General features: G+C 47.5%; 1 protein-coding gene and 1 long non-coding RNA gene across 3 annotated transcripts; one reads left to right on the forward strand and one right to left on the reverse strand.

Annotated features, from left to right (window-relative positions):
- Positions 1–17,775: 17,775 nt before the first annotated feature.
- Positions 17,776–29,098, reverse strand: SPRY4 (sprouty RTK signaling antagonist 4; the record flags this gene model as incomplete). Of its 2 annotated transcripts, none has more annotated exons than XM_081091765.1 (2): positions 29,089–29,098; positions 17,776–18,722 (listed from the first exon to the last, which is right to left on the reverse strand). In XM_081091765.1, the coding sequence occupies exon 2, from the start codon at positions 18,673–18,675 to the stop codon at positions 17,776–17,778; it is 900 nt and encodes a 299-aa protein (XP_080947891.1). In that variant the 5' UTR covers positions 18,676–18,722; positions 29,089–29,098. The 2 variants fall into 2 exon arrangements, with proteins under 2 accessions (XP_080947891.1, XP_080947892.1); XM_081091766.1 differs by lacking the exon at positions 29,089–29,098 and adding an exon at positions 24,103–24,156.
- A 1,487-nt stretch (positions 29,099–30,585) lies between these two features.
- Positions 30,586–116,903, forward strand: LOC308519656. The gene is made up of 3 exons (XR_013996012.1): positions 30,586–30,677; positions 80,514–80,616; positions 116,863–116,903. It is a non-coding gene; the product is annotated as an uncharacterized lncRNA (long non-coding RNA).
- Positions 116,904–143,827: the final 26,924 nt, after the last annotated feature.

Consider the following 143,827-nt stretch of genomic DNA (forward strand, 5'->3'; position numbering starts at 1 on the left):
GGGTAAATTAAATATTTACTGAAATGGGGAAAGCCGCAGGAAGAGCAGGTTGGGAGAGAACGCTGAGCCTTCGGCTTGTTTAAAACATGTAAAAATACACGTTTACTGGATGGAGGAAACTGACTGCTGGTGCTGCATGTCCGTCCTTCCCACGCTCTGAAGTTGAGGGGCGTCTATCGGTTAAATGGTTGAAAAGTGCTTTTTAGTCAAGTCCCTTTCTCACCTGCCCCACCCCAGGGTTCCAGAGAGAGAGGCCCATTCCTGTGTCAAAGTGACCTTCTCACTTTGTTTTTACACCTTTCACTTTGTTTTGGCAGCTTTGACCCGAACAGAGCAGTTTCAACTCAACTTGTACTGGGGTCAAGGGGAGGCATGCTGCCTTGAACCCTTCCCCTGGCTCCCCCAGCCCCAAGCCCCTAAGCATGTTTGTATGTAGGTTATGGTCCTGGTGGCCCTGGGGGAGGAGGTGGGTTGGGGGCCGTGGGTGGGGCTGGGAAGTGTGAAGTCCGGCCATTACCTTGCTGTCAAAGAAGCCCAGTGATTCAGTGGGCCGAGGTGCCATCGCTGTCGTTAGGGAGGAAGAGAGCGCGCAGTGGGGAGATCTGTGTGGGCCATTTGTCGGCTGCCCCCTTCCCACTGGGCCTCCCCGGGGGCTGGCTGTCTCTTCCAGCTTTTGCCATGTGAGGTGGGAGGACCAACTTCTGAAAAACTGACGATCCCATTCATCTCCGTCATATTTTATTTTGGCAGTTCCTGCAGATTTTTCTTTGATTTCTTTTTGCGTGTGTGTGTGTGTGTGTGTGTGTGCGCGCGCGCGCGTGCCCCAGGTCCTAGGAGGGCCTGCAGGGAAGACTATTTCTTTATCTGAGGCTCAGACCTCCAATTTCTCCCTAGGTTTCAGCTCACACATCACTTCCTCAGAGAGGCTTCCCTGACCTCTGTCTGCTTCATTCTCCACCAGGTCACCGATCACCTGATTTCTTTTCCCTCTCGCCCTTTCACCGTCTAAAACTATCCTGAACATCCGTTTCTTATGTAGCCCTTGTCTGTTTCCCTCACTCTGGAAGGTCAGTACCCGGGGCCCAGGCCTGTGCCTGGTACACGTGAGGCCCTTGGTCAAGGTTGGTGAGCAGCAGAGACCTGGCAGAAGGCTCCACCTGCTCCTTTTTGAGCTTTCTGCTTTCAGGGAGAGGACCCCAGGCTATAATTTTTCCTTTTTGGATGGTGGAACCTGTTATCCTTACCAGGCGATGGGGGCTCTGAGATGAACATTCTGCTCAACTGCCAACAGTACCTCGCCGCACCCCCCCCCCCCCACCACCACCACCAGAGAGGAAGTCATTCTGTCCCCCAGGGCTTTCCAAACCACCCCAGAGCCCGCCGCCTGTGTTTCTCTGGCTCTGGGCTCTGTCTGTCCCTCGCCCCACCCCCATGTCTCTGTGATTCTCTCCCATCCATTCCTCTTCCTCCGTTTCCATCTCCCTCTCTGTCTCTCTTCTTCCCTCTTTTGTTTTTTTTAAACTTTATCTTTATTGTTGAAAGTATTGCAGATGTCCCCTTTGTGTGTTTATTTCCCCATGGGCCCCCCTCCATCTTCTTCCTTCTTGCTCTCCCTCTCCCTCGTTCTGTCTTCTTTCACTCACATGCATAGGCTCTCACGGACCCCTGACAGGAGCCGCATGAGATGGGTCATTATTATTCCCCTTTTCAGATGGGGAAATGGAGGCTTAGGGAGACTTTGCGACTTGTCTGTTCTCACAGCCAACGCATGGTTTAGTCGGGATTTGAATTGAGGTCCTCTGGTGCCTTCGCTCTATGCGAGGCCATGGTTCTGACAGAAAACAAACGCTATCAGGGAGGACATGGTGATGTCAGGTCTATTACTCCAAAGGTGTCTCAGCAACATGACAGGAGTGAGGTGGAGATGAGGCTGGACGGGCTTATGCGGTCACACTCTGCAGTCCCCCTCCACACACTCTGCCTCGTTGAATCCACCTGCTAAGTGGGGAGCCCCTTTGGTCTCAATCCAGGTGCTGCCTGCTGGCCTGTTTGGTTTATTTGTAACCCCACGGCCAAGGAAATTTGGGGGAGTTGGAGCTGGAAGGAAAGAGGCAACTACAGATTGTCCCCACCAGTTCTTCTGTGACAGATGCAAGTGCAAGGCTAACTCCAGCAGATCCTTCCTTGGAAAGAAATGGTGAGAAGAACAGGAATAAAATTTCCTTCTTTTTGTTTTCAATATGTTTTTATTGATTTGAGAGAGAGAGAGAGCGTGAAAGGGAGGGAGAGAGAGAAACATCAATGAGAGAGAAACGTTGATTGGCTGCCTCCTGCACGCCCCCTACTGGGGATCAAGCCTGCGATACATGTGCCCGGACTGGGAATCGATCCTGGGACTTCTTGATTTATGTGTTGACCCTTAACCACTAAGCCACACCAGCCAGGCTAAAACGCTCTTCTTATTCAGCCTAACAGAAATAGCGCTCTTCAAACTTCAACCTGAGGTGTGGAAAGGCTTGGATGGGTCAACCCCAACCATGATCTCCCAGATTGCACTGTCAAGAGGAGTCTGGGGCAGTCTTGGAAATAGCTTCTCTCCAGCTCGCCTGGCATGGAGAAATTATTGTTAGCGTGTGTGTGGTGTGTGTGTGTGTGTGTGGAGGGGGGCGTATGCTATGCACCTAATACATTATGCTACTGGCCTCACCCCTTGAGTGGACTGGTCACCATTATTAACAAGGCTGGCTTATTCGTGGCCACTGAAGCTAGCAGAGGCAGGATGGAGACAGCATCTAACAAACGAGTTATTTATATCCACATCCAGACCCCAGGAGGAACATTCCCATACTTAGACATTCCTAGATGGCCTGCAACACAGGATATTTAAAGTAACAATGGGCCAAATTCTTGCTCACATTTTTGGCAGGGCTCCAGCCTGAAAGTCAAGAGTGACTTGTCCGGCTGTGTCGCTGTCGCTGGGTGGGTGGGGGAGACTGTTCTAATTCGGGACTTATTGAAGATCTGACTTCCCCCCTCCTTCCTGGAATTACAAGAAAAACATGAATTTGATTTTAGAGACAACCTTCCATGTGAGTTGTAGCTCTGTGGGTACACCCACCTTGAAGAAAAGAGAGGGGGGATGTGAAATACACTCATAGAATACACTTCAAAAAAAAACCTACAACTCCTCCTACATTTCTTTACCTGGGGGTGGAAATAGCCACTACCCACGGGCGTGTCTAGTAGCCAAACTCTTGGAATGTACAGAGTAGGACATGGCCCTTTACAGAATAGTCCCTGGCCCATCTAAGACATGAGTTTGTGGCATTAGCTCCAAGGAAAATCTCAGAAAGGTGAAAATGGTGACTTGTGCGTATGCAGTGGAGGGTAGAGTGGAGATGACTTCTTAGGGCCCCTCCCAAGCCTATGATATCTCTAAGCATCCGCCTTGTAGAAAGGTGGAAACTGTACCAGCTCTACCAGCAAGGATGCCTTTGACTGCAAGTCACAAAAATTACCCAGTCAAACTGGCTTACATGTTAAGATTTATTCACTTAAATAAAAGAAGTCTCCAGGTACAATGACTTCGGGATTGACTGATGAGGCAGTGCGACAATGTCAGAAGGGCCCATTTTCTTCCCCCTTTTTCTCTTTGCCATCCAGCTTCTGGCCTTCATCCTCAGACCAGCTCCCTCATGGTACCAAGGCTGCAGTCCCAGTGTCACAAGACACTACATGTATTCCTTTCTTCCCTGTTTCTCATTTTAAGAATGAAGAGACTTTCCCAAAAGCCCCCATCAGATTTCCCTTCACATTTCATTGGTCATCCCTGTATCTCACGGCCATGCTTGAACCAATCACCAGCAAGGGGCCAACATGATTGATTACTCTCCTCAGTGCTTATCCTTGGAACTGTGAGCAGAGTTACTTTTCCCTGAATCGCATGGCAAAGCGGGAAACTCTGGAAGAAACATGGGGCAGCAACTAAAAATGGAATGGGTATGAACTAAGATGCCTGCCACACTACCTATGAGAGCAAAACTTTGGAAGCAAGTTAAATGTCCATCCATAGGAGATGGGTTCACTTATTGAAAAAAGAAAAATTATTGATAACCAATATGTCAGGCACTATCTAGACCAGCGGTTCTCAACCTGTGGGTCGCGACCCCTTTGGTGGTCGAATGACCCTTTCACAGGGGTCGCCTAAGACCATCGTGCATATCAGATATTTACATGACGATTCATAACAGTAGCAACATTACAGTCATGAAGTAGCAACGAAAATAATTTTATGGTTGGGTCAAAACAAGAGGAACTGTATTTAAAGGGCCAGAAGGTTGAGAACCACTGGTCTAGACCCTGCACAGAAAGCAGTGAATAAATCTTCCCTTGACGGAGAAAGACAGATAGCAAATAAGTCAATAAACACATGTGTACATCACTGCAAATTAAAATCTGTGCAGTGAAGGAAAAGACCCAGATGACAACAGAGATAGCCCGTGAAGGCCTCTCTAAGGGGGGACAGTTCACCTGAGAGCTGAGAGGAGAGAGCCTAGCTTAAGGGGTGGAAGAGGGTCTCAGCAGGAGCAAGAGGCTCTGCAGGGCTCAGAGAAGCAGGAGGGGCTTTTTAGCTGACATGAGGGCTGGAGGCGGGGCAACAAGATGACGGTGGGAGGGGTGGGCAGGGTCTTCTGGACTTTGGTAAGGAGTTTGACTTTCAATCTAAGTCCAAGGAAAAGAAACTGGAGATTCTTACAAATTTACTCTAAGAAACTTTTTATTTTGAAATCATTTTAGGTTTACATTAAAGTGTTGCAAAGATAGTACAGAGATTCCATATATGTTTCACCCACTCTCCCTAATGTTAACATCTTACATAACCGCAGCACATTTATCAAGGCTAGAACATTAGCATTGGTACAATACTGCACAGACTTTATCCAGATTTCACCAGTTTTCCACCACATTGCCTTTGGTCTCCTCAGTCTTTCCTCGTGTGTGACAGTTCCTCAGTCTTGACTCATTTTTCAGGCCTTGACGTTTTTGAAGATACTGGTTGGGTATTTGGTCAACTGTCCCTCAATTTGGCATTATCTGCTGTTTTCTCATCATTTGATTAAGGCTATGAATTTGGGGGAGGAATAGGAGAGGTGATATGACCTTCTCATTGCAGGATTTCAGGGAGTATATGATATCAGTGTGACCTATACAGGTGATGTTTAACCTTGATTATTTGGTCACCGAGGAGTCTGCCAGATTTCTCCACTATAAAATTTCTATTTTCCCCTCTTCCATACTCTATTCTTTGGAAGTCTCTAACTTCAGTCTACACTTAAGGGGAGGGAGGAGATGGAGGGTTTTAAAAGGGCAGTGGTAAGACGGGGCTGGATAGATACATGGTGGTCACGATAGAATATACTTCTCTCAGCAGTGCAGACTTGCAGCTAATGGCCAGGGAGAGCTGTGTATCTTAAAGACATGACAGTCTTTCCTGTTCCCTCCTGTTTATTTTTGCGATCATCTTTGAGGTGAATGCCACACATCAAGGATTTTGCTCTAATTCAGAGATGTGCCACCTGGCAGGTCTTCTGGGGAAAGAGAGGAATTTCCTGTGCCCCCCAGTAATGGCCCCATCAGGCTGCCCTGGTGCAGCCTTACCTTGGCCCCGCCTTTCTTTGGCCCCATCACACACACACACACACACACACACACACACACACACACACACACTCCTGTGTTTGACCTCTAGCCTCCATAGGCACAGCAAACAGAGGTGTATGTTGAGTGTGGTCCAGGTGAGGTCTGTGGCTGGATTTGGAGAACAAAGCATATCACAAGGGGAGGTGATAAGGCCATAAAATGCAATGCCACTCAACACGAGCAATTAAAAAGAGAAAGTGTGCCGAGACCAGTTTGGCTCAGTGGATAGAGCGTCGGCCTGCGGACTGAGGGGTCCCGGGTTCGGTTCTGGTCGGGGGCGTGTGCCTGGGTTGCGGGCATATCCCCAGTGGGGGATGTGCGGGGGGCGGCTGGTCGATGTTTCTCTCTCGTCGATGTTTCTGACTCTCTATCTCTCTCCCTTCCTCTCTGTAAAAAATCAATAAAATATATTTTAAAAAAATAATAATAAAAAAAATAAATAAATAAAAAGAGAAAGTGGAGCTATAGAGATGGAAGAAAGTCCGTGTACATTGTTGAGTGAAAATACTTTCTGCAGAACAGCTTTGGGCAGGTTGATCCCATGTATTCCATAGTGACCATCATTTATTTATCCAGTCTCTGGCACATAATAGATGCTCACTATGTGTTAACTGAATGAATGGTATAAACCCAAATGTGAAACTGAAGCTGGGAGTATGGTGGGGAGTTTACTTTTTTTCTTCTGTTTTCCTTTTTGCAACAGTCATGTTATTTTCTAAAAAGATAATTCAACTTTTGAAAATATTTTTTAAGCACTGCCTGGGTAGCTCAGCTGGTTAGAAAGCATCTTCCTGATATACCAAGGTTGTGAGTTTGATCCCTGTTCAGGGCACATACAAGAAGCAACCAATGAATCCATGAATAAGTAGAAATAACAAGTTGATGTTTCTCTCTTCCTCTCTCTCAAATCAATATTTTTTAAAGGTTAAAAAAAATAGAAAATATATTTTTAAAAAATTTAGTACTGCCTTGATTCTTTTTCCTAAAGCTGATCAATAATAATTCTTATGCTGGCCTACCCTAAGTGGTGAATGTTCAATACTGACAATAAATGTCTCTGGTAACCATACATGTTCCGGAGGGGCCAGCAGAGACAAATGGCATAAATTCCTAAAACTACCTTCCTTTTTTCTCCTTGGGGGTGTTCTGTCACAGGCAAGTGGAAAAGGGAGCTGAGGACTAGGAATTTGCTAGATTCAGTTTTGCAAACTACTGTCCCGAAGACCTGCACAGTCCATGAGCGATGATACTACAGGGATGCAGCCAGGGCTTCCAGCTCAGGCCTCCCCACACATGCCAACCATGCCCTCAATTGGCTGGCCACGCCTCTTTCCAGTGACTGTGGGTGGATGCATGGGTCAGGAAAAAAGGGATTTTGAAGTCAGGCCTGCCCAACCTTGGGCATATGACTTTACATTCTAGAGCCTTAGTTTCTTCATCTGTAAAATGGAGGCAATGAAAGTACTGACAGAGTGAGGTCTGAAGGAACTAGTGGGTAAAACGCACTTGGTTGGCATTATGCCTGGCATGTGATACTCTGTGTCAGTCATACAAGATAGAGACTGGTCCTATTATTCATACCACTAGAGGCCTGGTGCATGAAAATTCATGCACTGGAGGCGGGGGGTCCCTCAGCCTGGCCTGCTCCCTCTCACAGTCCTGGAGGTCTCAGGGGCGGGAGGCAACTGGCGAACAGGGGAAGGCGACACCCCATCACACCTCTGCTGCTGCCACTGCTGGCAGCGCAAGCCTCAGGAGGCCCTGGTTACCTGAGCCTTGGCGGCCCTGGGCGGCTGGGCAGCCGCCATCAGAGGCTTGCCTGCTCCTCGGGCCAGCCCTGGGCTGCTGGGGGGCTATGGGGACTGGGGGACTCTTTGAGATTGTGGCAGTCAATTAGCATATTCCCTCTTTATTGGCTGTGGGTGCTGCCATCTCTGTGACGACATGAGGGTCAATTGGCATATTCCCTCTTTATTAGCTAGGATTATGATTATGTAGTGAAAATACTACATCCCCTCAATGGCTAGCTTTGAGACAGAAATAAAGTCTGAGGCCACTTATCCATTCCTCTTTGACTCTCCTCTCAGTGTATCATTAATTCATTAATACATTTAACAAATATTTATTGACTGCCATGTATATGCCAGGTGCTGTGCTGAAGCTTCCCAGCAGGTGTGGAGTTATCAAAATACTCATCCCCGGATGCTCAGGGCAGTGGGTGTGGCATGGGGAGGGAGTGCCCAGTGACCTTGCTGGTTTACCCCACTGGACAGTGTCTAAGTGCTTTGTGATGAAAGCCAGGCAGCACTGAAGTCATGAACAAGAGGTCGGCTCTGTGCCCTCATAGAGCTCATTCTCTAGTGGGGGACAGGCTGTGAGCAAGTAAACGGGTCACCAAATCCCTGCCTATTGCAGGAATATAAGGAAGGAACCAAGATGAGATTGAGTGGGGGGGTTACTGGTAGCATCATTGATGTCACTTTTGGGGAATTTTTTTTTTTGTAGGAAACACTATAGATTGGCTCATACATGCTTGAAAACTATAGTTTCCCAGAGAGACACAAAGCCTGGCTCCTATTTTTGGCTTTGCAGCTAACCTGTTGTGATCGCAGACAATTCACCATTCTCAGGGTCTCACATCCATATAATGAGGGTGGATGGATTGGACCAGTGGTTCTTAAAATTTTGGGAGAGTCACATACCCCTCTGAGAATCTGGACAGTGTCTCTCAGACATAAACACAGAAATTTATCTATTATGCCAAACGGCTCCCTTTAAATCCCTGCAAATCCTAGGTGAAGGAACTGTAGGCTTCCATGACCTCAGGTGTCCTTCCTGGGATTATGATTGAGTGACAGGCTTGCAGGGTGGGCATAGTTAGGAAGTCTAGATGGGGGTTGTGGCATCATGTTTTGGGTTAAACTGCTCAAGGCCAATCAGCCTTGGTCAGTGTGGCTCTGTTGGTTGAGTGTCGTCCTGTGTACCAAAAGGTCACTGGTTCAATTCCCAGTCAGGGTCGCAACCGATTGATCTCTCTCTCTCTCTCTCTCTCTCTCTCTCTCTTTCGCTCTCTCTCAAAATCATTAAAAACCTATTGTTTTAAAAAAAGAAGGTCAATAAGATTTGATACAAGTCAATATCAGCAGTAGAGAGCCAGGCAGGTTATATATATGTATTTAAAGGGACATTGCCCAGCCAGATTGACTCAGTTGGTTGTCATTCTGTGCACGGAAAAGTTGCCAATTTAATCCCCAGGTGGGGAGTGTACAGAAGGCAATGAATTGGTCTCTCTCTCTCTCTCTCTCTCTCTCTCTCTCTCTCTCTCTCTCCATCTCCATCTCTCCCTCTCTCCCTCCCTCCCGTCTTCTAAGTATATCCTTGGATGAGGGTTGAAAAATAAATTAAATTTTAAAAAGAGACATCAATTGCAAACATAGTGATTAATGTCAGCTAGCACTCAGGGGAAGAGGAGGGGATGCTGTGAGAATTGAGGGGACCTTGCCCAGTGTGAAAAGGGCAGCTGCCAGTCAGCTCTAGCTATTGGCTGCCATGGAGAAGGGGGGCCCAGGAGGGCAAGTCTATTTTTCAGGAGAAGTTTCAGATCTGGGTTTGGAAACCTCTTTTCAAATGAGGACAACCAATAGTTTTTGAAAATGCTGTGGGCCAACAGTTTGACTTGCCTACATGGTCCAGCCTTCGGGGCTGCAGAAGACTGGATAGCATCATTGAGGCGGAGAGGAGAGGAGACCCGAGTTCTAATCTCTGCTCTTCCGTAGGAGCCAGGTTTTCATCTCTAAGATATGAGCAACATTTATCATTGCTGTGCACAGCACTATCTAATCCTCCGACTGTTGGAGGGGCGGTGACTCTCCCAGGGTCACACTAGTGGAGGAAGCAGAGCAGGACCTGAGCAGTGGGACTGTAAGGCTCAGTGCTCCCCACCACATTGCCCTAAGAGGAGTGTGGAAGTGGCAGTCACTGCTCAGAGAGCCCCAAGGCTCTAGGAACTGGCCCCACCTGGGTGGACACTAGTTCTCTAAGCCAGTTAGATCCTGGCATCTCAGAGCTTTAGAGATCCCAGGCTGGATGGAGGATTGCCTGGAAACTGTTCAAGCAATAGCCTGGGGGGGTTGGAAGAAGCACGGCTTGGTGGTCTCAGCCCCAACCCCCGCCGCCTTCCATTTCCACTCTGGATGCTTTGGTCCATGCCCATCCACCTAACCTAAAGATGAACGTGTCTTTGCCCTGGAAACCTTCGACCTTCACCCTTCACTTGTAACTCTCCCCACCTACCCATGGAGACCACCTTTACATTACCTGGGGCCACTTCCAGCCCCCTCTTCCCTGTAAGATTCTTGGCCCTGACCACCACAGCCTATAAATTCCATAGATCTGGGGAAGAAATCTTGATTGTGAAGGAAATCAGGCAGGCTGGTCAAGAGCAGTGTTGTGTGGTAATGGAAGACCCTTCCTTCTTGAGATCAGCTTGAGAATGGGGCCTCAATATTTTATTTTATACAGGGTGCTGTGGTGTGGTGGTTAGACCCGGATTCAAGTTTTATCTCGATTAGTCTCTGTAATCTTGGTTAAAGATCATCTATTCTACTGACTTCTATAGAATCACAGGTGGCAAGAAACCTCTTCCTGGGGGCACAGGAAAGCATCCCAGGGGAAGAGATATCTGAATGGGGTCTGAAAGTTAGACTAGGCCCTTAGCATGTAGTGCAAGCTTTATGTGGGCCTCCCAGTCTACCACTCATCAGCTGTTGGCCTTAGGCAAGTGACTTAACCTCTCTGAGTCTGCTTCCTCATCTGTAAAATGAGATTGATTATATCAACCTACTTTGATGGTTTTCAAGATTGTAAATGATAATGCAGAGTCTTTACTTACAAGCCACAGCTTTGGTAATGATTTCATAAAGCCACTTGACCTGTTACCCCGGGAAGGCTTCCATGAAGACGGCAGGTATTCCAACGATTGATTTCAATTAGAGCATCGTTTGGAACTTCATCTATTCTCTAGCTTTATGGATGATGGATTTTTTTTTGTTCAGGGTCTGAAGCCACTCCCTCTCCCTCACTGTGCCCAATGGGAAGGCAGCCAGTCATTTATGGGAGTCTCTTCAGGTTCAGGAAAGAAAGAGGCCAGACCTAAGGGAGAAGGGAACAGGGAGGGTTCCAAACCTTGCATCAGTTAAATGTTAATATAGGTGTCGGCATAGGAAGTGTCTTCTAATGACAGAAGGAAGCGAGGGAGTTTTTCAATCATCTCCTGCTTAACAGATACAGATGTATTCATAATTATCCCTTGCCTCGGGCCTCGAGGCCCAGGTGGGCTCCAGAAGGCCTGTGTTCCTGCCAGACAAGAGTCCTTAAAGAACATCATGTAGACAATTGGAATGCCATTTATCGTGCAAAACACAATAAAACCCTGAGCTCTCTTCCTGTCTCAGAGACCCATAAATTATGAAAATTATACCTGCCCTAGGCCATGGACATATTGTTTTATTAAAGTTCCGATGAATAAACTTACGGCTCTTAAAAATGTCCTCTCGGCTTTCATCTGGCACACACCTCCAGCACGGAGCTGTCTGCCGGGGTTCATTTGATTAGTTCACAAATGTTCCTTGGAAAGTTGAGCTCATTTCAAATTGTAGGTTCAGCAGGCTGGAGGGGCCGGCTGGGGAGCTGCAGGAGTGCTTGGGGCCTCCTGGCTAGATGACAGAGTTGCAAGGGGGTTCTAGTTGTTTGCCATTAAACTGGGACCCCCCTCCCATCCTTTCTTTGTGGGATGAGCGCCAGGCTTGTGGTGCCCTTACAGTATAGGGGAGTGGGGTTGTGGATGTGGAGAGCTTTGAGTTGCACTTCCCCCTTATTTTAAATTCAATCACCGGGGAGTCATTTTAGTCCATCCCATGCTTCTTCCCCAAATTGCAAAGCTAAAACCTTCAGCTCCGTTCTTCCTGCCTAGCCCTCAACCATGTATTAGGCATGTTATTTCTCTGAGCCTGTTTCTGCACCTCTAAGAGGGCACAATGGTATCTGACGTGTGTGTTTGGTACCTGGCAAAAGGAAGCTGTTCCTCAAAGGCTAACCACTCTCATCACCCAAAAGCCATTTCGTAACTGGGAGCTGAGAGGACCGGGCCGGTCCAGGAGCGACAGGAAGGCAGTATGTGCGATGTTCTCTAGACACTGCTTTTTCCTATAAACAAGCACACATTCATTCAGCTCCCCTTTCCCCAGAGCGTTTGGATGGGTGAGACTCTGAGCACCCAACTTTCTGTATAGGTTTCTGTTATTTTTCATCTCCAAACACCAGAAACAAAGTAAAACCAGAGGCACCTATTCATCAGGACACCAAAGACTGAATGAAAGCCTGGTATTCAGTGGTTTCCCACGCTATCCTAGTGTAGGAATCCCTTCATTGGCCAAAATGGCGTTAAGAGATGAAGCAATTACCATTAATTTTTTAAAAATATATTTTTATTGATTCCAGAGAGGAAGAGGGAGAGATAGATAGAAACATCCATGATAAGAGAGAATCATGGATCGGCTGCCTCCTGCACGCTCCGCACTGGGGGGACTGAGCCCACAACCCGGGCATGTGCCCTTGACCGGAATCGAACCTGGGACCTTTCAGTTCGCAGGCTGACGCTCTATCCACTGAGCCAAACCGGCTAGGGCTATATAGAAAAAGTTTTGAGCATTCTCAGCCCCCAAATATAACCTACCAAATCATGCGAAATATACTTACTCATGTCCCGTTTTACACCAAGTGCAACACTCTTAGGCGCTCTCTGAGACTTCTCTGATACCCTGGGACACATCTTACGAATGATGCACAAAACAAATCAAGGTGAAGTACAGATGCTCAACGCTATGGCAGTTTGCCCTGGCCGGTCTGTCTGGTGGTTAGAGTGGTGGCCGTCGGACCAAAGGGTCGCAGTTTGATTCCCAGTCAAGGGCAGGCATCTCAGTTGCAGGCTTGCTCCCGGATCCTGTCCGGACTGTGTAAGAAGTAACCAATAGATGTTTCTCTCTCCCTCCCCGTCCCCTACCACTCTCTAAGAAAACCAATGGAAAAAATAGCCTCATTCCTTTTCTCTGGATGCTGGCTTAGGTGAGGACTTTTTTAAAAGCTAAGGTAACTTAATGCTGAGATGCTGACTGCAGTTCCTGGGGGAGCTTGGTGGCCACTCTCACCGCTCCATACTTCCCCCGCTGCTCAGGGACAGGCCGCCTCTATCAGCTCACTCACTGCAAAACAAACGCTGAACACTATTCTATTCACTTTTTGCCTTTCTTTCATAAAAACAAAAAATCCTCTTCTGATTTCTTTCGGTTAGCCGAAACAGGTATTGTTTACAGAGTGCAAAAAGGGTTACCTGTAACTGGAGCTGAGCCAATGAAACAGGAAAGCATCTTTAGGTGCCAGTTACTTACCTGGTCAGCAAAGCGAGGTATCAGCGCCCTCACTGATTGCCCTGCATCCGTCCTGAGAGAATGGGACAAGCCACATGGTCCGGCCCAGAGGGAGGCCGGCCCCCAATCTTTATTCAAAGACCACGTTAAGAGCATCCTGTGTGTTTTCTTGGGCAGCGGCCAGGGGATCCTTGGAAATGGGCTCGGATGTCTCGCAGAGGAACCCAAGGCTTTCACAGAGAATTGGAAGACACTGTAACTGGTGGCCTCAGAGAAACAAAGAACTGGACCTGGGGCTCCTGACCTCCTCTCCCCATTGTTAATTATCTGACCCCACTTATTGGTAAAAAAAAAAAAAGAAAAAAAAAGTCTTTACGGCTCAGTTCCTTTTCATTCAGAAAACAAGAGGCGTGTGTTCACATGTTCAAAATAAAAGCCCAACTTTCATCGTGATTGGCATATGAATTAAAAGTAATGAAAAAAGTTCTCCCAGCCACATAACCTCAGAAGGGGCGGGGCCTCTACCAAGTTTGAGTATATCTGGGGGTGGAGGTGCATCAGGAGGCAACATATTCAGCGGATGGAGTTAGAGGTCAAAGTGACTTGTTTTGTACAATATCAAGAAAACCACCACGGGCTTTTCTGTTTGTCTCCTTAAAGCATGTGTGTGCATGAAAACCTATTAGGGGGGCACCAGGACATTCAAGCCGAAGGATTTTTGTGAACTGGGCAGGGCAGGCCATCCTTCCCCACCTCCACCTCTTCCTACTTTGAATTTCGCTGTCCATCTGTTACCAATACTCGCCCATGGGGGGAAGGCTCCCCAGAGGAGGAATTAGCAGCACCTGGCAGGGTTCAGCTTCCTCGGCAAGAGAAGCTTCCTCCAGGGGTGCGAGGGACCGCCCCAGCCAGGACCCCTTTGTGTCCCTTTGTTCTGCCAGAGCGTGGGGACACAGTCCCATCTGGTCAGTGTTCTTTGACAAACACGGGGCCTTGCTGGGCGAGATGCAGGGGCACGGCCATACACACACGAGAAACGACAGTCCGGTGTATATTTAACAATATATATTTATATATATTTTCTAAATCAGTACATTCAGTTTTAACTTGTTTTTTTTCTTCACAAACAGAAGAACTCTTACAATAGTAGACTTTCTAAAATAAATACTATTAAAATAGAGCTTCAAAATAAATATTCTATACAAAGGGGACCTTCTGTGGTAACTTTGTTGTGGGGTGAGAAGGGTCTACAGTGAGGGGGGGAGTAAGTCAGAGGTGCGGTGGGATGGGAACCTCGGACAGCTTTCCCGTTTGTAACAGGAAACCACACTGCGGCAGTGAGAAGCGAAAGCGAGATCAGACACCACACGGAGTCACCCACAGCAAGAATGGCAGCGCAGGAATTGTCATCAACCGTCACAGTAAGCAGGGCATGGAAATGCTTACCGAGGGCAGGAGCCGGAAGGCCGGGGGCGCGGGCGGGACGCCCTAGGGAACGGAATTGTACAGTGTGGAGGGGTGCTGCCCGCACCCCACTGGGTGCTCCCGGGGCAGCATGGGAGAACATGGAGCTTCAAGGTGACATGCTTCCGGGTGCTGGTCCCAACCAACACTTCCCGTGTTGTGCCACCTCGGACAAGTCATTGTCTGTCTAGGTCTCCCCCTAGACGCACAGCGGGGACCCACGCAGACTTCAGGATGCTGAGAGGACCAGGCGAGCCACGTGGCCATCTGTCAGGAGGAACTGGTCTCCGCCTCCTTCCAGCTGTAGAAGCCTTGGCTGTGCAGTCATGGACCTGAGAGGGCTTTGCTGTCCTAGACGTTTCCCAGGGCGCTTGCTGGAGCGCTGGGCTTCCACAAACCGCCCTTGGGGTGGGGGGAGCACCAAGGCCCGCTAGGACGAGTGTTCTGGACCCAGGCTTGTGCCCCCACCTCCAGGCAGAACCACCACCCACTCCAGGTTGAAGAGACGTGGAAACCAGCTGGCATTTCTCAAAAAAGATCAAGACGAGGACTAATTCAGCCAAGCAAGCCATGGGTGACAGGAAACACTCTCAGCCGGAGCGGCCCCAGGAATGTGTCCTTTTACTGAGAGCTGGGTCCCTTGGTGGCTCCTGACTGGTCCACAGCAAGCCAGTTTTCTTGTGTTTGTTTTTCCAAGAAGCCGAGAAAAAACATGCTGAGGGACTGCAATGCAACAGAGCTGGGCGAGGGACCAGGCTGTCCGCTCCTTCCCGCCCCCCCCCCTCCCCCCGGAGCACACAGGACACCGAGAGCTCTGCAGACATCCACCTAGCAGGTTAAATGCAAACTAAAGAGTAAGCCAAAACAGGGGAGAAAAAAGGAAAAAGAAAACCAAAATCCAGAAAAATCTGTTTACAACTATGTACACAAAAAGTCAGGGTTCAGGAGGCTGTTTGCCAGAAACAGGGTCTATGTAGAGAGAGGGTGGGTGGGTAGGTATGTGTGTATACACAGCTTATATAAATCAATTCTCCACAGAACGGGTGTGCAGAACACCATCACCAAAGTGCAACTTGCCACCGGGTCAAGTTTCCCATGGAGACATCTGAGGGAGGGGCTCTGGGAACGTCCCGAGGCCTCCCCAAGAGCGGAGGTGTGCCCTCTCGTTTTACGGGTAACCTATTCTGAGGAAAACACCTCCAGTCTTCAGTACACGTCTGATACATTCAATTAGCGTAAGTGGTTGGCTGAATGTGTTTTTTCCCTACCATCCCCTCCATTTGTGCAAGAACATCCATACATCCATCCCGACTGTGGCACGGGTAGCTACGTGAATCAGCCATAGAAAACGCAGATGCAGTATTTCCTATTTGCCTTTTACAAGCTAGCAAATGTTATATAAATAAAGCCTTTTAAAAATAATAAGACCCTCCCCTCCTCTCCGCCCATCAATAAATACCTATGGTTACAATTAACTTATTCTAAAATCATAAGATGTTACTACTAGTCTTCAAGGGGGAGGGGAAGTTTCTCAAGAAGCGCTGGGTGCACCCAATCACAGCTACGTGCCTCCTCGCATCCTTCCTGGAGGCCGTTTGTGTTCCTCCAGGACAAACTGGCAATGCGACAAGCGCTCTACACCTATTGCACTTCCAGTTTCCCCTGGGGTGGCTTTTCTGACCCAGGCCACTTCCTCTTGTGGGGGAGGCTAAAGGGGGACACAAAATACCACATGAAGCAAGAACCCCGCACAACACTAGGGAGAAGGACCAGACACCACAGCGTCTGCATGCAACAAGTACCTACCCACCGGACGTGCTGCACTTTCCAAGTTCTTTAGCACCTTGAGAGAAAGAGTTGCTACGTCTTGGGGGGCTGTCGGGAGGGGGTGGCGTGGCCATGCACAGAAGCAGGGCTCAACCCCAAGAAGCCCCTGGAGAATCTTCCCCCCACCCGCATTCTTCTGACTCCCCCACCAGGGCTTCCTAACACTAAAATAGACTCTTCTTTTCCATCCTCTGTCTATTTACATTAAAGGTACAGACACATCACTGTACATCAAAGGCCATGACAGCAAGCAGCAGAATCAGAAGAGAAGAAACCGGCACCCCTCTCGGCTCCACTGTCCCTCTGCCAACACGAGGTGCTGTCTCTCTTCTTTGCTGTTAAAATCCTCTTCTTGGTGGGGAGGGGGGTTGTGTGCCTTAAGGTTGCTCGCCCCCCCAGATTTTGAAATCAGCCCTTCCTGGGGGTGGCCCAAAAGGAAGCAAGTGTTTGATTATTATTTTCTAAAACACCGTTAGCATCTGGTTTCACGACTCTATAAAAACACAATGACCGGGTCCAGAGACCACAGCCTCAGACTCATTGGCAAAATGGTATTTGGTCTTGCATTTGCCGCCCTGGGCTTCTCGACCCATCAAGTTTCTGGGAAGGATCTGGGTGGAGAGAACTCAGGACAAGAAGCAGGCAGGCGAGTCTGCGACTCAGTGAGAGCCGCAGGACGGTGTTAAGAGCGCAACAACCCCGCGAGGGATGGAGCTGGAAGGGAGAGGTGCTCTGTGTAGTGGCTCCTGAATCCATCCGAGGCTCGGAGACAGAGAGCGGGAGCGAGGCCTGGACTCGCTGGCCGACCTCTCTTCTCAAGGGCTCCCAAGTGTATACAACAGGGACTGCCAGCCAGGGTCCACACCTTCCCCAGGAGGTCAGGCAAGCCGCGGGGAGGAGAAAAGATACAGCCATCAAGACTGCACGGTTGTCTTCAAAGGTCCCTTGGCCACTCTGTTACGGGTTCCTCCCAGGCAGCTAAAAAGAATGGGAAAGGGGGGAGGCAGGGAGGGAGGAGGGAGAGCTGGGAAGGCAGTCAAGCAGCTGCAACTTCCGGCTATGTGGCCACATCTGTCTTCTGGAAAAGGAGACTCTTCCCCCCACCCCCCCGAAGCACACCATGCCCCTGCCGCTGTCTGTTTCACGCCAAGTTCCAGGACCCGCAGAAACCCAGTGCTGCCGCTTCCTCTTGGGGAAGACAGTGGGGGGTCGGGGGGGGGGGGTGTCTGTTTCTTCCGAAGCTGGGGTGGCAGCCTGGCGAGGTCACCTGATGCCAGAACCTCTGGCCTCGCTGCAGTCTTCTCAGGTGTCAGGAGGGAACCCAGTTCCCAGGGGAGCGCCGGGGGCTTCGACCCAAATGTCAGAAAGGCTTGTCGGGTCTGCTGGCCTGGGCGTCGCCGGCGGCCGCCTTGCAGATGACGCTGTTCGTGTGCTTGCAGCGGCAGCCGGGGCGGCGCCAGCGGTCGTAGCCGCGCTGGGCCAGCTTCACGCAGCCGGTGGCGGGCAGGTAGCAGAGCAGGCAGGGCAGCACCAGGGAGAGGGCGCCCATGAAGGACCAGCGGGCGCAGCAGTTGGAGCGGGAGCAGGAGCAGGGGTGGTCGGCGCAGGAGCCCTCATCGTCCTCGTTGGTGCAGTGGTAGAAGACGCCTTGCACCAGGCACATGCAGGTGCCGTAGTTGACCAGGGTCTGGGCGGAGCACAGGCACTCCTGGTTGCAGACCCAGCACGAGGGCAACGTCCGGGGCGCCGCGCACTCCTTGCACTTGCACTTCCCGCAGGCCTCGCACAGCAGGAAGTGCTTGTCCAGCTCGGGCGGCGCCGCGGGCCCCTTGAGGTCCAGCGGCTTGCAGTGGATGGCCTTGGGCTGGATGCGCACAGCCCTCGGGGAGGCCTGGTCAGCCACGGGGGGCGGCGCCATGTGGTCTAGGAGCCGCTGGTCGGAGGACGTGCTGCTGCTGCTGCTCACGGAGCTGGGGCGGCCGCTGAAGGCGATCCAGTGGTGGGTGACGTCCTGGTCACAGCGGGCGGGCGTGGAGGCCGGCTCCGGGGCCCCGCCGCGGGTCCGCTTGGGGCCGGCGGGGGGCGCCAGGCCAGGGTTGTCGATGTAGTCGTTCTCCACGTGGCTGGTCTTCATCTGGTCGATGGGGAGGATGGTGAGTGGGTGCTGGAGCCGGCTGTGGGGCACGCGGCTGTCGAGAAGGGGCTGGACCATGACTGAGCTGGGAGTCAAGGGGGCGGTCTGTGGGATCGGGGGCTCCATGGGGCTGGAGGTCCTGGACAGCACTGAGAAACAGGCTTCTAGGGGCCCTGGGGGTGGGGGGAGGAAGAGAGAATGGATTCCAGGCGTCAGTGTTTGGCCTGTTAATACCCCCGTCCCCATCAGGTGTTGGGAGCCCAAATGAAATGGGAACTGGTTTCCTTTGGTGGAATCTCCAGAATTAAGGCTTAGATGATTAATAATGACAACAACAGTAATGGTAAGTGGTAGGAATTACACTTATTTAGCTCTTTACAAGTACCATGACTATCAAGTCACTGACTCTTTACAATAACCTTGAAACATTCCTACTATTATTATCCCTGTTCTAGTCACAGGAACCTAATGTTCAAAGTAATTGGCCCATAATGGCACAAAATGATCAGGAGCAGAACCAGGACTCAAACCTGAGTTCATTCTTGTAGTCCCTGCGAACCATGCTCCTCATTTAAGACAGATCGCTTGATGGTGATAAACACAGGCTCTGGAATCAGATCCCAGTTCGAATCCTCCCTCCTGTGCCTAACAGTGTTGCCACGAATGAGGTTCTTTAACCTCTATGCCTTAGTTTTGCCAACTATAAAATGGGTTCCCGTGAGGATTACATGGGAAAATGGACATCCAGTCCCTAACATCTTGCCTGGCACACAGCAAGCACTCCGTAATTTATCACCCTCCCAGAGCGCAACAGTGTGGGTTTCCTGAACACTGTTCAGCACAACGAGCCAAGCATTGTGCTGAGGATGTGGTGACCACGAGAGAGACAGCCCCTGTGCGCTCCCGTCAGGTTTATCAGCTGGATAAACACAAGCCTTTATTTCAGTCACAAGAGAAGGAAGGGCCGTATCTGATGCCTGCACGTCCAGGATATTAACTTATTACCAGCACTTCTAAGAGCAGCAACCTCCAGCGGCTAATAACCCAGGGGTAGGTGAGCTTCTGACAACTTGGATGGGAAATCCTCTCCAGGGGCACTCACATCGCCCATTTCCAAGTGCTGAGCTGAACATTCAGCCTAAATGCTATTTACTAGAATAGCTAAGCCAACCCTGGATCAGTTTCTAATTTCACTGAGAGAGTGCAATTTTAAGTTGGAATCCTGCCAGAGATTCAACTGCAGGGCCTGACACGGAACCCCAGGAAGTCACTTAAATCAAAGAGCGGAAACGGCTTGGTTCAAATTTAGAAAGTGCACATTGTTTTCTATTAGAAGTGCCATTTCCTCGCCTGCTGACCTTTACATTCGGAATTCGGCTGGAGATCAATTTAAAGAAATAGCAGCAGAAGGCCAAGACCTCTGCCCAAGGGGACATGATTTGGAATCCAAGAGAAAGATTAGACTCTGGGAAGATTCCACTGGGGGTGGGGGGTGGAGACAAAACAGGGTGTGCAGATAGAAGGGAGATATAATCATCTTTTAGAAAAGGGGGCGGGGTGGGCCACTGGAGTGATGTGTTATGGGTGGGATTTCGGGAAATGCTTTTTCAAGATGCTAATGATGTTCTAATTAGGAGAGCAGATCCTGCGCCTCAGGCTGTTAGGTTCATCTTCTCTCAAAGGTGATGCCTAAGAGGGGATGTGGATGGATAGGTTTCCACTTCCCCATACGGCTCCAGGCTTGGGACACAGTCGGTCCATCGCAATATTCCAATTACAGGAGAATGACACCTTGCCCGGATGACTCATCCATACTTCTCAATGTCTATAGTAAGGAATGAAGAGGAGATAAGAAAGGCATTCAGGGCCACTCAGCATTGTAGTTCCCCTTCTTGGAAACAGCGGTTTGATCAGCAATGGTACAGAGGTTGGGGAAGGGCTTCCTTAGATGCTTCCCAGCCCGTCTGAAGTAAAGAGCTAGCTCTAGATGCAAAGTTCACGAAGGGGATGGGATGAAAGGGAGCTTACCCACAGGCTTCTCATCTGTGCATCATCTATACTGCCAAATGCAAGGGGGAAAAAAAGAAAGCCTTTTCTACAAGGTTCAGTGCTCAGTCAACTGATCTTTCCCGTTCGCATAGGGCATGAACTGTTGGCTTAGCTCCCACCATCTGCCTGCGTAAAAGATGCTGGTATTTCTGTGCATGGTTTCTCCCATCTTGGAAAGTCTGCCTCCTGCCTCCACGTTTTCTCCCGATGAAAGGAGAGCATCATCTTCAAACGGGAGACTTCGTCATGGCAGTTAGCCCTAAGTGCCTGGCAGGTCTGCCAACCAAGTAGTCATTTGCCAAGGCGGCCTCCTGTGGTCAGGGCTGGATGGGGGGATGGCAAATAAGCATCTATGGAGAGTTTTCCAAGGATCAGGTTGGCCATGGGGGAGGAACTTCAGGGATTGCTACCTCAGCCCACTTACCCTTGCAGGGGTTCCAAAGGCTTGCCTCTAGAACAGTGATGGCGAACCTTTTGAGCTCGGCGTGTCAGCATTTTGAAAAACCCTAACTTAACTCTGGTGCCGTGTCACATATAGAAATTTTTTGATCTTTGCAACCATAGTAAAGCAAAGATTTATATTTTTGATATTTATTTTATATATTTAAATGCCATTTAACAAAGAAAAATCAACCAGAAAAGTGAGTTCGCGTGTCATAGGCTCGCCATCACTGCTCTAGAGTAAATGGGTTTGGGATCAACAGAAGAGGGTTAGGAGCCCCACGTCCTTTGCTTGGAGGAAAAGGTGATGAGGTGTAAGAATGGAAAATGCTGACAGGGGCCCAGGATGAGACTTCTGGAGCCAGCCAAGAGGTGCCTCAGCTAGAACCCCCACCCCAGACAAAGACAACTTGATTCCCTTATTCCAGAAGCTCAGATCACGAATACTCAGGGTCCTGCCAACAAAATGTCAGTGGTGGCTTGAAGGCTGTATTGCCCCATGTCATTGGGCTTGGGTCTCTTAGGACCAGGATTGGGACTTGCCATGCTGTGGGAAGAAGGAGGGGTACCATACGCCCTCACCTAAGCAGATGATCCACTCTCCTTTCCCCAGTTCTAGTCTGAGGTTCTTTAAAAACAGCCTAGCTGGTTTGGCTCAGTGGATAGAGCATTGGCCTGCAGACTGAGGGTCCTGGGTTCAATTTCAGTCGAGGGCACATGCCGAGGTTGCAGGCTCGATCCCGTGCAGGAGGCAGCCAATCAATGATTCTCTCATCGTTGATGTTTTTCTCTATCTCTCTCCCTTCCTCTCTGAAATCAATAAAAATATATTTAAAAAACACACAAAGAAAACAACCATTTTCTGTGGATGAAGCAAAAGGCACGAGCAATGCTCAGAGATTTTAACAGGCTCTGTCTGTAATCAGAAGACAGATTCACTGAAAAAGTCCCATGGAAAAGTCCCACAAGGAAGCCAGGATGGGAGCAGGGCCTGCAGGGAATGGGGATATTGGCATTTAGAAGGCTCCCATCACCTTCCAAAGGCAGCTGTCAACATCTGGGCCTGCATTTAGGGCCAGACATGGGGGTGGAGCTTGGTCCACAATGACTCAGCTCTCTTGGGACAGGCTGCATGCAAGATGGCTCCAGCAGGCATATTCTAAAATGCATCTTCCCTGAAATCCAAAACACTAGTTCAAAAAGACATATGCACCCCATAGTCATTGTAGCATTATTTACAATAGCCAAGCTATGGAAGCAACCTCAGTGTTAACTGACAGACAAATGGGTAAAGATACGGTACATGTGTACAGTGGAATATCACTCAGCCATAAAAAAGAATGAAATCTTACATTTGTGACAACATGGATGGACCTAGAAGGTATAAGTAAAATAAGTCAGACGAAAACAGGTACCATATTTCATTTATATGTGGAATCTAAAAAAACAAAATAAATGAAGAAACAAAACAAACTCATATTCAAAGAACAAATTGACAGTTGCCAGATGGGGGGGGGGGGGGTTTGTCTGAAAAAAGCGGAAGAGATTTAAAATATAAATTGTCAGTTATAAAACCAGTCACAGGAATGTGAAGTACGGCAGAGGGAATATAGTCAATAATATTGTAATGACTATATAAGGTGTCAGATGGTACCAGCCTTACCAGGGTGATCACTTTGTAAGGTACACAAATGTTTAATCACTATGTTGTGCACCTGAAACTAACTGTAATTGAAAAAGAAAACAAAATTTGTAAAAACAAAATATTTTTTTCTAATTAAAAAAATAAAACACAAATTTCCTATCATAACCCAGATACAGGATTCCTTCTGGCCTCTAGCTAGCTCAGCAAAAACTACCTGCTGGCTAAGAAGCTGCAGGGCTCACACCTTCTCAGGCCTCATGGCCTCCCCTCCCCATTAGCAGGGACCCTCCACAGGAGGGCTGAATTCATTTGGCTGACAAAGAAAAACAACTTCCGGAACTGCCAGTTAGATAAACCCCTCAGCACAGCTAAATGAAGTCTCAAAAAAACCCAATCCTCAATTGGTTTAGAAGATCAATCTCTACTCCCAGGACACACCCACCCTCCAGAGTCTAAGCAAGGCTGAGGCTGATGAACTTTAAGTGCAGTTTAATATGTACTCTGCTTCCCCTGCAAGGAAGGAAGGATTTATAATATAAATAGGAGGAGGCTTTGCCTCGTTTAGGCTGTTTGGAAGACTGATGGCCAATTTGAAAGACTATGGACAGAGAAACAAAGCCAGCACTCCACTTAGACAGAGAAGCATCTCTACTGAGTTTTAGGTGGTGGGCCTATGGATTAGCACGAGGAAAGAAAACTTTCACTCCACTCCAACCTTCTAATAATAATAATTATTATTATGGAAGCAGCTAATATTTATGAAACATTTCTTGGTGTTAGGCTCTGTGATAAGCCCGCGATGATTTTCCCACTTAATCCTCACCAGCACCTTGGAGGATCACTCCCATTTTGCTGAGGAAGAAAGTGGAAGAAAAAAGGGCCATAGAGCTGGCAAGGGATCAGGGAAGGGCTCAACCCCAGAGAGCAGAAGCTCCAGACATTGCAACGTCAGCCCTGACTTACAGTAGTAACTTCTGGTTATTCATGGAAAAGCATGAAAGCGCCAATCATTTTCACAGCCATGAACTCGACCAGTCTCCCCAGGCGGCCACCAGCCCTTGGGGAATGACATCAGGCCATCAGCGGGCTTTTAACCAAACCAGCAGGGAAATGAAGCCAATGCAGGCTGACATGAGCCTGGCCCCCAGGTAGGGGGAAATTTTCAGTGTGGCAAGTGGAGGCTGGGGGGTTTGAAATCTGCCATGAAACGAAGGCTCAGAGCTCAATTATTACCTTCACTTCCAATTCTGTTTTCTTTGCTATCCCTTCTGTCACCTCACTGCCTCTCCCCCAGTTTACTAAGAGTTTTTATTTTTATTTTTCTTAAAAAGTTGAATGGTCTCACTTGTAGGACCCTCAACAAACAAGGAGTCCCTAAGAGGAAACCCAGGAATGGGCGGGAATCCCCTCTCCTCCACCTGTAAAGCTGAACTTAAGGGTCCCTAGGGCTGTTCGTGGAGAGTGCATCCTGGCCCAGGGCTGTGGAGAGGGAAAGAGCAGCCAAGGTTGGAGGAAGCCAGAAAAACAGAGTCCTAGCAGACTGAACCGGCAGGAGATTGGAAAGCCCAGACCACATAGCCCTATACGTGCAGCTTGGCCGTCTGTGAGCCTGACACTGCTTTAGTACCTGTGGGGAGGGGCTGAGCCTCAGGCCCCCAGGAACCGGCAGAGCATGTTAAATGTCATCCTGGCACCACCCACCCACCCCTTCCCCTTGACTTATCCTGGGGAGGGGAGTTGGGAAATACTAGGAAAAGGCTGAAAACCACAGGTCAGTCAGAGACAAACTGGAAGAGGCTCTGAATGAATGGGCAGTTTCTGCACTGCCCATTCAGTCTCAGCAGGTTCTTTCAGGGAAGGTTGTTTAACCCTTTCACAGCTCAGAAAAAAAGGTCTCTAGTCTGCCAGAGAGCCCGCCCACCACTGTCCACCACTATTGCTTGGTTCTTTGTGACAACATCCCAGTTTAGTTAATTAAGTTCCAACCAAATAATGACTTATTGCTTCAAAAAGACTTTAAAGAGGAGGGGGAGGAAACCCAGGGACTTGGCTGCCCTACGCCCTACTGAGGAAGACAATCTCTGCAGCTTTGCCGAGAATGGCCTGGTTGAGAGAGGAAAGCATTTAGGCAGCTGGATCTGTCTGAGAGTCCTTGCTCTCCGCCCTACCTCCCACTCCAGTGCCGGCACTAGGGAGCTCACCTCTGGCCACAGTCTGTTCGATATCACAAAAGAAAACAGCTGCTTTTCATCACTTGGTCCCATCACCGGCTATCAGCTCCCAACCCTCTTCTCTTCCTCTTCCACAACCAATCAGCTGAGCTGCAAAGGCCCTGCGCCAGGAGGAGTGAGAGAGAGAGGTCTTGTACTTTGGCTCTGGGCTATTCTAATTGGCTTCAAATTTCAGCTTCAATCTATTACCCCCATAATTGTTGTCTGCTCAGATCCCCTTAAAGAGGGATTAGAAGTCAAGAGTCAGAGAAGAATGGGGCTAGAAGAAGTCTGTTAACACTGGAACAATTGGCCCACATCAAAGTGTGTGTGTGGGGGGGGGGGAGGTGCAGAAACCTAGACCCCCCAGGGCTCCCTCTTACTGAGGCCCGAGATCATTTTATCTTACCACCTCCAGGAACAGATGAACTTACCATAATTGATTTTTAGCTTACTCCTGGGATGGGGCAGGAAGTGACCCAGCCAGAAAAAGACTACCTGACAAGGGAAACCACTCTTCTGCAAATGGCCACCTGCCTCTGAAGGGCCTCTTCCCTCCTCCACCAGATCCAGCACATCTGTGCTCCCTCCCCAGTGCCCTTGCTTCCTCCACAACCGTCCTTGGAAAGAACAATCGTGATCACAGCTGAACGGTGGAGCTTCTTAAGCCCAGCCACATGTCCCGGATACAACCACAGCCTTGTCAGCTGTCCGGATCTGCAGGGTGGCCCCAGACCAGAGAGCCAAGAATATGCCGCCTCTTACATCACGCAACACCCCACACCTCCTGTGTAGGAAGGGGGCCCCTTCCACTCGGGGCCCAGTAGTAACGAATAGCACAGTCCCAGCCCTGCACACTTGCTGGCTGCTCTGCTGACCCTGGCCCCGTGGGAGGAGTGCTTCCTCCCCATTCTGCAGATGGGAGACTAAGGCGCGAGCTAAGCAGGTTTCCTGGCCACCATCTGCTCTGACCCAGCCCCCAGCTTGATCTGGAAGGAGTGAAACAGTTTTCAGTATGTTGCTCTATCACCTTCTTTCTCTGGCTCTTTGGAAAAAGCAAAAATCTGTCCCAATGACTCATTGTTTTCCCTTCTGTCAAGGAGATCCAGGTTGGCCAAGGGATGGAACCTTCTCCAGTCCTGCCATTCTCCTTCCTTATCTATATCCCAGATCCACATTTTCAACCAGATCCAGGTTTGTGCAAGAATCCTTCCCCCAAGTTTTCCTCACAAGGGAACTTCTACATCAGAAGGGACTCATGGCAGGCACTGTGGGTTCAGAACCAACTGAGTGCCGTGGATGCCATCACTGTCTGAGAACATGGAGTTTCTTCTCTGAAGAGAAGGAGGGGGCTCCTTGCTAAGCCTCCTTGGTACCAATACCCAGGACCTACACAAATGGATGGTTTGGGGGGGCCCGGAACTGGGGGCTGGAAGATATCACACCAAAGGGCTTTCAGCGGCAGGAACTGGAAGAGAAATCCCCATATAAGATGCCAAAGTATTAAGCCTTAGAGTAGCACCCCTCAAGGGCCACTTTCGGTGTGTGTGTGTGGCGAGTGCTAATGGGTTTTTTCTGCCCTTAATTTTTAAGTCACTGACTACCAAATTTTGCACTGAAAGGCTGCCTTTATTTGTTATTCAAATCAGTGAAAAACTCTGCACTGTGGGGTTTACCAGAATGGGGTGTGTGTGTGTGTGTGTGTGTGTGTGTGTGTGTGTGTGTTGCTGCTGCTGGTGGTGAGTAAAGAGTATGACCTGGACAGAGGGTGCAATTCCAAAGAGCCTCATCTGTGCACCCATTCTGGAAGGATGAAAAAAATGATATGAGGGCTCCAAATGGTCACCATCCCCACGCTCTGCCCTGCTTTAGCCAGGAATCATGTTATTCTGTGTCCTGCCTCCTCCCACCAAGCCCAACCAAAGCTTCGAGACCTGACCGTTCCACAAGCTCATCTGGAAAAGGTGGTGGGAATGAGAGCATTTACACTCCACAAAAAGGGGATGACTCCTGAGCTCAGAATCTCAAAAGGAAGATAACCAAGAGGTATCTTGAAAGTGTTCCTCTCTCTAGCTGACCAACATGTGTCCATCACGATTTCAGAAATCCGCCTCCAAAAAGCCCCCTACCCAGTACTGGCCATGCAGCTCAGTGGGTCAGTGTGTGCACGGCTCACATTAGGATTCGCCTGGAGCCTGCCGGGAAGTGAGGACCCTCCCAAGGGCTGGGAAAGAGGAAATTCAATTTCACACAGGACATGTCTACAACTTCTTTTCCCACCATTCTGGAGAGAGAGAGAGAGAGAGAGAGAGAGAGAGAGAGAGAGAGAGAGAGAGAGAGAAGAGAGGAGAGAGGAGAGAGAGATGGGTGGATGCAGAGGCCACCAACTACAGACCTCCCCTTCCTAGTCTGCCCCACACCCACACAAGAAAGGGGAAAAAAGCTGAAAATTTCAGATGTTTATGCTCCATTCCTGTGAAGATCCAGAGAACTCTAAACATTGTGAAATCACCAGTGCAATATTGGGTAGGGCCTCAGGCCAGACCGAGCTCATTAAGAGATTGATAAACCCGGACTTCCTAGAGGCTCTGGGCCTCCAGCTTACAACCTTGTATTTCCAAGAGGCTCATCAGAAAGACTGGAGATGGAGAGCCTTGGTCAGCTAACCAGACAGACATGTACTTGCTCCCGCCCCTCCCCGAACGGGAGAGAATCAACGCCACAGATTTGGAAGCAGGAAAGAGGGGCTTCTCTACTGAGTCTGGCCACTCCACTGAACCCCACGCCTTTCCTTTCAGCACTAACCATGCTGGAGTGGGAGTGGAAGGGGGCTCCCACTGCCTCCATAGGCCATAAGGCTGCCTCCTGCCCTCACCCAGGCCTGGCAATATGGATGCCCATCCAGCAGCTCTCAGCTCTCCCCTGTCCCCACCATCCAGCCCCTCCAGCCCAGTACCTTCTCCCATTGGTTGCAACCATTGCTTCCAAGCCATGCAACTATTTTCTGCCTCTCTTGCCTCCTCTACCCACAACCCCCAGCCCCCAATCAAAGAGAATTGAGAAACCGTCTTCTTGCACAAGAACAGCTACTGTCTAACTGCTTTTTGATCGTCTGCATAGAGGGGGAACTGGGCACAGCCCTGGCCCCAGTGATGGAGCTAAGCTCCAGCTGCCCTGGCTGGCCAAACCCGCCCTCGCCCCCCTTCACTGACCCGTGGCCTTGGCGGCTCAGGTTTTTTCAGAACGTACCGTCTCTATCCTCTCTTCTCAGTGATGTCAAGCTGGTACCACCAAGAAGGAAGGGGCAAAGCGGGAGCCTTATCTCTCCTACGCACGCAACCTCTTCCTCCAGCTCCCACACGCCCGGCGTTATGTAAACGCACCTACAGCCCCAGAGCGGCCTGGAGGCCTCGGGGCCTGGCACAGTTCGGTGCCCGGGGATAGGGAGGCACGAGGAGGCCGAGGAGCCTCAGGCCCTGCAGAGACCGGGAAAAGGACAGGCAACAAACTGCAAGGCAGTTAGTTGCACAGCATAAAATGCGGCAGCAGAGCAAAGGTCAGACGGCGAGGCACCGCCTCGCCAAAGAGAGGGAGCAGAAATGCCCAGTCCCGGGCCAGCCCGGCGCTGACCATCGAGGGGAGAGGCAGAAGGGGAGAAAAGCCAGTCCGTCATGACTCCGAAGGGGAAAGAAAAACCTACGTCGAGCATAGGCCGCTGCGGCGGGCTCTGGAGATCTACGGCAGAGCTGGCACCATGGGCACCGAGCCCGGGGTGGGCCAGCCGCCCAGGGCGAGGGCGCCCGCCGGACTCAAAAGGTGGCTCCTTACGTAGCCTATAGTCTCCCGATCCAGCGCCCGAGGCGGGTGGTGGCAGGAGGAAAGAGGCCAGGCCAGAGGCAAACTCCCGGGGCACGCACGGGGCTTCTCGAGTCAGAGTAGGGGGAAGCCGGGCTTGGTAATGTCCTGGGTTGGAAACGCCGGTGCCAGGCGGTGAATACCCTCCGCGCCGTGCCGGCCCAGCCCAGGGCGTCCGGGAGCTGCGGAGCACCGCAGCGACTCAAGGAGGCGCAGGGAGAGGGAAGGAACGCTGAGGCGCGCCTAGAAATAGCGCACCATTTGCCCCAGCCCAAAGGGGAGTCGCGTCGCGGCTCAGAGTGGGTCAGTTTCGGATTCCGAAACCGGCCAGGGACTTACTTTGAGGAGCCGCAGAATCACAAGCATTGCTTCACGTCTGTGCAAATCCCCTAACCCGAGCGGGTCAGAAGCCACTGTCCTCGCAGACGCCGGCTGAAGGAACCGGCACGGCTTCCTGCGCTCCGCAGCGCCAGCTCCGCGCTGTCAGCTTCTCTCGCAGCCTCCGCGGCGATGTTGCAACCACTGCCTGGGAAAATGGCTTTTTTATGAATGGGAGGGAAGGGAGCTCCAGTGCGCACGCGCGTCGTTCGCGATTCTATGAATGGGTGGGCACAAGAGACCCCCGCGCGCGCATGCGCCGAGCTCCTTTTTTTTTCTTTTCTTTTTTTTTTATGAATGGGGGGCCGGAAAAGAACTTAACCCGTGATTGTTGGGGCTGGCTCTCGCTCCTCCAGGGGCCGTCGTTCTTTTACAAAGACGGGTAGAGGTTGTTGTTGCCCCCCGCCTTTTTTTTTTTTTTTTAAATGAATGGAGGGCGGCGGTGACTGCTGCAGCTGGCTCAGCTGCGCGGGCTGTGCCCCCTCCCAGCCTGCAAGAGGAGGTAAAGGCCACCTTCAAGCCAATGCGGGCCTGGGCTGGAACCGTCAGTTTCGCTGGCGGGGGTGGGGGGTTGGAGGGGAGGGCGGGGGCGGCCTCTGGATCCTAGGCGGAGAGCTGGGCGGGGGAGGACACACCTAAATTTAGGGATCTCTACCCGCCCCAGGCAGTCGTGGGGGTGGGGAAAGGGAAGACCCCTGCTGGGGACCCTTCTCTGTCCCTAGACCAGCGGCGTCGGAGGAGGGGTCTTGAAGCTGCTTTTACCAATAATTAAGAAAACGTCAAACGTCCATATCAAAGAGGGGTGGAGTGGCGGTTAATGAATGAATCTCGTTCCTTTCCTGAGGCTGAGTCTCCCTTGAGTGAGTGCAGACCACCCCTCCCCCATTTCTTGGGTGTGGACAGCGACAGGGCCGAGGCCTCTTCCGGCTCCAGTCCCCCCCTCCCCGCCCCCCCAAAGGCGATGCTGGCTGCTGGGCGGAGGAGACCTGGCTCTCTCCTCGTAGCAACCCCTTCCCCCTCGCCCCAGGGTAACGTCCGCAGTGCCCCCGGCGTCCGTCGGTCCTCCTCGGGCTGCGCTGACTAACTGCTCCCGGTACACCCCCGTGCGTTTCCCAGCCCTCACGCAATGCGGATCTGAGCCTCGGATTTCCGAAGGCCAAGGCCCTGCTGCTGTAGGCGCCTTTCCCCAGCCACCCCCACCAGCTCCCCTCCGGAGAAGCAGGGGCGATGGGGAATTGGCCAGGTGGATGGGTGGAGCGACCGCGCAGAGGATGCTGCCGGGGTGGCCACGGGATTAAATAACAGGGCTCTTGAGCCGCAGAGGAAATGGAAGTGGCCGGGGATCTTTTCTTTGCAGTTAATGATGGGGGGTTGGGGGGAAAAGGGGAGCGTATCAGTCCCCACCGGTGAAAAGAAAAGGCCCCGCCATTAGGCCTAACTGAGGGAAGGTGGAGAGCCCTCGCAGCAGGCCCAGCTCCGCCCAGGAACCGAGGAGGCTGTAGCCTCCGGGGAGCCAGGGGTAGGGGGCGGCTTTGATGCGAGGATCAGAGGTAGGCTGGGGCCTGAATCCCCCACCCCCCCTCGTAAGATTTGTCCTGCTGATGTTCTGGCTTCACTGGAGGTTGGGAGGCTCTTTTTCTAACTACGCCACGATCGGACTGAGCTTGCCTGTTGCCAGAGGAGCCAATGACAGGCACCCGGGTCTGGGCTGGGCTGGGGCTCTGGAGACAGGCAACGGAGGAACATTTTGCAAACCCAAACCAGAACCCAAGCCACCGAGTCCCCCTTTAAAACGTTTTACAGTGTGGCTGACTGACTCGGCTCCTGGGGGCAGAGCAGGCCCTCCCTAGGGGAACTTCATTCATCCTTTCGGGGTCAAGACCTTCCTTAAAGCCAAGAAAAAAACCTCTATGAGGACAATCGAGTATTTTACAGTTGTGCAGGACTTCCCTTTGCAGGTATTAAAGTTCAATGTCATGATTCCCATTTGTCAGATACAGAATTTGAGGCCCAGGGGCCTGCACTTGGTAAATGGAAGATCTAGTAAATTCTAGTGCTGGTTTTCTAGATCTTTGCAACCCTGTTCTTTCCACTCTGCTACCATCCCTCTCGGCCTCACAAACCTAAAAACCTGTTTCTTGCAAGTCATTGAAGCATGTTAAGAAAGGAAGGTTGGAGCAGTAATTTTCCAGCTAGTGCTCACTCATGAGCCTCACTCAAACCTTTAAAAAGGATGGGAATAAATAAATCCTTTCTGGACTATGGAAGAACATCAGGATGTTGGGGGGTGGGGGAGTTTACTCTCCTGTTCCCTTTATTAGAGGGATTAGCCAAGAGACAGTGTTCCTTCCATTTCTGGTATTTTCCCAGCCCTTCTGAAGGAGGAGGTAAAGAGAGGCCAGGACTGCTCAGATGGTGAGAAGATGGGAGAGCCCCCAGTCTTGAGCTGGGAGGAGCCTGTGGTGCCTCTGATTTGTGTTTTAAGTTTCTCAGTGACTCGGAGGGTACTGGAGACCATATTCTGCTCTTCCTTGGGACCTAACCAGAGGAGAAGTTTGGGGCAACTGTTAGGAGAAATTCATTCATTCATTCATTCATTCATTCATTCATGCATTCATATATTCTGTGTTGGGCCCTGCCCTGACTCTGAGGACTCAGTGGAGAGAGACAGACAGCCCTCCCTGCTCTTGTGAAGCTCACAGCCTTTCGGAGAGGACAGATTTGAGGCCGGATGAGTGCTAGGAAGGGAAAATAAGTGGGGTCCTGGGATACGGGGAGCGGGAGAGGGATGTGATTTTAATTTGGACATCAAGGACTGTTTTTCTGAGAGCGTGCGGTTATGAGTTGAGTCCAGATGACTGAAGGAGTGAGCCTGAGGGTGTTTGAGGAGACATGTCAGACAGAGAGAGCCTGGGTGGAACCCCTGTGTGGGGACAAGTCTGACATGGAGGTGCTGACCCAAGACTTCATTGGCAACAGCTTGAAGAGTAAGGTTGAAGTTGGCCCAGTGAGCAGTTCAGATATTACCCTCTTACGAGTTTTAAGTAAGGCCGTGACACTCTGATCTGTGTTTTAAGTCTCCAACAGCCCAAAGCCCAGTGGGTGGGGGAACAAAATGGAAAATAGGGGGGGATTCAAAACATTTTTTCCTTAACAGGTTAAAGACACCACATCCTTTCTGTTGGACTGGGCGGCCGGTAGGCCTGTGCTGGACTTTTTTGCTACTTGATCTGACTTTGTTCATTCCAGAGCTGCTCAATGTCTTCCCCAAGTATAACTTTTCCTCTGGAGGCAAATCCTAACAACTTTGCATTCCTGCTCATGCTATTTACAGGCTTTTCACTTCAGGGTAGACGTCTTCACCCCCACCAGGTCATGGCCAGGGAAGTGGAGTGGGTTCAGTTCTGGGCTTTGCCCTCTTATTAAACTGCTGGCCTGGCCAGGACCTGGGAAGCTGAGTTAGTGGGGGTGAGGCAGGAATTCCAATTCAGTGACAGACATCTGTGGAGTGCTTACTTTGTGCCAGTCCTATGCTCAGCATGCTTTCCTATGTAATGCTGCTTTAAGAAGCTGTGTTCTGTCCTAGCCAGTTTGGGTCAGTGGATAGAGCGGCCGGTCTGCAGAAGGGTCCCAGGTTTGATTCTGGTCAAGGGCATGGTCAGGGCGTATGGGGGAGGCAACCAATCCAAGGCCCCTGGTCAGGGCGTATGGGGGAGGCAACCAATCAATGTGTCTTGGATGTTTCTCTCGATCCCTCTCCCTCCCTTCTACTTTTTAAAAAAAATTTTTTTTTTCCCTCCCTTCTACTCTTTCAAAAAAATCAATGGAAAAATATCCTTGGGTGAGGATTAACAACAGAAAAAGCTGTATCTGGGTCTCATCATTGCTCTTTTTCAGATAAGAAGTCAGAGACCAGGTTAGAACTCTGTTCTGGTACTAGCCCCTAGGCTTTCAATTATTTATTAATTTCACAAAAAATTATTATGCACTTCCTATGTGCCAGGCACAGTGTCAAGGCGTTGGGGTTACAGTGATAAGAGAGATAGACACTATGGAACTCACAGTCAGCGGTGACATCTCGGTGGGGGTGTGATTGGGGTATGCAGCACCTTCATTCATTTATTTGTTCAATTGACATTTCTCAGCCTCTGTCAAGTACAAAGCACTGAAAGCCAAGTCCCCCAGCCCAGACAGATTACTTGCCCCCACCTACATAAAAATTCTGGGACCACCACTGTTTACAATGAAGTAGGGGAAATAGACACTAAACAAATAATTGATCAAAGAATGATTTAATTACAGTTAACAGCGGTGGTGCATGAGAGTACAGAGAGCAAAGGAGGGGGCACAGCCTGGGGCCTGGAGAAGCTTCTCTGCAGCTCAGATCTGCTGAATGCAGACTCAGCCAGGCTGGGCTAGGTGGCAGGAGGCCCAGAAGCAGGAAGGAGCTGTGGGGAGGGCTAGGGCAATTGAACATGCCAGGGGGACCCTCGTCCTTTGAGGAAGGGAGGAGGCGTCAGAGCCCAGGTTGGAACCCTGTTCTGGCACTAGGCTTTCTGGCTCAGGGCGTTCAGCTATTTCAGTGTTGGAAGCTGGAGAACTTGCAAGAAATGTGCAGACAATGCCCGCAGACTGCTGGGGGTCAGCCCTGCCCTTTCAAGCTCTGTAGCCTTGGATAAGTTATTCAGGTTTGGCGTGCCTCAGTTTCCTCCTTTGTAATATGAAAACTTACCACCAAGGGTTGAATGGAACTTGAATGGAATAATGCACATAAAGACCTTAGAACAGCTTTTGGCACATTTCGATGATTATTTGACACATCCAGCCATTTTGATGCAAGGAATGGGTTAGAATTTTAAGAGGAGCCCATTTATCTAGGTCAGCGGTTCTCAACCTGTGGGTCGAGACCCCTTTGGCGGTCGAACGACCCTTTCACAGGGGTCGCCTAAGACCATCCTGCATATCAGATATTTACATTACGATTCATAACAGTGGCAACATTACAGTTATGAAGTAGCAACGAAAATAATTTTATGGTTGGGTCACAACATGAGGAACTGTATTTAAAGGGCCAGAAGGTTGAGAACCACTGATCTAGGTGCTTCAGAACCTCAAAAAGAAAGAAAAAAATCTTAGGTGCAAAGTTTTCTTTACTAATGAATAGGTGAGACAATAACACTGTGGCTGTCATTGCTGCTTTAACTGGGACCGTATTTGCAGGACACAAGTTATTTCCAACTATGTGGCTCGGTATCTTTGGTTCACCAAAGAGTTGAGTTTAACCATGGCCGGCATAGGTCGTGAAGTTCATGGCAGCAGAGAGTATAATGCTGACTCTATGCTGAATGGTGGTCCTTTTGTGTCAATCTGGGAAGGGGATGTTAAGCGCTTGGTGACTTTGCATAATTCCTAATCTCTTCAAACTTCTATTGTAAAAGGGACAGTCCTAGCGTCTGCTTCGGAGGGTTGTTGTGAGCACTAAGCACATGATGTTTTTCAAGTACCTTAGCTCAGAGCCAGGTGCACAGCTATTTTTGTGGTCCTCTCATTGTTCTGTGTAACAGGGAAATTGTAAAGATTTTAACTTGGTGATGAGAGTACAGATCACTAGCTTCCTCTCCTCCATCCTTCCTCCAAGGCCCTTGTTCTCACTCTGCTGTGGAAAGTAATACAAAAGACATGTTCCTGAAGACCTCACGTAATTCAAGAGTGATTTCCTCATCAGTGTGAATGTAAAGTCAGACTTGTGTAGCATCAGCTTTGGCAACAGAATCAAGGTTTTTGTGGATGTATTTATACGGCACAGTTCAAATTTGCATTAGTTCAAATGCACATAAAATGCACGCATGCTGTCCATTTCAGATGCGGGAGCTAAATCCAGGGCAACCAGTGTGAGCATAGAACCGGAAGAGAAGGAAACATGGCCACGAGTAGTCCCCTTGGTTCTTGCTTACAAATCGCAGAAATGGGGACCCTGGGAGAAGCAGGGATCAAAAATGGGTGTCTCGCCAAGCAGGGATCAAAAATGGGTGTCTGGACTCTGGAGGGGTCGGTGACTTTCTGGAGCCCCAATCTTGGCTTTCATGCTCCATGTGGGGGATGGGACTGCACCCTTCTTCCTGACTTAACAGGTGTGCGTTGGCCACCTTTTCTCCCCTGGACTTCGTTTCTGCCACCTCATTTAGTCATTCATTCATTCATTCATTCAACCAATATTTAAGCTCCTTCTAGGTACCAGGCAGTATGCCAGGCCCTGAGGATAAAACAGCAAATAAGTTATAGGGATCCCTTGATACAGGTTAGTTTTCTGAGGGCAGCAGATAATAAAAAGTAAACACTCAGGTAATAGCATAATTTCAAATGTTGGTCAAATCCGCGAAGGGAATAAGAAGGGGATTTGACAGAGATTGGGGGAAGGAACTAGCCTTTTTAGGGAGATCACAGAAAGCCTCTTTGGGCAGTCTAAAAGCTGAGGAACAAGAGCCATGCCAGTGCCCAGAAAGGAGGACACAGTGAGGGCAAAGACTAGGGCCAGCGGAAAGTGGTATGCTCCAGGAACACTGGCACCTTGGGCTTGAGACTGGAGTTGCTCATCTCTGCTTGAAGACCACACGGGGGCTGGCCCAGGCTCTGGACCCTGACGTCCACAGCCAGCGCCCTGGCCTCAGGCCCTGGGAAGAATTTACAACCATGCTGAGCCTGTTCCCCACCTGCCCAGGGGCCCTGGGAAGGCACAGGCTCTTTCTTAAAACCAGTTGTTACAGAGCTGGGTGCAAAGCAATTCAACGGAGCAGAATTTCTTTCTTAGGTAATCTTTTTATTGAAGTATAACGTTAGTTGAGCCATTTGAAATTGCTAATATGCAATCATTTTCATGATTGTACAAAGACAGCAATTTCCTGTGATTCAGCATAAATACATTCAGCAAAGAGCGTAAGTCAGAAGTATACAACTCAGTGAGTTTCCACACGGTGGACACCACTGTGGAACTAGCGTCCAGGTCAAGAAACAGAACATTGCCAGCATTTTGCAGGCCCCACTCATGCTACTTCCATCGCTATAACCATCACCATACCCTACCTCCACCCACAAGGCGGGTAATCACTATTTTGACTTTTGGCACTATAATATAACCTAATTTTTTATCTTCTATAAATGGAATTATACTGTAAGTACTTTTTTTGGTGAAATGTATTATGTTGTTGCATGTAGTTGTAGTTTTTTTTCACTGCTGTATGATAGTCCACTCATTATATGACTGTGGTACTGTATATGTATTCATTCTACTATATATGGGCATTTAGATGTTTCCAGTGCTTGCTTTTAAGAATACTGCTTCTGTGAACACTCTTGTACATGGCTTATGTTGAACACATGCTTGAATATCTGTGGATATATGCTGATTCAGCTTTAGTAGGTATTTCCAAACAGTTATCCAAAGAGGTTGTACTAATTCACACGCTCTGCACGACTTTATTCAATGCCTCCTTGCTGCCTAGCTCTTGGGCCAGGGTCTATGCCAAGGATGAATATGAGGATAGTAGTGGGGAGGGTACATGACATGATTCATGCGATGAATCTCTCTGTGTAGTGATTAAGTGGACAAGCCTTGCAGCCAGCTGGGCCTAGATTTGAGTTACTCAGATCCTCTATTTACCTACCACCTGTGACCTTGGGCAAGACACTCAATGTCACTGAGCCTCAGGTCCTTCATTTATAAAATAAGTATAAGTATAGTGGCTCTTATAGAGCCTTTCACCCATTCCTTTACATGAGAAATGTTTGTAGAATGCCTACTATGGGCTAAGCTCTTTTCTGAGTACCGAGAATTCAGGGGTAAACTAGACAGAGGAGGCTTTGCCCGCGGGAAATGTATGTTCCAGTTACGGGAAACAGATAATGACAGAGCAAACAAATCATCAGCGTAATTTCAGATAGTGACACATGCTATGGAGGCCATACAACAGGGTGCTGTGATCAAGCAATGGGGTTAGGGTGGTAGGGGAATCAGGGAGGTAGTAGCTGAGCTGTGATCCAAATGATCAGAAGAAGGCATCCAGGGATGATCTGAGGGAAAAGCACTCCAGGCCGGAGGCTTGCTGGTGCAGAGGCCATGAGGGAGGAACAAGCTTGGTGCATGTGAGTTACCGCGAGAAGACTGATGTGGCTAGAATGGCCTGAGGGGAGGGCTGTTTGAGACAAGGCAGCAGAAATGAGCAGGAGCCTGGTCATGTAGGGCCTCAAAGGCCATGGTAAAGAGTTTGCATTTTATTTTAATATCAGTGGAAGTCATTAGAGGGTTTTAAGCAGGGGACCAACATGAGCTAATTTACATGAAGATTAACAGAAAATTATATATATATATATATATATATATATATATATATATATATATATATTAGAGAGTCTGGCATAGAGCGATGGTCAATAAATGTTAGTTGCTGCTACTGCTATTATTGTTCTTATTGATGCTCTTAAAGAATCTAAAAATTTTCATCCTCAATGAGGACGAGAAAGCCAAGGCATAGAGCCATTACCATCCACGTGTAAAGTCAATCAAATCAGAGAACAGGATGTAGATATTATTAATCAGCGGAAATGCTTTTGGTTCCTTTCCCAAATGGGAATTTTAAGACAGGATTTTCTCTGTGGTTAGCAATTGTCTGGAGCCAACCACACTCAGCTCCTTCAGCCCCACTTTGCCAAAATGCCCAGAGTTCAGTCACTTGGGTGCCATTGGCTGCGGTCCTGCTGCCATTTAGGGCCCTTGGAAAGGCTCACCTGCTTTCTCTGCGTCTGATGGGCCAAGAATGGGGAGGCGCTCCCTTATCCTCACCAGGTTACTGAGATGCCACCAACTGCCCGGGCTTGGAGGCTCTCCCACCACGTTCTTACATATAAATAGCCCAGGGAATGTTTTTATGTCCAGAAAAGGCCTTTGAAGGAAGCTGCCTTTAACTTCTCTCTGATACAGAGAAATGTCATGTTAATGATCTGTGAATGAATGAATGCAAATTGAGTAATGAAACTGGGCAAAGCTTCATAGGGTATATAACACTCGTTTCTGGGCAAAGTGCCCTTCTCTTAGTAAGGATGTTTTCATTCCTTCATTTATCAAACTTTATTGAGCTTCTGCTAGGTGCCAGGCACTATAGAGCAGTGAGCAAAAAAGGTGCCATCTTAGCCCTAATGGAGCTTCCAGTGTAGTGGGACATACATTCATCAAATAATTGCACAAATATAAATAGAAAATGACAACAATGGGAATTGAAACAAAAAATGGGAATTGAACCAAAAGCATTTCCTGTGATTAATAAAATCTACATCCTGTTCTCTGATTTGATTGACTTTACACTCACGGATGGTAATGGCTCTGCAGGAGAGGTAATTAATGCCCTGAAGGTATATAATGAAGGCCTGGGATTTGGGAAAGTTCCTCTAGTAAGTGTCATTTGAGTTCAGCCCAAAAGGATGAGTGGTGACAAGTAGGTTTGGGGGTTGGAGTGAAAAGTATTCCAGGCAGTGAGCAACATATGCAAAGGTCCTGAGGAGGGAGGGAGTATGCATGGTGAATGCAAGGATATAAGAGAAAGCCACTGTGACTACAGGACTGAAATGGGGTGGATTCTGGTTCCAGAAAGAGCTAGAGATATATGGTAGAGAGGACAGATTGTAAAAAGCATTGAAGACTATGCTAGGATATATAATGCTATCCTTCTCGAGGACTGTGGGATGCTCCTAAAAGGCTTGAAGCTGTGGAATTGAACCATGACCCCTGGTTCATAGGTCAACCCTCAACCACTGAACCACTGAGTGTGGCCACAGTGTGGAAAATGGATCGGAAGGGGCCAGAATGGGTTCTGGTAACTTCCCAGCCTTCCTTGGCCCTTCAGTACTAGAGGTGACAAAGGAGTGCTGTTTTTCCCAGTGTCAGGGTGTTGCACTATCCCCGCGGTCTCCATGCACTTTCCTCACATGTTTGCAAATAGTTCATTTGTCAAACTCTCCTCACATGATCGAATTGTTCTGTTTGCCTTTATGGAGAAATCACCTTGGCTGGATAAAGCAGGAGCAAACTTTAGCAGCTACTTAACCTAACTCCTTTGTTTTACTTGTAACAAACACATATTAACTGGATTTTGTTTTCTAGACACTTTGACAAGCTATGGGGTTTTTTTTCAATGCAGAGCAGTGCATTTCAGTTCACATGCATTTATGTAAAGATTGAAAATTACCGAATTAGTTAGATTTCTTTCTGTCTTATTTTGTGCTATTTGTCCTGTATATGTCTGTGTGTGCTGTGTGTGTTTAGATTTATAACAAAGTTAAGAGGAAGGTGCATATACCCCCTTTACCTGCATGTGTATAACCTCTGCTTTGCCCTGACTTTTCTTTTTGTTTTTTCTTCTACTTTTTTGTCTTCTTATGGACTGAGGTTTTTTTTGTTTTGTTTTTTGTTGTTTTTTTTTTTTAGCAGTTCATTGATTTATTCAGGGACACATAATGGACTGAGGTTTTCCTCATTAATTGACTTGAAAATTAGAATCAATTTATTCATTTTAAAAATATACATTTTTATTGATTTCAGAGAGGAAGGGAGAGGGAGAGAGAGATAGAAACATCACTGATGAGAGAGAATCATTGATCGGCTGCCTCCTATACACCCCACATTGGGGATGGAGTCCACAACCTGGGCATGTGCCCTGACCGGGAATCGAACCATGACCCCTGGTTCATAGGTCTACCCTCAACCACTGAGCCATGCCGGCCGGGCTCTATTTATTCTTTTAGTGGATCCCCTACATATTTAAAAATGACCATTTTTACCCTCTTAAACAATTCAAGACCCTTAAGCTACTTTAACTCTTAAGTCTCTCCCCCTCCACCTTGATGCCTCCTCCCCCCATTTATATTCTGTTGTAGTCCTGTGTTTTCATTCTATCTTTTTTTTTTTTTAGGACAGATGAGACACTATTGTTGTTTCTTTTTTAAAAATATGTTTTTATTGATTTTAAAGAGAGGAAAGGAGAGGGAGAGAGAGAGAGAGAGAGAGAGAGAGAGAGAGAGAGAGAGAGAAAGAGAAACATCAATGAGGGAGAAACATTGGTTGGCTGTTTCCCACATGCCTCCTACCAGGAACTGAGCCTGCAAACTGAGCATGTGTTCCTAATGGGAATCGAACCGGCAACCTCTTGATGCATGGGACGACACTCTATTATTACTTCTTTTTTTTTTTTTTTTAAAATATATTTTATTGATTTTTTACAGAGAGGAAGGGAGAGAGATAGAGAGTTAGAAACATCAGTGAGAGAGAAACATCGATGAGCTGCCTCCTGCACATCTCCCACTGCGGATATGCCCACAACCCAGGTACATGCCCTTGACCGGAATCGAACCTGGGACCTTTCAGTCCGCAGGCCGACGCTCTATCCACTGAGCCAAACCGGTTCCGGCTATTATTACTTCTTTACACAGTCAAATGTTGTTCACTGGTCGCCGCCTTTTCATAAGAGCATCTGTCTGAGATTGCCTTCCTTCTATCTGAAATGAATTCTTTAAAATTTCCTTCAGTAAAGGTCTATTGGTAGTAAGTTCTCTCAATTTTTGTTGGTTGAAAATGACTTTCTTTCACCCTTATATTTAAAGTCTCGAATAAAATTCTGATTGCCACTTACTTTGTCTCAGCACATTAAAGATGCTCTTCTGATTCCCACTGTGGCTGCTGAATAGTGTGTGGTCAGTCTAATTGTAGTTTCTTTGTTATTGACCTGTATTTGTCTCCGGCCCTCTAATTTCACTATGGTGTAAATAGGTATGAATATCTTTTTCTTTATCTGTCTTAGGATATACAGACCCAGAATTTGGAAAAATTCTCAGGGGGCCAGCACTAGTATGAAGCCAGTGAGGTGCCTAGGGCACCAAACTTAAGGAGGTGTTCATTCCTGAGTTTGGGGCAAATACAGGATTAGCCCTTTTATACTTTAGGCACCTCACTCTATTTCTGATTCTGACTCTACAAATACCTCCTCTTCCTTATTCTTTCTTTATTTTCTTCTGTAAATATATATTAGACCATCTTATTTTATCCTCCAATATCATATACATAATTCTTCATATTTTTTTTTATCTCTTTGTATCTCTGGATCACTTTCTAGATTTCTTCACATCCATCCTCCAATAAACAGATTCTGCTTTCAACAGTATCTAATCTGCTACTTAACCTATTTTAGCTTTTATTTTATTTTTTTTCAAATTGCTCGATTGCCTCTTATAGTCTTTTGCTCTTGGCTCATGTATTTAAAGCTCACATTTATTTCTTGAAATGTGTTAAACATACCTATTCATATTCTGTACTTGATACTTCTGTATCTCATATTTCTGTGAGTCTGATTATGCTGTCTGTTGTTTCTGCTGCTTCTCAGTTATGGTGCCTTGTTTCTTTGTGTGTTTTTTGATTTTTAACTTTAGGCTCAATCTTTTGAAACTTTGTGGATATTCCTTGTGCATGGGTTGAAATTGCAGTCCCTTCAGAGGGGATTTGTATTTGCTTTTACCAGTTACCAGGGTTTATTCCTACCTTGAGTTCCTTAAACTAAATTTTCTGCTTGAAGTTTTTCAGATTACAGAGGGTTCAGGTAGTTTAAATTCAGTCTATAAACTCATGTGAAGCTGGCTTGTAGTTATGAATTTTAAGGGAATATTTCGTTTTTATTATCTCACTAGGTATCAAAGTTGGGCAAACAAATTTCCCTTCTGTGCCATGAATTTATTTCTCATTCGCCCTTACACAAAGTTTGTGACTCTTTGTAGACCCTTTGGAGGGACTTCTGTTCGACTTTGTAACTTGTATGAGTTTAAGCGTTGTCTCCTGTCCTCCTCATTCCTTGTATGCGTCGAAATGGACGCTCCACATCACCACGTGTTGGCAGACACCCTCAGTCTAAGCTGTCTTGGGCACTCACTTCTGTTCCAGAGTTCTCTTTTCATGTCTTTTTTTGGCTTCTGTATAATCTGTACTTTTGTGCCTATTCAGCAAGCATTTTTGAAAACAATATTAGATATATTATTCATTATTTGGAATTGTTTTCATTGGTTCAGAAATTGAGCTAATTCCTTTACATTCCCAGAGAAAGAGGTAGCATGTTATAGTACAAAGAGTTTTGAGGCCAGACCATACTGGGTTCGAATCCACATTTCATTTTTGCAAAACCCCCATGATATAGGTGCCATTTTTATCTGCTATCCCACCCTGAAACAGAACAGACTACTGAGTCCCCCAAATTCAGTATTTACCTAAATATAAATGCACTGAAGTATTTCATCTATGGGGGGAGGAGGGGAGACACAATAAAATTGAAACACTGGACAACAGGCACAGTGACTTTAGAATGCAGTGGGCAAAAAAGAGAATGCAGTGGAAGTTCTTTAATTGGCTATGAGGAACGAAAGAAAGGGCAGAATAAAAGATGACTCCCCGCCTGTGAGTGGTGCCAGATGGATGGTGCTTTTAGAAATAAGGCACTCAGAAAGCGAGCTGAGTTTGTTTTCTGTTTGTTTGCTTAGTGCCTCGGTTTCCTAATCTGTAAAGCAAGGTGGTCAGACTGACCACCTTCAAATCTTCTGCGGTTCTAGTCCTCTTGAGGTTTAGGAATTGGCCAAACAACTCAAGAGGAATTGTCTGGCAGGCAGTTGGAATTCAGAGCTGGAATCTGGGTGTGTGCGGGTCTCAGTGTGTGGACATATTGACCTGAGTGGGAGATTGGGGAGGGGAGGGGTGATAGTAAGACATGGAGGTGGATTTATACAGGAAGATGGCATGTTTGTGGGTAATGACGTGTCATACAATACAGGGGGTGTATTAGTTTGCTAGGGCTGCCATAATAAAGTGCCTCAGGTGAGATGGCCTAGACAACAGAAGTTTATTTCCTCATAATCCTGGAGTCTAGAAGTTTGAGATCAAAATGTTGACAGGGTTGAGGCCTCTCCCCTTGGCTTGTAGACGGGTTTCTCTGTCTCCACGTGATCTGCCTTCTGCTGATGTCCTACTTTCCTCTTCTGAGGACACCAGTGATATTGGGTTAGGGTCCATCTTAATGACCTCCTTAGTTACTTTTCAAAGACCCTATCTCCTAATAGAGTTACACTCTGAGGTATAAGGGATTAGGATTTCAATACATGGATTTTGGTGGGGAACACAGTTCAGCTGTTAATAGAAGGTAGGAATATGGGACCGAGAAAGGGGGTGGGAGGACAACAGAACAGTCACCTAGAGAAATCGAAGGGGAAGAAAGGTGCTGAGAGAGGTCGTGGGGACCAAGAATGGAGGAAAGGGCACCTGGATTGACAGTGGGAACTCCTGGGGATTACCTATAAGGAAGCCAGTAGAGAGATGGAGGCCAGGCTTTCAGGGATGAGGCATATGCCGCAGGTAGGAGAGTGGAGGGGCAGGCCAAGCAACAAGCTTTTGGTGTCACTTCCAGGCACAGTAGATACCCCAGATACTTATTTATGGAATGGACACTCCAATTTCCTTTCCTCCCTCCTCCCACATTCCATGGTCCTGGGACTCACTTTCTCTTTAGAAACTCTGAGGTGAGGCTGCATTCCAGGACCTTGGTCCTGAGTTATTCGTCTTATGTAGCTGACTCTTGAGGACAAAGCAGGGAGAACAGAACATCTTTTTTCTTAAGAAGCCAGAGAGGAGAGGGGGAGAGAGAGAGAGACCTCAGTGAAAAACAAACCAAACCACATTATCACTAAGCTACCACTGTTGTAAAGAACAGAATGGGTGACATGAGGTTGGAGGTCATTTTGCAATTTTCCTGTCTGCCCTCCAGAAATGAAGAGGTTGTTCATTCATTCACTGGGGGGGGGGGGGGGGGGGTGTTAATTAAGCACCTACTCTGAATTGGGCACTGCACTAGGCAAGAGGCAGCTAACAGTGAAGCAAAAATATCAAAGATTTATTGACTGCTTATGTAATGCCATGTCCTGTGTTAAGCACTTGGTGTACCTCCTGCTCTCAAGGACAGTATAAGACAGGGACTGCTTTTGCTTTTCTTACAGGTAGAGGAACAGACCAACTGAAGTTTAGGATGGTTTGCTAACTCTCTATGGGTCCCAGAGCTGTAAGTAAGCAACTCGGACACAGCCCGGGGGCACCTTTTTCCAGCCTACCTTCCCTTGGGCCCCTGGGGCTTCGAAGGCCCAGGGTACAGTAAGTGGCTGGCTTGGGGTCCTGCATGAGTCAGGCTGAGCTACAGATAAGCAGTCCCCAGTTCCTGCCATTCCATCCTGTCCTTGGCCTGAGAAAGGACACGGAGAAAAGGGGCGGATGTGGGCGAGGATAATAATGCCGACTCACTGCTGATGAAAGCCCTGTGTGAGCACCTCCTCCCAGCCACCACCTGAAGCCTGTCTCAGCTCCTGTCCTTATTGTCACATCAACATCCCTCCTGGCCCCCTGAAAACAGCTGGGAATGTGTCTCATGAACTAAAAACGTGTTTCCTTCCTTCTTGGGGGCTTTCTCAGGGCTACCTGCGAACACAGCTGGGCTCTGCAATCCTAGAGCTCCGCGCTCGGATTTCCTCTCTGCTTCCAGAGAAGGGGAGAGACGTGGGTTCTGTTGGGCGGGCTCATGAGAAAGCAGCCCAGTGACCTCTCTCTTCTATTTTGAGGTCAGAAGGAAGGTGCTCATGCTTCTGACCAGTGAGTCAGTGGGTCTGGGACTGAATCCTGTGTGTGGGTAATGACTGTCTCATGCAACACAGGGAGCTCTCCATCAGGAGGCAGAACCGAATTTGGAGAATCACCCCCAGTCTGCTCTCATCTGGCAGTCAGAAGCCTTACAGACTTAACTGGTCCACGGAGATATATACGCAGGGATGCTTATCACAGTGTTTTAACAACCGCCATGTCCACCTGTGAGGGGTTGAGGAAACCGATGGTAGTTGCTCTCCACAGAAGAAATCTAAGTTGCCATTAAACAGTGTGTGGGGGACCTATCAGGTTTGAATATAGAAAGGTGTTCAAGATTGATTAAGTGAATAAAGCAAGCCACGGAAAAGTGAATATGTATGTATATGTTTCTACCCCCCGCCCCCCCATCCTCACCAGACGATATCTTTTCCATTGATTTTTTTTTCGAGAGAGGGAAGGGAGAGAGAAACATAAGTATGAGAGAGAAAGAAACATAGATATGAGAGAAACATCGATATGAGAAACGTTGATAGGTTGCCTCCTGTACGTGCCCGGACCAGGGATCAAACCCACAACCTTTTGGTAGAAGGGACAACACACTCCAACCAACAGAGCCACACGGGCCAGGGCTGTGTATGTTTCTTTGTGTGGCCATGGACACGGTGGAAACATACAAGAGAAACAGCTAGCCGGTCACTTTCGAAGAGTAAGAATGGAGGTTTGGGTGAGGAGTGAGACCTTTGCTCTTCACTTTACCCTCTTCTGTGCTTCCTTTTTAAAACAATGAGCACTATTGCTTTTATAATACAAGGATAATGATAAAGAAAAAGTGGAAGAAAGAAAGGCTTAAGAAGCCTCACAAACAAAAGGTCCCCGCCCAAACTATTCAGCACGGAACCCAGGAGTGCTGAGGGCAGGAGGGATGACAGCGCCGGGCCTGAGGTGCCCTTGCATAATGGAACTTGCCCCTAGCCCAGTGGTTCTCAACCTTCTGGCCCTTTAAATACAGTTCCTCATGTTGTGGCCCAACCATAAAATTATTTTCGTTGCTACTTCATAACTGTAATGTTGCTACTGTTATGAATCATAATGTAGATATCTGATATGCAGGATGGTCTGAGGCGACCCCTGTGAAAGGGTCATTCGACCGCCAAAGGGTCGCGACCCACAGGATGAGAACCGCTGCCCTAGCCACTGCTTGCAGAGATATGCTTTGACCAGCTCAGGGTGGACACAGAGGTAGGAAGGGGAAGGAAATCACTGTTTGCAAGGCTGACTCAGTGACTGAAACTCTAAAACAAAACCAAGGCCAAAATGCAACTCCCAAGAACAGGGATTGGAGTCTTTTATAACAATAGCTAACATATATGGAGTACTTACCATGTATCAATGCAATGTGCAAATTGCCTGACTTAGCTTTATCTCTTTTAACAGTTACTCTGAAGTAACTGTTATTATTCCAGTTATACAGATGAGGATACAGAAGCTCAAAGGGTCTAAATTACTTGCCCAAATATACACAGTAATTGCTGGGACTGGGATTAACCCAGGTCTATTTCTGAAGGCAGCTCTCTTATCACCTCCTGAATATTATTATGTGTTGAACTCAAAGGGTCCCCTTAGGTGCAAGGACAGGACATCTTTACAGTTGTTTTTTTAAAAATATGTTTTTATTTATCTCAGAGAAGAAGGGAGAGGGAGAGAGAGAGAGAAACATCGGTGATGAGAGAGAACTACCGATTGGCTGCCTCCTGCAGGCCCCCCACTGGGGACAGAGCCCGAAACCTGGGCACATGCCTTTGACCGGAATCAAACCCAGGACCCTTCAGTCCGCAGGCTGACGCTCTATCCACGGAGCCAAACCAACCAGGGCGACATCCTTACAGTTTTGCCATCCATGAGCTGCCAGAGTCATAGAGGAAAACCACACTAACCTATGTAGACTGTATAGTGTCTTACATAAGGTACCCATCGGGATTTAACTGTGCTGCAAAGATGATAAGTACTATTCGGATTTTAAGTTGGGGAGATCAGCAAGGCTTGAAGTTGTCAGTGAAGGCATCTTGGAGGAGGAAAGATTTAAACCAGGTCTGGAAAGATGGATTGAATTCAGAGAGGGGTGGGGAGAACATTCCAGAGAAGAGATTGCACAAATGGTGTAGAAGTCTGCTCGGAGACAGTGGAACATCTTGCCTCATCAGAGTGAGTTGTGTGTGTGTGTGTGTGTGTGTGTGTGCGGTAAGTGAGCGGGTGTGTGTAGGGCGGGAAAAACAGTGCATTCGGAGTCATTCTGACGGTTGAGAAATGGCAGAGAAGTAGTGACTTCATGTGGAAGGAAATGAAGAGCCTCTAAGATGTTCTGGGCAGTGAAGAGACACTGTGAAAAGTGATGCCTCAGAAAGATTCAGCTACAGAGGAGTCCAAGTGACTTGGAGTGAGGAGAGAGCCGTGTGAAAACGTGGGGGACGGGCCTCCATGGGGGTTCTAGCAAGAAGAACGAAAAAGGAGGCTCCGTGTGAAAGTTGTAAAGGGAGAGGAGGCAACAAGGACTCGATGACTGAAAAGAAACAGGCTACGATGAAAAGGGTCCAAGCCAAATAATTCTTGGGCTTCAAACCCAGGTGTCTAAAGAAGGGAATGCCTGTGTCTGGAGCAGGGAATTGGAAGAGGGTCCTGGTTTTCTATTGCGGTGAGGTGGGAAGAAATGATGAATTGAGTCTTCATTTCAAACTACCCATTTCCCAAGCCCGTAAGACAGCGTAGGGACTGTTTCTCTCTTGGTTTTCTTGGTGGTATAATGCATGGAACTCCCTTTGGACCAGTTCATTCATTCATCAGCTCTTTATTAAGCTGCCATTATGGTCTAGTTGTTAGGAACACAGCAGTGAGCTGGGCAGACCTGGTCCCTGTCCTCATGGAAAGCAAATATTGAACAAGAAATTATAAGGGTTCTTTCTATGCTCCCAGTATCAAGGAGGCATTTCTTCCCCCAGACTAATTCTGTTCTTTACCCCTCAGACCCAGACCCAGAGCATGCATTTGTCAAACTTTTTATTAGCAATTGTATCTTGTAATGAAAAACAAACAAACCATTACAGCCATTAATTTATTCCTTTGTTCTACAAATATTTACTGAGTGGCATAACAGCTCTGTATTTTTAGCCCTCATATTCACAAACTAGTAAAGGACACAGACAAATAAACAGGTAATGACAATGGAGTGTAAAAAGTGTATTGAGGGGGTAAGCCCCAGGTGTTGTGGGAACAAATAGGAGGGATATCTACCCAGCTAGGAGGGGCAGGTGGCTGGCAGGGAAGTTTCCCTGACAAGAATAATGAGGTGTTAGCTACATAAGGGCAGGAGGTGGACGGGGGTATGTATTCCATGCAAAAGGATATTTATAGTTCAAAGACCTGGATGCTGGAGAGACCCAGGCTTGTTGAGGAATGATTTACAACCTAGAATTTTATACCTAGGGAAACTACCAATCAAAATGTGGGGAAAAAAAGAATAAAGGAAAGACATGTTCGGATATGCAAGGTCTCAAAAAATGTACCTCCCATGTATCTCTTCCCAGGAAGCTAGTGGAGGACCTGCACCAACAAAACAGAGGAGTAAATCCAGAGAGTAGACACCATGGGAGTAACTGCATGGAGTTCAGGTAGGCAGGGGCTAGAGCAAAAAGTGTCCTAGCCCTGGCCAGTGTGGCTCAGTTTGTTGGAGTGACTTCCGGTGCACCAGAAGGTGTTGGGTTCAATTCCCAGTTGGGGCACATGTCCAGGTTTTGTGTTTAATCCTTGGTCAGGGAAGGAGACAACTGATCGATGTTTCTCTCACATTAATGTCTCTCTCTCTTTCTCTCGCTCTCTCTCTTTCTCTCTCTCTCCCCCTTCTTCTCTCTAAAAATAAATTAATTAAAAATTTTTTTTAGCATTTTATACACATACTGACATGTTCATAAAAACACTAATAGAATAATATTCTAAATAGTGATTTTTTCCCCCAATAGTTTCTGTTTTTCATATTTTGCACTCCTTTGAAAAGGATTCCGCTGAGTTTTAAAGAGTTTGGAAAAACCTAAAAATGTGTGTCACTGCTACTTAAGCAGCCTTGTGCAATTTGGTGGGGGCACTCAGGGTGAAGAGGTTGTAGGAATATTTTTGTTAATTTTTCCTCTCATTGGTTTTAGAGAAGGAAGGGAGAGAGAAAAACTTTGATGTGAGTGAGACAATGATTGGTTGCCTCCCGGAAGCACCTCGACTGGAATCAAACCTGTGACCTTGCAGTGCACAGGACAACACTCCACCCAACTGAGCCACATGGGCCAGGGCAGTGGTCGGCAAACTGCGGCTCTTGAGCCACATGCGACTCTTTGGCCCCTTGAGTGTGGCTCTTCCACAAAATACCGACTTCTGCGCATGGGCCACGAAGTTTCAATCGCACCGTACGTGTGCACCCGCACGTGGTATTTTGTGGAAGAGCCACACTCAAGGGGCCAAAGAGCCGCATGTGGCTCACAAGCCGCAGTTTGCTGACCACTGGGCCAGGGTGAGGTTGTAGGAATTTTAAGGCCTGTGTAGGTGGCCATAGGGCTATGAACGGTTCTGGAGCAATGTACTATGGGAGAGGGGAGAGTGGTATGGGAGGTAATAAGCCCCAGCTACTGAATTTCAGCAGGACTCTGCTAGTCATTCCTCCTTCAATAGCAAAGGTGATCCCTAGAAGAACATTACCACTTAATTGGTAAGCAGAAGAGCAGATCTGCTTACCAATTAAGTGGTGGAACTGCTGCCCCCAATGACTTCCAGACTTCCAAAAAATAAATTTTTAAGATACAGGCAAGGGGTGGAGGAAACACAGCATGACCATAGCTCTTCTCCTGCTGAACTTTGTCACAGCGGGAATAAGGCAGGTTGTGTGTGTGTGTGTGTGTGTGTGTGTGTGTGTGTGTGTGTGAGAGAGAGAGAGAGAGAGAGAGAGAGAGAGAGAGAGAGAGAGAGAGATATTGCTCAGTGGGCTCAGAAGGAATGTGTGGGTACGTTATATTTTAGCAAATCACGGTGGAAGCCTGAGCAGGGATCTGGGTGTTCCCTAACTCTGAAGCCAAGGAGAACCTTTTATTTATGCGTTCAGCAGACAGATGGTTATTTTCTTTTTCATACCCGTGTTCCAAGTACAATGATAAAAGATCAGCTCAGAAACCAAGCAGCATGTCATGGTGTCTACTGGTTTTGCTGGCCATGAAAAGGGTGTTCCCCGGTTCCTCATCAGCTGGGAGAAACCCTTCCCCACCCTCTCGGACCAGCCTCGTTGTCTGCCACTAAACAAGTGAATTTCAAATGCCATTCTAAAGTTGGCTGGTGACCTGGAAAATTCCCTTTGCTTTGTTATGCTGCTAATGGCCCATCAGTTTAAGCCTCCTACCCTGGAAACTTTCTTTCTCCTAACTGGACGGAGGAAGGCAGGAGCAGAAGTGAAAACATGAAAGAAAGGATTCCTATTTCTAAGGGCTTCAGAAAGACTCGAAGATGGCCAGGCCTAAGGAATGGAAGGAAGGAGTATCACTTGTCTTGATCTGTACGTACAGCAGCGGCACACGGGCCTGTGGATGGAGGGGCCTTATTGAGTAACTTTAGTTGAAGGTGATCATTTTTGAATGCAGTAATAGCTCCAATCATGCAAAGTTTTGGTGGACACACGTCTCCTGTAAAACAAACCTCTAGTTGTGGAGGCCAAGATTCAGACTTACGTTTGAACTGTGTGAGCGAGTAAGTGTGTGAACGCTGAGGAGCCAAAATACTCAGTCACCTACTCATTCTCATTAAGGTACGGAGAATGACTGCCGTGGGTCTTGCTATCCTTAGTTGGCAAATCAACAATTACTACTGACTGTGTGTGCCAGATGCAGGGTTCAAGACTTCCTGTATTATCCCTTTTACCTCTCACCAAGAAACTCTATGAGGGAAGTACTATTATTATTCCCATTTTAGAGCAGAGGAAACTGAGGCTTAGAGAAGGTGGTGGAGCTGAGAAGCCACCCGGGTTCTCTGTCCTCCTAGCTCATGCTCCTCACCAGGACATTATGCTCTCTATAAACTACAAGGATCTAAGAAAACATAAATAAGAGGAAGTACAGAGTGGCCCAACAATTCCTCCCTAGAGCATGACGGTTCACCTTGTGCCAGCCACGTAGGCCATGGATTTGCTGACTTATCAGGCCCCTGCTGGTGGAGACAGTTCTGTATCCAGGGTGGGGCCAAAGTCAGTTTACAGTTGTTCATACGGAAAATAATACAACAAATAATACAAGAATAAACTCAGTGTTTCTTGTTCTCACCACTGTAAACCTACTTTGGCCCCACCCTGTATAAATGTGGTAAGTGGATCCTGTGCCCCTAGCTTTTGGGATTTCTGGAATAAGGTTCTGACTGTAAGACACTATTATTTCTCTTGAAGTCTTGGTCTGTCAGACCCGTCTGAGCTTCCAGAATAACATGTAGACACATAGGAAAGTCAGAGCCTTGGGATACTAATGCCACTCCCTTTACCCACCTCTGCTGCCAAGGAGCACCTTTGGCAGTTTTTCCTCTCAAATGAGCTTTGTCGTTTCTTACATCAATTGGAGCTGGCAGCTCTCAAATCCGTCTTCTGTGGGACACTCGCTGACCAGGTAGGAGACTGCGCCTGGAATGGCACACCGAGGAGAAAGCAAACGTGCAAGAGCAATGGGACCAGCTGGGGAAATCGGCAACGGTGGCATGGTAGGCGTCTCCCCGGAGAGAGTTCCCAGGGCCCCGGGTGGGCTTTTATACTTCCCCTTTTAATATTTGTTTTTGTTATTTATAAGTAGAAGTGCCGTTATGTTTAAAATTTTTAATACATGATCGCTGTCCTTAATACAGAGAAAGTAAAAGTTTACCATTAATACAACACACTCCAACTCTGTGCCCCCTCCTCCTGCTCCCAGGTATCTGCCCAGTCATCACTAGTAATAGTTTGGAGTCTGTCCTTCCGATGGCTGTACTGGTTTCTTCTCTTTCCATGAGTGCGTGCATGTGTGTGTGTGTGCATGTGTGTTGCTTACATAAGTATCAGTGAGAAGATCCTACTATGTATCTTGTATATCATCAACAGGCATCTCTCTAGTCTGTCCATGCAGCTCTCTCCTCCTTTTTAACAGCAGCATAGTATTCCTCTGTAAGAGCAGAGCATCTTCCCTTTTCCCTCTGCTTTGACAGGTCTTTTACTTTCCTGGGGAACCTGTTTCAGCTCCCACTTGCCATGTCCTCCTCTGGGTCCCTCCTCCGGGTCCCGCCTCAGGGAACTGACTGCTCAATGTGAAGATGGTCAAAGGTAAAAAGGGCAGTGGTGGGCCTAGGTGGAGAGTGTGTGGATGGGTGAGTGTGTTCTATCCTGGCCATACTGGGGTGTACAGGAAATTCTCACCTCCTGGCCCTGCCAAGTCATTTCTTCCATCTGGTTAAGGCTGAACTGCACATTTGCCCTGAGCGGGTAGCTCAGTTATTTAGAGCGTCGTCCCAATATGCCAAGGTTGCAGGTTTAATTCCTGGTTAGGACACATACAAGAACCAACCAAATAAATGAGAACAACAAATCTCTCTCTCTCTCTCTCTCTCTCTCTCTCTCCCCTTCCCTCCCTCTCTTCCCTTTTCACCTAACAATCAGTAAATTTAAAAAAATTTTAAAAATGCACACAAACACACATTTTATGAGGATCATCTTTGAAAATGACCAAGGCCAATGCAGAGACACAGAAAAGGCTGTTTTCTTAGAGTTACTCTCTCATTTGGGACCTGCACACTGGGCGTGCCACACTTTGGGGCTGTGAGAAGGCCCAGGAGTCATCCAGGCCAGTCGCCTGCCTCCATCCAAGATGTATGGGCAGCGCAGACCTAAAGCACCTCATTTTCTTCTCTTGGGAGCTATTCCATGTGATTAACAACTCTGTTAGGTAGAAATTTGCTCCTTGTCACTGGAAAGGGCCTCCACCTTAGAGGATTCAGGCAAGACCTCTTATTAGCTGTATGCTCTTGACCAAATTTTGTATTCTCTTTGTACCTCAGTTTCCTCATCCACAAAATGGGGGAAATAATAGTACCTGTCTAATTTGGTAGGGGTTTCCATTGTAACTTAAATGTAAACATATTAGAGGCCCAGTGCACGAATTTGTGCACAGATGGGGTCCAGCCAGCTCCCCCGGGTTTGGGCGGGGCGATCCAGCTGGGCCAGTGGGTGGTGTGTGTGTGAAGAAGGTGGGAGGTTAGCCAGCTGGCCCCGCCCCTGAACGGGGTTTCGGGTAGGGGCCCTGGGCAATTGGCAGGCCGGCCTCACCCCCCTGGTTGAACTCCAGTCGAACTCCTAGTTGAGGGGACAATTTGCATATTACCCTTTTATTATATAAGATAGAGCACATTTGGTGTATGATAAAAGATGCTAAGCACAAAATGATGTGACTGATTATACTCTGAATCCAAATAGCTCTCGTGGCGCTTTAAGCCCACACTTTAGAGGTCATTTGGGTCACTGGGTCTTGGCCCTGGCTGTACACTACACTCACCCAGGGATCCTTATGAAAGTGCCAGTGCCCAGCCTCCATTACCAGAGGCTGATCCTGTTAGTCTGAGGTGGGAGCAGGGCCCAGTGTCTTTGAAAACCTACCAGGGTGATTCTAATTCACCCAGGGTTGAGAACCACTGAACTTCTCTCCGTGTTTTCATGTCCCAGATGAGGAAACTGTGAGGCCTAGAGTGGGAAGGGACTTGCCCTGGTCATTACAGCCACAGCAGAAGGGCCCAGGTTTGTCTTATCCTGGATGCCAACCTGTCCAGGCTTGTCCTCAGGGTGGCCTTCAGATGGTCCTGGCTTCCATAGCTTTTCTGATAATAGGGCTGGCGCGTTACCCTGCAGGTCCCAATCAGATGGTCACCGGCTCTCCCTATAGAAAGCCCTGGTCTATGTAATATGACCTTTTTATCATAGCGCTTATAGTGTGTGGAATAATACTGTTCGTTCGTTCATTTATTTCCAGAATTTAAGCTCCTGGGAGTAGGGCCGTGTCTGCCTTGCTCCTGCCGTCCTGGGCCTAGAATGGTGACCAGTGCTTAGTTAAAATATACTCATTAAGTGACTGAATGAAATCCCAGGAGGGCAGTTGAATATTTTTTATTTTTCTGGTCCTAGCCATCTGATTCTCATTACTCCCACAGCTCGGGAAGCCTCTCTCTGCTTCGGCGTTTTATAAACCTCATGTGCGTACGTCGACATTTTAACCATAAATCCAGAATCTTGGGGCTGGAAAATTCGAGAAGAGGGGATTCGGGAAAAGGGATAAAAACCATCCGGAGGTCCGAGGCCCGGGGTGGGGGGCGCAGCCCTAGGGTTGGGGTTGGGAGGGGACGCGTCGGGCGGGCGCCCCTCCAGCCCCGCGGCGGGAGATGGCCCTGGGCTGCTACATCCATCAGGGGCGCGCCGCCGCCTCGTCCCGCCCGCGGTGTGTTGGGGGGGGGGGGGAGCCGGGCGGGGTGGGGGGGACGCCGCGGGGGAGGGAACGCGATGCGCTCGGGGTCGCGGCCGCAGGGCGGCTCGGACAGCCGCCTCCGCATTCCGGCCGCGCGCTCCCCCGGAGGTGGCGCCTGGGGGAGGCTGTGATTTTTTCTTTTTTGGATTCGCAGGGGAGTGGGGGCGGGGCGAGACGGGGGCCTGTGTGTGTCCCTTTAAGAGCCGGAGCGCTGCCCCCGCCTCGCAGGCGCCCGGAGCCTCACAAAAGAACAGGATGTTGTTGATTTGTCACCAAACCACAGAGAGGAAATGATTGTAAATTTCCTTTAAACATCCCCACCGCGCTCCGGCCGCCCCCGCTTCCGCCTCCGCCGCCCCCGCCCGGCCCGGCGCAGCGGGGCCTCCGCGCTCCCGCGGGGCGCCCGCTCCTGGCCTCCCGGCCTCGGCGGCCAGGCCACCGGCCCCTGCCGGCACCGGGGCGCCTGCCGGGGGAGTCCCCCGCCCCCAACGCGCCCCCGATCGCGTTCCAGTTGCTTTCTCCTGATTATTTTTCCAACAGCTGCAGCGCAACGAGGGCCTCGGCTCGTGTGGACCTGCGCGCCGCCCTTCCCTGCTCGGCCCCGTCCCTGTCCCCTTGGAACGAAGGGGACCCGCGCGCCCGCCCCCTGCACCCTAACCTCGCTGCAGAGGCTGTGACCTTAGATCCGGCGCCTGCGGGGAAACTGAGGCCCAGGGAGATTACTCAAGTAGCCAGAAGTCACCAGCTCCTGGAACCCCCCTGGTAGCCACTGTGACCAGATTTGGTTCACCCCAGAACGTAGGCTTGTAACAATACTGCCGGGGAGCCTACTCAGAATCTGCAGTCGTCAGAGTGACAGTTGGCATTGGGAAGTCCAAAGCCACAACTACTTAATGAGGAGCGTTGCCCTGCCCCTCCCTTCCAGCCGGGCACCCCTCCTTCAGGAGCTGCCTGGGTCTCAGTTTCACCTGTCCTTTTGCAGAATTCCTCACCCCCCCCCCCACCCCCTGTTGCTTTGTAAGGTTTCTGGAAGCCTCTGGTGGAGTTAACATCCCTTCTCAACCTGCGGCCCCCGGCCGCGTGGTGCAGTCTGCTCTGCGGTCTAGGGAAGGACCGCCTTGGCTGTAGTGTTCTTTCAGAGAACTTGACGCTTGTGATTGGGCTCAGCTGCCCTGGGCTTCCTGGCCTGCGTATTCAGAGCAGCAGCTCATGTGCCAGGCACTGCGTTTAACCGCCTTCTTTCATTTAATCCCTGCCATAGCGCCACGAGTAGTGTTCAGCCGAGGGCTTGGGGAACCCGACCAGCTCACACAGTGTAAGTGGAAGCCCAGGCCTCAGTGAGTCACATTCTGGTTACTGGTGCTGCCCCTCTTTAGTGCGAACTTTAAATCGGATGGTTAGGCAGTGCAGGGAGGGCAGGATATTTTTGTTGAGTTCTTGGTCACCTCCACCTCCAGGGCGCTCTGGGCCAGGTCCCATTTTCTGAATAAAAAGAACCTAAGTGGCTGATACTCTCAGGCTGGAATCTTCTCTTTTGGAGACGTCTGAGGTCCTGATTGGCTTGGAGGATGAGGAAGACCTGACTTGGAGTCCGAGTTCTTTCCACTGTGCTTGCATGGAAAAATGGGCTCCTTTAAAAAGTTATCTGGTGCTGGATTCCTACAGCTGAATAGTCCCCTGCTTTTGCGAGAACCTTACTTCCAAGCTGGTGAGGTGGTTGGAGGGAGGAGGGGGAGGATTGTGTGTGCCTCTGGACAGCATCATTGTCATCAGAACAGTCAATGTGATCACGTCCCTGCTGTGTGCCATGCACTGTGCCAGGTGTCCTACATGCACTTTCTCATGGATCCTAAGAGATGAAAAGTTGGCTGGCACTGAAGTTGTCCCACGGAGGCACGATGGAACGGGGCTGTGCATCTCTCCTCCCAGCATCCCCAGTGTCTGTGCAAGAAGAAGTCATCCAGAAGCCCCAGAAACTGCAGTGTTTGCCTTCAGTCAGTGCAGAAAGCCAAGAGGGTCCTGGATGCTGGAGGGTTTTGGCTCCTTTGTGCTGCAGCTGTCTGCATTTCCTCAACTGTGAGCGCATTTGTTGATGGATTTCCAGGGCGGCTGCGGGATCTCCACCTGTCCTTTTCACTTTTATAGATTGCCAGTCACTGGGGCATCCAGGTCCCGAGTGCTTGGGAGGGAAAGCCATCTGCCTAATTGTTTCCATTCCCCAGATGAGGAGCTCAGGGTACCAACATGCTGAGTTGTTGGTGTGAGCAGGCTAGCAGGAGGCAGAGCAAGCCTCCGCCACCACACATCCCCGGGAAGCAGGAACCAGAGGGCAGGTCCTCTGAGGTCTCCTGGCCTCAGTTGCCTAGCCTGTGAGGAACTGGTTTACGTGGTCTCTGATTGGCCCTTTCACGCGTCATCAGAACAGCTCCTGTTTATCCATTCATTTACTATTTACTGAGCAGCCGCTAGATGCCAGGCCCTTTTGTCTAGAGGCTGGAAATACAGTAGTCAACAAAACAAACTTCTTGGAGTTTACTTTGTAGGTGAAGATGACAAAAACATTGAAACAAATATGAAGTAGATATAAAATGCCAAGCAGTGCTCTGGCTATGGAGAAAAACAAAGAACATGGCGGTGGTGGGGGGGGGGGTAGTGTGTGTGTATGAGAGGAGGGTAGCTTAGCATTTTGTTTTATTGAGGGTGGTAAGGGAAGGCTCACGGATAAGGTGACATTTGAGAAGGAAGGGGAAGAGCGAGCCACCGCGCTTTCTGAAAGTTTCCTTCCGGCGGTTGGAGTGGCCAAGAAAAAGGCTAGGAGATGGGAGTGTGTTGCATCGCATTTACAGTGTGTCAGGCACTGTGCTAAGCGCTTTATATTTTGTATTTAATTCTGTTATTGCTGTATTTTATTTGAAGAAGCCACGGCTCAGAGAGGTTCAGTGATTTGCCCAAGGGCACACAGCTAGCAGGTAGTGGAGGTGACGTTCAAATGCTAGTCTTACCCATCATGCTGCTTCTCACTGAGGGACTCTCCTTTTAGTGTTTAATTCATGGATTTGGTTCTTTCGATTTCTTGGGGATTAAGTGTCAACAGTGGCCCAGCTAACTCCAGGTCCCTGAGTTGCATGGTTTGGGGGAGAGAGCGCTGGGCTGAAGTTCCTTTTTGTGAGTGGAAGGAGGTAATATGTTTGATGCTGGAAAACCCCATGTTGTGTTTATGGCACAAGGGGGAAAAACACCTTCAGATTAATGTAAACAAGAGAGATGGGAGAATGGGGTAGCCTGAATCCTTCTGCCCCCCCTCCTTCGTTTTAATTTCCCCATGATGGGCCCAACACAGCAGGTTGTATTATACAGCGATAATTAAAACACTTGGATTAGTGAACTGAGATTTATAGGGCAAACAGGAGCCAGAGGAGAAAACGACAGTCATCTCTTTTATTTGCAGGCAGATATCCAAATTGCCACTCGCTTGCTTTTTTTTTTTTTCTGACACTATCACCTACTCTGCTTAATTAGATCTTTTTTTTTTTCTTCCATATCATTTCCAACCCCCTGCTCAGCCTGCTGCTCAGCAGTTTGTGAAGCCACATACTGAACCCTTCCCACGGCCCAGGGAAGATGATTCAGAGAAACATGGCCAACAAAATGCAGCAACCTTTGCCTCAGGCTAGGGAGCCCTCCCTTGGCCTGTCCACCAGCATCCGGGGCCGGGATGGGGAGGGCTGAGCCCAGCTTCCCAGCCCCCCTCGGTGTCCCACGGAACACCCGCTTTCCTGTGGGGAGCAGAGAGTGAATTCCCCAAACAGCAGACTGCCCCCATGCACGTTCCAAAACCACATAGAGTCCAGTCATGGCCCCAGACATTGATGGGATATTTTACTCTGTTCTAAGTATCATTCTAGACTGAAGGGGTAGAAGGGACCGAGATGAACAAACTACTGCCAAAATTTACAGTCTAGTAGACAGGACAGTCGGAAATAGCTATGAGAAATTTCGGCAAATGTCAGTGTTTGATAAATATTTATTGAATACCTACTTTGTGTCAGGCATTGTTGTAGGCACTGAGGGGACACGACAGTGACAAGACAGCCCCCAAAATCTCGGCCCACATGGATTTATAGTCAACTTGGACGGGGGAGGGGCAAGGTAGTAAATTCATTGTTAAAGAGCGTAAGAATTATGGAGAAAAATTAAGTGGGGAAGGTGGGAAGAGAGTGCCGGGGCTAGTCATTTTAAAACGAAGTCGGTGAGAGAGAAAAAATGAACAAAGAACAGAGGAAATAAAATGAAGTCGGCGAAGACATTCTAGTTAGTGGATGCTGACAGATCTGATGATTTGGAATCTGAGCTTTGACCCCTACTATCTATGTTAACTTTATGTTTTCAACTGGTCTGAACTTTATTTTTCTCATCTGTGAAGTGGGGCTAGTCATAGACACGTACAAAGGGATCCAGTGAGGAAAAAATAACATAAAATACGTGTTTAATTAGGGCTCTGTGAATGTTAGCTGTTACTGGTATTACGTGGTTAGAAAAGGGTGATGGGGGGCCGAAGGAGTGACTAATTACTGATGGAAAAAAGGGTTATTATCAATGTCACCTTTTCTTTTCCGGTAATCCCAGTTTGCCCTGACAAGAAGGCAGGAGCCGGAATTCAGCTTGGAGAGGATTTAGATAACGGTTTGGTATGTGAGACTGGGTGGGAGTTAGGGAACTGTCAGGATTTTGCATTCTCTTTTAAAAATTATTTGTGACATGTTTGTGCTCACCCTTTTGTTGTAGCCACCACAAGCCTGGCTGGGGGGCTGGGGCTGCCCACTTGACAAACCAGGAAGCCAGGCACAGGATGTGAGTGCCCGGGCAAGGTCACCTCCAGTCTCCAGTGGAGATGTCCTGCTGGTCTCCAGATGAGTCATCCCGGAGTGTTGCTCCCGGGGTGAGATCACAAAGGAAGGAAGACTGGGATTTACTGCAGGCAGTCCGGAAGTTTCCTGTTCTTGAGAATCTCATCAACAGTAACTCTTCCACCTGAGGGGCCTTCTTCTTCCAAGGTCAGCCTCCTGAGTAGCCCCAGCCCCGAGAACACCCCCCCCCCCTCCCAAAGAGTCAGAGTCTGATTTGGGGTATTAGAAACCCTTGGCCATAAACAGAGACGACAGAAAGGAGAAGAAAAGAAATTGTATAGTGTTGAGAACTTGGGATCTGGGCTCGGACAGATCTGGGCTTGGTGGTTCTGCCACTGATCGGCTTGGTCAAGTCACAGTAACCCTCTCTGGGCCTCACTTTCTTCATTTGCAATGTGGAGGAGGAAGAGACTTTATTCTCAAGATTCCTTCTAATAATGGGGATCCCCCTCCCCCCCTCCACAAGAGGCTCAAAGACAGAAAGGGAAAAGGAGGTATGCTTGACGTTCTGGGCTTCAGAGGGGAGGAAGGTCACTGCAGGACAGTAAGAAGAGCGGATGTTCAGTAATTAGAAGTTGGCCCTGCCCTACAGATAGGTCAAAACAAGGTTATCTCTGGTAATCTCTTATTACGGGCAAGGCCCCCATTCAAATTTCTCTAGGTAGTTGGGGGCGGGGGGCAGAAGTTTCTCAAGCCCATGGCGTCTCAGTTGCCTTTCGCTCAAAACCATCCGAATACCAATCCCACAGAGGCACATCCTGGGGTGACTGCTCAGCCCCTCCAGTTCGATCGAGGGGTACCAGAATCGAACTTACAAGTTGTTGGGAAAGTGAAATAAGATGGTGTGTGCCAAGTGTTTAGCACAGGGCCTGGCGGTAAGAGGGCCTTAGTAATGTGAGCTGCTATTATTGGAGAAGGAAAGGGGTTTTGCTGGGTAAAGGAGAGGGGGTGAGAGGATCCCCAGTTACTGCATCCCTTCCCACGCTGGTCCATTTAGATGAGGTCTTGATGAAGCTCTTTGTGTTTGAGGCATTTAGAGTCAGCCACAGGGTAGATGAGGCATTAACCTCTAGGACAGTGATGGCGAACCTTTTGAGCTCGGCGTGTCAGCATTTTGAAAAACCCTAACTTAACTCTGACCGTGTCACATATAGAAATGTTTTGATATTTGCAACCATAGTAAAACAAAGACTTTTATTTTTGATATTTATTTTACATATTTAAATACCATTTAACAAAGAAAAATCAACCAAAAAAATGAGTTCGCGTGTCATAGGTTTGCCATCACTGCCCTAGGAGTTTAGGCTGGGACCAGCAGAGCAGGAGCAGACAGTCATCAATGTCTTCCCATCCTTGCTCCTACACCAAGGAGAAGGCATCATGGTTCAGTGGGCATGGCACCTGGGAGGGTCCCCCCGCGGTTCCCTCTCTCCCCCTCACCTTAACCTTTGCTTGTCTGGCTCAGACCCATTGTTCATCCTGTCTCTGTTGACTCCATATAATGAAAATAATTGAGCCTGTCTCCACTGATAACTGTCCCACCCCATCATCTGCCTTTGACTGAACGAACCATGTCTGCTGCAAATGGCCCTGCTGGAGCCTGGTTCCTAAACCCAGGCCGTGGGAACCCACCAGCTAGATGCACTGTGGTTGTTTGTTTGTTTGTTTGTTTTAAAATGGATTTTAGAGGGAGTGGGGAGGGGGGGGAGAGAGAGAGAGAGAGAGAAACTGGTTTGTTGTTCCACTTACTTACGCACTCATTGGTTGATTCTTGTATGTGCCCTGACCACGGATCAAACTTGCAACCTTGGCATATGGGGATGACGCTCTAACCAACTGAGCTACCTGGCCAGGCTCTTTTTCTTTTTTCTAAAAAACTCCACCCGAGGATATGTTTTTCATTGATTCCAGAGAGAGAGGAAGGGAGAGGGAGAGAGAGAAACATCAGTGTGAGAGAGAAACATCCATTGGTTGCCTCATGCGTGTGGCCTGACCGGGGATTGAACCCAAAACCTGGGGATGTGCCCTGACCAGGAATCAAACCTGAGACCCTTCAGTGCATGGGACAAGGCTCTAACCACTGAACACACTGGCCAGGGCATATGAACTCTCTTACCAGGGCCTGGATTGTGTTAAACCTTTTACATATTTTCCACCCAATTCTTGCATTAATTCCAGAGGGAAGGAATTATTATCTCCTTTACTTTGATGAAGAGACTGAGGCTCTGAGAGGTCATATAGCCATAGTTGGCAGAAGTGAGATTCGAACCCAGGATTGATTTCATCCAAAGTCTGCAAACTTCATGATAGACATGATTTTTGTGACTGTTTTTCACTCAGCACTGTATTATAGACATTTCCCCATGTTTCTCTACATTCCTCCTAATTACTGCTTAAGATGGGGAGTAAGTGTCCCTGAACCACCAGCGTATAACCATTTTCTCCTTTGGGGCATCCGTGGGCAGGTCACTGGCCAGGGGCTGCGGAGCAGTGGTGGCAGTAAAGGGACACAGCGTGGGAGGGTGGACGGTCTGGGCTGCTGGAAGCAGAAGCAGGCTGCAGCTGAGAGGAGCACACGGGGCTGCTACCCCCTCACTCGTTTTTACGTTAGGCATGGAGTGTGCAGCCCTGCACTGCTTGGCCTTAATCAGACGTGTGAATTGCTGTGGGAGAGGGTGGCCGGGGAGGATCAGTCCCTGTGGAGTTTCTACCCCCATTTTGTAGATAAGGAAACTGAGTCTCCGGGAGGTCGAGAGACTTGCCAGAACCTATCTGACTCCTGGTGCCTTTCTCTTCCATCAACTTAATGCTTGTTTCTCTCCTTCTGGTTCATCGCAATCTGACCACTTTCTTCCTTATACGCGGGGATGTCCCCAAGTAAAGCTGTCTAGACTAGATACAGGTGCTCCAGCAGGGCAGACGAGCCCTTTTCTAAGGAAAGGAAGAGTCGTTGGCAAGGAAAACCAGAATTTGTTTCCTACAATCTTCCCTGGTGGAAAGTGGATTGTTTGTGACTTGTTGGCCCAGGAGGGAGATGGTGGCTGAAGTCCCTCCTTTAGATCTTCAAGATTTAGAGGGCACAGCCTCTGCCCAGGGAAGTGCTGCTGGGAACACCTTTTCGAGCCCAAGCAGTGCTCACTGCACAGTTTTCTTTCTCAGTAGAAAGATCCAAGTCCCCTAAAAAGGGCATTTGCAAACAGCACCGAGTTCTTAGAATGACAAGACAGTTTTAAAAGAGAAAAACAAACCAAAATATCATTTATGTCAGCTCTGCAGCTTATCTATATAAAATGAACATTAAGATTCATTTTGTGAATAGACCTTTTTTTTTTGGGGGGGGGGCTGTTAAAAATTCATATATCTTTGCTAATGGAACCATTTCCACATCCACAATGGAAACACACACACACACACACACACACACACACACACACCAAAAAACAAGGTTCATAAACGTTCTGTAACTACCTGAAAAGGAGTAACTGGAAATACAAATTTGTGGTACTATCTTTGTATATTAGCAAATTCTTTAACCTCTTGAATAGTGTGTTGTGGACTTAGTCTGCAGTTAAATTCGCTTAGCATCTCCTTTTACTTTATGCCTTTTTATGCCTTTTCTAGACTGTTTATTTGCGCTCTCTCTGAGCCAAGCCGGTGCAGCCCACCTTGAATCCTGACATCCCCCCTTTGAAGTCAGGGCGCTTTTTAAAGTATGGGCCTCATTTCCTGAACACTGTGAGAACTGCTCCCCTGGAGTTTTGCAACATGGGGACCCTGGAGGTGTGAGGACCCAGCTCTAAAGGTTCCCTAGTGGGAACTTCGTGGCAGAGGTAGGCTTGGAACCCAGGTCTCCATGACCCATACTGTTTGGCCTTAAATTAGCAAATCTCTGCTGAGCCCCTTCTCTGGCATGAGGCATTCTATTATGAAGGCACATTGCAGAAAATGCCAAGATGAGTCCGACTGTTCCCCCTCTTCAAGGTACCAGCAATCTGGGGTGGGCTGAGGCCATCCTTTATTGTATAGAACATGTGTTAATTTGTAATCCTGGAAATAACTGTGATCAAAGAGGTCAAGTGACTAACTCAAGGTCACATAGCTATGACATGCTAAGACTTTTATGGGGTGGCTGTTGCTGGAAGTCCTCAGCAGTCTGACACACTTATGTGAACACGCATTCCTACATGACAGGCAGGTGAAGGTCAGAGCTGCCCTTAAAGGTCACACAGAGGCCGAGGGGCCAAGTACTCAAGTGGCCTGTACTCATTGCTCTCAGACTGAGTGGCGATTCCACAATAGATGTAACCCTGAAAGCCGTCTCCAGGCTCCTGGGTCCGTGGCCTTCCACACAAGAAGATGCATTGGCTCACCCACTTCTCCTGTGGGGAAAGGTCTCTGCTTTGGCAAGCTGACTCAGGAGACCTCCCATCCCCAAATATTGTCCAGTGGGGAGAGGCCACCGAGGGCCCACTGAGTTGAGCTGTGCTGTATAGAGATACTTGGCTTTAGGCTGCACAAGCCAGGGAAGGCCTGCATGGGCAGTAGGGGGAGGAGGCTGGGAATTGCTCTTTGCTCTCAGCAAGCAGTGGGCCCCAGGTCTCTGTTTTCTAGGCCTCACTGTCTTTGAGCTTCGTGGCCTCTTGCAGCCTGTCCTCTCAGCTGGGCAGTGGCATCAGGGTAACACTGACTCCCTCCCAGTTCTGGGAGGTTAGGGGAGAAATGGCTGAGCCCATCGTTGGACATCCTGTTCGACATGTTTTTCCTTCCTGCTCCCTTCTTGCCTCCCTCCCCTCTTAATTCCTAGCTGGTTAATCAGCCCTGAAGAGCTCTCCTGCTGCCTTCACATCTGCAGCGACAGCCTGTCCCTTTCCCACACTCTAGGCTTCCTGGCCACGGCCCTGCCATGCACGGAGCTCACTGGAGCCGTGCACATTAAGAGGGAAGAACGTGGGGGCTGCCCCGGGACATACCAGGAGGGCGTCCAGGGAGGCTCTTCTGCATTTGGTGTTTAGAGTCATCCAGCCTGAGTGTTCATCCTAGCCTCTGCCACACTGGCTGTGTGACCTAGGGCTTGTTGTCTCACCTCTCTGTGCCTCTGTTTCCATACCTGCAACCGGGGTGGGAATAGTCTTCATTACCTCATAGAGATGCAGGGACTATTAAACGCAACACTCATTAGAGCCCCTGGCAGTGGTAGGCCGTAGGAACTGTCATCTAAAGTAAACACAAAATGCAGCTGGAACTTCAGACATCGGGGCCCACCTCTAGTTTTAAACTCATTTGTGTAAGTCATTGGCAATAACAATAACAAAACAACATTTATCGAACACTTACCCTGTGCCAGGCACCCTGCCAGAAACTTTGCATATATTAACTTGTTTAAAAATGTGAAGGTACCAGAGGGGTGTGCCTCCCTCCCCGCCCCAGCTCCCTCCACAGAGGCAGCCACTGTTACCAGCACTCCGTGTCTTTATTGATGTCCTCTGTGCCTGTACAAATATTTCAGTCCCTTTTTACCCCTTCTGCTTTAATCTGAGGGGAGACAATAAATTGTAATGATAGTTCTTCTGTGTGGAGGGCACTGCTCCCAGCACTGTGGGATTTTGAGCTGCTGCTGAAACTCTGCAGAATGAGCTGTATGTATTGTGTAGAATAAATGCTCCAAGCTTTAGTTTACCTTGATGGGTTGACTGGGGATGAAATGAGATAATCTATGTGGAGGGACTTTTCGGAGCTCCTGGCACATCATAACTGCTCCAGAGATGGTGGCTAGAGGGGACAGTGAAGGTTTTATGGGTGCCTGAAGCTGTACAATTTGAGGGCTATCTTTTTAAAAAAATATATTTTATTGATTTTTTACAGAGAGGAAGGGAGAGGGACAGAGTTAGAAACATCGATGAGAGAGAAACACTGATCAGCTGCCTCCTGCACACTCCCCACTGGGGATGTGCCCGCAACCAAGGTACATGCCCTTGACCGGAATCAAACCTGGGACCCTTCAGTCTGCAGGTCGACGTTCTATCCGCTGAGCCAAACCGGTTAGGGCTTGAGGGCTATCTTTAAGAGAGAGACTGCAAAATTATAAATCCAATATTAGGAATGTAAGTGAATATTTATTTAGAGGGAGAAAGGTACTCCAACAATTTACCCAATTTGGAAAGCCAGCAAATAACTCCAACACTGAAGAATAGTAGAACATTTTAAGTAATAAATTGCCTGACACACCTCTATCACACTTTTTATTCCTACATTTTCTGGGTTCACTACTTCCCATGATAATGGTTTTATAAATAACTTCAATAGAGAGAATAAAAGAAATCCTGCTTTTGGATCAACAATTGTTTTTTAGGATTGACAGCTTAGATGCAGAAAATGAGCAAATTCACACAGGCATACACACTATTTGTAGTGCTGCCCCGTGCTCATGTTTCATAAGCCGGAATTTTGGTAAGTACTATTTTATACTATTCCCATGAAAAAGGGGGTGGGAAGTAACTACGATCGTTATAACTCTGTGCACCCACTATATTTCTGACAGAAGGAACTCCATTTTGACTAGTACTGGTTCTCAATTTTCTGGCCCTTTAAATACAGTTCCTCATGTTGTGACCCAACCATAAAGTTATTTTCATTGCTACTTCATAACTGTAATGTTGCTACTGTTATGAATCGTAATGTAAATATCTGAAATGCAGGATGGTCTTAGGCGACCCCTGTGAGAGGGTCGTTCGACCGCCAAAGGGGTTGCGACCCACAGGTTGAGAACCGCTGGGCTAGAGGGACTGAATTTTCCACTTAAAATTCTCCAGGCCCAGTGATTGGAAGCATCTCTCACGGGCTGGCCTCTGCTGTCCTTCTGAACCTGCCACACGGTCTCCTGCCCTACCCCACGGTAGGACACGCTCATGTGGTGATCCCACTGCCATGTGACATCAGGAACTGGGTGGCGGGCGCTGGGGACAGGAGTTCTCCTGGGAGCTGTGCCTGCTCTGGGGGGCTGACCGGAACTCAACAGGCGTGGAGGTGACTGAACCACATAAATATGTCCCTCGAGACTCAGACGCAATGTCCCTGCAAGTTAACTCCCACGTGAGCGGTCCCTGAATACCTGAGGCCACCCTAACGTCACAGAGCAGGAGGGCAGGAGGGACAGAGGGACACGGGTGAGCGGAGACTATGCCCTTTTCAGTTGTGGTGAAGATGACATTAGCAGCCTGGCCAGTGTTCTCAGTGGTTGAGCATCGACCTATGAACCAGGAGGTCACTGTTCCATTCCTAGTCGGGCACATGGCCGGGGTTGTGGGTTCAATCTCCAGTGAGGGGCGTGCAGGAGGCAGCCAATCAATGATTCTCTGTCATCATTGATGTTTCTCTCTCTCCCTCTCCTTCCCTCTCTCTGAAATCAATTAAAAAATAAATAATAAACAAACAAACAAATAAGACGACATTAGCAAAGCTTAGAGAAGCCCAAGACCAGTTTCTTTCCAGGCCCCTCCCAGGGCCTCGGAAGGGGTGGTCAGGGTAGGCTCTGAAGGTGTAGCTGTGGGAGTCTTCGTGCCCCCGGTCAGCTGTGGTCAGTGTCCATGGGAAGAGTGTCCTTGAGAGAGAGAGTGTGCGTGCAGCCCACTCAGGAGCTGTGTGACCCTGTTGATGTGTTCATTCCCTCAGAAACCTGGGTCCCTCGGTAGTAAGTGTGACATTTGCCTCGTGTCTACCTCACTGGAAATGTAGACTCCACAAAGGCAGGCAGGGTCTCATTCTTTACTGCTGAGTCCATGGTGTTTAGACATAGTCCACACTCAACACATACCTGTTCTGTGTATTTAATCAAAGGCAGGGTGTTGGGTGTTTAGGTCCAGGCTCTCAGAGAAAAGGGAACTGAGGCACAGTGAGCTTAAGTCCCTTTTCTGGGACCACACACAGCCTCTAGTCAGACCCAGCCAGACCCGAGGTCTCTGAGCCTCCTGTCCTTTCTGCTGACCCTTCCATGTGCGCGGACTAAGAAGGGAAGCTTAACTCACTTCCGAGCGCCGGAGATAATCATCTGAGTTATTCCCTCCGTTATGGACGCGAGCCAGGGTCCCTGGGTCTCGTCTCTGGAATTTGCTCTGATCCACGGAATCCACTGTTCCGGAGACTCAGCCTGCCTCTTCCCCTCCCTGACCTGACCTGGCTCCCTGGGAATGGTGGGAGGCAAGGAGACAGTTGGAAGAACAAAGGTGAATGGTTTTGAGCCATAAAATAGGGAGCCTGAAAAACAAGTTTGAAAGATGAATGGCTTTGGGGCTTGTGGGGCTTAGCAGGGGCAACCCTCGGAATTACTGACATTCCTGCCTAAGAACTCTGGGCGGGCCCCTCATGGGCCAGAACACCCCCTCCCGGCTCCACAGATTCCTAGAGGTCTTCCAGCAGCGCTCGAAGTCACCCCGTGCCACAGCAGCACTGTGGCGATGAGGCCGAGGGCCACCTCATTCAGGGGTCTAAGGACCCAGGTGTCTGTGGGTGCTGACGGGGCCAGACATCTAAAGCAGGCAACAGAACTCCTCTGTGCCCTGCTTCTCTGCTGGCTGGAGATTTCAAGCCAAGCTCCACACCACCTTCCCTCTCCGTTTTATTACAAGCTGCCCTGATGGGGTGGACCTGTGCCTGGGGTGCTTCCCCTTCTACAGGGAGCGGAGGGCTAGGATGAGGGTGCTTGCTCCTCCCGCACACCCCTCCTCCCCCGGCACCACCCCCACGCCCCATTAACAAGACCTTGGGATGTTGCAGCTTGTGCTTCCAGCCCATTCTCCCTCCAGTTCCGGGATAATATTTATATACAAACGCTGGCTCTGATCTCCACCCAGGAAAACACCAGCTGCTATTGAAAGTCTTTTTGCATGTGGTACAGAGCAGAGCGCTGGGCCTCACGTGGGCCCCTTGAGCTGCTCGGGAAGGGGTTAGGGAACAGCAAGTGCATTTTATTTGTGTTTTTCAAATTCATCCCAGGGCTGTGTCCAGGCAACTGAAGGCCTGTCAGAGCCGAAAATGTCTCATTCCTTTTAGGAAAGACAAAGAGATCAGGTGTCCCAGGGACTTGAACAAATGCATTGTTGGTTTTGATTGAGGTTTCATTGAGGGAATGCAAATTCAGAAATGAGGATGCCAAAGACCTAGGCTGCCAGGGTTGGGAAGGCACCTGGAGACAGGTGGGCATATGCCGTTGGCAGGGATGTAAATTAGTGCAGCCTTTTGGAGGGAAATTAGGCAACAGCTTTCATGAAATATGAGCATGACCTCCCTGGCCAGGTAGCTCAGTTGGTTAGAGCGTCGTCCCGATAGTCAAGGTTGTGGGTTTGATCCCCAGGCAGGCCACAAACAAGAATAAACCAATGAGTAATTAAGTGGAACAACAAATTGATGTTTCTCTTGTTCTCTCTCTCTCTCTAAAAAAAAAAGAGCATGACCTTTGATGCAACAATTCCATGCCTTGGGTACTATCTAGGAGTGATGCCTGCCCATGTATACAAAGACCTAAGTTCAGAACTGCTCACTACAGGAAAAGGAGAACATAGCCTGTGTGTCTCTCAGCAGGGGACTGGCTCAATAAATTATGGCTCATCCGCATGATGGAATGCTAGATGGTTATTAGGCTATTAAAGGAAAGAACAAGGTAAATAATAACAATGGCGAATACACATGTACTACTTACTCGACACACTATTCTAAGTGACTTTCATACGTTATATATGGGGAGCTGGGCTTTAAGCCGGCTGTCTTCAGGGTCTAAAACCACCACACGGATGCCTGTATGTCCAGATATAGAATAATGCCCTTGACTTATTATTATTTTTTAATTTTTAAAAATATATTTTATTGATTTTTTTACAGAGAGGAAGGGAGAGGAAATAGAGAGTTAGAAACATTGATGAGAGAGAAACATCAATCAGCTGCCTCCTGCACACCCCCTATTGGGGATGTGCCCGCAACCAAGGTACATGCCCTTGACCGGAATCGAACCTGGGACCCTTCAGTCCACAGGCCAACGCTCTATCCACTGAGCCAAACTGGTTAGGGCCCTTAACTTATTATTAAGTGAAAAATTCAAGTCTTAGAGAAATACAGTGTCATCTTATTTATGTGTAAAAAAAAAAAAAAAGTGTGTTTGTGCCCTGGCTGTGTGCTCAATGGTTAGAGCATCAGTCTGCACACTGAAGGGTTGTGGGTTTGATTCCAGTCCCCCCTTTCCACCACCCCCCCTGCAGTTGGGGTACGTGTAGAGGCAACCAATTGATGTGTCTCTCTCACATCAATGTCTTTCTCCCCCTCCCTCCTTTCTACTCCCTGAAAAGCAATGGAAAAAAATATTCTCTAGTGAGGATTAACAACATCAAAAAGGTGTGTTTGCATGTGAATGCACCACATATTATTTGTAAAAGTGAAGAGCATGCACCTAATCAGCAGTTTCTTCCAGGGATGTGAGATGGGGCATATAAAGAGGATTTTTTTAATTTCACTTTTAACTAGATATAGTTGTATATATTTTTCTTTCTTTCTTTCTTTCTTTCTTTCTTTCTTTCTTTCTCTTTTCTCTTCTCTTCTCTTCTCTTCTCTTCTCTTCTCTTCTCTTCTCTTTTTTCCCTCCCTCCCTCCTTTCCTTTCCCTTTCCTTCCTTCCTTCCTTCCTTCCTTCCTTCCTTCCTTCCTTCCTTCCTTCCATCCATCCATCCTTCCTGTTTTGTTAATTCTCACCCAAGGATATTTTCCCACTGATATTTAGAGAGAGTGGAAGGGAGTGGAGAGACAGAGAAAGAAACATCAATGTGAGAGAGACACATTGATTGGTTGCCTCCTGCGCCCACCCTGACCAGGGCCAGGGATCGAGCCTGTAACTAAGGTAAGTGCCCTTGACCAGAACTGAACCCGGAATCGAACCCGGGACCCTTTAGTTTGAGGTCTGATGCTCTATCCACTGGGCCAAACCTGCTAGGGCTTATATATTTTCTTGAACAAGTATTTTTGAAATTTTAGAAACAGTAAGCATGAGCACACTACCAAGGTAATGATAATAAAATAATAATTTAGTTTCTATTTCTAAATAGACAGAAAGAAGAGCTATACTCTTAATCATAGGCCCAGAGTAACCCTTGTGATTAACTTATGTGGAGCCAAGCCTAACAGGCAGGCCTCGTCGTAAATTAGATGAAGGTGGGCCAAGGAGCTGTTCTTCCGATTGGCTGAAAGGCATCCTGAGATAGTTACTCCACTCTCATTGCCCTGGGAAGTCTTGCCTCCTTCTGGAAGCCGTGGCCCAGGCATCAGAAGAGTAGTGGGGACGCTGTTGACACAGCCCATCCACATTCCATCTTCACTCCCCCGCCTCCCACATTTCCCGTGTTCACTTACTGCATTATTGCACCTCATGCAAATACTCCAGGTACATGGGTCTTTGTTTAATTACTGTCCCTTCAGAGTCATATTGTCAAAATGGACTCATGGTGCATTACATTTTTAGGTACTTTACAATTTACAGATCTTGTTCCCATTTCATTTTTCCCGTTACCTGGCGATGGTGCTTGTCACTGTAATGCATTTTGTACAAAATCTCTTTTAGAGTTAAACTGAGCAGGGGCTTAGGAGAGGATCTGATGAGGAACATGAGGGGTATCAAATTTTAATCCCGTTCTAAAATCCCAGTGTTTAAGTATTGATTTGTGAAATTCGACCTATCCAGAGAATATCGAAAAATAACCATAACTGCTTTACTTATCTTGTCAGGTCAGAAAGCCCTCGGTGTTTCCACGTGTTTTCTTATTTTAATCCCCGAAGCAGGTCTAGAGGATAATTTTTATCTCCATGTATCTCCATAAGGAAGCTGAGGCTCAGGGAGGTTACATAAGTCCTCCTAATTAAACGCATGGAAAGTGGGAGACGGATTTCTCACCCAGGTCTGTCTGTCTGTCTATCTCTCTGTCTGCAAAATGTGCGTTCTGGGCACTCAACAGAGGAAATGATAGAGAAAAAAAGTTTCAATCAAATGCCACTTCCCTAACATACTGTTAGCAATTTAGGTTTATTTCATTTGTTTTATCTATAAACAAAACTAAATTGAAACAACAACTTGGTAATCAGAGGATACGTCAAATGTTTATACTGTTTTCCTTTTTCATTAACATTAGCACAGCTATCTTCCTTGTTGCTTTGTGATGTCATTTTAAATTACATACTTCTCAATAGAACTCAATAGTAAATATATAACTAATAACCTGATTAAAGATGGGCTAAGGCTTGAATAGACATTTCTCCAAAGAGGACAAAGATAGATAGATATATATCAGTGGGCTCAATGTCACTATTCATTAGAGAAATGCAAATAAAATAATAATGAGATTACCTCACACCTCAGGGTGGCTAGAAAAAAAAAAAAAAAAGACAGGTGTTGGGGGAGATACGGAGAAATAGGAGCCCTTGCACGCTGCTGGTGGGAATGCAAAACGGCGCAGCAGCTCTGGAAAACAGTATGGAGGTTCCTCAAAAAGTAGAACTACCATGATTCAGCAATTCCACTTCTGGGTATTTGCCCAAAAGCATTGAAATCAGGATTTTGAAGAAATATTAGCACTCCTATGTCCAGCACAATTTATAACAACCAAGATGTGGAAGCAGCCTAAATGTCCATTGACAGATGAATGGATAAAGACACTGTGGTACTTACATATAATGGAATACTATTCAGCCCTAAAGAAGGAGGAGATTCTGCAATGTGCCACAGCATGCATGAACTCTGAGGCTATCCTGCTCATGAAAGAGCCAATCACAGAGAGACAGATATTGCATGAGTCCCACTTATATGAGATCTCTAAAGTAGCCAAATTCATAAAATCAAAGCACAGAGTGATGATTGTTAGGAGCTGGGGGCGGGGGGAATGGGGAGTCACTAGTCAATGGGCATAAAGTTTCAGCCAAGCAAGATAGATAAACTGACGAGATCTGCTGTACAACATGTGCCTGTAGTGAGCAATGCTGTATTAGACACTTAAAAATTTGTCAGGAGGGTAGATTTCATAAGTGTTCTTATCACAATGAAACTTAAAAAATAAAAAAGATCGCATACCACTTCAGGAGAGTGACGTCCTTTGGAGGAATGCCTGTGTGTGGAATCGATAGGCCCAGGAGAATGAATGATCCCATGGTTCTTCAAACACATTGCTAAATTGCTTTTCAGAAGGGCTCTACTAATTTGCACTTCGACCAACAATTTTGATTGTTATTTTCATCACATCATGGGAGGCATTCGCTATTACCAAAAAATGAAAGCAAAAGCAAGTCTGACTTGTTTGCTAATATTTACCAAGCTGTTCACAGTGGTTAGTTTGGGGGGTGAGACGGGGCTGGTCGTGTTGGTGGGGGTGAGGGATGGTGAAGGGGGATGTCCATTTTCCATTTTATCTAATGTGGTACTCTTTAAAACTTTTTACTATAGGCATATGTTACTTTTGTAATATATATATTTTAAACTTTTTAAAAATAAATCATGTTTTTCAGAAAAGCTGCAAAAATAATTTAAAAATTCCCTGTACATTATACCCTTTGCCATATGTTTTTTTTAAAGGTGAATTAGAAATGTCCCCCAAGTGTCAATCCTTACGTCAGCAAGACACTGTAAATCGGGGTTTCTTAGCAGGTGGGCTTCAGTAGTAACTTGGGGAAATCCTTATTAAATGCAGATCCGTAGGCCTGAGCAGGACCAATGAGATCAGGATGTTTGCGTGACCTGAAAAATCGGCTGCTTTAAACAGCCTCTCCCAGGTGGTTCTGGGGCCCCACGATGGCTGAGAACCACGGTTGAGTGTTTCTTCCTTTTCTTTTTATTTCCTCCAGCAACATTGGGGCTTCCTTACTTGGAAAGCCCAACACATTTGCAAGGGTTGGGAAAAGTGAGTGAAACCTGAGCATCTTTGTTGCAACGTTTCGCACTTTGTCCTGCTACTGCTCTGCTGCAGCCAAGCTCTTGGTAATTTGTTTTCCCAAAACCCTGCTCTCACCCTCAATCTATGGCTCCTAGGAGGCCAGGTCCAGAATCCTGGTGTGGGTGGTGGGCCTTCTGGCCTGGCCATTGGTGCCCTCCAGGTTCCAGGGCGTGGCTACTGGAGACTTCCCTGTATCCTGGCTCCCTTGGAGGAGCAGCCTGGAGGCCCTGACACAGGGAGGGATCCCGCAGGTCTGCCTGCTGTTTCTTTCGTTGAACGCTGATGCTTTTCTGTGGCCAGTTTGTTTCCTGGGGCACTGTGGGCGTGGCCTTCCCACAGGTGTGTTTCCCATTGGCCATTGGCCAGGTTATCCCTGTGGGGCCATCATGGTGCAGGCCCTCACCTGCCCCCACCATCTCCACCCTCCACCTTCCTCTCCACCCCTAGAGGCGTTCTTTCCGAAATGTGGATCTGACCATATCACCTAATAACTTGGTTTAGTGACTTAACGACTATGAGAAAGGAGTGATGGGAAATGTGGCCCAAAGGCCAACAGAGAGCCAAACTGTGAAGTTTAAATTTAAGATGAAGGAAGGCTAGTCGTAGTTTCTAAATGTTGTTTGGTCCTAACTTTATTGTTTTCTGCTTTAAAAAAGTAACGCCAAATGTTATAAGCCTGTATTACCTTTGAAATGGAAAGAAAAAGTTTTAAAAATGCAATAGTGGTTACTGTAGACAATATAGAAAATAAAAGTAGAGAGTAGAGTGGGGGGAAGTTATTAGCAGTGTGGGCGTGGTATAGAACCGTGGTTGGCAAACCACGGCTCTTGAGCCACATGCGGCTCTTTGGCCCCTTGAGTTGGCTCTTCCTAAGCCTTAGGAGTACCCTAATTAAGTTAATAACATTGTACCTACCTATATAGTTTAAGTTTGAAAAATTTGGCTCTCAAAAGAAATTTCAATCGTTGTACTGTTGATATTTGGCTCTGTTGACTAATGAGCTTGCCGACCACTGGAGAAGATAAGGGCGCAGGCCCTGAAAGGGACATCTGAGTTTAGGTCCCTTCTTTCCCCCTTATTAGCTGTGGGCAACCACTGGGCAGTTTAATTATTCGCTTGGAGCTTCCGTTTTCTCATTGGTAAAGTGAGGATAAAAATAATTCTAGTTTAGTAGGATTGCCTGAGGATTAAATGAGGTAAGAATGTAAAGGAGTTAGCAAGATGTTTAGCAAGTGTTCGTTGTTGTTTTTTTATCTTGCTCATTTCCTTTCAGTCCTTTTCACTGTATGTTTTTTTTAAAATATATATTTTATTGATTTTTTACAGAGAGGAAGGGAGAGGGATAGAGAGTTAGAAACATCGATGAGAGAGAAACATCGATCAGCTGCCTCTCGCACACCCCCCACCCGGGATGTGCCCGCAACCAAGGTACACGCCCCTGGCTGGAATCGAACCTGGGACCCTTCAGTCCGCAGGCCGACGCTCTATCCACTGAGCCAAACCGGCTAGGCCTGTTGTTTTTGTTTTCACATAGTTGTGATCACAGCATCTATATTATTTTATTTCCTGCTTGTGTTTCTATAATAGTAGCCAAGCATTTTCCATGCTATTTCAATTCATAAACATACATTCTAATGGATGCATAATATCCAATTGAGTGGATATATCAGATACATTGGCGTTTAGTTAACATTTCTTTCTTGTTAGTCATAGGAATTATTCCAGGTGCACCGTTCCAGATGGACCTATGTGTGAACACCTTTATGTGTAAGTGTCAGCCTCCCAAGCATTGCCAGTTACGACCATTTCCTTGGGGACGATTCTTAGAGGGAGACGATAAAGTCAAAGGGCATGAACCTTTGCCCAGGTTTGTGACCTATCCTGCCAAACTGGCTCCTGTAAAGTCGCCTCCACCTAAAATTTCAAGGCAGTGGATGAGACTCAGGCCGAGGGACCTGACTTCATGGTGCAGTGACGCTGTTGGGGGCATCAGACAGGGCTGGAGGGACATAACTAGCTCTGGTTGTAATGGATTCGTCTGGCAGCCAGTGAGAGGGTGGTTGCCGGCCGGCCGGTCTGACGCCTCTTCCTTTAATTGTTCCGCAAACCCACTTGGAGACTCCTTTCACCTGGAACTTCGGGGAAGTATTGGCTGCCAGAACTGAGATTGGTTGGCCATCTCCCCCGGGCAACGTGGGGCCTGTCTATAGGAGCACCTGTGGCCACCGTCGCCCAGTCCATCCCGTTTTCTTCATGCATGTCTCCCCATGTGCACACCTTTCAGTCTAGCAGGCACGTTGTTTCCCATGTGATCTGAGGGACGAGGACTCCGTCTGTAGGGTCACAGTATACGATAGTTAAGAAGGCTTTGAGCCCTGGTGTCACTGCCTGGATTGGGATCCCAGACCTACCACTTTTAATCTGTGATCCTGGGCCTCAATTTCCCAGCCTTGGAAATGGTACCTGCCTCGTGGGATTAAATTAAACCAGGGACTGTATATATAGAGAGAGCAGAGGAAGTGCTCCCTTCCTCCTTCTAAATTAAAGCTTCTGGTTGAAAGGAATTGATTCAACCTCTGGATTCACCACACTTCTCCCTTCCGAATCCCAGCAAGGGCATTACATTCGGGAGCAATCCCAGAGAGCCCACCTTCCCAAAATATGTGCCCTGATACTGGGGGGTGGGGGGGTGGGGGCGGAGGGGGGTGGCAGGAGAGGAGGTGGGGCGGCTGCGGTGATGGAAGTGATGCTTTCAGTGCTAACACTGGGGGGAGAGTCTCTGGTTGGTCACCACAGCTTGATGGCAGTGGGTGGCAGGTCTGCTAAAGCTGTCCCAGGGAGCCCGGCTGGTGTGGCTCAGTGGTTGAGCATCGACCTGTGAACCAGGAGGTCATGGTTCAATTCCCAGTCAGGCACAGGCCCGGGTTGTGGGCTCCATCCCCACTGTGGGGCGTGCAGGAGGCAGCTGATCAATGATTTTTATCATTGATGTTTCTATCTCTCTTTCCCTCCCCCTTCCTCTCTGAAATCAATAAAAATACATTTAAAAAACAAAAAGCTGTCCAAGGGTGAGGACCAGAATCTGGAGCCTTGGGGAGGGTTCACCTCTTCCTTTAACTGCCCAGCAAGCCCACTTGGAGACTCACTTCACCTGGAGGTCAGGGAGTTACTGGCTGCCAGGCCTGAGACGCACCTGCGGTGGAGGCGAGGGTGGGGCGGGGGTCATAACGAGCCTCGGAGAAACAGGCCGGGCACTTCAATATCCTCCAGGTGTCGAGGGCCTGAGTGAGCTGAGCTTGCTTGGGGTGAGTCTGCCCTTTCCAATCTCAGCCAGTTTTCTGCTCTCAAGAAGCCTTTTGTCTCGGCAGGAAGAGGAGCCAGTAGCCCTAAGTGGACCAGAGTTGGTTCCCGCTTCTGCCCCAGGTACCTTCCTGCTCCTCTGGGTCTCTGTGTGTATAGTTGCCCCCAGACAAGAGGGCCGAGGGAGGGGAAAGGGACCACACTCAGGCTGCAGGCCAGTGGAGGGGGTGGTCAGTAGTCAGGACTTCCTCTTCCAGCCCTTTCAAAGCATTTTTAAATCGGATTAGCTTTTCAACACTTGAAGGGTTGCTCTGCTCTGAGAGGCTCAAAGGGCTGAGGAAGAGCCTTCATCTGTTTACTTTTCCTTTATGTGGAAACCTACTTGGGCGGTTTCTACAACCAGCTTCCTCCCCCCTGCCCCCCCCCGCCAGACCCCTCTTTCACCACCACCACCAGGGCCCTGGGCCGCTGTGGTCTAACGAACCCTCATGCCCTCCAGGATCCCCGCTTCCTGGGCTGCTCACTCTGAGCCGTGCTGGCCCTGTGAGTTTGCCGGGAGTGGAGAAGTGATCTGGGGGTGTCTGGCCCTCTTACAGGGCAGCCCCAGAAGCGCCGTCTTTCCTCCTGTGAGTGGTGCAAAGCTGGGCTTGGTTTTGGGAGTAGAGAACTGGCTCTCAGCCCTGCCAGGACTCCCCCTCCTCCCTTTTAAATGAAGCCGTTGCTCAGGCAACGTATGTGGGGAAGGGGGGAGTGGAGACATGCAGACCGGTGTGTGCATGGATGCCTATGCAGAGAGAACAGCCAGGGGTGGGGTGCTGTGGAGGTGTGGGAGGGAAGGAGGGCAGGTGGTCATGATAGACGTCCGTGCTTTGTTCTGTATGTTAGTATATTGCACAGTTAAATTAAAACTGCATATTAAACCAGAGAGAGGGAGGGGAAAGGGACCACACTCAGGCTGCAGGCCAGTGGAGGGGGTGGTCAGTAGTCAGGACTTCTGACTTGTGAACAGTCTGAGCACTGTTAGGTGAAGCACAGGGGCAAGCCTTGGAAGATTCAGGAATGACTTCCCAGAGGCTCTGTCCCCAGTGTGGGGTGTGCAGGAGGCAGCCAATCAATGATTCTCATCATTGGTGTTTCTATTTCTCCCACTCCCTCTCTGAAATCAATAATATATATATATTTTTTTTTTAAAGAGAGAAGTTGGGGAAGCTACATTTGTTTCTCAACAAGTGTTTGTTGAGTGTCTGCTGCATGTCAGATACCGTTCTAGAAGCTAGGGAGGCAGAAGAGAGCAAGCACAGAGACCTACCTGCCTTCTGGAGCTCACAGCCCAATGGAGGGAGACAGGTAAACACGAAGATCATGTGATGTCAGGTGGCGTTAATGAAAAATGGTTCTGACGATTATTAAAATGGTAAGGAAGACTCTATTCAAGACTATTGCAACAGAATAAAGATTGAGCTCAACTCTGAATACAGCAGTGACAGCTGGGGATTTACGACCCACAGAGTGAAGGGGTCAGTGGATGGAGACATCAGGGGTAGGGGGAGATTCATCTAGAGTGAGGGGGTCAGTGGATGGAGACATCAAGGGTAGGGGGTGTTTATCTAGAGTGAGGGGTCAGTGGATGGAGACATAAGGGTAGGGGGTGTTCATCTAGAGTGAAGGAGTCAGTGGATGGAGACATAAGGGTAGGGGGTGTTCATCTAGAGTGAAGGGGTCAGTGGATGGAGACATAAGGGTAGGGGGTGTTCATCTAGAGTGAAGGAGTCAGTGGATGGAGACATAAGGGTAGGGGGTGTTCATCTAGAGTGAGGGGTCAGTGGATGGAGACATAAGGGTAGGGGGTGTTCATCTGGAGTGAAGGGGTCAGTGGATGGAGACATTAAGGGTAGGGGGTGTTCATCTAGAGCAGTGATGGCGAACCTTTAGAGCTCGGCGTGTCAGCATTTTGAAAAACCCTAACTTAACTCTGGTGCCGTGTCACATACAGAAATTTTTTGATATTTGCAACCAGAGTAAAACAAAGACTTATATTTTTGATATTTATTTTATATATTTAAATGCCATTTAACAAAGAACAATCAACCAAAAAAAATGAGTTCGGTGTTACCTCTGACACGCGTGTCATAGGTTCGCCATCACTGATCTAGAGTGAGGGGGTCAGTGGATGGAGACATCAAGGGTAGAGGGATTCTTGCAGAACCAACGTAGCAGGATACTTGCAGAAGGCAGGCCAAGGACTTACTTTCGAAGACAGGGATGAGAAACTTGATCAGCTATCAGGAGGAGGGGACGACCTAGCAGGGGCCAAGGCTGAGGCCTAGTTGAGACGAGGGCTCAGAGGAGCCCGAGTAAAGGTTGGTCAAGGAGAGAGCCTTTGGTGGTGGTGAAAGATGCTGTGAATGAAAATAAAGCAGGCGTGGGATGGAGCCGGTAGAGAGTGATGGAGGGATGGGGGAGCCTTTTATTACAGCGTTAGCAAGGCCTCTCTAGAGAGGTAGCTTGGGGCAGAAATCTAGATCATCTGAGGGAGCTGACTTTCAAACGCCTAGGAGAAGGGGTTCCAGGTAGAGGGATCAGCAGGTGCAAAGGCCCTGGCCTAAGTTGGGGCAGTTGGTATGTTTGAGCCCAGCAAGGAGGCAGTAGGTTGCAGGGGAAGAGTGGCAGGAAGTCCGGTCAGTGGAGGGTGTGAGCGAGGAAGGGTAAGGCATATAGGGTCTTGTAGGGTGTGATAAGAAGGGGTGAGAGGGCTGGAGGAAAGGATGAAGGGGTAAGAGAGAGCTGTGCGCACCTGGAGGACCACAGGGGACCCGTGCTGTGGGCACAAAGAAGCAGCCTGTGCCAAGGAGCAAGCTGGGGGGCCCCGGCGGAGGAGGTGCAGGTGGAGGTGGCCAGGGGACAGGAGAAAGGAAGATTAAAAGCCAAAGGGGCAGGGCAGGTCATGCAGGTTCTTTTCCACCTTTGCAGTCAGGGTTTCTCAATCATTTTAACGAGAGCCTCTGTCCTTGCGTAAAAATCAAGCAATTCAGGGAGGAATGCCTCTTCATTTAACTTGAACAACTGCAGGAGACGGAAGAAGGGGCTGGCGGGAGTAAGGTTGGAGCTGGTCTAGCTTGGCTAGCTGCCCTCCCTGTAAATATCATCTTCCCAGTCCTGGAAAGGTATCAGCTAGGCCTGTATCAGCTACTGGGGGACATCCTTCCTGTTCAGATGTCTAAGAGTTGGCTGCCCGTGTACCTCCGAGTGGAAGCAGGGGTGAGAGCGCAGAATAAGTTTGGGATTCTGAGCCCACTCCCTTTTACCCCCGGGGCGGGGGGGCGGCCCCACCTCCTCCGGGGGCCCAGGCATCCCTCTGGCATGTCTTGTGCTAAGAGATCTGCAAAAGTCATTGGTCATGTTTAGAACGAATCCTTTGTGCCAGAAGGGTTGGTGTGTGGAGGGGAGGGAGCTCATTGCCAAAACCAGGATGTTCCTCACTAGTGGTGAACCCTGCTGGCTCCTGGCCCCATAGCACTGGGGTTTTGGGGGGTGGGGGGTGGGGGAATGGGATTGAGGGGCCAGTGTAATTCCGCAACATGTGAGTTAAAAAGCAGATGAAAACCCACAGAGTAACCAGACATTCTTCCCTTTGCATGCAAGATCCTGCTGGATGTTGGAAGAGGAAGGCATATTTTTCTTGCTTTTTAGACATTACATCCTGTGAGGGGAAGATTTGGAACAGATGGGGGCCAGGGGGGCCTCACTGTATTTGCTTGTTCCCCCCCCCCTTCCCACAACCAGAAATATTTCATTTTTCCCCCCCTAGTGAAGTTAATTTTTAAAGAAAGAAAGAAAGAAAGAAAGAAAAATCCCATAGAGTAGGAAAGCAAGATATCCGAGGTCAGTTGGAGAAATTCACTAGGTTCCAGAAAGAATCCACTTTTCATGGCAAAGTCATCTTCTAACTTCTAAGTCCAATGACAGATAATTAACTCAAATTTTCATATTAGGTTTAATCACTGTTCCGGTGACATCTGCATTAATGAGGGCGGGCGTGGTGGAGAAATAGGATGCCCCAGCAGATGGAGAAAGAAGCCCTCTGATTAGTGAAAGGTAAGGCATGTTTCTCAAATCCTGGGTGGGAGAAGCAAACCTGGTGATGTCTCCCGGGAGCACGTCAAGCGTGGGCATGATGATTACCCCACTTCTGTTCTTTCCGATCAATCGGTTGCATTAGAGACCATAAGGGAGCTGGTGTAAAGTGGGCCATGATGTATTTGATTGGCTGGTAGAGCCACATCCCTGGCACTGCAGGGGGCAGCTGGACAGCTGGTATGGTGTTTGCCCAAGACCATAGCCAGTGCTCTTTGCTGAGGAATGTCCAGGTAGAAGAAGCCAGGAGAATTTGGTGTCACTAAAGCCAAGGAAAGAGACTCTCAGGACAGAAAGACTTGTTTTTGAGAGGTGAGTACCAAGAATATCATTGATGACTATAGCAGGAGGTGACATACAGTGCTGGAGGTGACACCCAGATAGCAGTACAGTGGGGCCTTGACTTACGAGTTTAATTCGTTCCGTGACGGAGCTCGTAACTCAAATTACTCATATGTCAAATCTTAAAGTGAACAAGTGAGACACGTGATGCTGGGCTGATGTTGTGGCGTTCACTGTGACGTTCACTGCGCCAGCTAGCGGTGGGGTATCTGAAGCTGGCTCGTAACCCGAATTTTAGCTCGCAACTCAAAGCAAAAACTTGTTAGTCGGGACACTCGTAAGTCAAGGCCCCACTGTAAGTTCCTGGGGCATTGGGAGGTGGTAGAGGGAATGTGATGTCATTCATGATATATGAACATGAAAGGAAGGGTAATGGTGTGTGAGGGTCCAGGGAAGGTTTAAAAAGAGGAAGGCTTGAGCATGTTTAGTTGCAGGTGAGAAGTACATCTGATAGACCAGAGGTTGAAGCTACAGAGAAGAGATGGATACCTGGATGAGGTAATTTCCCATGTTGTTAGGGTGAAACCCAAAAGCCTCACCTTGGTTTGGGAGGCCCTGCCTTTCCTCCCACCTCATCTCCCAGCTGCTCCTGCCCTTGATGTGCTAACGTAGCCTTTGGTCAACTTGTTCCTCAAACACTGAGCTCAGTGAGGCCGCGGACCTCTGCCCTGGCAGTTCCTTCTGCCTGGGATGTTTTCCTCTAGCTCGGGTGGGGAACCTGTTTTCTGCCAAGGGTCACTGGATATTTATAACATCATCTGCAGGCCATATAGAAGTATCAGCTTAAAAATTAGCCAGCTATATTTGGCCAAACATTTAATGAACTCATCCCTACTGCCTCGGCAGGGCCAGACCACATGGTTTCACAGGCCTTGCCAGATGATCCCCATCCCCGCTCCAGGAATCGCAAGGCTCATGGCCCTTCTCTCTCTGAGTGTCTTAGAGCTTTCCTCGATCACTTTATTACAACCTCCGTCGCCCCCCTTCCTCTAGCCCAGCCGCGGGCAAACTATGGCCCACGGGCCGGATCCGGCCCGTTTGAAATGAATAAAACTAAAAAAAAGAAAGACCGTACCCTTTTATGTAATGATGTTTACTTTGAATTTATATTAGTTCACACAAACACTCCATCCATGCTTTTGTTCCGGCCCTCCGGTCCAGTTTAAGGACCCATTGTGGCCCTCGAGTCAAAAAGTTTGCCCACCCCTAATAGCCTGTCCTATTTTGCCTCATGTCATTTCTCACCTCCTGACATAGTATACATATTTCTTCATTTTCTATCTCTTTCCATTAAGATGTAAGCGCCAAGACTTTATCTTGCTCACTGATATTACCCTGTTTCTGGATATACTGAGGAAATTTAAATATTTGTTGAACTGAGATATAAAATAATGATATATGTAGGGTACCTTATGAATATCTTAGATCACATTTTTGTAGGCGAATTAAAGAACCCCTGGGTCTATAGCAATGATGATGTTCAGTAATAAAAGGAGCGAATTTCTGATACATGCAGCAACACAGGTGAATTTCAAATGCATTGTAAGTGAAATAAGCCAGACTCAGCAGGCTACACACTGAATAACTTCAAGATATTCTGGAAATATAACTTCCAGAATATCTTGTTTAGTTATAAGGCCATATCAAATCAGTGGTTGCCAGGGGCCAGGAATAGGGGTTAGGGTTGACACCAAGGAATTTTGGGGATTGATGGAAATGTTTTATATTTTGATTGTGGTGGTGGTTCATAATTGCATGCATTTACTAAAAATTGTACTAAAAGGATGAATTTTGCCGTATGTAAATCAGACCGCTGGGCTGGTGTAGCTTGGTGGTTGAGTGTTGACCTATGAACCAGGAGGTCAGGGTTCAATTCATGGTTAGGGCATATGCCTAGGGTTGCAGGCTCCATCCCCAGTGTGGGGTGTGCAGGAGGTAGCCAATCAATGATTCTCTGTTATCAGTGATGTTTCTATCTCTCTCCCTTCCTCTCTGAAATCAATAAAAACATATTTTTAAAAAAATCATACCTAAATAAACCTGACTAAAAAATCATGTTCTCATACAGATTTCTGTTGTAGTATTTGGGCATTTTTTGTGAATGTTAGTTAATCATTCATTTTGCCTGGGTGTCATTCCTGCTTACTGCTGCCAACGAATGCCTGTGCCAAGAACTAATTTGTTCTTAGAGTGGGAGAGATTTGTTTAGGTGGAAATCTGTTGTTGATTTCCTTCCCAGCATTTCCCACTCCCTTCTAGGAAGGGAGCACCTTACGCTGTGTGGTTGGGTAAGGCAGACCCTTGCCCTGTCGCCCCTAGAAGTGGGCAGGTGATCCTAGTCAGCTGAGTCCTTCCTGGCACCTTTCTCCCAAGCTCTTGGGGAAGATGATCTATTTTTGCTGGAGTTAGTAGGACGTAAATGTAAGCCTGATGGTGAATATCTTGCTCACTAAGTGGAGAAAGGACAGATACTCAGAGCCCGGATGTTTGAGCTCCTAGGTCCAGCCATGCCTGAAGCTAGATACTAGTATGTAGTCCAGACACCCCAGTGCACATGAATTCCATTTCCCCCCACTTAAGTCATGTCAACTTTGGTGGCTTCCATCAAGCACAGCAGAGCAAATTCTGACTCATACATTGCAAATGAGAAGTTTTTGATCTATGAGGTGATAGGATAGTAAAGATGAGACAGTTAACTAATGAGTTGTTAGAGGAACTTCTCCTAGTTTCCCTGAATCTTCTTATTATGGAAGCAGGAGCAGGGACAGAGAGTTGAGGTGGGGATGAGTGAGGGAGAGGGAAGGGTGAGCAGACAGGCATGCCCCTGGCCAAAGGGAGCTAGGGATGCCAGGGCCCCATCTCCTCCCAGCTGGGGGTCCCTGGCTGGCTGAGGAGGCCTGGAGTCAGCAAGCAGTGGGATTGGAGAGAGGCCAGGATTGGTAGGCTGATCTGAGCTCCTGCCCTCAATTCCTGAGCCTCACTTTTATTTTCATAAAACAGGGGTGCTGACTGTCTGCCCTCCTGGAAACAGGCCGTTGGCCAGAGTAGGCATGGCCCTTGCAAATCAGGAAAGACTTGGGATGTTTAGTTCCCTACACAAAGGGGTTCAATCTCTCGGTCTCTCTTGGTTCCTCTTGGTTGACTCCTGGCCGGTGGGACTCTCACACTCCTGCTCGCTTGTATTTGTCCACGAGGACCCCACACAATGGGCTAATGGACAGCCTATTGCTAAACGGGACCTAATTCCAACATGGAAGGGACACTTTGGACACTGGCTTTGCTTTTAGCTCCACTGACTCCCCAGTTGCGCTTCTTCCAGGACTGAATTAAGGGAAATGGGGCTTTGGAAACCCAGGGATGTAATTTCACACAAATAAAAAATCACTCATCCTCCCGTGAGAGTCTCAGAAAATTCTTTTTCTTGAGATACTGTAGGGACCCCACCCTCAGCATCCAGTGGGGAAAGGGAAACCCCACTTCCATCCATAACAGAAGGACTCTGTTTATAGTAAAACGACGAGTCCTCTGTGGGGACCAATCCATTTTTATGAGTGTGATGAAATGTTTTAAAAAACGGGCCTTTTGTTGAGGTCAAGGCAGAAGGCTTAATGGGGGTGGGTGGGTAATTCGGATGTTGCCTTCCCTCTTCCCTACACATACATCCAAAAATATTTACTATCTTAGTATGTTAAAATGTCCCGTTACCTTTGTTCTCTTTAGCCCAGAGCGGGGTAACTGGCCCCACCCCACAGAGCTGGCTTCAGGCAGAGCTGGGCCTGAACTGGGCCCCACACCTGTGCTCGGATGGATTATGCTGCATTGCCTGGGACGTCTCTGTCTCTTCTCCCTGCATCCAAACCCTCCCTGTAGGCATCTGGTGCCTGGGTGGCGAGTGGTTTTACACCAGCCATTCTACTAGAAAGCAACATCTGTTTGAAAGCTGTGTCACAGGTTTTTCCAGAATTTCCAGTGTCTTAGAATCCACCTGCTCCCCTTGCCCCCAGCAATTACCATTGCATCTCCCAGTCTGCAGCTTCCTTTGTGCCATGCAGTCAACGGGCCAAAGGGACCTTCCACTGGGGGTTTGGTTCCTTGGGTCTGGAACGGGCCAGCTGGAGCCCTTCCGCTGACCTTGGGCCCAGGCTCCCCAAGAGAGCTCCTTTTCCACTCTGGTTTCTGAGAAGTAGCAGCAGGTCAGTTAGGACGGGATTCTTTCCCTCTCTCAAAGGTTCTTTCATTTAAATATGTTCATTATTTTTTTCTCTCCCACGGCTCCTTTTCCTGAGAGAATGATGTTAGAGGCTTCTGTTGCTAAATTTAGCTCTTGCTGACGCACTGGCCCTCTTGCCTGCAGTCTCCTCGCGTCTCTGCTTCTCTGAGCCTCGCTTTTTTGCTGGTAGATGAACACCATCGCATCCTACATAATATTTAGCCTTGAGTCGTTTCCAGATGGAAACTGCGTTTCTGTATTTTCGTAGCCGTGTTCTCTGCGTGAATGGCCTGTCATGGAGCTGGGGGCCAGCAGCCGGCAGGGCAGGGAGGGGGGCTGGCAGCCAGCCTGTGACAGGCAAAGATACACAGGGTGGAGGTGAGAAACCAATGCAGTCATTGTCATACGTTTGCTTGAACGAAGCAGGAGAAGGAGGTGGCTCTCAGAGACCTGGGGATGGTGTTGGGACATAAATGGAAATTTCTCAGGAAAGAGAGGCCCTCCTACTCGAAGTAAGCTTTCCTATTGTTAAAGAAGGAGTTATTCACCCTGGCCGGTGGCGCTCAATGGTAAGAGTGTCGGCCCCACACTGAAGGGTCTCGGATTCGATTCCCAATCAGGGTCATGTACCTGGATTTCAGGTTCTATTCCCGGCCCTGCTCAGGGCACATGTCTCTCACACTGATGTTTCTCTCGTTAGGATTAACAACAAGAAACAAACAACAACAAGTCGTTATTCTAACACTTATTAAAGTGATAAAAAAGATTTTATTCAGGGTGATTGCAATAGAAGAGAGAGATGGAGCTCAACTCTGAATACAAGGACTGGCAGGGATTTATCACCAAGGAACAGAGTGAGGGGCTCAGTGGATGGAAAATTGCTAAGAGCAGACATCAAAGGTAGAGGGAGTCTTGCTCAACTGACCGAACAGGATTCCTGCTAAGACATGGCGATGTGGACCTGGCGAGGAAGGCCCAGGCCAAGGTCTAGTTGAGGAGAAGGCTCAGGGCTCAGAGAAGCCGACCTAAAGTTTGGCCGAGGAGAGGGTCTTTGTCAGTCCCCCATCTTGTTCAGGGACAGAAGAGGCGTTCTTCTTTCCTCTGACCCACACAGGTTTAGTTCTCGTTCAGTTCTCAGCCTTTTGTCACTAAGGGCCAGCTGAACCATCTGGTGGACGTGGTAGGAGAGGATATTGGCTGGATGGTGTGAACTATCGGGCATTCAAATGAGGGGATTCATGATCTGCTGTGGCGATGAGTTCTTTGAAGTTTCTCTCAAGTCACCCAGCTTCTGCTTGCAGGGCTTCTTTAGATCTCAGAGGCGGGTCACCTACAGCCAACCTGGAGCCCCGATAAGGCCCTGGGCGGTCAGGTTGTAGTTCCCAGTGAGGCCACGTCAGGAGGGCGGAAGGACTGAGAACACGTGCAAGATGGCAGATCCAGTCCAACTTACTGATAGGTGACAACTTAAAAAAAATGACTAAGAGGTGACAAATGGCTCAGTGGCAATGAAGAGGGCCCGAATTTGATAACCCGCACGTGTGTGCTATAGTTGTCTGTTGAGACATAAAATTTCTTTCTACCGTGTCCAGCCCTGGTCGTTGGGTGGGTGTGTTGCTATGTCGGCACGGAAAGTGGCCTGGTGTCAGGCAGCCGGGGTTCGAATCCCTGAACCAGCTGTGAGATGCTGAGCCTTCCTAGCGTCTGTTTCCTGGCTATGAAACAGGATGGACTCAGTGTGCATTTCATCATCCCATGCAAGCATTACACTATGCCCCCAGCGTTGTGCCCATTTTACAGATGAGGACATAAGCTCTAAGGTGGCCCTGAGCCCCAAGGGGACACACCCAGGAGCCTGCTGAGCTGGGATTGGAAGCCTGGACTGTAAGGGCCATGTTGTCAACTATGACAAAGGCAGGAGCCTGGCCGAATGCAGCGGCTTAGGCAGGGGCCGCAGGTGTGGCTGTTCAGGTCCCTTTGCATCCCTGTCTGCCTGTAGCATCCCCCGGAGCCCGCAGGGCTGTCCCTCAGACCTCCTCACTGCTTCCTAACCCGCAGATGGAAAAGTGGCACTTAAAATGAATTTATTCAGGTGGGAGTCGTGGAAGACATGAAAATACGGCTTTTGAGCTGCTGCACATAAACTGGAGTGTGAGTGAGAAGCTTTTTATTTGGTTTCCGAGCGAGACTTTGAGAAGCCAGTGGGCCGTGTGGTCTGGAAGTGCATGTTATGGGCAGCGGGTCGGAACAGGGGCCACTTTGAATGGCGGGGAGGGAGACTCGCTCTCGCGCAGCTGGAGCGGCCAAGAGGCCGGGATGTCAACAAACACAGTCAGGACACAGAAAGCCTTTTCCGAAAAGATGGAAGGCAGGGATGCCAAGGAAAGGCAGCGCCTCACCCCCGGTGTACTGGAGAAGGAAAACGCTTGAGGTAACCCATGTTGGCAGCTTTTATAGCTTCCTCGCAATAATGTGCCGGGCGGACCCTGAACAGGCTGGTGTTTTATTTTCATGTAGCGAAGCCGAGTGGACCTGGGGCAGCTCTCCAGCAGCGGCTGGCCTGGGGCTGTGCCCGGGGAGGGAGGCAGCAGCGCCTGGGTCCCGGGCAACCAGATCGACCCCCCCGCCGCCCCCCCCCCCCCCGAAGGCGGGAGCAGGATTCCCCGCCTCTTGGGCACACTCGGTTGGCTCGCTAGAGTCCTTCCACGTAAGGTGCCCGTCTGGCCGGTGCCAGTGAGGGAGGTGGTGGGCAGAGTGGGAAGGCAGCCACCTGGGAAGGAAGGCGCTGGTCCGTGCCGTCCTAAGTGCTGTGGGTGGGGAACTGCATGGGAACCAGAGCGCGGGAAACCCACAGAACCTTCTTTGTGCCTTGGCTCGCCGCTTGCCAAGGCACTTTCCGTGACTGCTTTAACCTGCATGTATAATCTCTTCTCTTTGATAATATGTATATATGTGTGGGAGGTAAATTTGAGCACGGGATTGCGTGTGTGGTTAAAAATATGTATCCATTACGTGGGTGACTCGCATGGGCGTGTCATCCAACATTTTCTGAGAGCCATGGGCTGGGGGAAATGTCCAGTTATAGTTACTCTGAGACACTAGCAAAGTCAGAAAACTTATATTCTGTTTTGGGGTTTTGTTATAGACTCCCTCTCCATGTTTTCTTCTAGCTAGTACATGGAAAAAACTGATGTGTTAAAATTTTTAAAACATTTTTTTTTTTTTATCCCAAGAATTTCAGGTTTGTTTTTTGCCCATACTTCCTGTGGAAATATTAGCAGAAATAGGAAAGTCCTCTGTAAGCCTATCATTTAGGATAATCGCTGCTGCAATTTTGGTGCTTGTACGCTCCTCCAGACTCTTTCCTAACGAGAATATATTAGTGCAGAATAAAATCTAACAATTGATAGCTAACATTTGAATGGCATCATTTGCCAGCACTTTACATGTATGGACTCATTTAATCCTCAACAATCCAATGACTGGTTTTACTATTAAACCCATTGTACAGATGAGAAAGCTGAGGCCCAGAATGATTAGGTACTTTGCTTAAGATCACATAGGTAAGTAACCAAGCTGGGATTTGAACCCAGGCAGTCTGGTTTCAGAACCAGATGCTCTTAGCTACTCACTAGACTAACTTGCAAAAGAATAGGATAAAACTACCCATACAGATTTTAACCTGCTTTTTTTCACTTAATATATTATGAACCGGTTTCAATGCCAAAAACCTTACATCTAGAGCATCATTCAAAATTGCTATGTTGTGATACATATGTCCCAAACATGGAATGTTATTTTCCTATGTGACCATTTTGGATAATAATCACTATCATATTTAAAAATAGCAAACATCACCCTAGCTGGTTTGGGTCAGTGGATAGAGCATTGGCCTGCCGACTGAAGGGTCCCAGGTTTGATTTTGGTCAAGGGCACATGCCTGAGTTGATGTCTCAGTCCCCAGTAGGGGGTGTGCAGGAGGCAGCCCATCAATCATTGATGTTCCTATTTCTCTCTCCCTCTCCCTTCCTCTCTGAAATCAATAAAAATATTTAAAAAAAAAATAGCAAACATCGAGGCTCTATTCCTGGTAGTGCTAAGAGCTGTATAAATATTATCTAACTTAATTCTTGAAAAACTAGGACTTCTTGCAGGGGAACAAGTTAGAGAGGAGCAGGGGTAGATTTTCTAGGGTCTCTCATTTATATAAAACCTCAAATTTAGATTTTTTACTTTATCTTCAAATAGTCATATATGCAATAATAATATTTTTGTTAATTTTTACAACAACTTGTTATTTTTAAATGGTTTGATTCAGAGGAAGTAGCAAAAATAATACAGAGAAATTCTGTGTACCCTCCCTCCTGCTTCCCCCAATGATAATATCTTACATAACTGTAGTATACTATCAAAACCAGGAAATTGATGTTAGTGTTTCCTATTAGCTTAGGTTCCATGTTTATTATTAATGTTAAATTAAAAAAAAACACACTTGCCCTGACCGGTTTGGCTCAGTGGATAGAGCATTGGCCTGCAGACTGAAGGGTCCCAGGTTCGATTCCGGTCAAGGGCATGTACCTTGGTTGAGGGCACATCCCCAGTGGGGGGTGTGCAGGAGGCAGCTGATCGATGTTTCTCTCTCATCGATGTTTCTAACTCTCTATTCCTCTCCCTTCCTCTCTGTAAAAAATCAATAAAATAGATTTTTAAAAAAACACACTTAAAATATATCACACTTGATCATCTAACGTGGTAGTTCTCTGTTGTTAAATATACAGGAATCAACTCTCAGTGGAGAAGGCCCGGTGTCTGCTGCCTCGGAGAGGCGAATACTGTAACTAGCTCCATTTCATAGGTCAAGGATGGAGGTCAGAGAGGTTAAGTAACTTGCTCGAGGTCACACAGCTATAGTGAGCTTCAGAGCTGCAACTTACCCCCTCTGATTCTAAGATACACTCTCTGAGCCCCACCCTCCCCAGCATCTCTTTTGGTTTGTTGCAATTCAGGGAGAAGCTTTGACTATAAGTTAGTGTGTGTTTATATGTGCATGTGTGTGTGCACATGTGTACACACACACACACACACACACACACATTTTCTCACTCTACAGAGTCCCTTTTCCGAGACTGGAAAATGCTGGATCTAGAGAGGACCTCGAGTGGGGCATTTCGCCCAATGACTCATTTAATGGAGAGCAGTCAGGCCAGCCGAGGGGCTTATCTCCTGTGCCTGTGTTGGCCCAGCACACAGGGCTGCCCGCTGTATTCTTCCATAAACCTTTCCTTTTCTTGGGTTACTTTCGAGGCGCTCCTCCAGTTGCTGTTTCCATGTTTGCTGACTCCCGGCCGCCTGGCTGTGTTTGCTCAGCTCCCTCCTGGAGGTGCCTGGGCAGTGGTGGGCTGGGCTGAGCCTCCTGAGCTTCTCCACCCTCCCATCACTTCTCCCATCCCCCCATGCCATGCCTCTCCGCCAGTGACCGGGACTCCAGCAAAGAGACAGAAAAAGCCATGTGTGTAGGAAAGATCCAGGAAATAAAGTTTTTCTAAAATCCTGGTGATAGGAAAAGATTTTTAAAGGTTTGGCTTTTTATTATTTTTTAAATATATTTTTATTGATTTCAGAGAGGAAGGGAGAGAGAGAGAGAAACATCAATGATGACAGAGAATCATTGGCTGCCTCCTGCACACCCCCTACTGGGGATCGAACCTGCAACCTACACATGTGCCCTTGGTGGGAGTCAAACCTGGGATCCTTCAGTCCCCAGGCCGACGCTCTATCCAGTGGGCCAAACCAGCTAGAGCAAAGGTTTGGCTTTTTTTTTTTTTTTTTTAAATATGTTTTTATTGATTTTTAGAAAGGAGGAAGGGAGAGAAATACATAGAAACATGGGTCGGCTCTCTCCTGCACGTCCCCTACTGGGGATCAAGCCTACAACCTGGACATGTGCCCTGACCTGGAATTGAAGCTGTGACCTCTTGGTTTCTGGATTGACACTCAACCACTGAACCACACCGGCCAGGCAGGAAAAGATTTTTTTATCCTTATCTCACTCCCTTTCTTTAACCACCTTCTCTTCCACCTTTATTCAGTAAGCTTTAGCTGCCAGCCCAATTCACTTTTGTAACCCAAAAAGCAAAGTCCACCCCCTTGCTTTCCTAGCTACAACTTGTCAGCTCAAGCAAAGCTGGTGTGTGGAATTTACCACTCTTGTTTCTTGAAGATATCTGGTTGATCCTGAAGCAGCTTTGCCCGAACTTTTACTGACTTGTTTGCATGGAGCTGGGGGCGTGTAGAGCAGAATCGTCCAGACCTCGGTACACCTTATTGCAGAAATCCCAGATGTGCCTGACACTCGTGATGATCTGACAGTTGTGTGTGTGTTAGTGTGTGCACCTGTGGAGGTCTGAGCGAGCATTGGGGGGCCTGCAAGGACCTCCTGAGTGGTTGGGACTGAGCCCTGGCTTGCTGAAGCTTCTGGCTGCTTTTGGTGCAGAAGTGATCCCAGGCCAGGGCTGTACCTGGTGGGGGTCAGGGTGCAGGGTGATTCATTCACCAGAGTGCTGGCTGTCCAAAACAGCTGCGAGAGCTGGTCTGCCAGTTAAGTAGGGGTTGGTAAATGGCATCACCACCCTAACCTCTCATTACATGCTGGGTGCCATCCCACCCTCTGAGGCAGCTGGAAAGACTGCAGCTCCTCACCGGAAGCCCTCCTGGCCTGGGAGGGGGGAAAGGAGAAGAGGATTAACTTGCTCCCCCCTTGGACCTGCCCTTCCTTAGCTCCACAGAGCTCAGCCGGCAGTGGAGACCTCTGGTATGCAGGAGGAAAACATTACCCTCCCCTAACATCAAGAACTGTTGGCCAACACCAGGGGCTAAGAGAAAGGTGTGGGGAATGGGTTCTTCCCCAGCTCCTTCAAGGGGAGTGTGGCCCTGCCGGTGCGGACTTCCGGCCTCCAGAACTGTGAGAGAATGCATTTCTGTTGTTTTAAACCACCCAGTTTGTGGTACTTGGTTGTAGCAGCCCTAGGAGACTAACACGGGGGTCATGGAAGGCTTGACAAAGAAGGACAGTCGAGTGGCTTTGCTGGGCATCCCCGAGGGGAAGTCATATATGCAGAAGCAGAGCTCCTGCAGAGACACCAGAGGGACGGAGAGCGTGGGGTTGTTCACATAGTCAGGTGGAGGCTGCTTGTGTTGTGGCGGAATGCACAGGAGAACGACCAGCCAGCACTCCGAGGAAGGAAAGTGTAACGTTTGTTTTGCAGATGGGCTAGTCCAGGGGATTCCGGATCCAAAGCCTGAACTGAACTCGTGGGGGGGCTCTGACCTATGTAACTCCTTCTGTGGCGGCCCCTGAGGGTCCCCGCAGCTCTGCCCAAGTCAGCTGTGGCTCCACCCAAGTCAGTCAGAGTGGGGAAGTAGGACTAGTTTCAAACAGATACTGAACTACGTCGCAAGGCCCCCCCCCCCCCCCCCCCCCCCGCACCGTTTTCCTTTTCATTTGGACTTTAAACAGGGAAGGGACAGATTTTGCTTTTGGAGAGAGGAGTAGGGCCGAGGCCAGTCGTGCAAGTACTAGAAAAACAGCAAGATGGCATAGAGCGGCCTCAGTTCAAACATACAAATGCTTTAAACGCTAAGGGAGAAAAATGAAAGATGAGCAAGGATCCTCGCCTGTAGAGCAGGTAGGTAGGTAGGTAGGTGGTAGGACTTGTACGAAACTCCTTCCTTATCAGGACATCTGCGGCTTGCTGTGTGCCTGGCGCTGAGCTGGCAGAGGGTGTGACATAAGGTCAGACAAGCTTCCTGCCCCGAGGAGCTTTCCCTGCTCCGGGAAGGCAGATGATAAGCAGTAAAGAAACATACAAGATAACTACTGTCAGTGATAAGATGCTTTGAAAGGAATAATAGGAAAGAGTGGTCCGACACAGGGTGGCCAGGGAGTTGAGGATTAAATGAGATAACGAATAGCACATGATATGCACTTCGTAAGGTTAATATTCTTCCTTTTCGGGTGAACATTTTATCTACTAATTCTCCCCTGGTGTTTAATTTGCAGAGGTAGATAATGGATTTCCGCCCCCAAACAAAACCTCTCTTTCTTTGGTATGTTTGGGACAGCCCAACATCCGTCTTACTGTGGTGATGATCAAGTGGGCTTCCCAGCCTCTCATCACCAAGTCCGTCTATATATTCTCTTCTCTGCCTAAAACAAGAGCTAAACTGGGCCGACTAGAGCCCTCCACTGTCTCCTCCAGGTCTGCAATCAACTCTCTTGGAGCGGCCTCTGATTCCTGCCTCGTCCAGCTCTGTGCCTTGGAGGAAAGACTTCTTATCCTTTCCTTCCAGTGCCTTCTCCCTTCCCTCAGACTCCATGTCCTGTCCCCGCTTCTGACTTGGATGTGCATCTCACCTCACCATCCCTATGGCTTTACCTGGTCACACGAGTGCCTGTAAGTCTCCCCCTTGTCTTATCTCCTACCGTTTGTTGAGGGCCTGCTCTGTGCCAGGCCTGTGCTAGGTGCAGAGAGGAAGTCCATGCGCAAGGACACGGCCCCTGCCCCTGGAGTGCAGGCAAATAGACAGATACACTTTTCACACCCAAATGAAAGGGCAACTCCTTCGGGTCCTGTGCTGGGAAGGAGACAGGTGCTGGTGCCGTGAGCATCTGTAGTGAGGGGATCTGGCCTGGTTGGGAAGGCTTTGCCAGGCACTGAGGGCAAGATGCTGAGCAGACCTCAACTCAGTAAAGAGGAGCTGTGGGAGCAGAGGCCTGAAAGCCACCCGGGAGCAGTGAGACTCCTGCACCCCTTCTCTGTGCCTGACAACTCCCCAGATAGCCCAGCTGCCGACCGCCTTTCCAGCCTCTTTTGTCACATCCAACGACTTCATCTTCTTGGACCTGTCAGCTGCATGTGCACAATCGATCATTCCCTCCTCCTAGGACACGGCACTCTCCTGGTGTTCTTTCTGCCTCCCTCAGACCCCCTTCTTTGTTGTTATTTTTTCTTCTTTTTTTGTTTGTTTTCTTTCTCTTTCTCTTTATTCCTCAGACCCCCTCTTGTTGCTTTTCTTCCTGCTGGCCTTATGTGTTGAGGTGTCCGAGGATTTTGTCCTTGGATTTTTTCTTCTACCCTATTCGCCTGGTGACCTCCAACTCTAGTTTTAAATGCAGTCTTTCAATTTATTAGCTCCACCCAAACTGGCCACCTGTTGCCTCTCTGACCTCATCTACTGTCACTAGGCCACAGCCATACTGCCTAACTCATTCCTGGAACATTTCAGGTTTGTTCCCACCTCAAAGAATTTTTGTTATTTCTTCTCCCTGGAGTACTTTCCCCTGGGGTACCTACAGTAGGTCCTCAGATAACATCCTTTAGTTATGTTGATGCGATACAGGAACTTAACTCTTGTTTATATCAGTTAGCCTATGGTCATGGAATCTACAGATGATAGGCAAAGACTTACTGCAGAAGCCTCACTTCCACACCTTTATCAGGTCTTTGTTAAAGAGTCTCCACCCCACGTGAATTTTCATTCCTTCCCCCTGGGTCACTCCTTATCCCCTCCCTTGCATTGTTCTCCTCCCTGCTACTTCCTAAACCACATGCATATTTTGCTTCTTTCTCTTCTCTTTCTTTCCTGATAATCATCCCTGCCCCTGCAGGGCTTACATTTTAATCTTACTCACTGCTGATCCTTGGCATTTAGGGCAATATTTGATACATAGGAGAAATGAAAACATTCGCACAAATGAATGAAGACATTCGTACAGATGAATCATTTATAGATTCAGCTTAAAGACAACGAGTCTGCGACTCTGAACAGGACACACCTCTCCATCCAGTCAGGTATTCACTGATTCCTCCCGGCAGTGGTTTGTAGTTTTCAGTGCACGGGCCATGCATGTCTTTTGGTTGTAAATAGTATTATTTCATTTATTTATTTATTAAATATATTTTATTGATTTTTTACAGAGAGGAAAGGAGAGGGATAGAGAGTTAGAACCATCTATGAGAGAGAAACATTAATCAACTGCCTCCTGCACACTCCCTACTGGGGATCGAACCCAAAACCAAGGTACATGTCCTTGACTGGAATCGAACCTAGGACCCTTCAGTCTGCGGGCTGATGCTCTGTCCACTGAGCCAAATCGGTTAGGGCATAAATGGTATTATTTTAAATTAATATCTCAATTGTTTATTGCTGGTATATAGAAATAGTTGATTATTGTGTACTGAGTCTTGACTTTCTGTCCTGCAACTTGGCTAAGTTTACTTATTAGTAATTTTTGTGTGAATTCTTTAGGATTTTCTACATAGACAATCATGCTTACAAATAAAGGTAGTTTTACTTCTTCTTTTCCAATTTTTATTTCTTTCTCTGGCTTTACTGCCCTGGCCAAGACTCTAGTACAGTGTTGAATAAAAGTGGTGACTGTACTTTAGCTAGTTTGGCTCAGTGGATAGAGTGTTGGCCTGCGGACTAAAGGGTCCCGGGTTCAATTCTGGTCAAGGGCACATGCCCAGGTTGTGGGCGTGCAGGAGGCAGCCAATCAATGATTCTTTCTGATCACTGATGTTTCTATCTCTCTCTCTCCCCCTCTCCCTTCCTCTCTGAAATCAATAAAAATATATTGGAAAAAAGAAGTGGTGACTGGATATTTTTACTTACTCCTGTGCACAAGCAAGTTTCCTCTATCTCTCTGTCTGGCTTTCCTTGCCCCTAACCCTGTATTTATTTCTTTTTAGCAGTTTCACAGTCACCTATATACACCTCAGAAAAATAGACCAGAGTTATTCTTTTTTTTAAAAGCATGTTTATTGATTTCAGAGAGGAAAGGAGAGAGAGATAGAAAATAGAAACATCAATGATGAGAGAGAATCGTTGATCAGTGGCTTCCTCCTGTATGCCCCGTCCTGGGGATCAAGCCCACAACCCAGGCATTGCCCTAACTGGGAATCGAACTTTGATCTCCTAGTTCATAGGTCGACGCTCAACCACTGAGCCATGCCAGCCGGGCCAAGTTATTCTTGCAGAGAGGAGTAAAATATGACAATATTTCCAAAAGTGAACCAAGCACCTAGTGTAAGTTAAAAATTGTTTTATTTACTGAACCTTTCTTTTTCCCTTTATTACTGTTGGAAATGCCCTCTCTCTTCTCTTTTTCCTAGCCAGTATTACTCAGGATTTTTTTTTTTTATTTATTTTTTTTAAGACACTTCAGGTCCATTTCTCAGGCAAGTTTATTTTTAAATTCTCTTTAAGTGGTTTGAGAGTTGGAGCAAGTGATAACAAGAGCAGCTGAGAAATGAGGTTTTGGCCTAGTTATTGTCTAACCAGGTGGGTTGAGGTCCCTGAACTTTAAGAAGCTTTTGTGCTTCCAGCTGTACTGGGGGGTTAGTGGCTTAGTCCAACCTCATGGGAGCAAGTTTTATTGTTACCTCTTAGATGGCTGGAACCGTAATGCTTTGGGTTTTTTTTTTTACACAGCACCATCTGCTTCAGGATCTCAACAAGCTTAGTTAGAGTCCCTTCTCCCCCTCCCCCAAGTCCCTCCCTCTAAATAAGTTCAATATCTGGAAGAGCATATTCACTTTGGGCATAGCAACAGATGTGCATGGTAATATGTAAAACGTAGTTCGTTAGTTACCAATCAAGTACATGGTCATTGACCACCTAATACAAGGCAAGGCAGTGTGCAAGACTGCTGTGAAACAGATGTGACTAAAATGTGGTTCCTGCCTTAAAGGCCCTGGTTGGGGCATGTGAGATAGAAGCATACAAAAAGTACAATAGCCAGAGGACACGAAAAAGTTAATAAGTAGAGGAGAGAATATGCAGCCCGTGATTAATTTCCAAATGAAGGCGGCAGGGCTAACACACTGGAGGAGGTCCGAGTTCTTGGTAAGTTTCCTTCTTGAGAAGCAGCAAAGTGGAGGATGAATGTGCACAGTGCAATTAGAGGGACACTTTGAAGGGGAACAAAGCTGCTTGTGTAAGTGTGAGGGGGAATGCTGGCTTCTTCAGTGTAGTCCGGAAATTCATTCTGTAACAAAGAACTGTAATTCCAAGTCAATGACACCTTCCAAATCCTCTCAGACTATGGCCAAAATTACAGAGAAGGAATGGGGAGTCAGTTCTGTGCAGCCCAAACTGGATAGCTGTGTATTTTGCTCAAATGCCGGGGATCTAATGGAGATGGGACCGCAGCCAGGAGATAAAGCAAGTCAATACAGGACTGAGAGAACTCTGATGCTGGAGCAGATAATGAGGAAGGGGCCAGGATTTGAAAGCGTGACCTGTAAGTCTTCCTGTGTAATGAACAGAATACAATGGGAGGCTGAGATCTGAGACCCTGGTGCACCTGTGCCTGTAGCTACCCAGCCAGCAGCTTGGCTGCATCCCTGAATAACTTAGATGAGCTCTGTGGGAACATGACAGCCTTCAGACTACTTTTACTAGTTAATGAATAGAGGAGACGGCAGGAGATTTCCTCTAAAGGAGATAGGTGTGTGGATTAGTCGTTAAGAACTTGAACTTCAGCACCAAGACCCAACTCCCCCATTTGCTAGCTGTGTGGCCTTGAGCAAGTCATTAATTCTTTCTGAGCCTCAGAAATCATAATCTGTAAAATGGGAGAAAAAAAATGGTAGAACTTCCCCTACAGGGTTATTGTGAAGATTAAGTAAGATAGGGGATAAAAAAGCACTTAGCAGTATTCACATGCGAGTACGTGGTAAGTCAAATCATTATTATTATTAAAGGAGATGATCATGAAGATAAATGTTTTAAATTGCTTTTTGCTTGTATAAGTTCTAATCCTGGATTAGAGACAAGGTGGAAATTATTCCATTCCTCCCCCTTCGTTCTCCATCTACAGCAGCGGTTCTCAACCTGTGGGTCGCGACCCCTTTGGCGGTCGAACGACCCTCTCACATCCTGCATGATTCTGAACCTTCTAGATGGAACAGATACCCTTTAAAAACTATTGAAAGCTATGAAACTCCCCCCAGAAAAACGTACATGCAAAGAAAATTCTACAAACATTTTCAGGAGGTTGCCGCCTTCCCATCACCACCATGATGGTCCTAAGACCATCCTGCATATCAGATATTTACATTACGATTCATAACAGTAGCAACATTACAGTTATGAAGTAGCAACGAAAATAATTTTATGGTTGGGTCACAACATGAGGAACTGTATTTAAAGGGCCAGAAGGTTGAGAACCACTGATCTGCAGTCGTTGAGAAGGTAAAGGAGTGTAACTCAGACTGCTGAGTGACCAGATGTTTTTATTTCTCTCCCCTTAGAGACCCTTAGGTAGCTTACAGCAGAGCTTCTTAAACAGGGGCTGAGTCACCTGTGCTTCTGCATTTCTAACAAGTTCCCAGATGCTACTGGACATCAGACCACATTTACTACCCAGCAAAGTCCTGAAAAGCCCAGAGTCTTTGAGATCAGGAGTATGATTGAACTTCCCTGAAAATGCTCATCCAGTTTGCTCGAACACTTTCAATGATGACAAGCTCCCTACTTGTCGGCAGCCCTTTGTTTCCGGATAGCAGGCATGATGGGGACGTGGGTCTTTTACGGAGTGATGCTTGCCTCCTTGTAATAGCCGTCTATTCGTTGACCCTAGTTCAGTGGTCGGCAAACTGCGGCTCTTTGGCCCCTTGAGTGTGGCTCTTCCTAAGCCTTAGGAGTACCCTAATTAAGTTCATAACAATGTACCTACCTATATAGTTTAAGTTTAAAAAATTTGGCTTTCAAAAGAAATTTCAATCGTTGTACTGTTGATATTTGGCTCTGTTGAGTTTGCCAACCACTGCCCTAGTTCATTACTTCGGCAGCAGTGGGGGTGGGACATCACACAGCCACTGCTTAATCCCGATGAGGCTTTCAGCCTACTTTTGGTCTTCTATGGCGGAAGTCCATGGATGGGCTCCCATGGTGGTGATGGGAAGGCGGCAACCTCCTGAAAATGTTTGTAGAATTTTCTTTGCATGTACGTTTTTCTGGGGGGAGTTTCATAGCTTTCAATAGTTTTTCAAGGGTATCTGTTCCATCTAGAAGGTTCAGAAATGTTGGATTCTTCTTCATGGAATGTTGCTTCCCTCACACATCCATTTAGAAGGCTACGCCCTCCGTAGTCTCTGTACCTCTTGCCTATCACTTTTTATTTTTATTTATTTATTTTATTATCTTTTATTGATTTCAGATGGGAAGGAAGAGGGAGAGAGAGATAGAAATATCAATGATAAGAGAGAATCATTGCTTGGCTGGCTCCTGCATGCCACCCTTGGGGATTGAGCCCGCAACCCAGGCATGTGCTCTGACCAGGAATCGAGCCAATGATCTCCTGGTTCATAGGTCCATGCTCAACCACCGAACTACATAGGTTGGGCTCTGTCTCTCTTTAAATTTCTTTCTCATAATTCTTTGTGTCACACGGTTTCTGGTACCCTGTTCATCCTGCCATATTTTCCTGTTTCGCCTGTGTTCAAACTAACCCTGTACAAACTACCTCCCAGGAGCCCTCTGACCAGGATGTGTGAGACATCTCTCCTTGATCTCACCTGAGCCTTCTTTCAGGTCTTTCTAAAAGTGCAGTATCTGCTTTGGAAACCTTAGTATACTTGATGGTACTATCAATTTGGAATGTTTACGTTGCAGATTAAAAAAAGAAGAAAATTGCCCAGCCGGCATGGCTCAGGGGTTGAGCATCGACCTATGAACCAGGAGGTCATGGTCAGGGCACATGCCTGGGTTTCAGGCTCGATACCCAGTGTGGGTTGGGCAGGAGGCAGCCAATTGATGATTCTCTCTCATCATTGATGTTTCTATCTTGCTCTCTCTCTTCCTCCCTCTCTGATATCAATAAAAAATGTTGTAAAATAAATAAATAAGAAAATTTAACATTTAAAGGGAATTTGTTGGTATGTGTAACAGAACCTCCAGGGCTGGGACCGGGGTGTGTGATACAGCCTTTAAGTGAGGCTTGATCCACAGGTTTAAACCCTTTCACCACGGATGCAGGTTCTTGTTGTCACTTTTCATAGTCAAGAGAGTCCCAAGTCCTTTTTGCAATTACTACATAGGTCACCATCTTGCATGCTTTGTGTTGGTTTTTGGACCATGTATGCAGGACCTGATATTTATCCATATGAAGTATCTTATTAGACCATAGTCCTGATTACACATCTCTCCTACCAGCCTCCCTGTCCAGCACAGAGTCATCTTCGAATCTGATCAGCATGCCAGCAAATTAATGTTGAACCAGATAGAGTCAAGGACAGAGCCACAGTATGCCCCTCTGACATTCCTGATGTCAGATACCCTTTGAACAAATGGATGAATATTTCTTAAAGTGCATTCTGAAGGATGGTCCTTAAAAATGGAACGCTATAATCAAATACATTTGGATAGTGCTATATACTGTAACCCCTTCTTGAAGACACATGTTACTTACGAATGTAGTAAAAAGTCTGGAAAATAGCAGGATCTGGGGAAGGGGTGGCAGGTGCCATGTTCAACCTGAAGGTGGCAAGAAGTCCCTGATGCGGCCCAAGAAGTAGGCCAAGGGGATGGATGAGGAAGGTAAAGCAAAAAGACGATAAGAAACTCGAGGACCTAAAAACGAAGGCCATGGAAGGGCCCCCTGGCCACAGGTGGAATTAAGATATCTGGCAAAAAGTGAGCTGTGTCTTGTCCCTGGGGCAATGGTGACCCTTAATTCTTTTCCTATTTTAACACCTGGAATCCCTGTCATGACATCTGTTGCTACCTATAGCTAGAATGAAGTGTTGGCACAGAGCCTGTTGTATATTTAAGAATAAACTTTTGTAAAATAATAATAATAATAAATTGTTACTCATAGTTTTCCAAATACATTTGGCCATTAAGCTCTCCTCCCCTGCTATGTAGCACACCCCATACGAGTCTGTGTACAGATATTCTAGAGAGCACACTCAGGGAAATGCTCATGTAGATGTCCAGCCAGTTATCAGTCTTTTGATTGTCTTATCATCTGGCTCAAATTCTTCCATTGTTGACCACAAGGGTAAAATGGGAGATGTAAAGTGCCTTGCTGAAAACGAGTGTATCTTGCCAGTCTGTCACCCATTCCATAGGGAGACAGTCTTCAACTGAACACATTTTCTTAAATACTCACCGGAGGAGTGAGGACATTTTTTCCATTGATTTTTTTAGAGAGAGTGGAGGGTGAGGGGAGGGAGAGAGAAAGAGACACATCGATTGGTTGCTTCCAGCTTGCACCCGGACCGGGCAGGGATTGAACCAGCAACAGATGTACGAGGTACATACCCTTGACCAGTCCATGAGCCGAAGCTCTAACCACTGAGAAAACTGGCCAGGGCTCAACTTAACGCAATGTACTTGAGACTGCTCTCATCCTAAAGACCTGCCAGGTGAGGCTTGGGTACCCAGGATGGACATTTTTCTGGTGTCCTATTAAGGGCAGAACCCAGACAAAGTTGGAGGCGCTCAGGGAAACCCAAAGCCAGAGGGTAGCCTGTTGTCATTCACAATAATGATAGCAATTAAAATATTATAATAATAACTCACAGTTACTGAACGTTGACTTTGTGCCAGGCACATCTCTCAGGGCTTCCTATGCAATACCTCACTCAACCCTCACTGGAGCCCAGTGAGTTGGGCAATAATACTATTGTCCTTCTTTTACGAATGAGGAGCCTGAAGCGTCAAGAGCTTGCAAAAGTGACTCAAGGGGACACAGCTAACAAGAAATGGAGCTGGATGTCAAACCCAGGTTTGATCCCAGAGCCCATGTACTCAGCAAATTCCCTGTGTTGTTTTTCTCACATTCACGTAGTCAGCAGGCACTTATTAAATGTCAGCTTTGGGTATGGCGTGGTATTTGGTGAAATTAAAGACACCAACTAGTCCTTGCCCTTTGGGGACTGACATTTTTTTGTGTGGGGACTTTTGTAGTTTAATGAAGAGAATGCTTACCAAGCATATAGAAGGGAGTGCCTGGAAATAGAATCCCAAGTGCCACACAGGCCTGCTCAGACCTTGACATGCAGATCCCTACATCTTGCCCGGGGATGTCTCCCTCCCATTCTTCCACTTTATCCATCCTCACAGATTCACCTTCCCCTCATCCCCTTGACCTCTGCTTGTCCCCTGGGGAAACCAGTAACCTTTTGGCGAATTCCCAGTTGACATCCACAGCACTCGGAGGTGACCTACTTTGAGTGGAATGCGTGCTTTTCAGTTACATCTTCAATAGGCTGAGTTGGCAGCTTGTCAGCAGGCTTATGTCACCTAATGACTGTGTCAATCCCCTCCTCGCCTGGCTTCCTGTTAGTAAATAGTCTCAGGATGCTCCTGGAACCCAGGAGGTGTAGGAGGCCCGGTAAGGGAGCCAAAAAGAAAACAGGAGGAAGAAAAAGGGAGAGAAGACCTGCTCTCCCTGCCAAAAAAATAATTCTAAAACAAAGGGAGAGAAGTTTGCTGTGAGGTGACTCCCTGCAGAACAATTTTTGCTCCAACAAGGACGTCTGTTGTTTTAAAAATATTTTGACCCGCTCTGATCTCCTTTCTCTCCCTGCGTCCCCCCACCCCATGCCCTTCCTTCCTGTTTGTCGCTTTTAAAGTGGTATTACTTCTCTTCCACAATGGTGACCTGCTGGGAGTAATAGCAGAGACACTTCCTCTCCTGTGGCTCTCCTTGTCTTTTTAATAATGCTCCCACCCCGCCCCCTTCCCCTCTGCTGCTCTTTATAAACGTTTTCCTAAGGCTGGGTGGAAACGCTTCAGGTGTGCACATTACGTCCTGCAAAGGTGAGCTGTGTTTGAGCTTCGATTCCCCCCCCTCTCTAGGGGCGTGCAGCTTTTAGATTTCTGCACCATGATCTCCCTTTTGCACAGTGAACTGCAGCCTTGAGCTTGATACACAGATTGAGGGGTTTGTTTCTTGTATTTTAGGGTAATAATTGTGGGAATTACTCTAGGATTCCAGGCCTTGTCAGCCCTGTGGAGTTGGGCTAAAGGTTTCAAGCAGGAATAGGGGTGCTTGCCTATCCAGACTTGCTTGCGGCCACACAAGGCCGTCCTTGGAGGCCTGGGCGGTTCCATGATCCTCTCCAAGGACTGCATCTTTAGAAGGCAAGGTTCACGTCTGCTCAAACCACCACAACAGATGAATTGGTTAGAGTTCTCTGTATGTCACTTTCTCCAAAAACATAGATTCCTAATCCTGAAGTTCTAAAAAGTTCTCACCAGTATACCGCTACTTTTAGTGAATACATTGAAAAGCCTAAGACAGCAATTCCTCCCTTCTTTCAGCCCTTTCTTCCTTCGATTAGTAGTTCATTCATTAATTCATCATCTACTGATTAGTTCATCATCTACTAAGCCTTTAGCCTTTGTTGAACACTTCATTGCCCGGGGCCTGGTGAACAAAACGGAAGGTCCCTGCCCTCAGATGTTTCTGGTGCAGGGGGGGAGGCGGAGTCCAGATGCAGAAAGCCACCATGTGCCCACCCACTAAGCACCCTGCATGGAGGGAATGGTGGGTACTGCGATGGAGAAGCCAGGAGAGACCTGGAGAAGGTGGTCAGGCAGGGTAGACCTGAGGTGGTGACAGCTGAGCCCAGATGCAAAGGAGCCGGCCTGGTGGAGAGCTGGCAGGGTTGGTAGAGGGTCAGCATATGTGGAGATTTTTGGCAGAAATGAGCTTGGCGCCTTCCAGAACTGAGAAGAAGCGTTAGCGGAGAGCAGAAGAGGGAGAGAGGAGCTCGGAGAGGGCTAAGCAAGGCCTAGATGTTGGAGTCTTGTATCTTATATTCAAAAAGGCATATAAAATGTGCCACTAACTTCGTAACTTAGCTCTCTCTTTTTCTATAAAGTGGTTTTACTTATTTATTTCATTTTTAAGGTGTTTATTGATTTTTAGAGAGAGAGAGAGAGAGGTAGGAAGAAGAAAAAGAAACATCAGTGTCAGCTGCCTACCGCACACTCCCTATGGAGGGTTGAGCCCACAACCGGGGCATGTGCCCTGACATGTGCCCTTTTGTGCACAGGATGATGCCCAACCAACTGAGCCACACTGGCCCGGGCTATAAAGTGGTTTTAAGAAAAGCAGTGTAGTGTAATGGTTTACAGCAGACTTGGAGCCAGATAATTACGTCTGAATTCCACTGTGACCACTCATTGCTGGTATAACCTTAGGTAACTTATTTAACTTTTCTGCCCTCAGTGTCTACATCTGAAAATGAGGCAATTTATAGTACCCACCTCATGGGGCCATTTTGAAGATTAAAAGTCTGGGACATAGTAAATACTCAGTAAACACTGGTCATTTTAAAAAGAAGTGTTAAGGTATTAACCTGGTTTTCCAGGAGGGGGTTCCTTTGTATCCTGCGGCTCTGTGCGTTCCCTGGCATACGCACATGCCCTGGAGAGATGTTCACATCGCATTTCGATGGACAGTCCTGAGATGGCTTGGCTGGGACAGCTGGCCAGGCCTGAGGCAGCTTCGGGAGTAACTCCCGTCCCCTCCTTAGGTGATGCTTGGATTCTCCTGTCGATCTGCGCATAGAGGTCCAGAGTCCGTTTCTTCCTTTCCTCAGATACAGCGGGTGTTTGGTTGAGCCGCCCATTGTGCTGTTTGGGCACTGGGAGTTCATTTCAATCCAGCAAATACTTACTGGTCATCTACAATGCTAGGGATGGAGCTGGTACTGGGGAGTGGTCCAGGATTGAGCCCACTCATTACCTGGAGAAACATACCATCTAGTTGGGAAGTCAAAGTCATGAACACATAATTCCAGTGTTAACTGGTCAAAGTGGTGACTGTGGGATCAGAGGAACGGGCTGTGACCAAAACTGTGCCTTCAGAGAGACCATCCTAGGGGAGTGATACCTGAATGAATCATGAAGGATAAGAGCTAGCAAAGACGCGACGGGCTTTGTAGGACTAGGAAGAGCTAGCAAAGGCCTGGAGAGGGGGAGCCAGTGTGCAGAGTGAGGGGGACCTACAAGCAAGCAGTTTGAAGATAAAGGAGGAAAATTCAGTGTGGAGGCTGCAGCTGCAGAGCGACACGGAGCTGAGTGCCTTCCTGGGGAGCCTGGGATGGAGCCTGTAGGCCATGGGCCACTGAAGGATCCTGGGAAGGATGTTCTGTGGTCTGATGAGCAGAGCGGAGAGTAGATTTGGGGGATAGGGGTTGGGGTGGGGGGGTAGTAGCATGCCACAGCAAGAAAGACTGCCAAAAGGCTGTGGCTCTAGTCCAGGTGGGAGACAATGACGGCAAAAGTAGGGCTGTAGCAGTTGGCATGGAGAGGAGGGGGAGGATTAGAGACCAGCTAGGAGGTGGTGTGGGCAGGCTTTGGTGGAGAAAGGCCTCCTGGGGGACAGGTCCCATGGGCGATGGGCTCTCGGGGACGCTGGGTACTGGGCACAGACTCTGCTGCCACCACTCCCTCCAGAGGATGGTGTCCTGAGTGCTGGGCTTGGTGTCAGGACCAGGAGATCCCCAAGTTGGCAAACATTTTCTTAAACAGAAACATTTAGAATTTCAGGGTAAATTCTTTTGGATTGTGGATGTATGCTTATATATATATTTATTATTTTCTTGTTAAGCCTCACCCAAGGATATTTTTTGATTAATTTTTAGAGACACTGGAAGAAGGGAGGGGAGAGGCAGAGAGAAATGATGTAAAAGAGACACATTGATTGGTTGCCTCAGATTGAGCCTGCAACCCAGGTACGTGCCTTTGACCAGAATTGAACCCGGGACCCTTCCATTTGTGGGCCAGTGCTCTATCCACTGAGCCAAACAGGCTAGGGCTGTATATATATATTTAAAAAAGACAGCGACAAAAAAAAAAAAAAAAAAATTCAGCCTTCTCAATTCTTGTGGGACCGTTGGGGGAAGAATGTCACCATGTCAGTTGCTCGTTTATGAAAACCTGGGGTCCAGGAGTGGAGGGTGGATGAGAAAGAGGTGCTGCATCTGCTCCTACTCTGTATCCATGTGGCCCCCGGCAAGTTTTCTATCTTTGACTGAGTACGTTATGAACTTTTAGCAGGTACCTTCTCCCGGTCAAGTCTATACCTCGGTAAGCCTACTCTGTTATACACTCCCAATTCCTGCTGATGATCCATTCAGGGGAATGGTTTTCCCGAATTCTATCACAGTTTTATATAATTGGTACCAGGTATAATATGTCAACATACTTGGTTATCTAGGCTCACTTCTTCAGTTCTGTTAGTCCTCGAGGCGGGTGTCAACCACCATCATAGAAAATGGAACTGTGGCCCCGAGAGGTTAAGTAACTACCCCGCTCCCAGGCTCGGTTACAGCCAGGTTTTCCCACCAAACAGGGTGCACTTTCTATCATGGAGACCAATAGGGGACAGTTTTTTTTTTTTTCAGTATCTTCTTGGGAAGGGATAGGATAAGTGGAAAACTCCAGTCAAATCCTCAGAATCCAAAGAATTTGCATCCTGCCCATCTCCTCCCCTCCTGCTGCCCGGGAAGCCTGTTCTGCGGGTCCCACCCTGGCGAGACTTTCAACTGATCCCTGAGCTGAAATGGCCGGGTGGAGGGAGCAGTGTGCATTATGTTGTTGTTATTTAATAAAGTGTGTGTTGTTCCCACTTGGCAATGCAGCCTCGTCCCTGTTCTAGCAGGTGGTGGGTAACTGGACCCAACCCCCTGATCTCCACTCAGGAACTCCCTGGTCCAGCCTTTGATATCAGAACAAGAGGAGAAAACTGACACAGGACACTTCCTGTCCCGAAGGGGAAGCGATACAGGACACCTGAAACAACAGGCAGAATAAAAGCTTCGCCAGTCCCCTACTGGTCTCCATGCTTTGGGAGAGCTGCCCCCAGCGTGCCCTCCACCAGGCCTCCAAGATCTGGCGGGGACCGGACTGAGCCAGCGGTCTCAGTGAAGTGGAGCTCAGTGGATGATCACGTGTCCTCTGTGGGCCGGCTTGGCACTGACATCCCAGCTCCTGCCCTCATGAAGGGTGTGATCCAGTGATGGAGACTGACAAGCATGCAGCAATGAAAATTAGTTTGATGAGATTTAATTTTTAATCCTCGCCCGAGGCTATTTTTCCATTGATTTTTAAAGAGAGTGGTAGAGAGAGGGAAAGACAGAAACATCAATGTGAGAGAAACACACTAGTTGCCTCCTGCACGTGCCCCGACCAGAGCCTGGACTGGGGAGGAGCCTGCAACCGAGGTACGTGCCCTTGACAGGAATCGAACCCGGGACCCTTTGGTCCACAGGCCGACGCTCTACCCACTGAGCCAAACTGGCTAGGGCTGAGTCTTTTGTTTCTTAATAGCCAGCTCAAAATCATAATCCAGAAGGCACAACTTTGGTTCCCTTCATCTTTTGGTTCCAGTTTTCATTTCTGATCCAGTTCAATCAGGGGCGCGGATGGCGTTAACTTGTAATGTCTCCGGTGTCCTCTAACCCAGAACGGTTCCCCAGCCTTATTTCTCTTTTCTCTCATGAGTTGACTTGTCGCAGAGTCCAGGACAGTCATTTTGCAGGTCACACAGCTTATTCGTCCCACAGTTGGCAGACGTTGGACACCGGTGCTGGTGGTAGGAAAACATTGCCATCGAGGCAAGTGTGGTCTTTTCCTTTGGGAGCTCACACAGAGCCTGATGATGGATGAGCACGTTACAGAGAAGTGACAACATGCTCCGGGGACTGGGAAGTGTGTGGCCTGGATGAGGAACCGAGTGGGCATTGGCTGCAGAATGGGAGCAGGGGGCAGGAGGTATGAGATGAGGTTGAGGCCATCGGTAGGGGCCAGATCCTGGTGTAGCCTTTCGGTCTGATTACAGATGCACTGGGAGAGCCCTGGAGAGCTGGTACTGGAGTGTCATGAACTGCGGCATAAACTGTACTGGACAAAGATCGCCAGCTGCTGTGTGAGGCCCTTCTGAGTGGGGTTGCCAGGTTGGAATGAAATCTCTTCCACAAATTCAAGAGTGCATCGTGAATTCAAGCTATGGTTTGCAAGAGCTTAGAGGGATAACCAAGGATGATTTTAAAATTCTGATTTATTGTTGTGTGATTTTTGAGGCATAGACCTGGCCCTCTGGAGAGGTTGGTGAGGACACGTCTTGTTTCCTCATCTTGTCTTTGGTTTGTCAGGGATTGAAACAACCCAGTGGTCCTGTGGCCTCCCAGGCAGCTTCTCATTTGCTCAGGGGCTAGTGTCTCTGGTGGATTGTGCCACCCCTGGCTGTGGGCTCCTGCCTCCGACGGCTCCCAGCCCTTTCCAGAGCCCACCCATCTTTGCTTCAGGTCCTTCAAGTTGGCTGCACTGGAACCAAACTGGAGTTTAGGATGAAACGACAGTAGCCCAGTGAGGCACCCTCCTGTTTGGGCAGGACCCTGCAGCTGGAGGCACTGTCCGCCGTGCCAGATGCAGGGGGTGTGTCCTCTGGGTGTGGAAGAGCCACAGGGTCACCAGCAATGAGCTCAAAGCTTCAGAACCGAGACGGAGAGGAAAGAATCCCGGTTTGCAGGGTTTAGCAGCACTGAAGTGAAAGTCACCGTTGCCAGTTGGCTCCAGCTTTTTGTTGGTTATTGTGTATTTAATTCACAGACATGCGTTCATTCCTTCACCTCTGTGCCCTCCGGAGGTCTGTCCTCATCATGGTTCTTCTCCACTCATTCATGCCGTGCTTCCTGTGTGCTGAGGACTTTTGGGAGCTGGGGGGACGTCATGGAGAATAAGGAGTCTGGGTGGTTAGAACAGCCATAAGCCAGCCAGGCCCGGCCCTTGCAGTCTAGTCTCAGCTGCAGGAGCCGGATCCTAGGACCTAGGACATACCATGCTCCCTGGTTCCTTGACACCTGCTGTTCCCTCTTCTAAAATGCTTTTCCTGCTCCACTCCCTCGACCTGCCAGCTGCTTCCCTGGGGAGCTGTGCCTCCTTGACTATGACTTGCTAACCTTATTACATGCATGCCCAGGACTGACTTTCCTTCAGAGGACAGTTCTATTTGCAGCGGTTCTCAACCTGTGGGTCGCGACCCCTTTGGCGGTTGAACAACCCTTTCACAGGGGTCACCTAAGACCATCCTGCATATCAGATATTTACATGATGATTCATAACAGCAGCAACATTACAGTTATGAAGTAGCAACGAAAATAATTTTATGGTTGGGTCACCACATGAGGAACTGTATTTAAAGGGCCAGAAGGTGGAGAACCACTGGTTTAGAGTAATGTGTGCATGTATGTGTGTGGTTATTTGATTACTGTTCCCTGTGTGGCTATAAACTACAGGCGTGGGAACATGTTCGTGGTTGCTCATCACACGTACCCCATGCTTAACCCTTTAGCAGCTGGGCTCTCCAGAAAATTGCGAGTGCCCAGTGGGTGGCTCCCGAAGGCTGGGCGGACGGCGAGGCTGTTTCTCCCATGGGCATGAGCTGGTCTGTTGTTGACACGTCCTCTGTGGACTTCAGAGAACCCAGTAAGATGGAAATGAGAGGGGGCTGGGGTGCTGAGCATTAGAAAGTGTTTGGAGATCCTGGGCATTTCTTGACCTCAACAGCCAGAACGCAGGACACCTGAAATAGTAGCCACCCATTTCCCTTCAAAACAGGCCACAAGCCCTTGATTTCACTGGCCTCTCTCCCCTCCCTCCTCCCCTCCTTCCCTCTCCCATCACCATCACGTCTTGACTCCCATTCCCCATATTAGGCTTGTCTTGAGAGGAGCGAGGGGTTTGTTTCCTCTTCTGTTCCATGCCAAGTCTCAGCCAGGGAGAGGAAGTTCTGTGACAGTGTTTCCCCTCCTCGGCTCCTTTGCTAGGACACTGCAAAGAAAGAATGCCCCGTTTCATTGAAGACCTGAGCCAGCCTCAGCAGGAGCCCTCTTTCCCTTGGATTGTGTTTATCCCCAGACGGTTCTGGGCAAACACGCTTCTGTGTCCCACATCCCTGGGATGTCCCACTGAACAACCCTTTGAATTAGAACTTAGCATCTGTGTGGCAGCCGGTGAATAAGTCAGGAGCTGGGTGGAGATATGGTGGTTGCGACCTGGAGGAAGGGTCTACACTTGGGTGGTCTCAAAATGAGACCCAAGCATTAGTACACAACTAGCTCTGCTCCTCTCCCTTCCAGTAAGAATAAAATATCAATAGTGTTCGTGCAGAGATCCGAGACTCACGTGTCCACAAAAACTAGGAAGGTAGAGCTCTCCTGAGAGTGTACTCTTCAATGAGCCCCAGTCCCCACCACTCCCTTTCGTCCCCAAGATAAAACGACTACCAGTTTTAAAGGAACAGACTTCCGCAGTGGTCACGCATCTGAGTTTCTGTTTTGGTTGTTAGATGTTTGGGGTGGGGACTATGGTGAACTAGAAAGCTCGTGGCCACTTAAGGGGGCAGCTGCTTCTCAACTCAGGATAGTTGCTGCCACGTGAGAATGTGGACCCGATGTCGCCAGATAATCTGGGTTTTCAGGAGAAGCCAGATATCTGAATTTGTATGTGAACTTTTCAAACGTCAACAACAAACCCGTGTTTTGAAAAACTCCGAATGGGTCAGTTGGAATGTACCTGTGAGTTCCTTTAGCCCGAGCGTTAGCAGCGCGGGGCCAGCACAGGGTGGGTCCCCTGAAAGGTCTGTTTCTTCAGGGGGCAGAGCACAAGCACTGGGTGTGAGTGAGAGAAGGAGTGAAACCCGAAGAAGAGCTGCAGGGAAGCTGCATGGGGTGGTGGAGGGAGATGGGCTTTGGCCCAGAGAGGCCCATGCAGAGTGTGTGAGTGGCCCAGTCCCTCCACCTCACCGAGCCTCAGCTTTCCAATCTGTGAAATGGGAAGAGTCGGCATTTGTTTCTTCGAGCATATCAAGGTGCCCTCCGCCATGCCCAGTAGCTGTCACTCCAGCCGGCCTCACCAACGTGCCCAAATAGAATTTGAATGGCCCCCAGGTCTTCCTGCTGGTTAAACAGCCCCATGCTCCCTGTCCACAGGTGTGGCTCAGCTTTCCCCCTTGATCCCTAGGCATATTGTCTCCTCTCTCTCTGTGTGTGTGTCTTAAATTCCTTCTCCTGCCACCATTCCCTCAAGGTCCTCATTACCTTTTACCTGGGTTGTGTTAATTGTTTCCATACCCCAGGGCCCTGCTTCTTCCAGACCAGCGTCCTGCAGTGCAGTTTTGCTCGTGGCAAGGTTTGGTTCCCCCATACCTATTGGTGGAGGATCCTTAGTCTGACCTTATGAACTCCTGCAACCGGACCTACCATCACTTTCTCCCCATCTTCTCCCCTGCCTTCCTCCTCAGACCCATCTCTTGCTACCCCCTGCCTCCCTCACCCATGCACCCTGGTCCCTCCACTTTTTTTCAGTTCCTCAAATCGCCATGTTCTTTCCAAGACCCTGGTACTTGACATGCTGGTCTTCCCTCTCCTCACTCAGCTAACCCTTAGATGTTTCTGCCTCAGATAAGATTTCTCCAGTCTCCCCCTTTATCCACGCTCATCACCCCCTAACCTCCTCCTTGGCTCATATCGCAGCAGGAATGAATTTTTTTGTGTATAAACGTGTTCTAGACTAAAGCTCTGGGGAGGTGGTCTCAGGCCTGGCTGTTCTGTGTCTCTTTCACGTTACTGAATGAATGTAGATTGTCTTTCAGGTCTCTTCCTACAGCTACTGCTGCAGAGGAATGGGATGACTCCCTACTCCCTGCACACGCTTTAGAGTCTTTAAATGCGTGTACTCTGGCCTAGGCTCCCTAGGTTTAAGTCTTCCTTTTACCTATTGCGGGCTGTACCACACTGGACCGGTTACTTGACCTCTTTGTAGCTTAATTTCTTCAACCCTAAAAAGGGTCTGAGAAGAGTACCTCCCTAGCAGCAGCCCCATCCCACCTCGAATCGGCTGAGGGTTCTCCATCAGTGACATGCGGATGGCGATGACAGTCTTAGCAGTATATCCTGTTGTTGGGAGGATGAAATGAGGGAACACACAGGAAGTGCCCAGCCTGCTCAGCAAATGATTATTGCTGCTCTGATTGTTATTAGTCTAGTGCTGGTTCTGGCACAAATTAGAGAGACCTGCGTTTCTGGTCATGCTTAGGGCCATCTGTGGGAGGGGAATTAGATCCTCCGGGGGTCCGTTCTGACTAAACTTTTCATGGTGTAGTGGTCGGGGAAGAGAGGATTAAGTGGAAAGAACCTCAGTCTCATACCTCTCCTTTCGCCTGACTCAAGCATTTATTCCTTGGACCTTTTTTTTTGCCTTGAAAATAAATAAGATAAACTGTTAGTTTGTTTTCTGTTACTGGTGCAGCCTTGGGTCCTATACTCCTTGGGGGGCCTTTTCTTGACCATCCATTTGAGGTGTTTCCTCCCCCAAGCTCCTGCCCCCAAGTCCCTCACCACCTCACCATCCAGTTTAGTTCCTTCATAGGATTTTTCCTAATTCATGACATGGTCTATCTTTTGCTTCCTAGACTGGAAGTTCCATGAGGTCAGAGACTCTGTACTGTTTGCTGCGGGTAGGAAAGAGGGAGGGTGGGAGAAAGAGCCCGTCGAGGTCCTTGGATATACTTTAAAGGTCTCGGATTTTAATGTGGAGTCAACTCTGATTTGAGGATTGGAAACTATAAGAACCAGAGGAGCTGCTCTCTCAGTGCCAGCGGAGTTTGACTTGGTCCCTAGTGCATTCTCTTGCTTTCACACAGATCTCTCGTGCTATGTGGCCAGTCGATCTCTAAGGAGGACACAGGGCCTTCTCACCCCCGTTCCAGCCGCAGATGTTTTTCTCCTTGGTCAGCTAGTGGCCGCCCGGAGCCTGCTGGCCCAGCTGTACCAGGTCATCTCTGGATGACTTAGATCACAGGGCGGGAATAGAATAAATGGTAGAAATAACAGCAACTCACCTTCATCTGTGGGACTTTTTCTGTGTGCCCAGTACCCTAATAAGCTAAGTACTCTTACTGTCCCCATTTTATGGAGGAGGGAACAGACGCTTAAAGAGATGTTATTAGCCTAAAAATCATCAACTTTATAAGTAACTGGGCTGATGTTTGAACCTGTTTTAAAAGCAACTGTTTCACTGCTGTGCTGCTGAGCTGTGGACGACTTCAAATCCTTGAAGTTTTGGCTTCGGGATATGTTGTGGGCAGGGAGGCAGAGGGAGAAGGGGAAGGAAATGTTGCAGATTTATCTTCCTAATTTTACTTGGCTTAGGCTAATATTACAATTATTTTGAGCACTCCACTGACAAAGGCGGAAGAGAGAACCCAATTCGATATTAAATATTTGCAATGGAAAATTCACAAAGTCTTTCTGAACGGAAGATAGTTCCGAGTAGTTCCCCTGGGACTAATTCAGCCAGTTGTTCCTTCTGCGGCATGCTTCCTGTGGTTGCTTCACTGTTCTCAGAAATGAACATTCCTGACTTTGAAGTCCTGGGGTTACGCCAGGCTAGATGCTGAACTCTGCCTTGGTTTCCCTGGCAATGCATGAAGAAAGGGGACAGGGCTGTGCATTGCACTTAATTGCTTGAGTTGTAATTCTGTTATTTATGAAAATTACATTAAGCTGGGTGCCTCCAGTCAGGGAAGCGGGATATATCACAACCATCATAGTCATCGTTGCTGATGCTGAGTGAGCGTTTGCTGTGTGCCATGCAGAGTGCCAAGCTGTGCCCTGACTCTTTTAATCCTCCAGACTACCCTGTAATCAAGGTCCTGTCAACTCTCTTTTATAGACTGAGAGACAGGATCAGAGAGGTTAGGTTCTGGGCGCAGTTGGCAAGTGGCAGAGTTGGAACAAGAAGCCAGCACTGTTTGACCCCAAATCCCATGCCGTACACCACCATGCTCGGTGCCAGAAGGATCCCCAGGACTCGGAGTTGATAGAGGAGCTAGAGGTCTCTCCTGACCCCTTGCCATGGCGGGTCAGAATTGACAGTCCAGAGAGGGGATGATCTCCTGTCTGATTCAGTGGCCCTGTCGCGTGCTGCGTTCCTACTGGTGATCTTGGTCTGGGTACATCCGTGGTGAGGAATGAGAGTAGCTGCTCACTTAGGGTTGGAGGCAAGGGTTCTGAGCCCTTCAGATGAGAAAATTCTTGAGTCTGTGAAGTGGCACTGTCCTGTCCCTCATCAAGGCCATGCAGCCTGAATTATTGGCAGCTCTGCTGGAGCCTGGTTTCTGACGAGGTAACATCTGAGAAGTAACCTCCAGGAGGACGGGGACTTTGTGAATTGTGTTCACCGCTGTGGACACTCAGAACAGCACCTGGCATGTTGTGGGGCTGCATATGCGTTTGTTGAATCCTTACTCCTGATTGGTCCCCTGCTTCCCCTGTTGACCTCTCCTGTCTGACTCCCTTTTGGCCAGACCTTCTCATAGCCTGTTCCTTTTGCATAAAATGCTGTTCCATTTGCGTAATATCCTGTTGCCTACTCTTTGCTTGCCTAGCTCCCTCTCCCCTTCAGGTCTCAGTTTAAAGTCACCCCTTTAGATGGGCCTTCCTGGATCTCCATGTAGCATGTCCTCCACATCCAAACGGTGTCTCTGTGCTAAATGCTTTCATAACACCCTATACCTTGCCTTCAAGGCATGTGCCCCATTTTATAACTACTGTACACATATATGAGCGGATCTAACCTCTCACTGAACTGCTAGCTCCATGAGGGCAGAGGCCCTCTCTGTTTTGCCCACTGTTGTCCTCCCCAATGCTTGGTAGGCCCTACTCACTGAACATTTGTGAATGAATGAGTTCTTCACCCTCCCCACAGACACCAGAGTCCCCCAGAGGGACAGGTTCTAATGTATTTAATATTGATACCGGGATGAAGGTTTTCTCCCATCCCTGGCCCTCAACCACTTCATGAGGCTGAATTAGGCTTACTGCATCATGGAAGGGAGTGGTTTGTTTTCTCTTTGGATCAGAGAACACTGGGTTCATGGGAGGTTCTTGTCTGCCCTCACCACGGCTGCCCATCTGCAGGTCAGGGGAGCCGGAGCAGCTGCTCAGGGCCACTGGCTATTTCCTGGCATTTGAGGGTTCGTGAGACACATAGTTCTCCACCATTTACTCACTGGGCAAGGTGAAAAAAAATGTGTGTGTGCAGGCCTGCTAGTTATCTCTTCTCTCTCCATCTTCTTTCCCCACCTCAAGGTATCTTGTTAGCATTAAAATGACTGAATTTTTCACTAGAGAAAATGGGAGAGGTTGGGAACAATAAAAAATAATCCTTTTCAAGTATAAGCTGGGTTATTGCAATCTGCAGGGGCGGGGGGCGGGGGAGGGGGGCGGGAAGGACAGGGTAGCAGAGAGCTCCCGTGTTTGAGGCCAGAGCAGGAGGGGGAAGCAAAAGCATCTGAACAAAACATTTTGCTGGCTGTGAACTCTCGCTGGGCTCTGGCGCCCTTGACCTCTCTCACAAGTGGCCACTCTGAAGGGTAAGACAATCCAGAGAGACCAGAAATTCTGCTTGGGCCCCTCTAGTCTTGTTCTCTCCCCCTTATCCCTTTTTTCTTATTGACAAACGCAGCTCAGGCTCTTCCTTGCTTGCCCTTCCTCATCAGTATTGGCTTTCAGCTCGCCCAGCCCGACATCCTGTGGACGCTGCAGTTCAGACAAACAGCAGGATCATCAAAGAGAGGAGCATGAATGAAAAACTGCTTTATGACATGCCTTCAAAGTGTCTTTTTAGAAGTTCAAAGGATGTGGAGAGGAGGCAGGGGAATCAAAGAAGATGGGGAGAGCAATGAACTCTCCAAGGAATCATTGGGTTTTTCATTGTGTATTTTCTGTGACACTTGTGATGTAAAAATCAAAAGTAATCCCAGCCCTCAAGGGTTCTCTGTGTGCACATCTGATGCAAAGTCAGAAACAACTCACCTTGCTGGTGGGGGGCTTTACCCTGGCATTCTAAGTCACCCATTTGCATCTGCATTTCCTGTTTGGACCTCGATCGAATATTTTGATCTGGGAAGACTGTGTGTCCAGAGATGGAGATTGAATGCTGCTTATGTGGTTCGATGGAGATGAATAATTTAGTCTGTGCAGAAATTCCCCATTATCTTTTCCATTTAAAGACAAGCCAGAGTCCTGCTGTAGCAGTGACTATGCCTAGCTCAGAAAAAAATATCTGGCATAGATCATAAGATCCCAGAGACTTCCGTTCTGAAAGGTAGGAGAACTGAGATTCCACCTGAGGCTGGAGCTGGCCCTAATTGATAAACTGATGGGCGCACCACGGATAGTTCAATGCAGAAGTGGCGTCTGACCAATGCACCCAGAATGTTTTAGAAACTAATATAATACCTGGCACATGGAGGATGTGAATGAAATGAATGAATGGATGAACAAATGAACAGCTTTGTTTTGGTGACCCTAGAGTAGACTCTTTCATGGGTGTGTTTCCTATTCTCTTTGGGCCATTCAGGCCCAGAATACAAGGCTAGTCTTGAGGTTGAGATTTGAATTGCTATAAGTCCGCAAGGGACTTCAACTGCAAGGGACAGATACCGCAACTCAAAATGAACTGAGGCAGAAGAAATTTTTTGATTCACATTATTGAAAACTCCGAAGGTAGAGTTGACTTCCGGCTTGACTGATGCAATAGACCCAATGTTTGTGTCCCCACAGAGAGAAGATAGCCAGTCACCAGATATTGAATCTGCCAGCACCTTGATCTTGGACTTTCCAGCCTCCAGAACTGTAAGAAATCCATTTCTGTTGTCTAGACACCACCCAGTCTATGGAGTTTTTGTTACCACAGCCTGAACGGGCTAAGATGACTAGTTCATGGGGGCCTGATAATGTCCTCAGGTCCCTGTTTTACCCTCTTCACCTCTCAGCTCTGCTCTGTGTGTATTAGCACTCTGTTTTCGGCAGACGCTTCCCTAGGGTGCCAGGGCGCAGGAAGTATTGTTTTATGGTTAAGAACACAACCTCTGAAGCCAGAAGCAGCCTTGATTCAAATCGCTAGTCCATCCCTCATTAATTGTACAACCTAGACATGTTTTTTTTTCTTTTTTTCCTGGCTGATTACTTACTTTTATTAGGTCCTTTTTTAAAAAAATTAATCTTTATTGTTGAAAGTATTTACATATGTCCTATTTTTCCCCCCATTGACCCCTTCCAGCCCGCCCTGCCCTCCCTCCCCCGGCCCAGGTCTTCAGCACCCTATTGTCTGTGTCCATGGGTTATGCATGTATACAACCAAGGACAACTAGACATGTTTCTTCACATCCCTGTGCCTGTTTCCTTGTCTTTAAATTTGGAGATGATAGTGGTGGTGGTGATGGTGATAGCCATAGATAAAATGTATTGAGCACTTGCTGCGTGCCTGGTGTTCTTCTAAGTGCTGTATGTATACAAATTCACTAATCTTCAAAACAACTCTGAGGTAGGTAGTATTATTAGCTCCAGTTTATAGATGAGGAAACAGGTACAGAAAGTTTAAATAACTTGCCTGTTATACAACTAATAAATGTCAGAGCCAGAATTCAAACACCAGATAGTCTGGTTCCAGAGTCAATACCGTTGATCTCCAAACTATGCTGTCTCATATAATAGATATTACAACTCGTGGGGTTAATTGGGAGTTAAATGACATAATACACAGGGTGAGCAAAAGTAGGCTTACGGTTGTAACAAAAAATTAATATAATAAATAAATAAGTAATACACGAATAACTGTGTTTCATTAGAGCAAAAGAGTAGAACTGTTAGAAGTAGAGAGAGAAGCAAGAGAAGCCACCTACACCAAGTGTCCACACTGGCAATGGAGGCTGCCTTCTTTGGGAGAAGAGCATTGTGGCTGATGAACGCAATGAGAAGGTGGTCAGAGGCCCTGCCTCTGGGTCCTGCTGAGTCCCCCAGCATGGAGTAGTGAGGGAAGAGGTTGAATGAGTTTGGAAAGAAGCAGCATCTTTAAGGTCAATTGCCGTATCACCCGGACAGTACTCAGGTTAAGTCAGGAGGTCGGGTGCCAGTTCCTCTGGATCTGCAGGAAGGTAAATAGGACGTAATTACCCAGATGGCATGTGGGCAGGCCCCAAGGCCACCTTCTGAGAAGTGCTGGGCAAGCATTCGAAACCACTAATGATGCCCCTTCAGGCCCTGGTGCTGCTCAGGGATGGCGCCACCAGCCCTGAAGTGCCCATTCCCATGGTCCTGGGTGAGTCAGGCTGAGCTGAAGCAGGGCCCCTGCCTGAATCACCAGTCCCACTTCCTCCACTTCCTGGTGGTCCCCACCCACACAACCACCACACCCAGGTTAGCATTGACCAGTGGCACCAAAATTAGTGTCTGAGGCAAATGGGAATGTTGGTCCAAGGTCCTGTGGGTGATGGATGAATTACAAAGGGACCCAGAGGTACAGATATCAATTCACCAGTTCCTACCACTTTCCACTTACTGGGCCATCTATTGCTAGGGTAAGCATGAAGAGGCATTTCCTTCAGTGGCCAAGTCTAAGCAGCCTGCTCCTGTCAACCATCTCAGGGTCAGGTTGGAGATGTGCCTGTGTGGTGGGTACCATCACCGTAAATATAACTTAATGATAGAAGCTCAGCTGCTTTCCCACAGCTGCTTATTTATTCATTTGTGTTATTGGTCTAATCAGTTCTGCATGTTATTGGCCATGCTGGTTATAGCAAACACTTCTCCCCTACTCGTCTTCTTCCCTTGCACTGATGTCCTTGCTTAATGCATTGAAGAATGAAAAAGTCAGTTGCACAACTAACACTCTGTCTCTCTCTGCTCTTCACCGTTTCCTCCTGCAAACTCTGGGTATTTTATCCATGGTATTTCCTTCTCTCTCTCTCTCTCTCTCTTCCCATCATATTATTGATCTGTATTTTCTGATTCCTTACTTGAAACCTATATCAAAATGGCCCATCCTACAAATAGCTACCTTGTATCCACTCTCCACTATGCATGTAGCTATACCTGTCTCTTCACCAAATATCTTTCTTTTTTCCTCACCAAATGTCTTGAAAGAGCAGTTTACTTGTTATCCCCACTTCTCAACAATTACAATCTGGTTTCTGCTTCTAACACATCACTGAGACTACCTTCTAGACCTCAAATGTTTTAAACAGTTCATCCCTATCATTGAAAGGAAAAATTGAGTTCATGTCTCAATATATGATTATTTATTTATAAATTATGTAGTTTTGCTAATATACAAATATATATATATTATAAAATATAAACCAAAATAAATAGTTTAAAAGATGATTTAAATATAGAAGTTCAAATATCTTCTCTAAGTGGGTAGTATACTTTGGTTTAATTACTGATTTTAATATACAGTTGATCCTTGAACAACATGAGGGTTAGGGGCATCAACCCCCCATGCAGTTGAAAATTCACATATAACTTTTGACTCCCCCAAAAGTTAATTACTAATAGCTTACTGTTGACTGGAAGCCTTACCAATAATATAAACAGTTGATTAATACATATTTTGTGTGTTATATGTATTATATATTATATTCTTACAATAAAGTAATCTAAGTAATCTAGAAAAAATAAAATGTTATTAAGAAAACCATGAGGAAGAGAAAATACACTTAAAGTATTTATTGAAAAAAATCCGCACATAAATGAACTCACATCTTTCAAGGGTCAACTGTATTTTATTTATTTATTTATTATTAGTTTGAGATATAAAGTAATCCAGTAAAATCAACTTTAAGGATATAATTCAATGAGTTTAGACAAGTGTATAAAGTCTTATAACCAGTACCCTAATCATAATATGCTAGTGGCCTGGTGCACGAAATTCGTGCACAGGGGAGGGTGTGTTCCTCAGCCTGGCCTGCACCCTCTCCAATCTGGGACCCCTCGAAGGATGTCCTACTGCTGGTTTATAGGGATCAGGCCTAAACCGGCAGTCAGACATCCCTCTTGCAATCCGGGACTGCTGGCTCATAACTGCTTACCTGCCTGCCTGCCTGCCTGCCTGATTGCCCCTAACCACTCTGCCTGCTGGCCGGCTTGCCCCCAACTGCCCCCCCCCCCCGCCACTGGCCTGCTTGCCCTCAAATGCCCCCCTGCCCGCCTGATCCCCCCAACTGCCCCCCTCCCCCACTGGCCTGCTTGCCCCCACCTTCCCTCCCCACTGGCCTGCTCGCCCCCAAATGCCCCCCCTGCTGGCCTGCTCACTCCAAACTCCCCCCCGCCCCCCGCTGTCCTGATCACCTCCAACTGACCCCCACTGATGGCCTTCTTGCCCCCAACTGGCCCCCCTGCTGGTCTGCTTACCCCCAGTGGCCCCGCCCCCCACCAGCCTGATCACCCACAACTGCCCTCGCCTCTTGGCTTCTAACTCCCTCTACTTTGGCCCCGCTGCCATGGCTTTGTCCAGAAGAATGTCCGGAAGGTCTCCCAGTCTAATTAGCATATTACCCTTTTATTAGTATAGATATAAAACATTTATCAGCTCAGAAAGATCCCTCATTTCTCTGTAGTTAATCCCTTTTCTCTACCCTGGCCCCCTACAACCACTGACCTCCTTTTTATCATTACAGTTTTGCCTTTTCTAGAATTTCATATAAATTAAAGCACACAGAATGTAGTTTTGTGTGTGTCTGGATTCTTTCCTTTACCATGGTACTTTTGAGATTCGTGCTGTTGCCTATATTGGCAGTTCATTTTCATGGCCAAGTAGTCATTCACTGTATGGATATACCACATGTATTTATTCATTTATCTCTTGATGGACATTTAAGTGGTCTCTAGTGTTTGGCTATTATGACTAAAACTTCTATGAGAATTGACATATAAGTCTTTGTGTGGATATATGTTTTGATTTCTCTTGGGTAAATATGTGGAATTTCTGGGTAAATGTTAAGTGTATGTTTAATTTTAAAAGGAACTACCTAACTATTTTGTAAAGTGGCTATAAGAATTTGCATCTCCATCAGTAAGGTATGAGACTTTAAGTTGCTCCCACATCCTTGCTTTCACTTGATATTGTCAGGTTAAATTTTAGCCATTCAGTGGATATGTAGTAGTATCCATTGTGCTTACTTGCTATCAATATCTGCTCTTTAATGAAATGTTTGTTTTGCCCATTTTATTTTTTTATCAGTTTTTTCTTTTTACTGAGTTGTAAGAGTTCTTTATGTATATATCTTTTATCAGATATATGTTTTGCAAATATTTTTCGTAGTATATATATCTTACTTTTTTGTTTTAACAGTGTCCTTTGAAGAGAAAAAGTATTTAATTTTGATGAAATACAGTGTATAAATATTTTTTCTTATGGTTTATGTTCTATTTAAAAATTCTTGCCTAACCCAAGTTCACTTACATTTTCTCCTGTGTTTTTCTCTAGAAGTTTAATAATTTTAGCTTTTACTTTGCGCTTTGATTAATCTAGAGTTAAAATGTTTTCTGGTGTGAAACAAGGTTTCTTTTGTTTATTTGTTTGTTTTTGCATATGAGTAGCCAGTGCCTTCAGCACCATTTGGTAAAGAGATGGTCTTTTTCCCATTGAATTGTGTTGGCAATTTATTTGAAACTTACTGACCAAAATATACATATCTATTTTTGGACTCTATTCTGTTTCATTTGTGTGGCTATCTTTATGCCCATACCACATGGTATCTCGTGATTACTGTAGCTTAATAATATGGCTTGAAATCAAGTAGTGTGGTACTTTAATTTTTTTATTTATCAAGACTGTTTAGACTTTCCTACTTTTGAAATGTATTTAAATCTGCCATCTTGTAATTTGTTTTTTTTTCTATGTCCCATCTGTATTTTGTTGTTGTTTTTCCATCTTTTGCATTTTTTATGATTGTTTTTATGATTTAGTTTTTCAGAGACTATCCTGAGGTATAAGTTACATACCATAAAATTATCCATTTTAGGTATACAACTCAATGCTTTTTAGTAAATTTCCAGAATCATTCAACCATCACCACAATCTATTTTTATAATATTCTCAACACCTCCAAAGATCTTTTATGCTCATTTTCTGTCAATATGATTTCATTTTATCTCCTTTAATGGTTTAATTAGCTATACCTCTTTTTATTTTTTAGATGTGCCTGTAGGGTTTACAGTTTTTTTGCTGTTGTGTTAATCCTCATCTGAGGATATTTTCCCATTGATTTTTAGTGAGAGTGGAAGGGAGAGGGAGAGACAGAGAGAGAAACATCGATGTGAGAGAGACACATGGATTGGTAGCCTCTGCATGTACTCCCTGACCAGGACCGGACTTTCTTATCTCCTCTTAACATGCTCATGCTTTTCTTTATCTTTCTTGAACTTATCCTATCTAATAAAAGAGAAACATGGTAATTAGTGTACGACCGCTACCCTTCCCATTGGCTAATCAGGGCTATATGCAAATTAACTGCCAGCCAAGATGGCGGCCGGCAGCCAGGCAGCTTGAAACTAACATGAGGCTTGCTTGCTTCAGTGACGGAGGAAACCAATGTTCCCCGCCTGCCTTACCGGCCTCTGAGCCTGCAGTTTGAAACATTGTAACAAATATAGAAGCTAAACAAAACCCCAGAAACCTGCTTTCAGTGAGCTGGGATCTCAGAGCTGGAGTAATACATTGTTTCGATTATAGAACTGAAACAAACCAGATACCTGCTTTCAGCAGCGGAGGCTTAAGAGCTGGAGCCTCAGAGCTAAAGCTGGCCCAGAATAAAAAAGAAAAAGAAAAAAAGGAGCGGTTGGGAGCTTCCGTCACCCACCAGCCTGAAAACAGCCCTCAGCCCCTCACCGAGACTGGCCAGGCACCCCAGTGGGGACCACCACCCTGAAGGGTGTGTGACCAGCTGCAAACAGCCATCATCCCCTCACCCAGGCTGGCCAGGCACCCCAGTGGGGACCCCCACCCTGATCCAGGACACCCTTCAGGGCAAACCAGCCAGCCCCACCCATGCACCAGGCCTCTATCCTATATAGTAAAAGGGTAATATGCCTCCCAGCACCGGGATCAGTGTGACAGGGGGCAGCGCCCAAACCCCCTGATCGCCCTGTGGCTCTGTATGTGACAGGGGGTGGGTCCACAACCTCCCTATCCGCCCTGCTCTGTTCGTGACAGGGGAAGGCGCCCCAACCCCCTGATCAGCCCTGCTCTGTGCCTGATAGGGGGGAGCTCCCCAACCCCATGATTGCCCTGCGGCTCTGTGTGTGACAGGGGGTGGGGCCACAATCTCTCTATCCGCCCTGCTCTGTTAGTGACAGGAGAAGGCACCCCAACCCCCTGATCAGCCCTGCTCTGTGCCTGATAGGGGGGAGCTCCCCAACCCCTGATCACCCTGCGACTCTGTGTGTGACAGGGTGCGGCGCCCCAACTCCCCCCCCCCCAACGGGCCCTGCTCTGTGTGTGATGGGGTAGAGCCATAACCTCCCCATTGGCCCTGCCCTGAGTGTGACAGTGGCGGTGCCCCAACCCCATGATTGGCCCTGCTCTGTGGGTGATAGAGGGCGACGCCCCAACCGCCCCCCACGGGCCCTGCTCTGTGTGTGACGGGGTAGAGCCATAACCTCCCCATCGGCCCTGCCCTGAGTGTGACAGGGTGCGGCACCCCAACCCCCTGATCCGCCCTGCTCTGTGTGTGACCGGTGCGGTGCCCCAACTCCCCTATCGGCCCTACTCTGTGAGTGACAGTAGGGAGCTCCCCAACCCCCTGATCGGCCCTGCTCTGTGCGTGACAGGGGGAGCTCCCCAACCCCCTAATGGGCCCTGCTCTGTGCGTGACGGGGGGGGGGGGGAGCTCCACAACCCCCTGATCGACCCTGCTCTGTGCATGACAGGGTACGGAGCCCCAACCCCCCTGATGGGCCCTGCTCTGTGAGTGACAGGGGGTGGTGACGCAATCTCCCCATCGACCCTGCCTTGAGTGTGGCAGGGGGCGGTGCCCCAACCCCCCAATCAGCCCTACCCTGAGTGTGACTGAGGGTGGCATCACAACCTCCTGATCCGCCCTGCTCTGTGCATGACAGGGGCGGCGCCCCAACTCCCCAATCGGCCCTGCTCTGAGCCCGACCAGGGGCTGCACCTAGGGATTGGGCCTGCCCTCTGCCACCCGGAAGCAGGCCTAAGCCAGCAGGTCGTTATCTCCTGAGGGGTCCCAGACTGCGAGAGGGCACAGGCCGGCCTGAGGGACCCCCCCCTTCCCCCCAAGTGCACAAATTTTTGTGCACCGGGCCTCTAGTATAGTTGTAATATGGTTTTAATGTTTTTGTATGCTGTTTCTATCATCTTGACATTTCTGGGTCTGTTCCTTTTGATTCTGCCCTCCTCCTCATTATGGGATATATTTTCACTCTTTTGTATGACTAGTAATTTTTAATTGGATTCCAGATATTGTGAATTTTTCATTGTTGAGTGCTGGAGTTTTTGCATTCCTATAAATCTTGCTGGGCTTTGCCGGGATGCAGTTAAGGCCCTTGGAATTAGTTTGGTACTTTTGAGGCCTGCTGTTTTAGTTTTGTTAGAGTGAGTCCAGAACAAGCTTTAGTGAAAGCCAGGAATTGACCAACCATGGCCCACAGGCCAGCCTCCTGTTTTGGGTAATAAAGTTTTATTGGAACACAGCCGCACCTATTGGCTTACATATTGTCTGTGCCTGCTTTTGGCTCTAAGAGCAGAATTGAGTTACTGAGACAGAGGCCATTTGGCCCACATGCCTGAAATATTTAGTATCTGGTCCTTTAAGAAAAAGTTTGTGCTCTAACCGGTTTGACTCAGTGGATAGAGAGTTAGCCTGCGGACTGAAAGGTTCTAGGTTCGATTCTGGTCAAGGGCATGTACCTTGGTTGGGGCACATCCCCAGTAGGGAGTGTGCAGGAAGCAGCTGATCAATGTTTCTCTCTCATCGATGTTTCTAACTCTCTATTCCTCTCTCTTCCTCTCTGTAAAAAAATCAATAAAATATATTTTTAAAAAAAGAAAAAAAAAGGAAAAAGTTTGCTAACACCTGGTTTAAACTAATTTGGGTTCAGTATTGAAGCAATAGTCTCCTGAGAACCTACCTGAGGCTCCATGTGTTAGGCGGTCTTTCTATGCTCAGTGGTTGGAGCATGAACTACCCTTGGGCCTCTGTGAGCTTCTGGGGTCTGTTCCACCTACTTGGTTATGCCTCCTGCACTGCGGTCTGGAAGCTCTCTCCCTGCAGTGAGCTGGGTGCTCTTTGGGTTTACCTCATTCACTTTCCTTCTCTCAGGGGATCACCGTCTTGTGCTTTCTGTTGTCCAATGTTAAAATTGTTATCGCCTAAATTTTGTGTGTTTTTTTCTAGTTGTTTAAAGTAAGTAAGTAAGTCAGTTTCGGCTGTTGCATTATGACCGGAAGCCAGCATCCCTCAACTTTTTCTTTTTACATTTTTTTCCCAACCACACAAATAATGTGTTTCTACTGACTTCTCTGCCACATTGGATCTGATCTGCCACTTCTGACTTCTTATAGTTATCCTATTTTCACAATAATACTTCCTCCATCTGGGATCTATTTCTTCTGTCTTCTTTGTTGGCTCTGCCTCTTTGCCTGCCTTAAATATTAGGGCAGCTGGTAGTGCGAATCCTGGTTTGTCCTTTTTCCTCATCGTCCTGTACCTTTAACCACCTTCCAGACAGGGATGCAATACATGCTTAGGGATTTAAAGTACAGCATGGAGTTCTTCAGTCCTTGATTAAAATCTCACTTCTACCGTTTGTTGTAATGTGAGCAAACGCAAGTTTGAATAATTTCTAATATATTTGTGTGCTCCTTACGTGTACCTGGCGATGTGCTGAGTACTTTATACGTATCATCTCTAACCCTCCACAACAGTTCTATGAGGGAGATACTTTTGTCATACCCATTTTTGTAAGTGGGGAAACGGAGGTTCCAAGATGTGAAGTCACTTTCCCAAGTGGACAAGCCAGAATTTGGACCCAAATCTGTTGACCAGACTAGACTGGCCAACTGCTCAGGTTTCCCTGAGGTTTTGTTGGTGTTAGCACTCAAAGTCCTACTTACTAGGAAACCACCAGCCCTGGGCAGAACCTCACGGTTGGCCACCCAAATACATTGCTCTGCTCCCCCTGGATCTCTTCTCTATACCCACTTAACATTTTTTTGTGTAGCTTACACTCTGTAAATGCATGTTAATCATGTTATATGGTGCCTGACACACAGTAAGTGCTTGAAAGTGGGAGCGGTTATAACTGGTCCCATTTCTAGCTCTTCTGGGTATATTGTAACAGTAATTTAAAAATATATATATATATATATATATATATTTGACTTCAGAGAGGAAGGAAGAGCGAGAGGGAAATATCAATGATGAGAGAGAATCATTGATCGGCTGCCTCCTGCACGCCCCGTCCTGGGGCTAGAGCCTGAAGCCTCGGGCATGTGCCCGGACCGGGAATCGAACCATGACCTCCTGATTCATAGGTTGATTCTCAACCACTGAGCCAGGCCAGACATTCTTTATTCTGTTTGTCCTCCCAACATGGGAGTATTTATTCCTCTGTGGAGGGAATCTCTTACCTTGTAGGGCAGGACCCATGTCCCACTCCAGAGACAGCCAGTGGCAGAGGCTCATCTCTCCTCCCCCATCTCCAACCTGGTGGCTAAAGCACAGGCATGTGGCCCAACCTATCAGAAGCAGGGCCTGTGCAGAATCCATTCTCTTGGGATGGCAGCGGCAGCCACACACGGGTTCCTGGGGCAGCAGCTCTGTGCTGGAAGCAGAGGCCTGAGTCAGAGCTGTGAACTACAGGGTGTGCTTCCAGTGGTATCAACAGTGGTTCTTCGCTGGACTGGGTCCAGAATGAATTTGTGCTTGCTCCTGGGTGCAGAGGCGCCAACCTTGGTTCTCTGGCTGTTCTGGAAATTCTATGAATTGCCAGATACCCTTTAGTAATTTCCTTATCTGCTTGAATTTGCCAGACTTGCTTTCTTTTCTCTGTAGCTAAGAGCACTGATTGATACAAACGCCATCTGGATGTTGTGGGCACTTCAAACTTAATGGGTCCCAAACAGAACTCATTACCTCCCCTCAGAGACCGACATCATTTTACTCTGAATCTCGAGCATAGTCCCTCAGGACTTACTGGGTTTGCAAAATTAGAAACTGCAGAGTCACCTTTAGCTCCGTCCTAAACCCACAGCCCTCTGGCGTTCAGCAGGGAAGGGCCTGCCTCTTGGTTTCCCCTGTGTCTTCTCTGTCACTCTCTTCACCCAGGTTCTGTCTTCTCTTGCCTTGCCCATGGCCCAGCCTCGGTCTGGTCTTCTTTCTGTCATTCAGCAAGCAGAGACCATCCAGCATGGCTTGTAAGGGTTGAACATGAGGACACAACATGAGGGAAAGGGGAGGTGGAGGAGGTTAGTTTCACACCTGAGAAATTCATGCCCGTGATAGGAGGGGGAAAATCCCCCAAAACTTTCTTTAAGGCTTTAAAAGCAGAAATAGAGTAGAAAAATACAGTTGAGCCTGACCGGCGTGGCTCAATGGTTGAGCATCTAACCAGAAGGTCATGGTTCAATTCCCAGTCATGGCACATACTTGGGTTGCAGGCTCAATCCCCAGTGTGGGGTGTGCAGGAGGCAGCTGATCAATGATTCTCTCTCATCATTGATGTTTCCCTCTCTCTCCCCTTCTTCTTTCCTCTCCGAAATCAATAAATTATATAAGGTGTCCCAAAATTCACGCAAGAAGTAATTTTGATAGAAAACACAGGTTTATAATTAAAAATTGTAAATTTTTTTATTGATTCATAAAGTATATAGTATAGGGTTATGTATGAAAGAGGACATCGGGTAAATGGCCTCCACGGCTTTGCTGGCACATACGCAAAGCCGTGGTCTTCATTGGTCTTCATTGTCCCTGCTCCTAGGCCATAATTGGTACTTGGTAATGCTTATCAAATTGAAGGGATTGAAATCAAAGGGCAACAGATATTAGAATCTGATTCAATAAACCGAGTAAAATTAGGCTTTTATTTTTTGTTGTTGTTGTTGTTAATGCTCACGCAAAATTCAAATCTTGCGTGAATTTTGAGACACCCTTATATTTAAAAAAAAAAAATACAGTTAATGCCTATTATTCCCAGATTCACCTGGCAGTTTCACCTACTTGCTGAAATTTATTTGTAACCCCAAATCAATGCTGGTGAGACTTTTGTGGTCATTTGCGGATGTATTCAGAGTGGGGGAAAAAAGAGTCACCTGACATGCATATTCCCAGCTTTGCTCTTGTACTGTAAATGTGTCCCTTTCAGTCTGTTTTACGCCACATTTTCTACATTTTTTTGGTGTGCTTTTCCTTTTGGGGTGAGTTTGCTGTTTAAAATGGCCCCAAGCGTAGCATGGAAGTGCTGTCTGGTGTTCCTAAGCACAGGAAGCTGTGATGTGCCTTCTGGAGAAAATATGTGTTCGATAAACTTCCTTTAGGCATGAGTTACACAGCGCTGGTGACTGTGAGTTCAATGTTAATCAACGATATATGTTAAATCAGTTGTCTTTAAACAGAAACACACTTGAGATAAGGTTATATACTGATCAGTTAATGAAAATGTGTGACCAGAGGCTCGCTGGAACCTAACCCTGTATTTCCCCTGGAAGCGATGGTTCAAGATTTGCTAATTCAGTGTTCGCAGTGATGTTATAGACCAGAACTGCTGGGAATAATGAGAACCGACTGTGTATTCATGCTCACATTCAGGCCCTTGATCTTTAACGGTGCTTGATGTGGAAAAGTGGAAGCCAGGATTCAACCAGAGAAGCAACATTAGGAGGCGATACCTACTTTAATAGATGTATTACAAGGAAGTGACTTGTATAATTGTGGGGGGTTGGCTAAGTGAGCCCCACATCTGTAGGGCAACCTCTCAAGAAGGGCCAATCACATGCCAGCTGGAACCTCGTGGACATGGCTGAAGCGGAGGCCCACCGGCAGTCACGAGGGAAAATCCAGGGAAGGGAAAGCAGGTGTGGGCCCTTCTTTTGCCAGGAAAACCTCGGTCCCTAAGGGCTCGCTGATTAGGTTGGGCCCGCTGCGGATAATCTTTCTACTTTGATGTCGACTGATTAGAGCCTTTAATCTCATCTGTAAAATCCCTTCACAGCAGCGCTTACATTACTGTTTGATTGAATAACCGGGAGAAGGTGTGTGTGCTACAAAACGGCTTGTACCCTCCTTTTGTCCTTTAGTCTAGCCAAGTTGACACATCTAAAGAGCATCACAACAATGCAGCAAATGTAGGTTTTGAAACTTTATTGTATTTCTAGGAGCTGGAATGATGAGTTCTGTGCGAGTGGAATCACATGATTTCACTTGGCTTTCTTCAAGCCATTCCGAGTTTCATTCAAGTGCCACCTCTTTTCTAGGCCCAGGCACCAGTCTAAGTGTCTTCCTCAGAGAGGGTGCTTTGACCATCCTCATGTTACAGGTGGGGACACTGGAGCACAGAGATGTTAACTAACTCACTTAAGTGATGGAGCCAGGGTTGGAACCCAGGCAGCCCGGAGCCAGAGCCTGTGCTTTTAACCTTCATGCGTTGGCAGGCTTCAGTATGTATTGCAACCAATCATTTCTATTCTGGACTCCTAAATGTTTGGGAGGGCAGGGTCTAGAACAGCGGTTCTCAACCTGTGGGTCGCGACCCCTTTGGGGGTCGAATGACCCTTTCACAGGGGTCGCCTGAGACCATCAGAAAACATATATAATTACATATTGTTTTTGTGATTAACCACTATGCTTTAACTATGTTCAGTTTGTAACAATGAAAATACATCCTGCATATCAGATATTTACATTACGATTCATAACAGCAGCAAAATTACAGTTATGAAGTAGCAACGAAAATAATTTTATGGTTGGGGGTCACCACAACATGAGGAACTGTATTAAAAGGTTGCGGTGTTAGGAAGGTTGAGAACCACCGGTCTAGAAGGACCACATGGGATCCTGTGGGACTTGGTTGTCTGGTAGCCAAGGAAGCTTACTCTCTTGTTGGGAACATTAGGGTTTCTGGTCAGTGCTAGAATCGCAGAGTCTACTTCCAGAGCTCTGGCCCCTCTGGCCTTCTCCTAGGGCATGTGCTACCTGAAATCCTTTGAGCCATCTGAATCTCTGAGTCATACAGATTCCCCATTTGTCCCACACCCAGACCTTATTCCATAGAAACTCTTCAAGATTTGTTCCCTCAATCTTTAGTTACATCGCCTGGCCAGGGTTAGACCTTCCTACAGAAATTTCCCATTGGGCTCTGGGCCCCCTATCCCATTCATTCCTTCATGTGTTCATGCATACAAGCAACCAATGTGTGAGCATATACTACTAGTATGTATTGGACACCTTGCTGGGTACTGGGGATACAAGCTTTGACGCCTTAAAAATCACTACATTCTCGGGTCCCAGAGAAAAGGCCTGGGGAGTAGGGTTGCCTGTGGAACAGGGAAGTCTGACCCACTATGCCTTGCATGCCACCTTCTTCCTCATTCAGATATTCACAAATTTGTGTGTTTTTCTTTCTATCGGTGATCACATTAAAACAACCTTATGTCATTAAAGTCCCTCTTCATCCTCCTCCTTCCCCCTTTTCTCCCCTCTCCACTCCTATTCTCTATCCCAAAGGTGATCCTTATCCATTTAGTGCTTATCTTTCCAGATCTTTTTTTCTACACAATTATAAACAAATATAAATATATTCTGTTTGAAAACTATTTATAATTGTACACATAGTTATCCCATAAATGCGTATTGGTGGATGAATGGATAGGTGAATCAGTTTTCACATCTTTCTCCCAGTTTCCTTGCTGCCCTTCCTGATGTCTGCACCCTTCCCAGGCAGAGGGCTGGCCAGGTGAGGAGAGCAAAGGCTCTGGATTCCTGGTTTTCTTTGTGAACCACCCACATTGACTGGTTGTTTACCTAAGAGATTGCTGTCTGTGTTAATTAGTTAGGGCCACAGGCTGAATGACTTAAACAACAGACATTTCTCACAGGTTTGAAGACTAGGAAGTACAAGATCAAGATCCCAGCATGGTTGGCTTCTAGCGAGAGCTCTCTTCCTGGCTTGCAGACAGCCACCTTCTGGTTGTGTCTTCCCATGGAGAAGAGAGGGGGAGGGGCGGGGAAGGAGAGGAATCTTTCTTTCTCTTCATATACGGCCACAGTCCTATTGAATTAGGACTCTATTTTTATGGCCTCATTGAACCTTCATTACCTCCTAAAAACCCCTTGTCCAGTGAATCACATTGGGGGGTTAGGTGTCAACATATGGATTTTGAGAGGTCACATTTTAGTCCATAGCACTGTCCATGGTATCTGTACATACCTTGGGCCCCCGCCCACAGTTCAGGGCTCCACCCCCAGTGGGCAGGCTCTAGGACTTTTATTGATGCATGTGTTTCTTAGAGTAGAACTACTTGCCCTGGGAAATGGGGGAGCTGGGGGCCTCCCAGTGGCCTCCATCCCTAGCATTCCATTTGAATTAGTGGAAATTTCATCCACCACTTTGTGAATGGTTCCAGATGTGCAGGCTTGGGGAGAGAACAAGATAGCTGGAAAGCTAAGTTTAAAATTAAAACTTAAATTAAGCTCGGGTGGGGGATAGCTACCATCACCTAAGGACCCAAGAAGGGGGAACAGTACCATCATGGGGTGACGTGGGCCTGTTGCAAATGAGAGGCTAGCCCTATGCCTTGATGAAACAAGTGGCATGCTAAAGCCAAGTAATTAGGTTCAACCCTTGGCTCAGATCTTGGTCGGTTTTTAGGGCTCTGAGGGACAAAGACTGAAGCAAGAGTTACTGAAAAGACAGAATAGTTCACTGGGAGATTGAGGGCCAATTAGTCTTCAGAAGACGATTTCAAAGGAGAAACTGTCAAGTGCCCACAGGGCTTCTGTCTTGGGGACTGTGAGTCACTGGGGATGGCTCTGAGACATGTCTCTGTACTGGTTCAGATGCTAGGATGAAAGAGTGTGATGCAGGGTTTTCGGGGGGATGGAGCGGATGACGTTTGTAGAAGAAATATTGGGGGGGAAATGAGCTCCTGGCTTGATGTGGCAAGAATGCTTGTAAGGCAAACCAGACATGAAGACTGTGTATTATTCAGAAATGAAAGGTCTGCTTGATGTGCCAGAACCATGTGGCAAGTGGAACTGCAAAGACATATTGGCGGAATCCTAAGGGTTGATTGAGGACCAGGACTGTGAGGCTTGTAACCTGCTGTCATAGTGTATCAACTTACATCAGCCATGAATGTGGACTTGGGAACAGTTATCTAGCATGAGAGGTTCATATTGGGGAGCTAGAGTGGGGAAAATCACTGCGAGTCACCAGGCAGTGTGGAGAGAAGGTACCAGAATGCTTAAGCCTCTAGACCAGTGGCTCTCAACCTTGGCTGCACATTAGAATCATCTGGGAATCTTTTTAAAATCCTGACTTCTGGGCCTCATCCTCCGGAAATTCTGTTTCTTTGTTATTAATGTTGTGGCCCCACCCCATAACAAAGAAACAGAATTTCCAGAGGATGGGGCCCAGAAATCAGGATTTTAAAAAGATTCCCAGGTGATTCTAATGTGCAGCTAAGGTTGAGAACCACTGGTCTAGACCTTGTGATCAGACAAGTGCCAACGCTTTCTGTAGGCAAGTTATAATCTCCCCAAGACTTAGTTTCCTCATCGATAAAGGTGGATAAAAATAGTACCTACTTCCCTAGCCGGCTTGGCTCAGTGGATACAGCGTCAGCCTGTGGACTGAGGGGTCCCAGGTTCGATTCTGGTCAAGGGCACATGCCCAGGTTGCGGGCTCGATCCCCAGTGGGAGGCGTGCAGGAGGCAGCCGATCAATGATTCTCAGTCACCATTGATGTTTTTATCTCTTTCCCTCTCTCTTCCTCTCTGAAATCAATAAAAAAAATTTTTTTTTAAAAATAGTACTTACCTATTAAGGTTGTTGAAAGGACTAAACAAGGAAATGCCTGGAAAGGGCTTAATAAATGTTAGCTATAATCATCACAGTTAAATAATTCGCGTTGTGTCCTTATGATAAGGAAGGACATTTTTACTTCAATTTCTCAAGTCAGAAAGAATAGACACGTGGAGAAGGAAACAAATAGAACATAAGAGCAGTCAACTGGATTTTGGCCAAAGTCATGCTAAAGGGTGCAAAGGAGAGGGCTCAAGCTATGTAGAAGTGTTTATCAAGTTAGAAGAGGGAATTGAGTAACATGGGTAAAGGGAGACAGAAAAATAAAAGGAGTGAATTTTAAATTCCCATTATCCCAACTGCCACCAGCCTGAGTAAAGCACCCACTATGGCCTGGCTGAGTGGCTGAATTGGTTGAGCGTCGTCCTGTGCACCGAAAGGTTGCCAGTTCAGTTCCCCGTCAGGATACATACAGAAGGCAGCCCACCGATCGATGTTTCTCTCACACACCGATGTTTGTTTCTTTCGTTCTCTCTCTCTCTCCCTCTCTTCCAGGTTGGGCAAGTTTAGATTTCCAGTTTCCATAGTGATTAGTAGGTTTAAAAAAAATAATATACAGACACATGTATACATATGAATAATTACAGGTGAGAGATGAAACAAGGAGAGTAATTATGAGGCCTTTCCAATAGCCAGCTCAGAGATGAATGCATAAGTTGGGGCAATAACCATGAGAGCAGAAAAGAAAGTATATCAGTTAACTCTCATTGCATAACAAACTACTCTTAAACATGGTGGTTTAAACTGTAAGTACATATTATTTCCTACAACAGGTGGGTGGCGCTGCTGACAGGAGCCAGGTTTGGCTCATCTCAGCTGAGCTGACTCATGTGTCTGGTGGGAGGAGGCGTGCTGGATGGTCTAAGGTGACTTCAACCCCCATGGCTGCCTGTTGGTTGGAGGGATGGGAGAGGTTGGACCACATGTCTTTCATCATCTGGCAGGCTATCCTGAGTTTGTTCACATGTCTATGGCAAGTTCCAAGAGAGTGAGGGAAATCACACAAACCTTCTCAGAGCATGGACAGAGGACAGTGTTACTTCCATCCCATTTTGCGTCCAAAGCAAGTGTCAGGGGCAGCTCAGATTCAAGAGGTGGAGAGAAGCTGCAACGTTACATTGTAAAGAGCATGGACATGGCTGAGTGAAGAATTTCAGCTGCTTTTGCAGTCAGCGTACTACACATGGAAAGGATATAAGAGAAAGTGTTGGAATAAAGATTTGATGTTCTCTACCCTTGAAAGTAGCTTGAAGATTTCTGGCTTGTGTTTTTCTTTGTTTTTACTACTCCTCACCCAAGGACATTTTCCCATTGGTTTTTAGAGAGAGAGGAAGGGGGAGAGACAGAGAGAAACATCAATGTGAGAGAGACTCATCGATTGGTTGCCTCCCACAGGGGCCCAGATCAGGGCCATGGATCCAGCCTGCAACTGAGGTGTGTGCCTTTGACCGGAATCGAGCCCTGGACCCTTCAGTCCCGAGGGCTGACACTCTATCCTAACCGGCTAGGGTGGCTTGTGTTTTTGGATGATGATATCATTAAATTACATTAGAAAGAAGGATGGGAGTAGGTAGGCAGAAAGTGTTAGTGGGGTGGGAGAGGAAGAAAAGGGAAAGATTAGGAAAGAATATGAATGAGGGAGAAGGAGTTTGGTTCTGTCATAGCAAGACTTAGGTGGCTTTAGGACATCTAGATGGAGACATTTAGCCATAATGTGGGTAGAATTGAAGATTTTCCAAGAGGTTAGTTGAAACCAAGAAATATGTAGAATTAGCAGTTATTAATATGCATACTGGGTGGCAGAGGTTGATGGGGCTGCTAAGGAAAGAGTATAGTGTACGAGGATAAGAGGGCTGAGGACACAGTCAGTCTTACATTTAAGTAGTGGGTGAAAGAAGAGGAGTCATCCAAGTAGGTCGAGCAAGTAGTGGAAGAAGAGAAGGAAGTCTCAGTGTGAGGGCTTTCCACTGTTGGAGATGCTGGGGAGTCCAGATCAGCAGAGGATCAAGGAGAAGCCATTTGGTTTGTCACTGATGGTCATGATGGGGTTGAGGAGAGAGAACGTGGGGTACTGATGGAGAAGTGAAGTGAGAAAAAGGAAAAGGGTATAGAACAGGGGTGGGCAAACTTTTTGACTCGAGGGCCACAATGGGTTCTTAAACTGGACCGGAGGCCGGAACAAAAGCATGGATGGAGTGTTTGTGTGAACTAATATAAACTCAAAGTAAACATCATTACATAAAAGGGTACGGTCTTTTCTTTTTTTTGGTTTAATTCATTTCAAACTGGCCGAATCCGGCCTGCGGGCCGTAGTTTGCCCACGGCTGGTATAGAAGCTGAAGGCAGAGGCAAGCTTTAGAGACCATCTGGGTAGAATAGGAAGGACATGAGGAAAAGCTGGAAGGCAGGTTATAAATGAATCAGTATTACAGAGGAATGGGAAGAGAAGAACAGAATTAAATCCTTTATATAGAAATATTTCACTTAAGCCTCACAACACCTCTATGAAATAAGAAATTTCTCCCTCCTTTATGGATTAAGAAACTAAGAGATAGACCTTAAATAATTTACAAAGTCACACAGCTATTAATTGGTGGATCTAAATTCATTGTTTCTTTTCTCAGCCCCACCATAAGTTTTTGTTTTTTGTTTGTGAGGTGTGTTTATTTTTTTCTTTCTCAGCCCCCCATCATAATTTTTTGTTTGTGAGGTGTGTTTGTTGTTGTTTTTTTTTGTGTGTGTATATATATATTTGACATGATTGACAGTTTTGAAGCAGGATATTAAGAAGAAAGATTCCTAGGGAAATTATCTAAATAGAGTTGTTAATGATAATAAAGGAAGTCCAGAATTTGTATCCATAATAAATGTCTTGAAGTTCTTCCTTATGAGTATATCTTGCTCCAGAAAATCTTCCTGTAAGAGAAGGCACTGATGACACATGTTGAGCAGTTGCTGATTTTTTGCAAAAGGGAGGCCGTGTAAATTCAAGGTATCACCTATTTATTTTAAAATCCTGAATTGACTTTGTACTTTCACAGTCCAAAGTTCTAATAAAAGGTTTCACTTGGACTAGAGAGCAAATGAGTGTGTGAATCTCATCCAAAATCCCAGCTTTTTTCTCTGAAGACTGTAAGTTCCTAAGACGCTCTAAAAGGAATATAAAAATAATAATTGTAATTCTTAAGGGCTGCCAATGGCATACTGGGTTCCAGAGAGTAATAACCTCACTTAACATTTACATGAAGCTTTCCATCTGTGTGTTACCAGAACTTGGCTAACATTATACACGGGCAAATAGCATTAATCTGTCATAGAAATAGGGGGGATTTAGTCACAGGAAGTTTAAATAACTGATCTTGCTATGTAGCAAAGAGACTATTAGACTTATTTTCCACCTATCATCCTGAACCATTTAAAAATATTTCAGGTAGCATGAGGTCTGATCCTGGTAAGCAATATCTCTTGACGGTAATAAAGAGGTTGATAACTCAGCTGTGAGAACTGTGTGTGTGTGTGTGTGTGTGTGTGTGTGTGTGTGTGTTTTCTGGGGGCAAAGTGCAAAAATTTGCAGCTGTTCTTAATGCAATCAGCATACTTGTGAGAAGAGGTAAAGGATGGGTGAAGATTGGTAGATACCTCATGGTTTGAGGTAGAAGTTAAAAGATGGAGAAGTGAACAATGTGTAGATTATTAAGTGCCTTCAGGAAAAGATTGTGAGCAACTGAAAGGACAAAATGGGGAATAGGAAGGAAGGAGAGGCTAGCTAGTGTCAAGCAAAGAAAATGAGAAAGGAGATCAATGTAGGATGTGAAGGTAATCCATTAAGGAATTCAGTGCAAGAGATATTTGCCTTATAGAAAAAAGAGAAGAAGGAGAAGGAGAAGAAGAAAGAAAAGAAAAAGAAAAAAGAGAAGACTTTCATTAGTTACATGTTTGACAGAGACTGGTTATTGGTGACTGGATCTGTAACGTCAATCAAAAAGGTTTTAGAAGCAACGACTACATTCAAGGCATCCAGTCAGCAGTGGGAAGAAGAGTTCGGCTCTTGCTTACTGGGACATCTCTCCTCCCTAGGCCCTCACATACATACCTGTTTAGAAAGAGTCAGCAAAGATGGTTGAACAGGATGCTTTGTCCACAAGGTCTCTTTTGGAATTCTTTGTTTCTGGGCCAAGATTCCTAGGACTTCACAGAGACTGTAGCAAGTATGTTCTTTGCTGCCTGGATCCCTACAGGGTTGGACTGTTGTTGTTTTAACTTTTTGCCTCCCAATCTGATTTCTACCAGATAGGATTATTTTAGTTGCAAATTGACAGAAAGTCTAACTGAAGCCAGTTTAAGCATAAAAGTAATTTATTGGTTCACAGTACTGAAAAGTCGTGCATGAGTGGATTCATTTAGGAATAGCTTGATCCGGAACCTCAAATGCTACACAGTGTTCTGATTTCCCTCCCTCCTTCCCTCTTCTCCTGTGTTGTCTTTATTTCCAGGTCTGCTCTTCCCTGGGGCAGCAAGATGACTGCCACAGCTCCACGCTCGTCACCTTTGAACCTCTATTTGAATAGAGGCTGTGTCTATCCAAGTACGATTCCCACACACATCCTGGAAGTCATGCTGATTGTACTGGTTGGAGTCAAATGCCCATCCTTGAACTAGATACCGTGGCCAGAGGATTAAACTGTGCTGATTGGTCAGGACTAGGCCACATGCCCCGCCCTGCCAGAGCCCTGTGGACTGGGCAGTTTGGGACAGCATAGCCAGGAGACTGAGGAATGGATTCTGCTCAGCCACAAATTAATAGTGGGCCACTCTGAGCTCAGTGGAACGTAGGAAGAGACCCGAGTTTGTGATCCAAAATATCAACAAGAAAAGGCCAGAGGGGCAAAAAAGAATTCTGATCCAGAGATAGCTCTGGGATTGAATGCTGTGTCCATGGAGGCTGCTCACTGGCCACTCAGCATGCCCTTTGTCCGTGGGCTGACCAGGGATTTTGTATAACCCTGGTCCATAGTTACTTTCAGGAGATTACAGAGCGGGGTGGGGTGGGGGTGAGAGTTGGGGGTGGGGCGGGGGGCAGGGGGGAGAAATACTCCACTTCCTGTTTAGGATTACACTCTTAACCCTCCCCTCTCACGCAGGCCATATGTTCATTCTAAGCCTCAGCATTCAGCCAGAAAAGCCCTTTGTGTTTTCTTGGCAAAACTAGGGCCCAGTAATTAAAGTCCATATGCAAAGCTGCTACCTCCAGCCCACACCGAGGTCTTTTAATTAGTCTGTAATTGGTCAGAGAGGTACTATCAAATAGCTCCCAGGCTGGCCTGCTGGAAATGCAGTGTTTGAAAAGTCCCAGACCAGAGAGGGATAATAAATGCTTTAAGTCCCATCTGTTGGAATGATTTGTTCAAGGTATAAATTTCTGTTTTGTTACTATTTTTAACATTCTGCTTACAGCATTTCTTTAAACCATGTAACAACTACCAGAGTATTCACTGGAGGCAGGAGTGTGAGTAAATGAACTAGAAGAAGGCTTAGCAAATCCATGTTTTGCCCTTCAAAGAAATTCATGAAATGCAGTGGGGATGGGAGGGGAAGTGAACTGCGCATTTGGTTTGAGTGGCTGCCTAGGAGCTTCGGGGTGATGTCCGTGCATGAGAACAATCATGGAGGAAATCAGTCCCTTAGCATTTTGTGGTCTTTGAAGTGAGTAGCACCCATGTCCTGTAGCATTACTCCGAAGGCCCTGTGGGAGTCTGTCTCCATTCGAGAACGGACTCTGAACTCACAGATAAGTCATCAGCTGTGGAGAAGCAAAGGGAATAGACATGGGGAGGAAGGGATCTCATTGACCCCTGGCAGTGGTGCCGACTAGAGTGAAGCTGGAATGATAATAATGATTAGAGTAATAATATTACTAGAGGAGGAGGAGCAGTAATAATGGTCTCATCACGGCAGCCAGCATTTACCGTCTGCTCACTCGGTGCCTGGTGCTGTGTTCAGTGTTTTACGTGCATTGTCCATCTGCTCTTCACACTGGCCTATGAGGATGCTACTACTGTTGCTCCCCCGGTTTCACGGGTGAGGAATCGAAGACTCTGGTGGCTTGACTAACTTGCTTGAGGCCACTAGCTAGGAAGTGGCAGAGCCGGGTTTCTCTTTCCCCATGCCGATTCCAGAGTGTGAGCTTGCTGTCTCTTCCTGAGCATCACTGAATGCCTTGGTTTTGCTTGAAGACTATTCATGGAAGAAGGAAGGCAGGAGGCAGGCATGGAGTCCCTTCCAGGTTCTTTTTGTTCTCTTAGCCCTTTGGGAAAACCTGTAATGAGAACCTGAGGTTTAGAAGTGCAGGCGGCCATGCACCATGGCACTCTGGGAGAAGGAAGCTGAGGGCCTTATCACTCCTGTGCCTTCCCAGTCGACCCCAAAGTGTGGTAGTAAGGAGAAGTGTGATACCCTGCCAGGAGCACACCTGGAGGAGGGGTGAGATTGTGTGTGGGAGGTTGGGGGAACCTGTATGGAGCATTCAGGCCACTAGAAGGCCCATGCAAACTTGGATGGGCCTCACTCACTTCCTTCATGTGGCCAGAACCCTAAGAGTCCAAGCACTGTTCCCTCCAAGGGACCTTCTTCTCTCCTGTCTCCTCAGTTTGCTACTTGAGGGTAAGAGACAGGGTCTACTCCGGCCCCATTTGTTCTTCTAATCTAGATGGAAGTCCTCTTTGATGAGATGCTTATGCTGGGAAATAATGTGGACTGAGGCCTGCACCCACCTGGGAGAAGTCCTATCTCTTTTTTTTTTTTCTTTGTCTTCTCTTGTTCTTTTGTTCATCCATTTATTCATTCCCATATTCCCATTCTTTCTTCCCTTTGAGTGCATCCACTTTCTCTTTCTTGGCTGGAGAGGGTAGGGGAAGGTGGCCTGGATTTACTCCACTCAAGGCATTGGGTCTGTCACCTTATTTTCTCGCTTGTTCTTCTCCTCTCCTATATCATGATGGTTGCCTATTGCTGGAGGCCCAGATTTGGGCCTGGGAGTGACCAGTCAGGGATGACCCTTAATATTTTGTGAGCTCTACTAGCGAGCTCACAGCCCAGACTGTCTTGCTGGAGTTCTGCTCAGAGCCTGAGGCCAACCCCAGCTCATACTCAAGTGTGGCTTTGCCTTTCTTTGTTCTCTGTGCGCTCCTTTCCCCAGAGGGAAAGTGGCTGATTTATGGCAGGACTTGGATTTTTCTGTGTCCTGGCCAATCCCTTCACGGTGTGTGCCTGTACCCAGCACTTACCTGTGGGCGTTGGACAGACTTCGTTAGCCAACTAAGATGGGTAGATCTGGGTGAATAGGGTCTAGTCTAGATTGAAGGAAACGGGAGGAATTTGTGTAAGCCTGATGGTGTGCTGAACAGACTCAGAGATGAAAGCATTTGTGTAGCATAGAACCTGGGAAGCTGGAGGAAGTGATAAGAAGTCAGTAGGTCTGGCTTCTAGATGGAAGTTCACTTTGAAGAGAAAACTAGTGATAGTTTAAGATGCCATGTTTAACATAAATTAAAGGGGATTAAGGCTGGAATTTAGGGTGAAGTTATTTGCTGCCTAAATCCTTGGTTCTAGAATGTTTTCTCCTCTCAAAATAACAGTATTTCAGGTTTCGGTTATAATGCCATATTGATAGATCTTAGTTTAGAAGGATAATTGATTAGTCCCATATGAGAGCGTTTTGTAGTAGCTTTCCTTTTTTTTTTTTTTTTTAACATCTAAAACAAAGGTCCATTTTAAAAAAAATCTTTGTAGCATTCCTGATCAAACTAAGGGCCTTGCCTGATACTGCATGCCATTTCGTTTATAATTCAGGGATCCTTCCAGCTTGCAAAGATTCCAAGTGGGTTTCTCTGCGGCTTGTCTGCACCTGCCGGAGATCTGGTGTACCTATTAAAAATACAAGGCCGCTATTAGCCACCAGCTGACACCAAAATTACAGGTTAAACTCTGAATTGGTTTAAACGGTGTCATGTGTCCACCAGGGCAGAGAGTGAGGGTGGGGAACATATGCTTGGCAAATGGTAGGATGCCGCCCCAGCCAGGGGGAGAAAGCCTTACTAACAACAGTCATGCTCCAAGAGAAGTGGGGTTCGGGTGGACTTGTTGAGAAAGCCTGGAATGTGGCGTCAGGGAGACCTAAGTTTTGAGTCCTAAGTGACCCTAGAAAGTCTCAGTTTGTCATGTTGAAAATAGGAATGATAATGTCTGATTTATTAAAGGTAGAATTTAGTGAATTTGAATCTACACAATTCTTGCTGGCATAAATACCAAGCTGCTTTACTAGAAAAATAGTAGCAGCAGCTGCAGCAGCAACAGCAGCAGCATTGGGAGGAGAATTTTGTAGAAGCATCCAACCTGCTGAATTGGGTTATGGTAACTGAGAGAAAAGTCAAGTCCCTCAGGCCTGGATTCAAGTCCTGGCTCTGGTACTTACTTAGCTGCTTGACCTTGGGCAACCTCTGTGAGCCACAGTGTCCTCATCCGGACAAAGGGGACAACACTCACACCTACCTCATAGGGCTGTTATGAGGAATAAGTGTAGCGCTGGGCTCACAGGCTCAGGAAACGCTCGTAAACGTTAGTCACCTTCTCTGTTAGTCACCTTGTTCCATCAAACAAGACTTTTCCCTCTTGCATTCCCGGTATTTATTCTAAACTGGAGTTTGTTTCTCTTCCTACAAGAATCCTCAGATGCTTCCTATAAGCATCCTCCAGACGTCAATAACTGCCCAGTTTCTGCCACCCATACCTGCCACCTCTATTACTTATTTAATATTTTCTTCAAATCAATTTCTAATATTTACATGCATTTAAAGGAAACTTCACATCACTGTTATAAGTGAAAATCTGTATAGATCTGAAAATAGACTGTTTATGGCTCCCCTAAAATCTTTGTATATACTATCAGACATACACATGTTATATTTGGGGGAATATTGGCCTAATGCTTTGCTTTAAACAAAATCAATTCTTCTACTTAAAAACATTTTTATTGACCTTAGAGAGAGGATGGGAGAGAGAAAAAATATATATATAGAGAGAGAAACATTGATTAGTTAAGAGCGAAACATTGATAAGTTGCCTCCAACATGCATGTACTTGGGATCAAACCTACAACCTAGAATAGAACCTGCCACCTTTTGGTGTATGGAACTCTTCAAGCCTGTATAGCAGGTACCACTCTCTAAATGTCAGTTTCACTTTGTGTAACTGTGTCTATTCTGACCTCCCCATTTGCTTGCTCCCCATCCCATCCCCTACTACACTCCCACTGTCCCTAGGTAACATTCTCAATTCTAGAGGATTGGGCCCAAGGCATCTGTGACATGGATTTATGCAGTCCACAGATGTCATCTGTCCAGCTGGTGTCTACTGGAATGTTCATCATTCTGTTCAGCCCTTGGTACCTGAGACTGGTAGGTGGCTGTACCGTATCCCTTGTTTCCCTCTGCATGGCCTCTTTAGGTCCTACAGCTCTACTTTCCTTACTGCACTGGGATCTCTCTTGGCCCCATGCTTTGTGAGGCAATGGGAGTCTTCATGGCTGCTGGCATTTTAATCCATCACATAGCCCTTCCATCTGTGTGAGTTCCAGAGGCTCTCCCAGGCATGGGTGAGCCATGCACTCAGAGCTTCCAAACCTATCTGGAATTTTTGCTGTTTCCTCCTCCCTTGGAGTTCATCCTGTTTGAAGGGTCAGATAGGGAGAGTTTTATCTCATGAGGAGCCAGGAAGCCTTGTTCCTACATTATCATGTATTTTCCTCTAAAGTGTTAATTACCAGAGTCAGCTCCATTCCTAACAGGGTGTAGACTTTGAAGCTCCAAAGAAAAATGTCTCCCTGCTTTCTCATCCCTTCTCTGAGGCAAGGAACACCGATTGGCCAGACACACTAATTAGGGCAAGGGCCATGTATAAAAGGAAACCGGGAGAAAAATTCACCATTAATATTATATGATGTTATTCTGCTTGAGGACAGAGAACTCCATTTAATTCATCCTAATATCTTTCTATGGGAACTGAAGTGGTACCTTGCATAGAGAAGGCACTAAATATATTATGTTAAGCAAGAAAATAAATGATAGATTACTTTTTGGGGGGGTTCTGTATTATTAGTGCCTTAGTCATGGTTTTCCATCTCACTGATATTAACAGATATCTATCTTTTTATATATGATATTAGAATAGGAAGAGAAAAAAGTCAGTCTAGTGGTTGGGTTGACTGGATAAAATCAAGTAAATAAATGGGAATAATGATATCTGACACAGTCATTTATTCAGCCCCCCAGCTGTGAAGAAAGGCAGGCTGGTGCTGGTGCTGGGTCTTGGGCCTTTTATTGATAGGTTTGGGGCTCCTTGACCCAGCTGCAGCTTGTTTGAGAGATTTTAGCCTGAGCAAGGTCAGGCCATTCATATGCAAAAGCTGCTGCACACAACTTGATTGGGGCTATAAACTGGATGAGGCAGGATCTTAGGGAATCACCAGGGTGGAACAAACAGAAATGGCTGCCAGTCAGCCCTGCAACCTGGGAGGTCCCAGCATAGGAACAATGATCACTGTGAGCACCTCTGTCTGGGAGAAAGCTGCCCTCAAGTTCCTGCTCTGATG

This window comes from Myotis nattereri (genome assembly GCF_964212035.1).
Source record: "Myotis nattereri genome assembly, chromosome: 5".
Classification (NCBI taxonomy): Eukaryota; Metazoa; Chordata; class Mammalia; order Chiroptera; family Vespertilionidae; genus Myotis; species Myotis nattereri.